General features: G+C 37.9%; 1 protein-coding gene across 1 annotated transcript; it reads right to left on the reverse strand.

The window, feature by feature from the left end:
* Positions 1-1,482: 1,482 nt before the first annotated feature.
* On the reverse strand, positions 1,483-81,640 carry LOC149797852 (ubiquitin-protein ligase E3A-like). Its single transcript, XM_089962866.1, has 11 exons — positions 81,470-81,640; positions 74,572-74,634; positions 66,371-66,759; positions 54,890-56,115; positions 46,720-46,864; positions 32,054-32,259; positions 30,319-30,486; positions 29,252-29,407; positions 28,528-28,601; positions 27,734-27,877; positions 1,483-14,154 (listed from the first exon to the last, which is right to left on the reverse strand). The coding sequence occupies exons 1-11, from the start codon at positions 81,517-81,519 to the stop codon at positions 14,034-14,036; spliced, it is 2,742 nt and encodes a 913-aa protein (XP_089818992.1). The 5' UTR covers positions 81,520-81,640; the 3' UTR covers positions 1,483-14,033.
* Between the last annotated feature and the right edge of the window lie 36,608 nt (positions 81,641-118,248).

Here is a 118,248-nt window from a genome sequence, read left to right on the forward strand (position 1 = left end):
GCTAAACTGGCCTTATTACTTACGGTAAAAATCCCCATGTCAACAAGACAAATTCATCTGGGAGAAGTAAGAAGAACAAGATTTTTAAAGATGACCATGTATATGTTGCTTTTTTGGTGTTTTGTTTAGGTGTGCTATTTTATTTAGAACAAACTAGACATCCTCCCAAGTCTTGTGGTGAAAACCCCAGGTCAAAAGTGGCAAACTGTTAAGAAAGAGCAACATTTAAAAAGATTTCAACCTGGACAGATGGTGTCCTATGGCACTATTTTCATTCAGAACCAACTAGACATGACAATGTCTTTTAGTGAAACCCTGTGTCAATATGACCATCTAAAGAGTTGTATGAAAAATATTGTCAAGACTTTCCATGGTGGACATATTGGATGTCATATCTGTACCACTTTCATTAAGAACAAACTAGACATCATTTAGTGACGCTCCATATTGATGTAACTATCTATTATGGAACAGTAATGATAACACGATTTTAAGACAGCTACCATTGTGGCTATACTGTATGTTTGAGAGGCAATATTTTCATCCAGATCAACTTGACCATGACACTCTTCAAAGTTGATGAGGAATAGCAATAACAAATTTGTGCTAAAGGATGGACTGATGATGGACAACAGGCCATGTAATAAACTCTTGGTTGGACGAGGAGAGGTAATAAATGGACATCTTTCCCTCATATGCAAACCATTCACAAAGTTGGTGATACAGAACTCAAGATGTACAGAAATGATGATCTTCTTGTTGTAATTACAGATTTGGTCAAGATACGGTACAGAAGTCAATTTGTTGTTTGAAGAGTTTTCCATTTTGCAGTCCACATGACCTTGACCTTTCATCTTTTGAGACTGAAATTGATAGGTTGTTTTCCTTGTCCTAAATGCAAGCTACCTTCAGAGATTGGTTACAGTTCAATGAGGAGAACTAGAGTTAATGTGCAAAAATGAAAATGGGACCAGATACAGATGGAAAGAGAACATGATATGCTCCGCCTTATGGAAGTCATACAAAGAAAACTTCGAACAGTTGATGCATTTAAATAAATGTGTAAAGAAAACATCCTACATACTCAGATTTCATGGCTATCAGGCAAATGTCAGGTGAGTTGTCAGGCCCAATTTTGGCTTTTTCTTTTGGTAATGTCATGGCAAAGCTAAATACACTTGCATTTGCCTATCAGGCAAATGTCAATAGGTGAGTTGTCGGGCCCAAATTTTGGCTTTTTCTATTGGTAATGTCACAGCAAAGCTAAATACACTTGCATGAAATGGTTTTTCAAAAACATTTTTAAAAAGCCATAAAAAGTGTCACCAGAGAAGCTATGCTATTTTTCCCTTTTGTTAATTCCTAGAGTTTTATTCATACATGACCATGGTAAATGTAGCTGGCAAGAAAACAATATTCAACAATATTCTCCTTGGTCAATGTAATTTAAATGAATAATCATAAAGTAGACAAAACTTAATGGAAATGTTTTATAAATTTAATATCTGTTTGAACTGTTACAATCGTCAATTCTGACTAAATATTTATATTCCAGAAATTAATAAAAGTTACCACAATAAGAAAGTCATCGAGAGCCAACTGTGTTCACAAAACTTTCTGAGCACAAGAAGATCTCAACTTGGGTGCCTCTTGTCCGCTAATTAAATTTACATAGCTGTCTCCAAGTACTATATCAAGTTTTGGTGATTGATATCACAATAAAATTACATGCTCAAAAATGTGTGAGGTATCTGTGTTTGATCATGAGCTTGGAAAAAAAAAAACACTGAAAGTTTTGTCATGAGAAAATAAGGACTATAATATCGATATAATGGGACAAGCTTAATCAAATAATGTTTTTCAAATTTTTGGAGTGGTGATCACTTTTATAAGACGGTTGTTTATTTGTTGAATCTGCTAACATGCTTGACAGTTACCATATTTACTCATTTGGCTGTCAAGTCCAACTACAAACTGCACAGACCCAAGTGTGCAATCTCATAATGCACCAACATAACTGAGTCAATGCATTTTGCCAGGAGTAATTAGTAAAACAAGCAACACACAGATCTGCCCATGCATTATGTGATGGTAGATAAGGGTCTATGTTGTTTGCAGTTGGACTTCCAAGAGTATATGCAGTAGTCATTCTGCTTCAAGTTTCATCATAAATATAGAATTGCTCCTTTTAATTAGCAGTTAGATGAAAGATTGAAAACAAAGGATAACTATGACAACTGTGTTAAATTCTAGAATATACTATGTTTTTGATCTGGGTCCTTGTATTGCATCAAGCCTGATAGCAGAAGGATATCAGATTTCATGAGATCCTTAAAATTAAGTGTGATCTAATGTTGTGCTACCAAATAAGACATGACAAAAACACTCAGATGAAGTCATTGTGATGGTGTGTTTATTATTTCATTTCATAATGAAAATACAAGTTTTATGTTATAATTTTACTTTGATTCCATCCATCCACTCACAGTGTATACTGCTTCTAAATATAGCCTAACTGTAGTAGCCCCTTCATGAAAATAACTGTAAGGTGAAGTCATCCAGCAGTGACAAACTAAATCTGTATCAGATGTATATATGATACATGATTTTTTATTGGCCTCAGGAAAAGCAGCCACCATCACAAGTTATTCAACAAAGTACATATAATACAGGATTTTCAATTGGCCACAGGAAAAGTCATCACAAGTTATATAATGATGTACATTTAATAAAAATCATTCCAAACAGCCATTTGTAACAAACAAACAAAAATACTCAATTACAAATGGCTTTTTAAAAAATGACAACATATGAATGTGAGCCTTGAACAATTCTTAATATGGCATAAATATTTTATGCAATTTATTTTCCTTCAAAATCATATAACATCCAACACAAGCACACATAAAACAGACCAAACTTTATTGAAAAGATATGTAAAATAGTTCATGTGCATTTGAAATTTGCAGCAAAATGCAGATCCATCCTGTATAGCATATTTAAATTCAAACTGAATGAGGGACCAATCCAAAATAAATTAACTTAAGAAACTCTGCCATATTATGCTATACCACCATCTTCTGACAAATGTCCTGAACTGTACATTTATAAGTACAAACAGCTGCAATACTCTTAATCTGAATCGTATATAGCATCACAGAATTTTTTATTGTATCAAAATTTATACCAATGATCATTAATTCAACACACACCAGCTGTCCATTTTTTTTGTTTGTTGAAAGGCAACATTACACTGACCAAGCCATTCACCTGTTCTACAGCCTTTTATAGTTCCTAAATTAAGTGCTATGTCCAGGTTAGTGCCTAGCATAGTTTTAATTTTTTATGTCCAGGTTATTGCCTAGCATAGAAAGTTTGGGTGATTTTTGATGTTCTGTGTCCAAGTTAATGCCTAGCATAGATAGTTTGGGTGATTGTTGATGTGCTATGTCCAGGTTAGTACTTAGAATAGTTTGGGTGATTTTTGATGTGCTATGTCTAGGTTAGTACTTAGAATAGTTTGGGTGATTGTTGATGTGCTATGTCTAGGTTAGTACTTAGAATAGTTTGGGTGATTGTTGATGTGCTATGTCTAGGTTAGTACTTAGAATAGTTTGGGTGATTTTTGATGTGCTATGTCTAGGTTAGTGCCTAGCATAGATAGTTTGGGTGATTGTTGATGTGCTATGTCCAGGTTAGTACTTAGAATAGTTTGGGTGATTTTTGATGTGCTATGTCTAGGTTAGTACTTAGAATAGTTTGGGTGATTGTTGATGTGCTATGTCCAGGTTAGTACTTAGAATAGTTTGGGTGATTTTTGATGTGCTATGTCTAGGTTAGTACTTAGAATAGTTTGGGTGATTGTTGATGTGCTATGTCTAGGTTAGTACTTAGAATAGTTTGGGTGATTGTTGATGTGCTATGTCTAGGTTAGTACTTAGAATAGTTTGGGTGATTTTTGATGTCCTATGTCTAGGTTAGTGCCTAGCATATATAGTTTGGGTGATTGTTGATGTGCCATGTCCAGGTTAGTACTTAGAATAGTTTGGGTGATTTTTGATGTGCTATGTCTAGGTTAGTACTTAGAATAGTTTGGGTGATTGTTGATGTGCTATGTCTAGGTTAGTGCCTAGCATAGATAGTTTGGGTGATTGTTGATGTCCTATGTCTAGGTTAGTACTTAGAATAGTTTGGGTGATTGTTGATGTGCTATGTCCAGGTTAGTACTTAGAATAGTTTGGGTGATTTTTGATGTGCTATGTCTAGGTTACTACTTAGAATAGTTTGGGTGATTGTTGATGTGCTATGTCCAGGTTAGTACTTAGAATAGTTTGGGTGATTTTTGATGTGCTATGTCTAGGTTAGTACTTAGAATAGTTTGGGTGATTGTTGATGTGCTATGTCTAGGTTAGTGCCTAGCATAGATAGTTTGGGTGATTGTTGATGTCCTATGTCTAGGTTAGTACTTAGAATAGTTTGGGTGATTGTTGATGTGCTATGTCCAGGTTAGTACTTAGAATAGTTTGGGTGATTGTTGATGTGCTATGTCTAGGTTAGTACTTAGAATAGTTTGAGTGATTGTTGATGTGCTATGTCCAGGTTAGTACTTAGAATAGTTTGGGTGATTTTTGATGTGCTATGTCTAGGTTAGTACTTAGAATAGTTTGGGTGATTGTTGATGTGCTATGTCTAGGTTAGTACTTAGAATAGTTTGGGTGATTTTTGATGTGCTATGTCTAGGTTAGTATTTAGAATAGTTTGGGTGATTGTTGATGTGCTATGTCCAGGTTAGTGCCTAGCATAGATAGTTTGGGTGATTGTTGATGTTCTTTGTCCAAGTTAATGAATAGCATTTATATTTTTGGTCCTTCTGAACTAAAAACTGCATTTCACAAAAGTGGGAAAAAATGTAGGTTACACATATATGTAAAGAACTTAGGGTACTAATACCTTGAATGGGCCATTACCCAATCTTGTTCCAGGCAACATGTGATCTGTTACTTTGTGATAACTGTTGCATTAATTGAAGTCATCGAAGAAGCTGTCTGCTGGTATATTCAACTCTGCTCAAGTGTTTGTGAAAACTTTACTGCATGTTGAAAAGTTGTGGTTACCTTTGTTTTGTTAAGGATTGCATAGTTGTGTGCTCAAAATGTTACAGTGGTCCCATGTTACATCTTCCCTCCCAAAAGTTGCTGGGGTTGTGTTACTGGAGTCTGCTTGTCGATCACAATTTTGTTTACCCAACATCTCCTGAGCCCTTAGAAATATCTTCATTTTGTATCATATTTTTTGTTTCACTGTGTCTTGTAAAATATAGAGTCTATTTTATCAGCATTTTAAGAATTTTATTCACCATTTTTATTAACTGTCCCTCTGTCACACCTTATCGAGTTAATATGTAGAGAACCATTTCAGATTATTTATGTATGCATTTACAACCAGGCATGCAAGAGTTTGTGTGCCATATAAGATTTGATTTTGTCAAATTAATACTTTTAAAGACATCTCTGCAATTGTTTTTGAAAACCGCATTTGCATTTAGTATCTTTGGTATCATGCTGGAGAGTTGGGTTGGTCAGTAAGAAGTTGCTTACTTGAAAGATCTAGTTATAATACAAAAACACACACAAACAAATGCCATGATATATATATTAAAAAAAGTGCCTTTAGCCCACAAAAGACTGTTGAATTCATCATAGGGACTGCTATCTATGAAAAGTGATAAAGGCCCCCTATGACAGACTGTCGAATGTCAAAGGTTTATTTCTACACTAAAATGTGTGAGTGACTATCAAAACATATCTGTTTGAGACAGGAGACTGCTAAAAGACAGGACTGGGGTATAAAGGAGGATGACAAGCGCTTAAATGTGAACCTGAATAACCTTTGACTAATACACCTTGATAAATGGTCAATAACACACAAAACATTGTATTCTCTTTTTTTTCCCGTTCTTATTATGAAAACCAAATCCAGAAGTATCAATCATTCCTACAACTCAGATATAACCAAAATGAAGTTAAATTAAACCATCTTATTCACTAAAAATTCACAAAATCAGAAAGCAGCTGGCAATTCTCACTCTGGAAAAACAAATGTTGACATGAAAATTTTGTATGCAAACACAATTGTAACTTTCAACACTCTGAGTATAGGTACAATCAATAATCATGTGTGTTTAGATTTCTATTTAAAATAACATTGGTAAATAGATTATAACATGCATTCTCACAGCTTTGGAAACCTTGCACAATTAGGAAGCTTTAACAAATTTTTGCACACTTCGATCCATGACTCGGATCCAAGCACAAACAAAATATAAACTGTGCATTTGCTACTTCAAGAAACCACATATGAATAAAGTCACTGTAGTGTTAGTGTTGAGTATCAATATATTTTATGTTGTTATATCATTTACATACTTAAATGTACATTTAGCTACATGGAAACCCTGCTAAAACAAGCTGTTTTATAACACAAATTTTAATACAACATGACCATAGCATGGCTTATGAAATTTTACAACCTCTTTATAAATTTCTCAAGACTGTTTGAATTACTACAAAACTATATTACCTCAACAAATGAGAGCTTTATTTGTTAATCTGGCAAGATGTAGAAATTATCTTTCTATCAATGAATAAAGATATTAAAGGTTTCTCCCTGTGAACTGTGAATGGTTCCTTATAACTCTGTCAATAGGAATTCACTGAACTTTGTTATTAGCTTACCATTTTGTAAACATGATCCAGTTTCATTGAACTATCAACATTAAAGGAAAGAATAGTTTTCAATGCATCATATATAACTGTTGTCCACTCCTGTACAAACAACACACACCAAAGCTTGATGAATTAACCAGCATACACTGCCATTGTTGAAATAAGTTTATCATTCAAATCTTATTTATTTACCCAATTAAGCACTTGCATATCATCAAAATTAATTCCCAAAATAAGCATTTCCTGCAACTAATGGGCACTGCTTCAATCCATGGCCCAATATAATAATGTATGCCCTTGACCATTAAGTATGATGAACCGAGTGGCAGATGACAATTGGTTTCCAAGTTAACAATAAACTCTATCTGCAATGGCTGTCCTGAAATAAGTGGAATGAGATGTTTGGGGTATGCATAAAGTCGAGAAGTCCAGAAAATTTCACTGTTGTCATATACATAACATCTCCTGTTTCATCATACCCACGCTGAAATTGAATTTAATGTAAAGATACTGACACATTATGTCTTATGTTCTTGGGTCATTATATGGCTATAATAATAAGCATAAAAATCAGACAATGTTTTTAATTTCTCTAAAATGATGTCTGAGATTCATCATCTGTGTGTGTGTGTGTGTGTGTGTATATATATATATAATTGTCACTATGTTTAGTTACAAATTTACAGATAATATGTTCATTCATTGTCGTTCATTTTTATAATGGATACAAGAATTTTGCGATACATATAAAGTCACTAGTGACTCGACTTTAGAAAAGAACCAATTAAGTTGCAGGGTGGAGGAGTTTGCTGTGATAATCAAACAGGCTACTTCCTGTTTTGCCATTCTTTGTACAATACCACTGTTATCAACATATTTTATTTCCTCTCTCTTACAAAGAAGAACTAAACTTTTCATGGTAGATATCTCGTTACTAATGAAATCTAATGATCTGTCCCAAACTGGGTATCGATGTCACATCGTACCATTTGCTGAGAATCCTGAAGTGAATTTCACACCTGATAAAATCAAAATCTCAGAATCAATAAACATGCACAAGTACCCTACCTACTCGCTTATAAGACAAGTCCAACTGCAAACTGCACAGACCCAGATCTGCCAATGCATTATGCACGGACAGATTTGGGTCTGTGCAGTTTGTTAGGAGTAATCAGTAGAAGAAACAACATAAACCTAGATGTGCAGATGCATTACGCTACTATAGATGGTGAGTATATATGGTATCAACTGTAACAGCTAATTTTCAAACCTGAATATGAATTTGATTAGAAAAAAATTCCAATTCATTTTTGGGGATTTTATTGCTAATGTTTTTAAAAAATGCCCTGTTGGGTTTGTGGTGTATAAAAATGCCATGGGGCATACATTGTATATATGAATACTTTTGAAGGTGAAGTGAAGTATATCGTGTTTCAGAAGTTTATGTACATTAGTTTTATTACAAATCAATTTGGGGCCCCAAGTGGCCGAGTGGTCTAAAGTGCTCTCCATTACGGATCACTGCCATCTCACCTCTGTCTGCATGGGTTTGAGTCTCAGATTCAGCCAATGTGGGTATGTGAGAAAGCTTGCCAGTAGCTTCTAGTGGGTCGGTGGTTCTTTCCGAGGTTTTCACAGGTTCTTCCTCCACCATTAATACTGGCCGCCATGTATAGCCTATCGTGTGCTGAAAAATGGCGTTAAACCCTACAACAACAACAACAACCAATCAATTTAGTATTTAAATAGAATCTAGCAGAGAAAATTCTAGAGGTCTGAAATTTACACAAAATTAATTAGTGACCATGAAACAATACCTGTGCATACTAAAACAATTGTGCAATACATCTCCTTATGCTATTCTTAGAATAATTTTTGCACTAATTCAGACAAAATTGATCTGAGATAATTAAAAATGATGCTTCTTTGTGCTTAATTTTGAGAGAATTAATGATTCTCTGCTACAAATGTACTTAGATCGATCAGTGAGTACACTTGCACTTTAACAATTTATGCTCTTCATATTCTTGTACCAAATTATCTGCCAAAAAATTAAACATTAAGCATGTAATCATTGTGTTTTATTATTTTTTGTTTAATGTACATCAACTTAATTTTGTAACTGCATTACTAAAGCCTGCAGCGTATGAGCCTGCCCCAACAGTTTTGAATGGTTTAGATGATGTACATGCAACATTTTCTTCAGCTGATTGGCTTGTTTTTTTTTAACACTGTATGATACATTACGTAACACAAGGGCACTCTGTGGATGTCAACAGTTGTGTTATAGCAGTGGTTTTCTATACACAGGTAACATATAAAACTATGCACTTTAACATTTTACTTTACATTTAAATTATTTGTATGAAACATACCTCAGATACTCATAAGAAGTTAATTGTTTCAAATGAAAAAGGAACACTTCAACAGAAAGGAAAATGGAATGAGTATGCCATTATTCAATACTACAATTGTATTTTAAGATCAAAAACAAGTTAATAACTGGATGCAACTTTAAGAATCAACTTAATACTGTTTTGTTTTTCTTTCTAGTGGAATGCAAAATCTAGATTGGAGTTCTGAGTTTGACACACAAATTTGATCATGAAAATAAATTCAATGTTATTTTGAATCAAATCTAAGGATATGAACAAATAAAAAGTTATAATCTCTGTAAGATCCTTACATATCTGCTCTTGTGATATGGGGCTAAAAATGCATGCTGAACATTTTTCTGTATATCATGTAAAAATATGCAGACCAATCTACAGGCTGTTCTAACTGAAAATGTGACATGATTTGTGTGTAAAAATGTGACTCGATTTGTATGTCAAAGTGGGACACGATTTGTATGTGAAAATGGGACATGATTTGTGTGTGTGTGTGAACATGAGACATGATGAGTGTGAAAATGGGTGACAGCTTTTCTTTTGTTAGGAAGTATGTGTTATTAATCAATGAAGACAAAATTCTGCAATGATCGAACAATAAGTAACTAATTTACCTAAAAAGATCAGTTCTCGAGATTCAAAATACAGATTAATACTCAGTTTAGTGTTGAAAACAAGTTCAAGCAATCCAGTATTGTAACTGTGTCAAACCAAACAAGAGTCGACCTTATTTGAAAATATTACAGTAACTAAATGCTAAAAATCTGTGTAGATTCCTGTTTGATCACCTTAATAATGTTGGGACTCCAGTTTTGATATACAATCTCCAGCAGTTAAACTATATCCTTTTTTAGCATGGAAATATTGTGCAAGTAAAACTGTTCTCCGCAATAACAGATCCAATAACTAATAATTATCAGTAACTTCCGCTAACAAGTAAAAATGAGACAGCCACAGTAGCTCATTTGAATGAACAACAATGCATGCAATCCAGGGATCAGATTCAATACCCACCCAGGCCAGCCCATGTCTGCCTCAAACTGTCCAAGAGAAAGACGCTTGGCTCTCATTTCTTAAGGCATGATATAGCCAAAAAAGTGTTACTTAAAACCAACAAACACAAAGCAATAATGAATAAAATGTTCATGCAAAAATGGCAGTAATTTAAAAAGAGTGAAATTAAGCAAAAAATTCAGGTCATTTTAAAGTTTCTCATTCATTTGTCCATTTAGAAAAAAAACGAAATGCATCTTTTTTCTAAATACCATATATTTGGCAGATAATTAATAATATTTATAATGTAAGAATAATAATAATAAAGATTATACATCTTTTCAAGATGTGTCTTTTAAAGGTGCACCCTAGGAAGTCACTAAGGACCCAAACCATACCTTGCACTCAGACAATATTAAATCTTGAAAACCCAACTATAATTAAAAAAACGTATCAGCTTTCAGTTAATTATAAATTCATCATCCAATATTTGTCAGGTACACACAATTGTTCCTGTATGTGACACGATGCCACTGCATTAACACAAAGGAGATAACTTTCTGTGAACTAAATAGCTAGTTATAGTTATATCTGAAGCAGTTCCACTTTGCAAACTGCATTCACAAGGCAGGGTCTTAAAAGATCTGATGTAGTATAACTGTAGCTATCCATATTTTACTTTCAGTTACCATGTAAATGAAACAACTGTCTTTAGTTAAATAATTTACTATGATATGTATCAGCATACTCCAATTCTACACAGCAAAAGCTATACTCTATCAAGAATACTCTCAAAAGAAATACATCTTACCAGTGCAATGAGGCACTTGTAATTAAAAAAAAGCAATGATAAACAGTAACATTTACGTGCTGATAAACTGTTAACATTTTCCATATTTGTGTGACAATAATAATGTAAAGAATACAAAATCATCATAATTTAACAACTATTTCTCTTTACAAATATAATAGTTCTCCTTGGGACATTAGAGATACATACACATGTTTGTAGAGTTCTTTCCACAGGCCTATTGTAAGTTACATCCCAATTAAATGTAATTATTAAAACCATCTCATCTCCTTATCTAAACTGAAATAAAATAATCTACATGCATACATTGATTCTGGTATTTGTTTTGAACAAATAAATGTATCTTTCCTCATGAAATTTCATATGTATGTATCAGTTTACTGATACAGTTCCAATGAAACCATCTCACACACACACACACACACACACACACAGAGTGGATAAATATATTGAATAAAATTAAGTAACAACTACCAAACTATAGTTTGAAACAAATACAAAATATGGAAGTCTTTTACAGTTCAAATGTAATCTTATAAAATAGTTAAACTTAAAAACTGATAAAGTACTTTGATCCCTTCTGACTGGGGTAAATGTGGAAATCACAGAGACTTCAGAAAATGTTTTGACTCAAAAGTGAAGATGCTTTAAAACATTCAGGGTAGATTGGGCTGAGTCTGTGCAAGTCTGAAAATGGAGTGTTGATGTTGTATTCTTAATACCATGTTTCATCACATGATAGCCAGTAGGTCTGGTGCAGGAAGAACCTGAGAAAACCCTGTGAAGAAACACCAACCCACTGGAAACTATTGGCAAGTTTTCTCACATATACATGCTGGCCAAGCCAGGATTCAAACCCATTTGGACTGAGGTGAGATGTCGGAGAGCTGTAAAGGCAAGTGCCTAAGACCACCTGGCCACCAGGGCTCCAGAAATAAAGTGATGAGATCAAAATGTTGATGTGCCTGAGCAACTATCAACCATTCAGTGGTAACTGGGCGGGGGTATTGGTTTTAATGGCAACTTTAACACATTGCTGGCAGTATCATGCTAAGGAAATATAAGCTATGTGCCCTTCTTGACAGCACTGATACAGCTGATCTGGGCAGGTATTTGAACCCCTTGGATAATGTCTCTGATGCCCTATCACCTAAGCTACCACAGTTCCCTCAATGGTAACTGACCTCATGCAAATAACTTCTGCATACTGAAAAGAAAATCAGTAAGTGATCACTCTGTGCAAAAGTAAGAGTCTACACACACATCTCTGAGTACAGGATATTCAGCACAATAAATACAGGTCACTGAATTTGTATTCCATACTATCTGTGTGGACAAACTGTTCTGGCAGTGTTGAGCAATCTTTCAGTTGGCAGCGCAAGACAATGAGGCTACAAAAATATTTTGCAGTACAAATTCAGTAACCTATTATATACTTCAAACGAAATGAAGACATAACCAAAATTATTTTGCACGCCATTCAAATAAATACCAAAAAATGTCACAATTCAATTTTTTATCTTCACATGAATGAATTTAAAAGGCCCAGCTCATTCCAAATTTTCAATCCCATTCATGCTTACTTCCATGTGAGATCCATGCTTACTTCCATGTGATATTCATGCTTACTTCCATGTGATATCCATGCTTACTTCCTTGTGATATCACATATAGTGTAAATGGAACTACCACATTGTGATTCTGGTAAAGTATTCATGCTGGTGAAAATCTATAACTCTCGTTTGTTCTGTAGATGAAGAATCTAATTTTTAAAAATAATTATGCAAAACCATTATTTCTAGTACCATTATTTCAACATATTCCTCTGCTTTTAAGTAGTTGGGTTTTGGTGTAAAGGAATAAAATATATTTATTTTCTTTCTAGTGGTGCTTCTATTTTTTTGGAAATAATCTGTTTTTGTAAGCAAATTGAAAGCAACATTGCTTTGGCATTCAACTGTTGCTACAGCTTTCAATTTTTTAAATTTTATTACCCGTATATCTTTGACCACCATATTTTATGCAAATGAAAGATGTAACTATGATTAGCATTCACCAACAGCTGTTGTGTAAAGTGAAATGTTATGAATAGCAAGAGTCACACCAGTCCACTATGCAGTTTAAAAATAACTTAATTATTCATGCATGGAAACTGTCAGTGTGACCTATTCACACTGGGAAATTCACAGTATCCAAGATATTGAATGTAGTAATACTAGACCTGGATACATTAGTTGCCGCTCGAGTGTCGCTCATTCTGGAAAACTTGGATCTTCATCTTTGCTTGATTTCAAAAGTATATCAGATATATAGAGAAGCTGAGTCCATGTTTCTGATTTAGCAAATGAGTTAGAAAAGAATTAAAAACAAACTTTGAACAATATTAGATTTTAAATCACCAGAAAAGTCAATCTTGCATGATGGATAAATGATTTTAACCTACTAATACCTAAAGTACTTGTATTCTATAGATGATTGCATGCAGAAAAATGAAATATTTAACAAAACAAAACCGGAAATGCTGCTTGAAGACAAAATTGAAATAATTAAACATAGAATTAAAAGCACAAACCAATATACCTGCCTTCACAATGTGAACATTGTTTATTCTCAAGGCTATTCCATTTGCATTTATCTACAGTGAAATGCCAATGTGCACTGTATACTCCATGGAATATTTTATTTCCTTGAGAGTGAGAGACCATTGTCTTCAACAGGACTGCTATCAATCTCTACAGGGTCAACAAAACTAGCAAAATAGAATAACCATAATGAAATAATTAATATAAATATTATTAGCTTAGCAAACAAACTAGAAAAGTCCACAAGCTTGTCCTTTGTGTCGCATGTCTGTTATAATTCTCATGAAACAGGGTGTTGCACAATATATTATAATCTTTCACTTTTCTTTTGCAAAGACTCTCTTGGCATTTAAAATAAAAAGAACCACTTTGTGAAGTACATCAAATATGTAAGTTATTACACATAAATGGTTTAAAACTTCAATAACAATAATTTATATAATCTGACTGGTTCTGTATTTCCTATTTCTGTGACTGACTGGTACACAATTTTATCATTAAAGTTTAGAATAGATCTATGTTGTTGCCATCATCAGAGCATTCCGAATCCTTTGGAATAGTTAATAGCCTTCAACAGACGTTCCTCTAATTTTTCCTTGGTTTCATAATCAGGTAGCAGCAAGACATTAAAACAGGTGTGAGCAGTTGGAAGTCTGAAAGTAAAATGAAAATTACAGATGTATAGTGCAACATGGAATCAGGTAGAGGTAATATATTTACTGACTTGTACACATTTAATATGCTGCTGTTGACATCATGTAGCAATGTGGCCCCAAACTGCTCTGCCTTAATTAATCTTATTGCATTTAATTATACTGACATGCCCAAAAGATGTGATGTAATTGTTCATGTCCTATGCTATTTTGTCCCAGGAATTGTGTCTGTAGCCAACAGGTTTTGACTTCTCCTTCTCATGACAACAAAAGGTCTGTAAACAGGTTTCAATAGCATACCATGAACAATGCATTCTAAAACAGATGCAATTATATACAATACTTTCTAGTTGGTCCAATGTCAAATTCTGCAGCAGTAAAATATACAATCTACTTTTAGAAAATTAAATAACACTGTCATGTCAGGACTCTTCTTGTGACATCATGCCACAGAGAATAATGGCTTTAGCTATTTTTAAAAACATTATGTCAACATGTTAGAACTGGAAGAGTGTTAAAGGATTTGGGCATTTATTGGTGGTTTTACTGCACAAATTTCCACTGTTACAACTCCCTTGATATGCTGATGGTAACTTTTAACAGTAAAACTATTACTGATGCCCTAATCCTACTTCTGTATACTCTCAACATGTCTGACAGGACTGTATGTAGGCACTAGAAAGGCATGCCTGATCCTGGACAATCAATGATGTCATCAAATACCATGCTGTTATCGTACTATTTTATACTCTCTTCATGTCTGACAGGGCTACTACGTAGGGACTAGCAAGGTATGTTGGCTCTGGACACTACCATAATGACCCTTCTTTTAAACTTTGTACCACAAAATTAGAAAGTTCTTCCTTATGCTTTACTGACCCTATTCAAACACTTTGTTGTAATTAAAGTAATTTTACAAAAATTATTTCCATCTGCTTGTGTTATAATCACCTTTATCTCTGTCATTTTTTGACCCCCAAAATAAATTTAATTTTTGCCCAAAGTGTAAACCATCCACATAATTTGAACAAAATGGATGGCCTAGAATCCTACATGTACTGGTGGTAGGACAAAAGTAGTTTTAAAGGCCTGCTATCAAACATAATGTTTTATATCTGAAATCTACCACTTTTGAAAAATATATTTTAAATATGAAGACAATGACAAAAATATTTATTTACAAGTTCTATCACAAAATTGCAGCAACAAGCAGGAGCCAGTCTACTGGGGACCAGAAATGTTATACTGGCACAATGATACGTGGCTACATAACAAGCGTAAGAAAGCTACATGTGTACACAAAAAGCTGTTAATTGATAACCTTATTGTTGTAATCTGGAAAGTTTAAGGACTGTTTCAGTAAAACATATACCCCCCCCCCCCCGGGAAGGCACTTTCAAATTCAACCAACGCACAACAGAAGCAATTTAAAAAAATTAAGATCCACTGTCAGATATGTTTTAATTGAAAAACACTGCCCCTTACATACGCATATTTTTTTAAACATAATTTCTGGCTATAGGTTAGTGGGCAGTAGAAGCAATTTTAATATTGGTTTGGGGACAGAAGCGATTTAAATGACAGCTGGCTGGAGGTAATCTACTGAATTCTTAAAGATCATATAATCTACTGCATATTTTTATTTGTATTCATTCACTATAATCAATCTTTTGTCTTTCTGTTTGTTTGTCAGATATGTATGTCTCATACTGTGAAATCACAAATCTTCATGGTGGTTTATTATTTGTACATGTTATTGATCAGTCCCTTAATACCTACTACTTTAACGTCCATGAATACAGATTTTATAATTGGGATTTCTATTCTAATAGAGAAATCATGAATTTGTATCCTTACTAAACTGTGTGTTTACTAAAGTGATCACTATGTTTTGCTATTTTTCTTTGTTCTCAGCCATGCTGCTTTTGATCAGAATAATAGTTAAATCTTGTATTGCTTTAAATATGTGATCACATGCTATGATTCCTTGTTATTTTTTTCAATAAATGTTTTGGTAAACTTATAATACATGATTTGTCAGGAAAAAAAACCCATTAACGCCTGTGGAAGTGATGTTGCATTATTTCTGCCTACTTTTACACTATATCATTTCTTGTAAGAACATATATTTCAGTTACCGATGTCTTATTCTTATGCTTGTTGCAAGACTAAAATAAGTTAAAAAAACAAATGAAATATAGCAAGTCAAACATTTTTATATCATTAATTAGATTTTTAAAAATGAATCAAAGTCGAGGAATCAATTTTCCCAGAGTACTCGTAAAATCAATGTCATTGCAGTTAACTGTATTGTCAACAGCATCATCACTGATGGCCTAGCAGTAATATTCTGCACTTTCAATCCAGCTGTCACAGGTCCTATCTCCCACTTATAGTCTTTCATGCGAGACTTATACCTATGGCCTGAGGGGCTTTCATGGCAGAGTGGTATAAGATTCTTGTCTTGTGATACAGATCTGAGGGACTTCCATGGCCGAGTGGTACAAGATGCTTGTCATGTAATTACTTGCCTCCAATGTGTAAATGAGAATGTTGTCAGTTACTTGTGGAAGGTCAGTGGTTCTATATAAGTGGTGTTTGGTGTCTCAAAAGGACTGGTTGCCATATATAGATTCTCTTCATCTGAAAATGGTGTAAAGGCCATAATGATCTACTGAAACCCGAGATCTCATATCTAAATGACTTCAGCTGTTGGAAATAAATATCAAATCAACAGAGGCTCCATGTACCCAAGTGTAATAAGGTACTTGCTTTTACATCACTTGCACATCTCACAGAGTGAGTTTTTGTCACAGATCAACCAATTTGGGTTGGTGGTCTTTCGGGGTTCTTCCATGCACCAAATATGTTTTTACCCCCCTCCAAAAAAAAACAACCAAACTAAATCAACCAGCTAATCAACTGTGGCAACAGCAGCAATGGTACTAGTCCATCGTTTTTGCCACAGCTGTATGAGTTTATAAATTTTGTAGACCTTTGACTATCTTCATTTATGCCTTTCTGATAGTTACCAAAAAGTCAGCATCAGTTTGTACAAATGGATTTTTCATGGTGAGCATATAAGATGGAGAAGTCTTAAGCAATCCTGCATCACATGCTGCCGAAAAGTTTACATTTTAGCTCACTTAAAGTTTCTCTAACAATGTCCATTGTTCCAACTATAACTGTTGTAACTTATTCAAGCTATATTCACTGATATCTGGAGATATGTATCTGTAATAAATATTTGTAACAAAGTATGAGAATGCATCAATGTTTTTCAATGATGCATTTGAACTGAGCAACAACCAGAGCCAACAAACCAAGAAATCAACTTATTCACATCTCTCAGGCAGAAGTACAGTGTATACCGGTAATCATAATCTTTCATATTTTTTTCCAACCATACTGATTCAGTGGACATAATCACCAGAATGGACAGAAACAGACCAGAACAGATATAACCAGAAGATTAAAATTGACTTGATACATCTTTTAAGTAGCTAAATTCACGCTGGTTTAGTTAACTGTACACTTTTCATTGTCTTCCCTTTGATGTAATTTCTTACTGCAGCAGAGAAAATAATGTTGCACACATAAAAAAAGAGGCACACTTCTACTCATTATTGTTTTTATTCTACTTCTCCATTCCAGCCTGTTCTTATGATCTTGTCCCCCCACATACTGTTTGTCTTGTTTATAAAATGTATCTAAATTTGTCACTTACTTTTCCTACTACTATACTATATACTTGTGAATATGCATATCAATGTGAAACACAACAGGGAGACTAAATCCAAGATTGAAAACCTCTACATTTCTTGATGTATTCTGCTTGGATTCCATGTTTCTGCACAAAACTCAAGAATTCATGACTCTCTGCACTAATTGAGTTCCCACTGTAAACCTGTGCAAACACCATGATATTAAAATTCAGTAACTTAAAATTTTGAGTGCTCATGATGAATTTGTATCAGTATAGACACATCTATGACGACAGCTTTTGTGAAAAGAAAACCATAACAGCTGCAACATTTTCTGGACCAATACAAATTTGAAATGTGTGCTTTCAATACTGCACCAAAGAGTCAACTGCTGATTTCACTAACAAGTCTTCCAAAGTCAGGTCTGTAAAGGGACGGAAATTATGTTAATTAAACAATGTCCCTCACTTTTTTCAGTTACAAGCAGGACAAGCTCTCAAAAAATTAATTTGACTAAAATCTTACTTTCATTATCAACCAATCAGGGTCAGTCGAATCCATATTTACTCTATTTTATCTTCACTAGTTTATAGTATGGTTCTTGTTCTTTCATATCTGTAGTAATTTGAGTCATTCAACAACTCTCAATGGTTGTAAGCCTTTTTCGACCATGCTAACAGAAATATGATGGGATAACCAGAGACCAATAAAACCAAATAAAATAGTCAAGTTATCTCCCCTGCAGGGATGCTGCCAGTATTTCAGGATTTACTCAAGTTTTGTGTGTGTGTAATCTCCAATGAGGAAGTGGAAACAGGAGGAATAGCCGTTGTTAAATATCTCCCTAACATTTAAATATCTGTCACTCTTTCTTACTGTTCCACTCTGTTATGGCTCTACTGAAATCAAAATACTCGAAGAGATGTCATCTCTAGTTGTATAGCAATTATTACTGTGATGTCATTGGGCATGGTCACATGGTTGTGGTGGGGTCTTGGTTGGGATGGCAGAAAGACCATAGGCTTACTCCATATTTTATAACTATTTAATTATTATGATGTTGCCAAAAGAATTTTAAAAATTTCTAACAATTCGGTTGGATTTGGATTATATACTTGATTCATAGTCAATGAACAGGTTCTAAAATTGATGTGTTTATTTTGGAGCCATGTTCCTCCATCAATTCAAGATTTGAATAAACCAAAGGTAAAATTAGTACAGTTGCATCCTAAATTACTATCATGGCTACTTCAAATGTTATTTAATGTGAGACTTTAATGCCAGAACTCGTAGCTTCAGTGACTTTTGGGTTAAAAATTGAATTTCTTCTCAAACAACTCAATTTGGTACAGATTACATTGTTTTTTAATGATACTGTGAGAATTCTTAATGTGTAAAAATTGAACAAGAAACGAACAATATCAGATCATAAAATTAATACCACTGGGAAAATACTGATATGAATATGCAGAAATAATGATATTATTATTTAAGTGGAATATGTGGTGACAATACAAGTGCTGGTTCTACAGCTTCGCAAAATACATCTTGTACAGCTACTCTGTTGTTTCTAACAACACTGTGATATGGCAATAATTTCTGCATACATGAAGTTGACCCACAATTTTACTTTAGTCCCTTGCTAACTAATAGTTTTAGATTTTACAACAAAACTAAGCAGATATTACCTTTTGACAATAATACATGATAACAAATATTTAGATTGCAAGAAAATAGAAATTACAATTTTATTAAAAAGTACTGGTACCAGTAAAACTAAAGGAGAAGGTAAAAAAGAATCAGGATGAACAGATTCGTAGTGTAGTAAATAATCCATATATCAGAATGACATAAAATATTTTTTCATCAATTTCGTCATCTGCCAAAAGGTCTGCAGAAAATATCACCATGATCAAAATATACACAGGAAGAACCGAACACAAACAGGACAAATTTTTATCCATCTTGCTTTGAGTTTATACGGATCAGTCAGTCTCTTATACTTAATGTCATTTAAATTTTGCACATAGCATGTACTTCACTTGGTAATACATCTTTATGACATGAAAGTTTTTCTCGTTATTCTTTTGTTGCCAAAGTGGTCCTGCCAACTAGAGATCTATACTCATGTAATCATGTTGTATGGGGATTCCCTATGAATATTAATCTGTTGTTTCTGAATTTAATATGATCCTTCTCCTCTGTGTACAAATATTATTCTGTGCTGAGAACTTCTTTCATTGCCTGCTGTCTGAAACACATATGCATAACTAGCTTGAACAAGTTACTGTTCTTTATGGTTGTACAATTTTCAACATCTCACAGGTATGGCCCCATTGGTATTCTTTCTTGGATATCTCTGTTCCAAAAAGAAAAGTTTTCCATTGGTCTTGCTTGGATTTTAAAACTAGGAGTCCAGGACTCCCATTTTGGTAAAAATAGGAGTCCCACTAGCAAAAGTTGCAGTCACCTCCCAGAAAACTATGCTAATTATAAGAACTATTGGCTGCCACTGAGTTTTAATTTCTACATTCTTTATAACACTGACATAACTCTTGTTTGTCCATCAGAGCGAGTCTGAATTTTGTCAATCCAAAGAAGGTCTCTTATTCAAAGCACTAAGCTAGGCATCACACACTTTCTTACACTTGGTTATTGTCCATCCAAACTATCAGTTCTAGCAACTTTAGCACTCTTCTGAATCTCATTACAATCTTTGTCAGTTTGCCACTGAACCCCAAAATACTCTGATTCAAGAAAGTGAAACTTTAGCAGAGGTTATATTAGTGAAATTTTTTACTTTAGAGCAGAGTATTCAAAAGATAATAAATGTGAGCTGTGGAAAATTGTACATAACAACCATAATGAACAGTTTCCCAACATGCCAAGCTGGCTATTATGTTCTCTTTAAGACAACAGACTGTGAAAAGGGGGAAGTCTCAACACAGCAATATTTATGCACAACTCAAGCCTTTCTGCTGAAATCATTTTTATGTTGGTCTCTTTTTCTCTCACCTCCTACAAAGTTGGCCAATTGTTATTCAGAGACTTGTAAGCCATCATGGTCCAACTTTGAGCTATTTATTTCTTATAACACCTATTAAAACATTCTGCATTTGTCCTTAGGGCTGTTCCAGTAAAACATACACCCTCCCGGGGACGGCACTTCAAAAAAAACTTCTGAATGAGGTTGTGTTTAAAACTATTTTGATTCTGACAGTGGAAGGTTGGTTAGGAAAATCACTTCTGTTGTGGGTTATGTTACCAAAATGTTAACTCGCAGGTGGGTTTGTCAGAAGAAAAAAAAGAATATATATTTAAAATCACATCTAGTAGTCTAATGTGAATAAAAACATTGGGCCAGAAAATGATGCCAGTACGCATAATTTGTACGAATTCGCGTACTTTTAAAGAAGTGATGCATGCCTTACTAACCACCATGTAGATCAGACTTTCACACATACAAGCATGTTTTTCAATCAGTGTCCATGTAAAGTAATCCCATGTACATCAGACTTTCACACATACAAGCATGTTTTTCAATCAGTGTCCATGTAAAGTAATCCCATGTTGATCAGACTTTCACACATACAAGCATGTTTTTCAATCAGTGTCCATGTAAAGTAATCCCATGTAGATCAGACTTTCACACATACAAGCATGTTTTTCAATCAGTGTCCATGTAAAGTAATCCCATGCAGATCAGACTTTCACACATACAAGCATGTTTTTCAATCAGTGTCCATGTAAAGTAATCCCATGCAGATCAGACTTTCACACATACAAGCATGTTTTTCAATCAGTGTCCATGTAAAGTAATCCCATGCAGATCAGACTTTCACACATACAAGCATGTTTTTCAATCAGTGTCCATGTAAAGTAATCACATGTAGATCAGACTTTCACACATACAAGCATGTTTTTCAATCAGTGTCCATGTAAAGTAATCCCATGTAGATCAGACTTTCACACATACAAGCATGTTTTTCAATCAGTGTCCATGTAAAGTAATCCCATGTACATCAGACTTTCACACATACAAGCATGTTTTTCAATCAGTGTCCATCTAAAGTAATCCCATGCAGATCAGACTTTCACACATACAAGCATGTTTTTCAATCAGTGTCCATGTAAAGTAATCCCACGCAGATCAGACTTTCACACATACAAGCATGTTTTTCAATCAGTGTCCATGTAAAGTAATCCCATGTAGATCAGACTTTCACACATACAAGCATGTTTTTCAATCAGTGTCCATGTAAAGTAATCCCATGTAGATCAGACTTTCACACATACAAGCATCTTTTGCAATCAGTGTCCATGTAAAGTAATCCCATGTAGATCAGACTTTCACACATACAAGCATGTTTTGCAATCAGTGTCCATGTAAAGTAATCCCATGTAGATCAGACTTTCACACATACAAGCATGTTTTGCAATCAGTGTCCATGTAAAGTAATCCCATGTAGATCAGACTTTCACACAAACAAGCATGTTTTGCAATCAGTGTCCATGTAAAGTAATCCTATGTAGATCAGACTTTCACACATACAAGCATGTTTTTCAATCAGTGTCCATCTAAAGTAATCCCATGCAGATCAGACTTTCACACATACAAGCATGTTTTTCAATCAGTGTCCATGTAAAGTAATCCCACGCAGATCAGACTTTCACACATACAAGCATGTTTTTCAATCAGTGTCCATGTAAAGTAATCCCATGTAGATCAGACTTTCACACATATAAGCATGTTTTTCAATCAGTGTCCATGTAAAGTAATCCCATGTTGATCAGACTTTCACACATACAAGCATCTTTTGCAATCAGTGTCCATGTAAAGTAATCCCATGTAGATCAGACTTTCACACATACAAGCATGTTTTGCAATCAGTGTCCATGTAAAGTAATCCCATGTAGATCAGACTTTCACACAAACAAGCATGTTTTGCAATCAGTGTCCATGTAAAGTAATCCCATGTACATCAGACTTTCACACAAACAAGCATGTTTTGCAATCAGTGTCCATGTAAAGTAATCCCATGTAGATCAGACTTTCACACATACAAGCATGTTTGTCAACCAGTGTCCATGTAAAGTAATCCCATGTAGATCAGACTTTCACACATACAAGCATGTTTGTCAATCAGTGTCCATGTAAAGTAATCCCATGTAGATCAGACTTTCGCACATACAAGCATGTTTGTCAATCAGTGTCCATGTAAAGTAATCCCATGTAGATCAGACTTTCACACATACAAGCATGTTTTTCAATCAGTGTCCATGTAAAGTAATCCCATGTACATCAGACTTTCACACATACAAGCATGTTTTTCAATCAGTGTCCATGTAAAGTAATCCCATGTAGATCAGACTTTCACACATACAAGCATGTTTTTCAATCAGTGTCCATGTAAAGTAATCCCATGTAGATCAGACTTTCACACATACAAGCATGTTTTTCAATCAGTGTCCATGTAAAGTAATCCCATGTAGATCAGACTTTCACACATACAAGCATGTTTTTCAATCAGTGTCCATGTAAAGTAATCCCATGTAGATCAGACTTTCACACATACAAGCATGTTTTGCAATCAGTGTCCATGTAAAGTAATCCCATGTAGATCAGACTTTCACACAAACAAGCATGTTTTGCAATCAGTGTCCATGTAAAGTAATCCCATGTAGATCAGACTTTCACACATACAAGCATGTTTTGCAATCAGTGTCCATGTAAAGTAATCCCATGTAGATCAGACTTTCACACAAACAAGCATGTTTTGCAATCAGTGTCCATGTAAAGTAATCCCATGTAGATCAGACTTTCACACAAACAAGCATGTTTTGCAATCAGTGTCCATGTAAAGTAATCCCATGTAGAACAGACTTTCACACATACAAGCATGTTTGTCAATCAGTGTCCATGTAAAGCAATCCCATGTACATCAGACTTTCACACATACAAGCATGTTTGTCAATCAGTGTCCATGTAAAGTAATCCCATGTAGATCAGACTTTCACACATACAAGCATGTTTGTCAATCAGTGTCCATGTAAAGTAATCCCATGTACATCAGACTTTCACACATACAAGCATGTTTGTCAATCAGTGTCCATGTAAAGTAATCCCATGTACATCAGACTTTCACACATACAAGCATGTCTGTCAATCAGTGTCCATGTAAAGTAATCCCATGTAGATCAGACTTTCACACATACAAGCATGTTTTGCAATCAGTGTCCATGTAAAGTAATCCCATGTAGATCAGACTTTCACACACACAAGCATGTTTTGCAATCAGTGTCCATGTAAAGTAATCCCATGTAGATCAGACTTTCACACACACAAGCATGTTTTGCAATCAGTGTCCATGTAAAGTAATCCCATGTAGATCAGACTTTCACACATACAAGCATGTTTTTCAATCAGTGTCCATGTAAAGTAATCCCATGTAGATCAGACTTTCACACACACAAGCATGTTTTTCAATCAGTGTCCATGTAAAGTAATCCCATGTAGATCAGACTTTCACACACACAAGCATGTTTTTCAATCAGTGTCCATGTAAAGTAATCCCATGTACATCAGACTTTCACACACACAAGCATGTTTTGCAATCAGTGTCCATGTAAAGTAATCCCATGTAGATCAGACTTTCACACAAACAAGCATGTTTTGCAATCAGTGTCCATGTAAAGTAATCCCATGTAGATCAGACTTTCACACATACAAGCATGTTTTGCAATCAGTGTCCATGTAAAGTAATCCCATGTAGATCAGACTTTCACACAAACAAGCATGTTTTGCAATCAGTGTCCATGTAAAGTAATCCCATGTAGATCAGACTTTCACACAAACAAGCATGTTTTGCAATCAGTGTCCATGTAAAGTAATCCCATGTAGAACAGACTTTCACACATACAAGCATGTTTGTCAATCAGTGTCCATATAAAGTAATCCCATGTAGATCAGACTTTCACACATACAAGCATGTTTTTCAATCAGTGTCCATGTAAAGTAATCCCATGTACATCAGACTTTCACACATACAAGCATGTTTTTCAATCAGTGTCCATGTAAAGTAATCCCATGTACATCAGACTTTCACACATACAAGCATGTTTTAAAATCAGTGTCCATGTAAAGTAATCCCATGTACATCAGACTTTCACACATACAAGCATGTTTTTCAATCAGTGTCCATGTAAAGTAATCCCATGTACATCAGACTTTCACACATACAAGCATGTTTTAAAATCAGTGTCCATGTAAAGTAATCCCATGTAGATCAGACTTTCACACATACAAGCATGTTTTAAAATCAGTGTCCATGTAAAGTAATCCCATGTAGATCAGACTTTCACACATACAAGCATGTTTTAAAATCAGTGTCCATGTAAAGTAATCCCATGTAGATCAGACTTTCACACACAGAAGCATGTTTTAAAATCAGTGTCCATGTAAAGTAATCCCATGTAGATCAGACTTTCACACACAGAAGCATGTTTTTCAATCAGTGTCCATGTAAAGTAATCCCATGTACATCAGACTTTCACACATACAAGCATGTTTTTCAATCAGTGTCCATGTAAAGTAATCCCACGTACATCAGACTTTCACACATACAAACATGTTTTTCAATCAGTGTCCATGTAAAGTAATCCCATGTACATCAGACTTTCACACATACAAGCATGTTTTTCAATCAGTGTCCATGTAAAGTAATCCCATGTACATCAGACTTGCACACATACAAGCATGTTTTTCAATCAGTGTCCATGTAAAGTAATCCCATGTACATCAGACTTTCACACATACAAGCATGTTTTTCAATCAGTGTCCATGTAAAGTAATCCCATGTACATCAGACTTTCACACATACAAGCATGTTTTTCAATCAGTGTCCATGTAAAGTAATCCCATGTAGATCAGACTTTCACACATACAAGCATGTTTTTCAATCAGTGTCCATGTAAAGTAATCCCACGTAGATCAGACTTTCACACATATAAGCATGTTTTTCAATCAGTGTCCATGTAAAGTAATCCCATGTAGATCAGACTTTCACACATATAAGCATGTTTTTCAATCAGTGTCCATGTAAAGTAATCCCATGCAGATCAGACTTTCACACATACAAGCATGTTTTTCAATCAGTGTCCATGTAAAGTAATCCCATGTAGATCAGACTTTCTCACATATAAGCATGTTTTTCAATCAGTGTCCATGTAAAGTAATCCCATGCAGATCAGACTTTCACACATATAAGCATGTTTTTCAATCAGTGTCCATGTAAAGTAATCCCATGTAGATCAGACTTTCACACATATAAGCATGTTTTTCAATCAGTGTCCATGTAAAGTAATCCCATGCAGATCAGACTTTCACACATACAAGCATGTTTTTCAATCAGTGTCCATGTAAAGTAATCCCATGTAGATCAGACTTTCACATATTCAATCAGTGTCTATGTAAAGAGATTTTTAAAATCAGTTTCATGACAATATGACTTCTTGTTCACTCATTAATATTATTTTGCACTTTCGACAGAATACAATGTGCTGTACTGCAATATGTTGTTATTGTTGTTGTAGGGTTTAACGCCATTTTTCAGCACATACATGGCGGCCAGTATAAACGGTGGAGGAAGAACCTGAGAAAACCCTAGAAAGAACCACCATCCCACGAGAAGCTACTGGCAAGCCTTCTCACATATCCACATTGGCCGAACCCGAGACTCGAACCCACATCACTAAAGGTGAGATGGCAATGATATGCAATGGTAAGTGGTTAAGTCCAGTAGGGGCCCCATATTGCAATATGAATCACAACACAATGTGCTGTACTGCAATATATTGCAATATGTATCATGATACACTGTACTGTATTGCAATATGAATCACAATACAATGTGCTGTACTGCAATATAATGCAATATGTATCACAATACACTGCTGTACTGCAATACGTATCACATTACAATGTGCTGTAATGCAATATGAATCACATTATAATGTGCTGTAATGCAATACGAATCACATTACAGTGTGCTGTAATGCAATACGAATCACATTACAATATGCTGTAATGCAATACAAATCACATTACAATGTGCTGTAATGCAATATCTATCACAATACAATGCTTTGTACTGCACTATGAATCACAATACAATGTTTTGTACTGCAATATATTGCAATATGAATCACAATATAATGTGCTATACTGCAATATATATCACACTACATTGTGCTGTACTGCAATATAAATCACAATACAATGTGCTGTACTGCAATACAAATTACCATACTATGTACTGAACTGCAATATATTGCAATATGTATCACAATACACTGTGCTGTACTGTAATATGTATCATAATACAATGTGCTTAACTGCAATATAGTGCAACATGAATAACAATACAATGTACTGTACTGCAATATGTATCACAATACAATGTGCTGTACTGTAATATGTATCATAATACAATGTGCTTAACTGCAATATAGTGCAACATGAATAACAATACAATGTACTGTACTGCAATATGTATCACAATACAATGTGCTGTACTGCAATATCATACTACAATATGAATCACAACACATGTGCTATACTGTAATATAAGTGCAATATGTCTCACAATACACTGCTGTACTGAAATATATATCACAATACACCATGCTATATTGCAATATATACAGGGAAAAGATTCTGCCAATTCTCAACCCTAATACCTGCAATGTGACACAGATCCATTTATACTCACTCCTGACAGAAAGATTTTTGAACATGGAGATTAGGCAGTGCACAAATTTGTGTACAGTTTCAATAACATAGAACATGGAAATCAAAATTAGAATGTATCTATTACCTGTCTGAATCTGGCCCATTCCTGGCAATAATAAGTTTAAGCTTGGCAAGACCCCCAACTGGAACCCTGTCTGTTCCTGTAGTGAACTGCAATAGCTTCCTCTTCTGTTCTTCTGTAAAGCTGTGCACTACATTCCAAAAGTTCCTACAATCATATTTATGCACAGGTTTTATTGACACATTAGCGCAATTCTCAACCAATCTTAAACAATCTGTTTCTTTGAAAAAAAGCTTCTTAAACCAATCTGGGAATTTTTACTAGCGGATTTAACTACTTTACAAATAGTTACATGTACACTTCATATAAACTGGATTTAAAAACATAAATTTATTTCTATTTAGCAAAACAATTAGATGTGTGGGTGTTCGTGTTTTTATTATGTGATATTTACATGACGACTTTGTTCAAAGTTTGCCACTGAAACAGACAATAAATTTACTAGTTATGCTAGTCCAAAGTGCACAGACCCAGACCAAGATCTGTCATCGATACTATGCTGGGAGATCTAGATCTATGCAGTTTGTTATAATAAATCAACAGAACAACATAAACCCACCTCCTGATGGCAGATCAGCATTTATGTTGAACTCTATGTCTACAATACTTGATTGAACTCATTTAAACTAATAAGCATTCCAGTGTGGGGACATCTATGAATTTTCAGTGATGTCAGCTTACATTACTATTTGTGAACATTTGTTCCTAGCACACCTTCTTGATTTGCCCAATTTTTTTTGTTCAAATAGTTGATATTTAATGCAATCTGTCTGTATATGTGTGAATGCTGCACTTACCTTATTGTTCTGGAATTTATGTCAAAGCCCCCGTCATACTCTGTAGCCTTCTCCAATTCAATAAAATCTAGGTTCTGAAAGGAAATTGTATGGTTCCTAATAATTGAGACGAACATACAGTGGGGTTTGCAAACTCAGTACCTATCCCACCTAATATCATCTATTTGCCACTGTTAGAGTGCAACAGGTTTCCGATACTGTGCGAGATGCACAAATTAGAAAATAGCAAATGGTCATGTAAGTTTATTAACACAATTTGCATGTTTTATCTGGAAAACTTGTTACAAAAAAAAAAGTTCATACCAGAAGCAAACTTCTTGCTTGGAATTCATTTTTAGGCATTCTTGATGGTACTTCTTCATTGATTAGATAAATTTATACTGGATGGTCAACAGCCAATTACTGTCCTCTTATGCAAAAGCACACATAAGATGCTATACAAAGTTTAGCACATTTAATGTCTACCAAGGGTCAAATAATTTCTGATTTACACACATATACGTACATATCAGCAATTTCCCAAAGAAAGCTAACAATGCTAAAACTCTAAACTGAATGGTGTATTTTGTTTCTTCACCCACACCCACCCCACTTGATATAATGCATGCCTTATAACTGATTATGGAAGTTCCAGTTTCATATCTTTTACATACAATACAAATACATTTACTAGAAACCTCAGTTTTAGACATGCATGGTGACACATAAAAAAAAATATCCTTACCTTGCTACCACAAATGAGGAGTTCGATTTCGCTGGGTCTGAAAAGTGTTTTGAGGGGACTCTCATTTATAACCATGTCAAATCCCTTCTTGAAAGCCCGGAACTGTTTGTTTATCGACTTGTTGAGAAGAAAATCTGCATACAATCGTACAAAATCCTGTGAAAAGGAAAACAAAAGATAAACTTACCTTAAACATCAGTTTAATGCAAGAATCTGAACTAGGGTATATTCTCTATCCCCTATCTTAGGATTGTTCTGAGTTGAAAATTTTGGGAATGTGGAGGGGGGAGAGGAAGAAGAGTGTGTGTGTGTGTGTGATTTGGATTTTTAACGTAGCTTTAACAATTGTTCAGTCATATCCCTATGATGTCTGCTGTGTGGCAGGTTATAGTGATGTCTAGCACTGGGGCATCATGTTGCAGACATGTAGCATGATGTCCCACCCAGTCACATTATCCTGACACCATGCTGACCAGTAGCTGTTAGTACCATTTTAGTAAGTCTTTGGTATGACTCGGCTGGGGATTGAACCCACAACCTCCTGCATCCAAGGGGGATGCTCTAACTACTAGGCTACCAGAGCGGTGTCAATCAGATGCAAGATCATCTCAATAATATGCTGGGATCTTGTACATTACTGAACCTGTGTGAGTTTTGGATCATGTAAGCAAACATTCCAAGTCTGATCCAACTCAACACAGAAATATAGCCCAAGTGATAACAAGCTCAGTCAATTAGAAACAAGGCCATCTAATTAATCTTTATCAAAATTGTCTGAAATATCTTTGATACAAACCTGTATTAAAAGTTTGATAAAAACTGAACTAGGTTTTCAGAGTGGTAACAAGCTCAGCCAATCTGATGCAGTATCACTGCATTAGTATGCTTGGACCTTGCATTTACTGAACTTGAAGTCCACATTCCAAGTTTTACCACATCATAGAGGAAATGTGGCCTGTTGAGTCGCAACAAGAAATTGTTGATGGCAGATGACAGATGGATCCTTATTGCCAGGTGAGCTATATATGATGTTGTGTATATTGATCTATTATATTTCTAAGACAAACCTGCTTGTTTTGCTGTGTGACTGGTATCTGTGATCCATTTTCTTTCAGTTCATGAGTAAGTGTGTTTCCAAAAACATCCTTGTAGCTGATACAGAAGGTGTGGAGAAAGACATCTTCAAAATCTGGCTCAGTGTATTGCAGCATCTGTTGTAAACTCTGAGAGAGCACCTATAATAATAATAATAATAATAATAATGATAATGTGAGTGATTTGGATTTTTAACGTAGCTTTAACACAGTTTCATTCATATCGCTACATTGTCTGCAATGTGGCAGTTTATATTGATGTCTAATACTGGGGCATCATGCCCCACCCAGTTACATTTGCCTGACACCAGACCAACAAGTCCTAATACCAGCCTCTTAATGCTGAATGCCTAGCAAGGCAGCTGTTAGTACCATTTTTATAATTCTTTGGTATGACTCAGCCGGGGTTTGAACACACGACCTCCCACATCCAAGGCAGTTGCTCTAACCACAAGGTCACCAGAGCAGTCAATAATATTATTATTAATAATAATAATAATGAAGTCTTACTAAAACCTGTCTTTTTCCACTACCAGCCAATTCTGTTTGGTCCAAACTATTAAGTTTTTTATTATCATACAGTGTACCTCAAACTTTTTTGTGACTTCTGAAATTACTAGCGAAAGCCTTGCTGTGTGCACTACCAATCTGTAATTAATTCAGAGTCAGTTTAATCCTAATCAGTGGTTGATGTTCAGTTGAAGCAAAATAATGATAGCATAAATTAGTTAACTCTGCAGCATGGTCACAACCCAATTACTGTTCCAATTTCTATACTTTGCTATATGTAAAAACATAATGGCTTTTACCAGGCAGCTCAAGATCCAAAGCCATCATTGCTGGTAGGGCTCAAGATTTCAGAGGATGGATTCAGGACAAAAGTATACTTAAAATGAATAGGATAATGACAAAAGGCCCAATTGGGCCTCAAATTACTCACTTGGCTGACATATGCCTAATGGCCAATGCAAGAGAAGATGACCACGACATCTGGATCACTAAGATACATTCTGTGGAAAATTCTTAAAATGTAAATTATGTTTCTCAAAAAATACTTACCTAATCACATTCAATTTAGTAAATAAACTCTGCTACCTCTTGAAATCAGTCCTTCCTAATGGTTTTTCCTATCTATATCACATCGATTCTTAAATTTTCTGGGCAGTGATGCAGATTTGGTTTGTAGTGTTATCCTTGTCACTCATTAAATTCTAAAAAGCCACTTAGGAAGAAAATTTCAAATTAATAAGGCTGATATTATTAACCCAATACAACAGCATGGTGACATGACCCATGAGTTAAGAACCAGTGCTAAATAAAATACGGACAAAGGGAAGACACTCTAACTAATTATCTCCTCTTCCAACTGCTAGGTGGCTTCCTGTCAACCGAATGTTAACCATCAATGAGGATGTTCTCTATTGTGGTGAGATGTGGGAGGGATTTATAGTCATGCGATCAGATAGATATTCTACAAGAAACATAATTCGCTTTTAAAATTTTAATACATTCCCTGATCACTTTAGAATTAGAATATAATGGGGGAGGAAATGTGCAGGCATCCATTTTTTAGTACGGTTACCCTTCAAGGGAGATAAAGCTGAAAATAATACTATCTCTTAGCTAGCCACCTTTGTATGTCTAGCCAATATATTTAAAATCAAATGTATAAATCTGTACATTTAACTGGTTTACTTATATGGCTTACCGGATCATATCCAGGGAGATCATCAAGGACACCCTTCTTTCCCATCAGTTTGCGATAGACAACAGGAGGAAAATGGACATCAACAATTGTGCTATTGTATATGGCAAGTCCCAGGACGATGCCTATCAGGGTAAACTGTCCATCATTTTCAAATGATGTAGGGTTAAACCAGACCAGGCTTGTGCCTTCATTGTATGTGAACATACCTATAACAGTGAGAAAAACTATTAAAGGAGATTGCATTATGAGTATTTAAAAAAACACAAAGTAATTTAATTCTTATTGATATATCTATCCATCATTCTCAAAAGGAACCAAGGCTCAACCAGTTATATGCTAAAATTGTATATATAAACACATCAGACCTAAACATACAGAGTGTGCATGCACTGTTCTGCATATATCTTGGTCATTAATTCTCACCAATAACACCCTCTAGTACCATCACATGGAGTATCGCATTTCTTGGACCATGTTTTGCACCAGCAAAAGAAGTGAATAACTAAAATTAGAAAGTTAAACACTAATGTATATTCAAAACATTTAAGTAAAATGCAATAAGACTATGCAGAGACAAGTATTCTTCAAAATTTGTCCAGAATACAGCATGAACAGCTGAAAAGTTTCAGTCATCCAAGTATCTAGCCCCAATAACTACAACATAATTCCACATCTTACAAATGAATTCTTTAGTAGCTGTCTGTACTAAGCATAGTATAAAATAAAACACCACTTTAACAACGTCAATGACCACTATGAGTGCTGAGCAATGGAGTTTGATTAACACATTAACCCCTAGTGACGACTTAATGGGGCAGGAGGTAGTAGCCTACTGCCGAGCTCTGTAGTGTCATGGTCATGCATGATACACTAAAGTGGGTGGTATTATAGAAAGGTAGGCAGATGTAGCTCTACAATGATACCAAATAATCTGGAACATCTAGCTGCACTACAAGACACAGATAAAAAAAAACATTTTTTGGACCCGACTTTTTTCTACCCAAAATTTGCCCGTGGTCGGAATCCAATTTTGTGTCTGGATTTTAGACTTTTTGGTCTTAGATCTAAGGCAAACTGGTATGAATTGCAAACAGACAGATGAGCCTTTGCAAAAAGTAGGATAAGGTGGGCATTTGGAAAAAAGAGTGGTCTCCATACAAAAATAATGGTTCCATTTAGCCAAACATAATATATAAAAAGTACAATTTTTGCCCTTCTGCTCATGCGCGAGTCAAATAGCCAATGAAAAATGATGTTTCTAACACAACTAGGCAATATATTATTGAAAGATCACCCAGGATTTGGTGCTTCCGAGTCTATTCAGAAATAGCTTTCAAAATGTGGTTCCTACTCGATTTTCAGATGAAAATGACAAAAAGCTCCAGGGGTTAATGTGTTAACAAGCTATGTAACGAACGCAGGACTCAACATTAATGGTTGCTTCATTTCTCAAGACAAGTAAGTCTAAGGCAAGATAAAGGTAAAAAACTTGTCCAACAAGACAAGTGAATTTCGAGTGTTACCAAGGTAAATAATATGAGGAAATGTTAGTAGAAACTGTGGTTCAAATGATGCAATCAAGTTTTGATTCTACACTATTTTGCTCTTGTACTTGTCATAATCATTACAAGAATTTTGCTGAAAAATTCCATTCTTTACTCCACACCCATGTCCACTGACAATGAAATCTACACTTCCATAAGTTGGCTAAGTCAAATCCAATCTAATAGACACTTGCTTTTCAGATACATAATACACAACATATCTTTAAGTATTGTAGGCCATTGGCACATAATACAAAGTGTGAAGAGAAATAATTCTACAGAGCACCAATTACAAAAGCAAGGTATAACATCTTTAGAACCTGGAAATAAAATTTTTCTTATCATCTATCAAATCCATCTGCTAAAGGATTGACATAATAAACTCCATTCAGGTGTCCTGCAAAAGAATATTACTGGCAAATACAAATAAAATGGTATTTGTCTTCAAATGCATAATTTACATAATCTCGGGTCTTTTATATGCCTGTCTTAATCATTAAATCATGCTGTTAGCACATAAATCTGGCAAATGTTTTCCTAACAATAAAGGGCAAACCTAATGTAAAGTATTTTATGTTTTCAATAAATATAATTACAACATTGCACTATTTAAACTAGATGCAAACCAAAAAAATGTCAATAATCTATCAGAAGCAAACCAAAAATTTTTTTTAAAAAAATCTAGTGTCCTTTCATTGTATCCAGAATGTTAACTATCTAACCCAAATAATCCAAATTAACGCCTGATGGTAGAGTAATTTAAAACACATCAGACAGGATATTATACTATGGATACTATATCCTATTCGGCCGTTACGGATCACTGCCATCTCACCTCTGTCTGCGTAGGTTCGAGTCTCGGATTCGGCCAATGTGGGTATGTGAGAAAGCTTGCCAGTAGCTTCTCGAGGGTCGGTGGTTCTTTCCGGTGGATTTCTCGGGTTCTTCCTCCACCATTAATACTGGCCGCCATGTATAGCCTATCGTGTGCTGAAAAATGGCGTTAAACCCTACAACAACAACAACAACAACAATATCCTACTTGGAATAATTTCAAATCATATAGTAAAGGAGTACAATAATGACAGGATAATTTGGTTTAATTATTTTTCTACATTTTGAAATGAAGGTGGAGTTAGAAATATAATATATTCTAAACATATTCCCTGGAGAATATACAGGTAGATTGTTTACATTGTAATGGTTTGTCTTCCATTTTGAATTTTCAGTATTGATCTGGATATCTGTACTGCAACGACTCATTAGTAATGTCCTTATTGAATGTATCTGATTGGCTTAAGCCCTCAAGTAGTGGATGGAGGGTGATCAATTATTCACATTACTAAGGATTGTGAATTCTATTCTTTGTGTCCTATTCTGTTTCCAGTTTTGGTATTTGTAAGCAGCATGTTCAATTCATTACCAATGAATGAATTTTCTATGACATTTTGATGGGGCCAGACCTAGCAAAAGCTCATGTCCATGCCAGATGAATCTCAATCTTGGCAAAGTAAACAATTCTATGAATAAAGTAGGTGAAAACAAACCATTCAAACTAAGTGGTTGAAAGAATTCAAATGGCATGGTATGACAAGGAGAAACAAATCATGTACAGTTCTTCATGTAAAACAAACTCAACAGTTGATGAAACCCTCACCATTTGTCAAATGAACAGACAGCTTCAAAACTGATGCAATCAAAACTTAATGGGCTTCTAAAATGCGTACAAAGTGCCTTTCTCTTTCAACAGCTGCATTCAACCTTTAGCAGCAGCTCAGTGTTTATTCAGCTGAAGCAAGCAGAATATGATAAAGTGGTTATGAAATGTGAAACTGCACATACCCTAGCAATGTCATTTGAGCTTTATCCTCTATACGTTGCTTAGCCAACGCAAAAGGCTTGGAAGTTGGTTCGAAGGCAATAGCCATGTTTATAACTGCCATAGCCAGACAAAATGCAGTAAAGAAGATGGAGACATCCAGACTTTGCAATATGAGGATTCATGGTACAAATGAATTTCCTGGTGATAACCTTGAAAACATATATGTTAGAATATGCAACCAAGGTCAAATTGAGGACACTTTTTTTTTCATGCTGGACCTGCAGATTCATCCCAATAGCCAAGAATATATCAACATGTCAAACAGGTCTTCAAGACACGGAGTGAAGACCATAATTATGAAAGAGAATCTAGTAGGATTGATAGCTGATGGTGCATCAGATGTGCAGGGTAAACAAAATTAAGTATGTTTCTTATAGGCTGGGACCTCTGAGTGAACAGAATCAGAATTAAATAGTGATGAGTATGATGGCAGCAGTCCTGCAAGTGATGAAGATGCATGTATTGATTATGACATCGAAATGTCAAAAAAACTTGCTGATTCTATGATATATTTTTTTATGAATTAATAAATACACCTCTCCCTCGATAACTTGTGCACATCGGGGTCCAGAAACATAGATCACACTATAAGTGAGGGTGCAAGTTACCAAGGGACCTCCTAAAAATCCGCTAGACATCTGGAGAACGGCTGGGTTGGGTTGGGGGGAAACTGGTCTGTTTAATGAATGCTTAGAGAATAATTGTCAATAAAGCGCTTTTTTCCAATTAGGCTGTTCGTTATTCTGTATAAATTACAATTTTTTTAAAATGTCCAACATCTGAAAGATTGATAACATGATTCCAACTGGTTTCAACAACCAACATGGTGTGCAAAAACATTCGTGTATTACATCACAGCTTTTTGTTTTGTTGATTAGTCTGGTTCCAGGATTCTTATGGATAGTATTTTCTGAAAAAAGGACCTTCCAAGCAGGAAACCAGACTAACTGTTGATACACTACCAAACAAGATTCCTTTTTATAAAAAAACACAACATTTCATGACACCATCGTTGATTTCAATGCAAGTAAAAGTGAAACTTCTTATCCTTGAGGATATCTCTACATGCGAATTCAGGAATTCTCTGAAACTCGTTTTCCCCACAATTATCTGTATCTGTGAAACAAAGCTCTTTATTTTACGAAGTACTCATTTCGCTTGTTTGCCTTGCTATCTTTAATCAGTTATGACCGAGTAGGTTAATTTAAGGTAGTTTAATTAGATTACATACACAATACCATTTATAACAGTGTTTGATTGATCGACTGAAATGAGTTACCCAACATATGATGGCCGCTGGTTCTTAAGCATGTAGGATTTGTATGCCTTTTAACTTTTTGTTAATTCCACCTCCTTTTATTCAAAAGATGTAATTAACATGATAATAGAAAAGGAGACCTGCTTTTTATTTAGTGCAACAATACAACAAATGCTTCAGCTAGTCCGATATCAAAACACGGTCAGCACTTAATTAGGTTCTCAGAGAAACGCTTGCAGACATAGCTGTTACAGCTGATTGACAGATTTTACGTTTAATTACCAATGGACACATTGCATTTATGATGATTACACTTAAAAGGAACTTAAAGATAGAACTAGAACAAACACAAATTTCAGTTAATAACAAAATATTTAATTGGTATTTATTTATTAAAGTACTGCCTCCACTAGGCGTGACATTTTCATTGAACAAAATTTCCTTGAACATCATTAATTACGGTGTACAAAGAATGTCGTTTGGAAAGAAAATGTAACAAATTTTATGACTTCTTTTTATTTCATAATGTTGATTAAAATTTCCAGGTTCTATCTACCATTTTCGACAATAAACGAGCAATATATCAAAGTTTATGTCACTAATTCTGATTGCAATTTTCTTCAAGTTCAACAAATAGGGATCATTTTTGGGTATGATCTGATTTAAAAATGGGATCCATGCCATACCCCACAGTACAAGTGGGTTCACGAGTTATCAGGGCGCGAGTTATCGAGGGAGTCGTGTATGAAGAAAAATATTACCACTGTTAACACTATATATATATATATGGTTAAAGACAATGTGATTGGTCTAGGATTATTATGAGATAATACTAGGGTAAGCTTAATATTTTTCTTTTTCTTTGGGCCACTGAAACCTCAGGCTAGTACATTTTGGAAGTTTGCTGGCCCAGTGGTTTGAAAAATTTCACCAGGAAGACTGGAATATGGTGTTTGAGACAACCAAATAAAGAAGAATATTGTACATGTACTTGTATTTCAGCTAAAAAGAAATGAGATCCATGATCATAAATGCCTTACAACAGGAAATGGGTTATAATGAAGGCTTTCTAGTGAGGGAGTGTTATATCTATCTTCAGATGCCATAAGTATGAAAATCTATTTTTGGAGTAAGATGTTTCTTCAATAATACTTACCTTGATACTTTATGAGTCCATCTACTACCTCACAAATCCAGACCTTCCAGGGTTGCATTAGCAAGGAAAGTGCTTAAAGGTCATCTGCTTCGAAAATTCAAAGTCAGACAAGAGTGAATTTCCTTGGAAAGAGGAACTTTGCCAAATCCCATCCATTCATCATTACTACTGGAGCAGATGTACACTCTGACAGGGATATACTGCAGGGAGGGCCAGATCAGATAAGTATTATCAGAAAAACATTTTACTCCAAAAATTGGTTTCTTCAAATACTTTATCTGACGATAATGTCTTACGAAGAAAGGTAAGTGGAGGATGGAGTTACATTCCCTTACCTTGTGAGGTGACATGTACAAGAACTGCAGTAGTCATCGGTTAGTTCGTCATAAGCAGACCTATTGTATAAATGATGGGGTATGAACTGAATATGATCGTGTCATCTGAGTGTGATCTGCCTGTTCTGATTGGCTCAGTTCACTTGGATCCCACATCACAGCACGTACAGGGTCCTGTACATCCCTTGGGCACAAAAGGCCAAAAGGCGATTGAGATTTCAAGATGAAGGAGAGATTTATCATGAACAGAAGCCTGTTTGTGGCAACTAAAATAGGAGACTTGATGTGTGAACTCAAACAGTTGTGGTGAAACTGCCAACAGCTCAGACTGACATATAGGGCATGCATCTTACTGAATCAGCCTGTTGTAGCTAGAGCAACTAGGAAACAGGTCTGTACTATATAGGTGAGTCAAGGAAGCTCATGACATTGTTTGGAAAGTTTGCTTTATTCAACCAAACCATAGCCCATGGAAGATTCCACTTTAGAGGACAAGTCAAAAGCTTTGGTTGTGATGAGTCAAAGGTCATAAAAAGGATACACAGGTAAATTTTGGCCTAAATTCACCCATCATGAAGGTGGAATATTGTCATGTCTCAGACTGCACAATGATAGCCCATTCAGTCATGGGGGCTGATGCCTCCTCCTCAGCAAGTCCAAAGATGTGAGCTAGTTATGTGGCAATGAGGCTTTTGAGGGAATGACATACATGCCTCCCCCCAAAAGTTATAAGTAGATTTATTGCTATTGTAAGTGACAAAAAAGTGTAATTTGGGTGTAACAAATGATATCTATATATTACATGCCAGAATTACAGCATGTATGAAAAAGATACATTTATTTTTGCTACTAACCTGGTTCTGCAGCTGGACAAAATTCTTGTCACAAAGGGCAAAATCCACATGGATTTGAACCAGAATACAAACACAAAAGATACTGAAAAATTATTTATATTCAACACTCAGTTTAACTAGTCATATAGTGATACATACCAGGGTACACCACAATATTAATTGGGATCAACAATTTAATTTTGTCAGGCATGGGCATAGTATACTGTATATACTCGCATATAAGCTGAATAATTTAGGAAAAAATAAAGGCCTGGAAGAAGGGAGGCAGGTCGGCTTATCTGCTGGCCAATGTGTAAACTTGACAGTTTTTAGGTCTCTTTGTTGACAACTGTAATGGCTGTAAATCTTGGGACATGAAACAATAATTTTTTTTCTGTGTCATAAGACTCAGGCATGTAAAATAAAAAAGTAACTTTCGGTGACCCGACAATTATTAAACTATTACCGTATTTACCACATATGTTGGGACACGATAAAATAATTTTTATTTTCCTGTCCCAGAACTTATGGTGAAACATTTTTGTACTTTGGTCATATGTCCCAAGACTTAAGAAAAGAAAAAAATTTGTATTGCATTTGTGCTTGCCCCACCCCTACTGCACGTTGCAATAAAATAGATAAATAAAACGCTTAATTGATAATAAAAACAAAGAAACTAACCTTGTGTTGTTATCATTTATTCCTTTTTTTCAACATGAGCATTAAAGAATAAAATATTTCAATGAAATCCGTATAAGTGGTGTAGGCTTCCATACTGTAACGTGTATCAATTATGTCCGATACCACACACCACGTTTTTCATTGACATGAACATTGAGAAACAATTGTGTGTGGTTGTGCTCAAAGGTTTGAACATGTTATCCGACTGAAAACTGGAGCCAACAAAATCGCAAACAAGAGGAATTTAGTCAACTGATATCTTGAAGACGCCATACACGCATGACACGGTGTTGGGTGGAAAATAATCAAGACTGAATTATACCCAGGTCTACTGTATGACAGTATGCCACAAATAAAAATCGTCATTTAAAAACACATTCACTTGAGTGCAAGTGACAATCTTTTCACCAGCTTGGGTTACAAAATTATCCTTACTATTTACCCGCAGACATCAATGCTCCTTTGTATTAATTGTAACCACATATGCCAAGCACAAAGAAGCCCTGGTGGTGAATAAACACGACTGGCAGCAAGCAGTTAACTCCTTCTTTGAACCTACCGACAGGACATCAAATACAAAAGGTTATTTTTATTACAAAGCATGCCGATCTCAGAAGCAGACTGATAATTAATAATAATAATAATAATAACAATAATAATGAATAATGTTTAAACTTAACATTCTGTTTCGTAATGAAGCGAATTCTTTATACTAAAAGAATTATCTCATCACAACAATAATTCACAGGTAATACAACAGAACATATTGGACTTATCTTGTTTATAAGAAATGGAAATCGAAGACATAATATAATAATCAGGCGTTCTCTGCAAAAATCGGAAGATATTATGGAATCAGGAGGTAGGCATAAAGCGACCCCAAAAATCTGGATTTTTTTCTCCTCCCAGCATTAAAGTTAACAGGTATGGTGTACGGTCCCTTACATCAAAGCAAACTATAACTCAGCTATTAAAGTATTAGCATAATTTTTGAGGCATTATTTCTGAAACTTCATTATTGTATTTTGGAGACATCATAAAAGTTGACCACAATGGTGCCCATGATTTGACTCCAAGGGATGTACTTAATTCAGTGCATAATCAAACCTACAATGTACATGTGGTGGTGGTGCCATTATGTAAATATGTTCAGTAGCCTAATTGTGAGCATTAAATTGAACCGTATTGCTTGTTTGTTGTGTTGTCATACTGGGATTACATTTTAATGATTTTAGGTATTTACAATTTCAAAGTAAAAACGTAATTACCAGTGCACTGATATAAAATGTCAAATGCAATAATGCATAAACAAACAATAATCGAGTCAAAAGGGAAAGGTAGTGTTACTGGAACTCGCAATTGCTGAATCCTTGTCATCGTTCGATCAAATTATACACAAATCTAAATTAAGCAGAAACAATAGGAAAACAGAAAATTAAATAGATTACTTTTCAAACAAGTTTATACCATTTCTTTTTAATAATCATGCATGCCAACCTCGAGATAAGTATAATGTAATTTTTTTAAATAAAAGTTTGCCTAAATAAATGCATTTAGAACTTACCTCGTGCATCTGGATATGCCTTGGAGTTGTAAGTTGGCTTATACGTGGGTCATGCACTTTTTAGTGTTTATACCTGTTCAGTTTGGGGGTCGGCTTATACACGAATGGGCTTATATGCAAGTATATACAGTATATATTTTACTTTCATATTTCCAGCTCTCAAACAGCTTGAAAATATCTTGTTCTGACTTAAGGCAACACAGCAACATATTATTTCCATTTTAAAAATATAATTATCTCAAGATAAAATATCTCAGCTTGAAAGTAAATCACACCTGCCCCCTCCCCAATTTAATGGTCAGTACCTCATACATACAACAGATGAATTTGATATGTGTATGTGAACTGTTGTATGAGTTGTCATGAAAAAGTGTACTTAAGGAAGGATGATTAAGCTTACACCCTGTAAAAGACATGGTACTGATGTTACAAAGCTTGATGATAAATACTGGAATTTGCTGACACTGAGGCATACAATTTTACTAGCAATACTATTAAAATTAGAGGCATGGAAACTCTGAATGGAATGCTAACACCCAGGACAAGATGTTTAGCAGTGACAGCCAAAAAACATAAAACACACTGACTCGGCAAACAAGAAAATATTGAGTGGATTAGAGAAATTACATAAAATTTTAACATAAAACAACTGCTCTCCTGAAAATCTTAGGACAGTTCTTGGTCTTACAAAATAATGCATGTACTTAACACAAACACATTAAATTACACTAATAATCAACAATTAACAAATTATATTTTATTTGAGTTAATTCTAAATTTGTTAAAAAGTTGGATCTGACTTGACTATCTTTCACAAAACCACATCCAGCCACCATATTGGCATATCTGACACTTGACAAAGAAATGATTAAAGGTTCATACATTAATACTTGAAATTAATTTGCGACAAATACAACCATTTTGCAAAAAAATATTAAGAAATTATTTCTCATGAAGAATGAAAAACATGCTTTTAAGATAATTACATTCATTTCAGAATAAATGATATATAGATTTGCTAGCCCCAAATTGGGTATAAATTAAATTATTTTTTTTGAGAATGCCGTACTTTAAAAAAAAAAGACCAGATGCTTAGCAGCTTAATCCCATGCCTGAGGATGTGTGCCCATGCAAGTGTGAGTGTTCCTCTTCAGAATGGATTCCTAATAAGTGCACAAGAAAAGCGTTTTTGACACCTATCAGACCTGAGATTTTGCTTAATTCCTTGTTTCATCATGAAATTGAACCATGAACAACTGGGGGTATACTTGTATTCAAGGCTTAATTATATTTTTCATTTTCAGGGGTGGGGTTGATTTTCTTTTGAGCCTTTTATATTTTTTCTCTCTTTCTATACATCAGAGCAATAATATTATTTTCCAAGTATCTGAGAGCTAGATGTTTGATGACTTCTAACTGGTGACAGTAATGATACTGATGAAATAATGGATGATAGAGGGGTTGGTGGGGTACATATATTACTGGCTTCAGGGATTCTCACTGGCATACAAGTGTCCTTTAACTCTTGTTTCAAGGCTTCAAGCAGTTTCCTGATGTAGTCTTTTCCATGATTATCACACTGGAGTTTATAGATGACTGGGCACATCTTATTCAATGGAGTCTGGTCTACTAAATGCACCAAGATTGAGCAGATGATGCTATAAGGTTTGTGAATCACATTAGCTCCATGCTTTCTGAAGATTTTTTGCAATCTTTGGCAGAGTCCACCAATATATGATAAAGGAACAGTTACACATAGGCCTCCTTTCTCCTTCAGATGTTCATCCCTTCTCCATTCTTTTTCAGGAAACACCAACATCCAAGCTTTGTAACCACTGGCATATGAAGCTTTCTTAATCTGATCGATCTCCAACGGCCGGTCTTCCTCAACACTGATAATGCTGTTCAGATCGATCTCCATCAGCCAGTTTCCCTCAACTCTAATAATGCTGTTCACATCAATCTCCATCAGCCAGTTTCCCTCAACTATGCTGTTCACATCGATCTTCAAGAATCCTGTTCACAGTGATCTCCAACAGCCCATCTTCCTCAACACTAACAATGGTGTTCAGATCGATCTCCAACAGCCGGTCTTCTACTCTCACAATGCTGTTCACATCAATCTCCAACAGCCGGTCTTCTACTCTCACAATGCTGTTCACATCAATCTCCAACAGCCGGTCTTCTACTCTCACAATGCTGTTCATATCAATCTCCAACAGCCGGTCTTCCTCAACACTAACAATGCTGCTCACATCAATCTCCAACAGCCAGTCTTCCTCAACTCTAATAATGCTGTTCACATCGATCTCCATCAGCCAGTTTCCCTCAACTCTAACAATGCTGTTCACATCAATCTCCAACAGCTGGTCTTCTACTCTCACAACGCTGTTCACATCAATATCCAACAGCCAATCCTCCTCAACTCTAATAATGCTGTTCACATCGATCTCCAACAGCCAGTCTTCCTCAACTCTAATAATGCTGTTCACATCAATCTCCATCAGCCAGTTTCCCTCAACTCTAACAATGCTGTTCACATCAATCTCCAACAGCTGGTCTTCTACTCTCACAACGCTGTTCACATCAATATCCAACAGCCAATCCTCCTCAACTCTAATAATGCTGTTCACATCGATCTCCAACAGCCAGTCTTCCTCAACTCTAATAATGCTGTTCACATCAATCTCCATCAGCCAGTTTCCCTCAACTATGCTGTTCACATCGATCTTCAACAATCCTATTCACAGTGATCTCCAACAGGCCATCTTCCTCAACACTAACAATGGTGTTCAGATCGATCTCCAACAGCCAGTCTTCCTCAACACTAACAATGCTGTTCATATCGATCTCCAAACAGCCGGTCTTCCTCAACTCTAACAATGCTGTTCATATCGATCTCCAACAGCTGTCTTGCTCAACATTAACAATGCTGTTCACATCAGTCTCCAACAGCCAGTCTTCCTCAACTCCAATAATGCTGTTCACACTGATCTCCAACAGCCTGTCTTCCTCAAAACTAACAATGCTGTTCAGATCGATCTCCAACAGCCGGTCTTCCACAACACTAACAATGATGTTCACATCAATCTCCAACAGCAGGTCTTCCACAACACTAACAATGGTGTTCAGATTGATCTCCAACAGCCGGTCTTCCACAACACTAACAATGCTGTTCACATCAATCTCCAACAACCAGTCTTCCTCAACTCTAACAATGCTGTTCACATCGATCTCCAACAGCCAGTCTTCCTCAACTCTAACAATGCTGTTCACATCGATCTCCAACAGCCAGTCTTCCTCAACTCTAACAATGCTATTCACATCGATCTCCAACAGCCAGTCTTCCACAACACTAACAATGCTGTTCACATCGATCTCCAACAGCCAGTCTTCCTCAACTCTAACAATGCTGTTCACATCGATCTCCAACAGCTGTCTTGCTCAACATTAACAATGCTGTTCACATCAGTCTCCAACAGCCAGTCTTCCTCAACTCTAATAATGCTGTTCACATTGATCTCCAACAGCCTGTCTTCCTCAAAACTAACAATGCTGTTCAGATCGATCTCCAACAGCCGGTCTTCCACAACACTAACAATGATGTTCAGATCAATCTCCAACAGCAGGTCTTCCACAACACTAACAATGGTGTTCAGATTGATCTCCAACAGCCGGTCTTCCACAACACTAACAATGCTGTTCACATCAATCTCCAACAACCAGTCTTCCTCAACTCTAACAATGCTGTTCACATCGATCTCCAACAGCTAGTCTTCCTCAACTCTAACAATGCTGTTCACATCGATCTCCAACAGCCAGTCTTCCTCAACTCTAACAATGCTATTCACATCGATCTCCAACAGCCAGTCTTCCACAACACTAACAATGCTGTTCACATCGATCTCCAACAGCCAGTCTTCCTCAACTCTAACAATGCTGTTCACATCGATCTCCAACAGCCAGTCTTCCTCAACTCTAACAATGCTGTTCACACTGATCTCCAACAGCTGGTCTTCCTCAACTCTAACAATGCTGTCCACATCGATCTCTAACAGCCAGTCTAACAATGCTGTTCAGATCAATCTCCAACAGCCGATCTTCCTCAACACTAACAATGCTGTTCACCTGATGCATCACCTGATGCAACATTGTTCTCACCACTGATCTCTTATATGTAAGATGGTGGCTGAAGTTCAGAAACTGGTCTGTGTGGGTAGGTTTGCAGTAGATGGTAACTTTTGTTCCCCCATCATCTAACATGTGAATACAAGTATCCAACCTGCAATCCTCTTCCACTTCATAAATGAACTAGTTATTGTCATCAATGGAATTGAGATGCACTGCAAATTCTTCGATATTGTATTCATGCATCATGCTGAAAGTGTCATCCACATTTTGAAATCACACACCTGAAGGATGGGCTGTAGTGGAAATGGCAATGAGTTCAAGTCATCCATATACAAATTTGTGACACTGCCACCCCAAACTTTTGTTGATAAACTTCTCTTATTATGCTACAAAAAGGTATCTGTTCTTAGTTTCATGAATTGCAAATGGCTGTAGTAGGTAACAGCATTCATTCTAGAATTATATGCATCTCTTTCAGCCATCAGCTTCATAGGGACATGTTAGCCACACAGTCTAAAATCCATAAAAGTAGGTTCTATGCCACAGGAGAAAACCAATGGCTTTTTGATAGTTAATTTTCTTTATTATAAGTTATCTTGGATAAGAATTAAATATATTTTTTGGGAAAAGAGTAGGACCTCGTTTACTTACAAGTTTTATAGGAATCTGTAAACAAATACTGTGGGAAAAGAGTATGAACTTGTTTATTTGCACGAGTTTCCAAGGAATCTGTAAATACATATTCTGAGAAAAGAGTGTGAACTTGTTTATTTACGCAAGTTTCATAGGAATCTATAAATACATATCTTGGGAAAAGAGTAGGACCTCATTTATATACATGAGATTCATAGGACTGATTGGGGGTCAAAACTGGCACTTATCAAACATTGTCCTTTAAACCAATGAAGTGCAAAATATTCATCTCTGATTAAGACTGAATAATAACAAGAAAGAGAAATAGCTGGAACATATATCCCTGTGTGAGGAAACTCCACAGAATCATTCAAATGATAAAAATTCACAAGTGGATATCAGTTTTGCAAGACCTAACAAGAAGCATGCTTCTTTGTACATGTGGAAATAACTATTGACATGATGTGACTTGGCACCAATCCCTCCATTCAAGGGAAGATCACACTAGTCTGATTTTCACATTTGAAAGAAAATGACTTCTTTTTCACTTTTGTTGATAATGCCTGTCAGGTATGATCTGTGAGACAAAATGGATGAGCTATTATTATCAGGAACATATTTGAAGAAGAACAAGAAAATATGTGCTTACCAAAATCTGGGTTAAAAATTTCATCCACAATCAGCTGGAAGAACTCTTTGGACACACCTCCTTCATCTAAACCTTGTTCTCCATCAAATTCTACAAACAGCTGCTTCTTGAGGTCCTGTGGATTCTCTGTGGCAACCATTTCTAACTAAAAATCAATTGCAATATATATTCTACAAACAGCTGCTTTTTGAAGGCCTGTGGATTCTTTGTGGCAACATTTCTAACTAAAAATCAATTGCAAAATATATTCTACAAACTGCTGCTTCTTGAGGTCCTGTGGATTCTGTGGCAACCACTTCTAACTAAAACTTGATTCCACAATATATTCTGCAAAATCATATGTGTATATAATACATGAATCAGATTTCTGAATTAGTACTACAAGAAATCCTGCTACACCATGATACTAGGATCCAAAAAGTACCCTTGTGTTATGTAACATATTGCACAGCATTAAGTGTGTGTTTTGGAGGATTTTTAACGTAGCTTTAACAATTATGTAGTCATAACTCTACGATGTCTGCAGTGTGACCATTTATAGTGACGTCTTGCACTGGGGCATCATGCCACAGACATATAGCATATGTCCCACCCAGTCACATTATCCTGACACCAGGCTGACCAGTCCTAACACTGACCTCTTAATGCTGAGCACCAAGTGAGGCGGCTGCTAATATCATTTTTGCAAGTCTTTGGCATAACTTGGTTGGGGTTTGAATCTGCGACCTCTGGCATCCGAGGCAGATGCTCTGACCATTAGGCCACTAGAGCAGTTGCACAGCATTGAAACAAGTCAGTTAACTTAAGAAAATGTTGCGTTTATGTCATCCGGGCTGTTCAGGTTAAATAGTCATCTATGGGCTTCAATAATGCAGCTACCTAATCACATTGATGCATATTAAATGAGAAAGCTACTTCTAATTATGTAATACTTACCTGTTATTATTGTACTGTTTACCTTTGTCAGGGTTAGTAGCATATTTCATTCAAAATTTTCAAGGTTCAAAATCATGTTTTTCAAGGTGCATTATTACATTAATTTTAAAGGATATATGAATGAAACTGTATGTAAACACAAGTTAATACTTACTATTACTCCATATGATGAACATTTCTTGCAATTTTTAAAAAAACAAAACAAAATAAAACATAAAGTTAATAGTATGATCACTGATATCTTTCCCATTATTGTTAAATATCCTACGTCTGGGCATTAGAATAATGCAGTCACTGAACAAAGTTCATTTTACTCTGTCTACACTAAACTATTTACAAAGTCAAAAATATATTAGAGTGAATTTTTCAGTTCTTGCAGCTTATCATCAAGCTGTTTTTCAAGAGCTCAAAGTTCAGCGATTTTGTCCTTTTCACTTTTCCTCAAATTATTTTGATGTCATGATAAAGGAAATTTTCTATGGATCTATTATCTATACTTTTAATGCATAGTCATCAGCAGCAGCTGTCATTGTCTCAATGTCTTTTTCAGTACCTTCCTTTTTTCTTCAATCATCCCCATAAACAAAATAAAGATTTTTTGTATATTATTGCTTATTTATAAACAGCATATGGATATTTTAAACTATTTCATATTAGATATATTAATATTTCTCTCAGCTGAGCTGTATTGTATATTTTAGATTTATTGTGTTCATTGCAGTTATCATCTGTCCAATTTCCACTCCATCCTAAAACAGAACCAGATTGAACTAATTTCATAATTAAAATGATACACAGTTTCTGTTTTAAAACCTGAATCTCTGTGTTCACAGACATACCTCTTTCATCACAAACGATTTCATGCTGAATTCTTCTTGTTTTGCCTGTATTAAGCACCTTTACAAGAGCTTGTTTTTGTTTCAGCTGCACGTGACCATGGAGCACTCTCTCCCATTGCATGCAAATCAATATCCTTCTGGCATAATTTGCATTTTTCAAAGCTCTCTGAGAAAGATCTCATAATCCAAACTTTATATTTTTCTTCATCTAGCCACCAAAGTTGGAATTAGCAGCCAGCCATGTTGAAGCGAATGATTCAAATTTGAACTACTGCTACATATGGGCTATGTACAATCAGAAGTTGAAAATGTACGGCTGTGCAGGGCCAGCTGTGTAAAACTTTCCATTCTGGCACAAACTTAGCGAGAGATTGTTTTTTGGTTGTTTTTTCCCCTTTTCTTTTTATTTAATTCTGCAAATCGAAAAATATTTATTAATTAATTTTGGTTTCAAGACAATCGATGCTTTTCAAGGTATCTAGACAAAATTTTGAATTTTCAAAGTTTTTTCAACGTTTTGAAGGAACAAATAATTTTTCAAGGCTACGGACCCTGCTTTGTGGAAACATAATCGCACAAGCAAGCTATATGATTCTAAATGATTCCTCCCTCTTATTAGCATAGAGGGTACTAAAACTGAAAAAGAAAATGGATCCGAGTCTAACTCCTGCATCACAGGCCACATACAGTTTACTATCGTCTTGACTTGGACCCTGAGTACAGGACATCAGAGTGGGGCTGGATGAGGGAATCTCTACAATAGTGTAGCAGGAAAGCATTACATGATTAAAATTAACTGACACCCCCCCCCAAAAAAAAACCTTCATTTTAATAGCAGTAATTATTTATCTGCTACTACTGCAGTGCTAATTTACCAGTTAGGAAGGTGGTTGTTAAATCTGGTATAAAACTATTTTCAGACATGATTTTGCTCTTCCATAAAAAAAGCTGAATTTTTTTTAAGGGGTTAGGGTTCCACCCCAACGGGGTCTCAAGGAGCAGCTTATGATCATAAAATAAACCAAAATAATCATTTGAAAAACTAACAAACTTACCAAAAATGCTCAACCTGAGTTCAATAATTTTATAATATTTATATTCACATAAATTTGTTCTCCAATACTATTGATGCTGAAGTTATTTCATGTGCATGTCAGTGTTCACGTTATAATTAAGTCACAATAATTTTTCAATTTTTTGCAGTAAATATATTATACTTCTCTCTTTTCATAACAAATTTGTAAAATAAACACCCAAGTACATCAAATATATACAAATAATCCCAAACATTCACTTGTCTTTTTCTCCAATGGACACAACCTGTTGGTATGCCAGTCAAGCTCTTTTTGCAGCTTTGGCAAAGATTTCTTTAGCCCCCCTTTTTGTCATCACTGACTCTTTTGGCTCAATGTGCAATCATTTCTTTTCTTTCTCAGTGAGAGCCTTTTTCCTTTCAAGCTGGTGCTTGGTGACATGCAGTGCACATATTCTGACAGAGGGCTACATCTGTTCTCTCATGCAAGAAATCTTTCTTCTTATAGTAATTAACTGCACTTTTTCCAGATGCCTTCTGAGCTTCAGTTTTTCCGTATGCAGCTTCTTTTGTAGGTGCTGTTCCAAACTCTTCTAACTGCAATTACTGTAATTCAAATCTTTATTGCAGAGGTCACGAAATGCCAGTCCTCTAGCGTTTTCTTATAAACTGACCAACTAAATTTCCGTAACCTTTTTGCTCCAGCCATTTCCATACGGTTTTTAAACCTTTACCTAATCTATTCATGTCATGGTCTCTCTCAACAACTCGGTATGCCATTTTTTGCAGGCATGCTTCTTTCCATTACCATCAGTTTTCATTACACAAAGATTCATTTGACAAATTTAAACCTTTGACCAATCAGAATACTCTTTATGAGAGTTGTGTGCTAACTAATATATAGAACAAATAATTTACATGAGTTACTGCAGAATGTGAGTGGAGAAAAGTGGAATTCTGCTTGAAAACGGAGAAAAATCATGTCTGTATTGTACTTACCCTTAGGGTAGGAATGATCATTAATGCAAACTGGTAGAATACTGAAGAAAAGGTAGTGAGAGATCAGAAGAAAGCAACACTCATAACATAATCCAAGGCTGAATAACTCAAATAAACCCAGGAAGCAGCAATAGCTCTAACTTCATGGAGTTAAATCATCATAAAAGAAAAGTCCCTCTCTGCGAGGGACTGATAAACCCACTTTATAGTTTTGGGCAGTCCACCTGGAAATAGTGGCTGCCAAAACAGATGCTTCTGACCCTCCCTTCTCCTTCTAGAGCAATAATAATGACCTTATTTAAAGAGGGTAACACAATTAGCTAAAAACTAATCTACCTTGAGGCCCTCATACAAAGGAATTTATTTATTTAAGCTGCATCTCTGAAGCCACTGGATATATTGGGTTTGAAAGAAGGAAACAGAGTGGGCATTTCTAATCTCAACTGGAATACTATTCCAGAGCAGAGTTCCAGAGTATTGGAAACTTTTTTTTAAATAACTCTTTATTTGGTTTGGGAATTTTATACTGTTTGGTAAACATGGATCCCAGGTGGGGAGTATTACCAGGTAGCCTATACTGGAATAGTGATTGCAAATATTCAGGAGTACTATTATGAAAAATCCTGTACATTAATTTGGCTTTTCTCAAACAGATTCAGCTTTAATAGGTAATATTTCTAACCTACCAGCTAAACTTTCAAGCCAAATAAAACCTTGAGGCCCTAACTTAGCAAAGGAGTCTGTCTTGGTCATCCCCAGCACAGATATGACTGAAACTTGGGATCTCAAAATGAAGAGGTGCTACTCTGGTTAGGTGGTTCTTAGCAAGAAACCCAGGTTAGCAAAGAAGAGAAACCAAATCTTAATTACTGCTGAACCTTATAACAACCCTTTTCTACTGACAAGACATAAGCTTGTCCATCCTCTTCATTAAGGATAAAATGAGCAGGAAAACCATCTTAAAAGTAAGATTTTCAAAGATAGCTTTACTCAATGGTTCATAAAGGGGCTTTTGACAATGCCCAAAGAGCACACAAGAGAATCCAACAATGCGTTAGTGAGCAATATACCGGTAATGGTGTCTTAAGCTCCAAATACCTGATGAGATCTTAAAGATAAGCATCCAAGCCAATGATAGGACCCCTAGAGAATTTCAAAAAAAGAGGAGAAATGGGAAACAGTTACATGCATCTACTATTGCACCAATCATAGGTTTTCAACTTTGCATTATAGACCTTAGAAAGAACAATCTCCTAGCCTGGATGATGGTTTCCAGCCTTTGCTTGAAACCTGTTCCTGGCAAACTGATTACTTGATATGCCCTGGCTGAAAAGGACAAAATGAATCCTTGACCTGCAACATTTGCTTCATATTGATGGGTGATGCTGATCTGATCCCCTTCCCTAGTCAGATGAGTAAAGGTGGACTCCCTATCCCCATCAGGACCAATCAGTACTAGGAACACTGACATCTTGAGGTCACACTGAGGCAAGACAGGACTGTCTTTCTTACTAACCCTCTATGGAGAGATAAACGCAAAGACAGGATTGTAATCAACCTTAGCACCTCATGGGAAGGAAAATGGGGTTGATCCTAACAGTGGGCACTTTTGGAAAACACTTAGGTTGAGAGCAATGGCTCTCCTCCTTTGCAACACCTTGAAGACACCTTGAAGACAAAGTGGGGGACTTGCTGGGCATCATGAGGTAGACAGAAGACTCACTTCCCAGAAATTTGTTACCACACATGCTGCAGGAGTTAAAAAGAAACACAGGGAAAGAATGATGCTGATCGGATCCCCTTCCCTGCTCAGACAAGTAAAGCCAGATTCCTTATCCACATCAGGATCAATCGACTGAAACTAATGTGTGTGTGTGTATGCATTTGTGATTTGGTTTTTTAACATAGCTTTAAAAAAAATTCAATCATATTGCTAAGATGACTGCAGTGTGGCAGTTTATAGTGATGTCTAGCACTTAGGGATCATGCTGCAAACATGTAGCATGATGTCTCACCCAGTCACATTATCCTGACACCAGGCCAACCATTCCTAACAATAACCTCTAAATGCTGAGCGCCAAGTGAGGCAGCTGCTAGTACCATTTTTATAAGTCTATGGTATAACTCAGCCAGGATTCGAACCTTCAACCTCATGCATCTGAGGTGGACACTCTAACCACTAGGCCACTGGAGTGGTCACAAAAAAGACTGGTCAGGTGACAACAATTGGATTGTTTTCTTGGCTTTGTGGGTTTAATGTCATTTTTCATCACATGTAAAGTTATACATGGCAAACAGTATATCTGATGCAGGAAGAAACCCAGAGAACCCTGGGAAGATCCCAAAGGAAGATACTGGCACATACCCACATTGGCCAAGCAGAGACTCAAAACAATGCAGACTGAGGTGAGATGTCAGTGATGTGTATGATATGTAAGGCAAGTTTATTCGATCACCCAACCAGTGAAGGCCCCTTGATCTGATGGAAGGCAAAAAAAAAAAGTTTCAGTGAGCTGACTGTCCTTGTTTTTCAATGCCAACCCTAGCACAGGGTAAAAAAATAAATTAAAAAGAAAACCAAAACTTAATATGCACATCTAATTGAGCTGGTTTAGCCAAGTACTTTAAGTGCTTAGTACATTATACATAGCAACCATTTTAATATAAATAATGTTTAAATTTAATTTTATTTAAATATATCCCGATATTGATTTGTGATTCTAAATGAGTCAGTTCAGCTCAGTATTTGAGGTACTTAATACATCATATATATTCTAATCATAAAGTTTTTAAAAAATACACACCTACCTACCCAATTTTAAAACCAGTGCAATAGGAAACACAATTTTTGTTGTTGGCCTTATAATTAGAATGAACATTCTGCCTGTTGTTCTCAGGAAGGCAAAGTTCACTTATTACCTTCACATACACCACCCTTTTGAGGGTGCTTCTGCTCCCTCATGGGAGGGAGTGCAGCTTATTCTCTGTTGTTTTTCCTCTTGAGGGAAGAACCCAAGATTGATATCTCTTTAGAATTGATGAAATCAGATTGAGCATTAGGGATCCTTGGGCCCTATGAGTCTTCCAAACCAAAGTTAGTCTCAGAACAGGGACATTATTTGTTTCCACAAAGTGAAAAGATCCAGACCCTTACAAAAATGGGCCATTCCTCCTCCCATTATATATGCAGCATCTGGTTGCCAAGTCACATACTTTATTTGACCACAAACAACAGATTGGAAGTTGTCAGTGCACGCAACTCTTGTGCACATAAAGCCAGGGGTATGAGTGCCCCATGGGATGTCCTTTGCCCCCACTTGCCCACATCTTGCAACCTTAAACTCTAAAAAAGCAATATTTATAGGAAAAATACAAAATCCAGAACAAAGAAAGGTTAGGAAATACCATAACACTGGGTCAGTCAAGGGGGATGCGATTCACTAAGGCATAAGCTTACCTAGCAAGGTGCAAAACCCCCTGATTTAACTATCAAAGTAAAAATACCACTCAAATGCAAGGACTATGGAGAGTAACACTCATTCAAAACAAAAATATAGGTGGAATGCTGAAAAAATGTTTCAAAGCAGAGAATGCACTTTTGGATGACGGAAACTGCACACATCAAATGCGTACAAAATGTCCATGAAAAGAGGGCAGTAACCCATATCTGGAATGCTGACTTTCATGCACTATGCATGTTTTTATGAAAACTCTTTAATATACACATACATTAAATAAATTATGTTGAATCGACTGGCCAGTCAAATATGGCAGCTCAAATTTCCTGCAATGCATCACTTCCTATGATACAGATTGTTGGCCCTGTAATACAGGGGTCAAAATACACATCAAACTAAGTTCACACAGACAGTATGAAAGGGAAGTGACTGGGACCGAGTAGACATTTGCGTACTAACACTAAAATATAACTTAAATATGATTGATTTGTTAATGGTCATTTGCCAACATTCCCCATTTCAAGCAGAATTATAAAAATCTTTGACAAACCAAACTATGGCTAATTCTGATGCAACTTGCGATCTTGTTATATATGTGTTTGTAATGTAATTATGCAAACACTATCTTCACAAGGTACAGAATCACTTCATATGTACTGTAAACTTTGTTAAATGTGTGTTGTGTGTGATTAGGACTTTTAACGTAGCTTTAACAATTTTTCAGTCATATCGCTATGATGTCTGCAGTGTGGCAGTTTATAGTGATGTATAGTACTGGGGCATCATGCTGCAAACATGTAGCATGATGTCCCACCCAGTCAAATTATTTACAAAGACCCAGCCTTACACTTCTGAATTTCAAAATATAATGTACAGACTGTCTTATCATTAATTAAAATACTTACAGCTACTAAGGAATCATCGATGATATGATCTCTTCTGACACGTATCCTGAGAAAGGGCATGGGAGGTATTCTGTGAATCAGGGACTGCAACATGGCAGCCATTGATATTCGCTGCTCAAACATCCGCACACGATTGTCTAAATACATACTTGTATGCTTCGATGCCGTTGTCAAAATAAAATGGTGATCCACAAAGGAAAACTTTGAATTGTTTTCAATGTTGTATTTATAATCTGTTTCTATGTGTATATACTCGTTCAAGGTTTCATTCACAAAGTCTTCATATGGAACAAGAGGTTCTTTGCAATCTAAATGTGAAACTCCAAGTTCCTTCCCAAGTGCATCCTCCTTCTGCTGGCGAGACTCTTTGGATTCAAAACCCATCGCTGCTGCACCAATCATTTCTTGTACCATTTCTACAGATTCTGACTCCATGACCTCTGGTTGTTCTCGCTTTCCACCATACAAACTAGCATAATACAGAATCTTCATTACTCTTGTTGGTCCAGTTATGTGCTCTTCATCATTGATAAAGTAGCCATGGGACCAACGTGCTTCATTGTCAATTAATTTCACAGTAATCAATTGCTGTAGGGATTGAACAAGCTGACTCACGTGTTCAACCCCAAACTTCGACCACACCCTTGCCAATTTAACTCGTCCTTCCATTGGAAGGTTTGTGAATGCTTTGCAAAACTCAGGAAATGCATTTTCTATGTATTCTGGACTTTGAAGGAACGGAATTTCCATGACAATAATAAAAATGTTAACATAGTTGGGGTTTTGTTCCAGTGGTTTTTCATACTTCAATTCAATGTTAACTGTTCGAGAAAGTGCCTGTAATGCATTGATCAGAGCATTCTGAAATGGGTGTCCTTGAATTTCTGATAATGCAGTATATGCTCTTTTTAAGGATGGAACATCAACAGAAATCTCTTCAGTAAGTAAATAATTACGATATCTGATCTCTTGATTAGGGCTTTGAATTGTCTCACCTGATTCCTCATCTTCCTTTTCATCAACATCTTTATCATCATCATTACCCATTGAACGTAATTCTTCTTTGGATAAACCTGACCCAGGTTTTTTCCTAAAACTCATACTTAATGAATCTGGATTGCTGAAAACTGAACCAATGATCTTTATCAAATTCGACCAGTCATTTTTTGCTTCACATGAGCTAATGATTTCCTCCAGTATTTCTTCAGTCAGGAATTTTACTTCGGCTGTAAATAATGAGAAAATATATCCAAAACCTATTTGCAAAGATCATAATGAATTTATTTATTACTGGTTGGAATGAATGTGAACTTAATTTTCCTTTTCTACTGCTTTTACCACCGCTGACATTTATTTTGAACTTTACCCTTGATGGCACCATATAGCCACCAATGCGCTGAGGTACCATACAATGCTGTTACATCATTTACCCAAAATGTTCTCAAAAGCGATTCAAGAAACTAAATTTGTGTGTGTAAAACACATATCCCCCCAAATGCAAACCAAAAAGTCCAAAGTCCAAAAAGGTTATAACAATTTATAATTTAACAAAATACGCAGCTATGGCATAAAATTTTAATGCAGGTCATCTACACATGCATACAAACTTGTTTACAAAATTTCAATTATCTATGCTGAGCTGAGCGGTATTTGTTAGAAGCAAACTCGGTCATAATAGGATACATATCATGCTATTTGGGTGGCACTACAATACATCAATATGTATCACACAGTTAGAAAATTATACAATAATACTGCAATGCAGAAGTGATGATACAACCTAATTAAGCAATCTTATCTATCTCATGTGGTTTATGTTTAATCATGCTAACATGGTTTTGCCAAAGTCCAAGTAAAAAAAAAGTTAACTAATGTCTACGAAAGTGAGTGTATGTGTGTGATTTGGATTTTTAACATTTCAGTCATATCGCTATGATATCTGCAGTGCGGCAGCTGAAAGTGATGTCTAGCACTGCGGCATCATGCCGCAGACATGTAGCATGATGTCCCACCCAGCCAAATTATCCTGACAACAGGCAGACCAGTCCTAACACTAACCTCTTAATGCTGAGCACCAAGTGAGGCAGCTGTTAGTACCATTTTTGTAAGTCTTTGGTATGACTCGGCCGGGGATCAAACCCACGACCTCCCGCATCCGAGGCGGATGCTCTAACCACTAGGCCACCGGAGCAGTTTCTACGAAAGTGAAGAACTGCAACAATGACCTGAGGTCATGTACATAAAAACTAAAATAACCCTAGACAATTTACTTTGTGTATTTGTTTTTTCTTCATTGTTTCAAGACTCTGTTAAAAAGTTTCAAAATGATGAAAACTTTGAATAATTCCTGAAAGAGCCTGAAAATCTAATCAGGTGATCTGCATATGGGTACAAACAAGCTAGTGAAATTTCACACATCTATGTGGTTTTTGTATGATCTTTCCCTAGATGGAAAGACATAACCAAATCAAGATATGTCCACTGCTGCTGTGGACAAAAAAGGTTGCTGTGACTATTAAAAATGTACTTTCTACAACTGAATGGTATGGGACTGCACAGGATGAATATTATTATGCATGCATGAAATGAATACACAGGGAAATCATATGGTAGCATTTACCCTAGGATCTAACAGTACAGGATGCTGTGTGAAGGGTGTCAGACAGGGGCACATAGGTATCGCTGTTAACTATTTCAGTGGATCAAAGTATAGTCTGAATGCAAGCAGGAAATATGTCATTATGACACAGATGCCACATCCAATATTATTCAACTGAAAGGCTAAGTCAAACATGGGCCATAAATCTCATGACTCTTGGAGAATGGTGAAATCAAACTTGACCATGTAATCTCTCAAAAGCTACTACATGGAAACAAAATTCATGACAGGCATAGTAGAACATAAAAATGGCATACTAACACAGCACAAAACTGTCTGCCAATTAGTGAGCAACATTTAATGAAGAAAAAAAAGCAATCAAAGAAAAATCAAAATCACACCAAGCAAGGGCAGCAGGGAGGGCTGCTGGGTGCATATCAAAATGTGTGGGCTTCAGCACAATGATTTTTCCATGTAGAGTAAGAAATAGTCTGGATTTTGCTTCAAAAACCTCCAGACAGCCAGATCCATATATGTACAACATGCACTGGCCCCTTCTGCAGACATGCAAAAAATAAAGTTCAAAGTTTTGTTTAGAAAAATCTGAAATACTACTACAACCTCATGAAAATATTATTAGGTCATCAAAATATGAATACAAAAAAGTAATACCTAATTTCACTTGTTTGCCTTCATCATGCTAACAAGATTTTCATCATGAAAACCAAGTCTAACAAGTTTTTAAAATGTATAAAAAAAACCTAATTTATAAAATAGCATGAAAATCCAATCAGGCCATCTACATATGGATATGAAATATCATCTACATTAAAAGGTTTTTGCTTAACTGTGCTGAAAAAGCTTCTGTAACTTCTGGGATTCAGTCCTGAAATTTATAAGGTTCTTCGTTACCGTAATTCCAAGCTGTAAGTAATGTCCAGCAACTGTAGATGGTGAAGAACTTGAGTTGTTGCCTCTAAATAATGATCATGATACTTTGTTATTGAAACTGGTAGTTTCAGTTTCTTCTGTACTATAACTAATGTCTTCCACATCAATACATTGAACATCAAAGAAATCTGTAATAATGTTCTTTCTATTCTCAGTGTTGGTTCATTTATATAATGGAAAATCACCTTCAGGTGCTACTACATAGATATATTGTCACTCTTACAATATGTATTGTCACTCTTGCAGCAGTACACATATCAATGCAGTTTGGTACTTTTACTGCTACAACAAGCCAAAAGACATAGTGAAAGTCTTTATTAGCTAAAGAGAGCAGGGTAGTGGACGTATTCTTAATGTATTATGATGAGGTAATATATATATATATATTCAGAAGAAATTCTGTGTGTATGCAGAAGAAACTGAGAAAAATTACTGGCATACATAAGAAAATGAAGCCAAAATCTTTGTATTTTGGGGCAGTGATGATACAAGCAATGATGGTGATGACTGTTGCTGTATTTGAAGACAATGAATCAAATAGAATCTGTTTACCACTGTGACACACAGACTGACACAGAAGATCCATCAATCAGATACATACAGAGTATGTTGAACACTGTGACACACAGGATCCATAAATCAGGTACATACAGACCTTATTTAGCACTGTGACACAGATCCATAAATCAGATACATAGTCTGTTTAACAATGTGACACAAAGACTGACATACAAGATCCATCAATCAGATACATACAGACCTTATTTAGCACTGTGACACACAGACTGACAAAGATCCATCAATCAGTTACATACAGAGTCTGTTTAACACTGACAAACAGATTGACATAGAAGATCCATAAATCAGATACATACAGACCTTATTTAGCACTGTGACACACAGACTGACAAAGATTCATCAATCAGATATATAGAGTCTGTTTAGCACTGTGACACACAGACTGGCATAGAAGATCCATAAATCAGATACATAGAGAGTCTGTTTAGCACTGTGACACAGACTGACATAGAACATCCATAAATCAGATACATACAGCCCTTATTTAGCACTGTTATACAGACTGACATAGAATATCCTTAAATCAGATACATACAGAGCCTGTTTTGCACTGTGACACACAGATTGACATAGAAGATCCATAAACCAGATACATAGTCTGTTTAGCACTGTGACACAGATTGATATAGAAGATCCATAAATAAGATATATACAGACCTTATTTAGCACTGTGACACACAGACTGACATATAAGATCCATCAATCAGATATATACAGAGTTTATTAAGTTTATCTTGTGTCAAAGGAATCAATGGCTTTGTTTAACATTTCAAATTATGCAAGTTTATACTGCTTAATTTATATATTTTATGGAGTTTTACTAATGATCAGCTATCAATCATTGGAAAAATACAACATTCGCATAATATGCAAGAGCTTAGAATCTTGAAATGCATTCTGCATAATCAACTTGCATATAGTGAGTATGTGAAAGTTACATTCAAGCATTGCATATAGTGAGTATGTGAAAGTTACAGTCAAGCCTTGCATACAGTGTGTATGTGAAAGTTACATTCAAGCATTGCATATAGTATGTGAAAGTTACATTCAAGCATTGCATATAGTGAGTATGTGAAAGTTACATTCAAGCATTGCATATAGTATGTGAAAGTTACATTCAAGCATTGCATATAGTGAGTATGTTTAAGTTACATTCAAGCTTTGCATATAGTATGTGAAAGTTAGTCAAGCTTTGCATATAGTGAGTATGTTTAAGTTACATTCAAGCATTGCATATAGTATGTGAAAGTTACATTCAAGCCTTGCATATAGTGAGTATGTGAAAGTTACATTCAAGCATTGCATATAGTGAGTATGTGAAAGTTACAGTCAAGCCTTGCATATAGTGAGTATGTTTAAGTTACATTCAAGCTTTGCATATAGTATGTGAATGTTACATTCAAGCCCTGAGACATATATGTTGGAATATTCATCAATTTACCTAAAGTACAGAATCAACTGACAACACGTGGCTAAAAACTGCATACACTAACATACAAAATTTTTCCTACTAAATTATGTTTCTTCGATAATACTTACCCAATCATAACACCTTAGGAGAATTACTACTACCTCGCAAATCCAGCCCTTCAGATAAAATATTTTAGTTTAAGAAAAACAAAAATTATCTACCAACCTTGGTCAGGCAAAGTGATTTCCCTTTGGCACAGGAATTGGCAGCAAATCTTGTGAATATCTCAGTTACTACTGGAGCATATGACATGCTCTCTATATGTATGTAACTGCAGTTAGGCTGGGAGTGACTGTGTGCATTACAATTGGGTCAGTATTATTGATAAAACATTTTACTAAAAAAAATTGGTTGCTTTAAATGTGGTACCTAATCAAAAAACCTTAGGAGAATAGGTAATAGGTGGTGGGAGATACATCCCCTTACCCCGGGAAGGCCATCTCTGGTCCCCTAAGATATATTGAGCTACAGTTAGAGGTCCCACCAGATCAAGCTGAGTTCTTTGGCATGAAAGATCTCTTAGATAAAAGCTGGAGAATGTGGACTCCAATCTCCATCCCATGCCATGGATAATATCAGGGAACAGTTTCGATAAAATGCTATTCATGTGGCAACTGCTCTAACTCTGGAAGCTGAAATACATAACAAATTTGCCTGAACTGGGGTTATTTCTCGATTTGCAGTACAAGTAACCCATTTTATCCAGGATGAAATTGCCTGTGCTGATATATCTTCCTGTTCTTATTTGAGATGTAAGAGGCATTATCTCCCTTGATGCAATAGCTCTGTTGTTTTTAAATACCACTTCAGATCTCGCACAAGGTCTCACAGGTGGCCTTGAGTTGACATGTCAAGAGTAGACAGTGCTTTAAGTATAAAAGTCTGGATTCCCATGGATGGGAACCTGTTCTTAGTGATGAAAGATTATACCATCATGTCCCATTTTGTTGGAACTACATGTAGTTCAGGTCTGCTGATAGGGCGTGTATTTCGTTAATTTGCCATCACTAATGAAATATGGAAGCAGGTCTTCTATGAAAGGTGAGTCAATGATGCCCTTGAATATGGTTAAATTGGTGTCTTGTTCAGCCAAGTTAGTACCCATGATAGGTTCCACTTTGGGCACAGGCCCAATGTTTTTGGCTTTGTATAATCAATGTTGGAGAAAACATCAGATAAGTCTTTGTATTGTCTAATTTCTTCTCTTTCCCGATGATGCAATGTGTCAGCAATTGTGAAGTGGTAACCTTGTACTGTACTTGGTGCTAACTTTTCCTTTTCAAAGAGCCAGAGCAGAAAGTTCACTATTTGAGGTGTAGATACCTGCAGGGGTTTAATGTGTTCTCGTGAACACCACTGTGTGAAGATCTGCCTTTTGCCTTTGTATGCTTTCAGAGTGGAAGACCTTCATGCTTGAGCAATTCTCTCAATGACTGATTTCTGAAGGCTTGTTTAATATGATCCAGACATGCAGATCCAGTAGCTCTGGACTGGGATGAAACAACTGCTGCCATGGTTGTTGAGCTGAGGAGGGAATATCTTGATTTTCCTGGGAATTTCTATTGTGAGATTGATGAAGTCATTGATCAACAACTTCTCCCTCCGAGTAGTGCAATCAGGATAAGACATTCTGATTATCTTGCTTTCTTTTGCACCTTTGGAATCAGAGGTGATGGAGGGTAAGCATATTTGTCCAGGCCATTCCAATCTATGGAAAGGGCAATGACTGCCCAGGCTTTTGGCTCTGGGACTGGTAAGACAACGGTTTGGTATTCCACCTGGTTGCAAATAAATCCACCAATGGTTGGTCCCGTCTCAGTGAAAATCAATGGATGATGAGACCATTCTGTCTGTATTAGTTTATTGCTCCAGGACAAAGAACATGTTAGTATGTTTAGTCCACCCACAATATGATGAACTTGGACATAGATTTGCCACTGAATACACCAACTTAGAAAGTCCCAGACCTGGATGAAAAGATCCAGGATGGTTCCACATTGCCATTTGAGATAAGTCACCACCGAAGAGTTGACAGATAGGATAAGAACTACCTTTTCATTTAAATATTCCTGTCACCAATGAAATGGTTTCAAAAGGGCCACCGTCTCTAATATACCAATATGCAGTAGTTGTTCTTGGAGAGACCATACTCTGCTGGCTTCCTGAAAAGATAGTAGTAGGAATTTAATGAGGGTGCTTAGGTTGATGTTCCTCCTACCAAGATCTGTGGAAATGGTGGTGAGAAGATATGTCATTTTTAGAGAAATGGAGGGTGTAATGTTGGTAGTACTGCTTCCCAAAAGTCTGTCCTATACGAGTCCCTATGTTTTTTTAAAATGTTTTCCCTGAATGTACCTGCGCTAATGTTAAGGCTGAATGGTGAAGGAACTGGTCTCCTTGGTGGCTTGTTTGTGGATTTCATCAACCTGGCTGTTAAATAGATTAGAAGATAAAGGATGCAATCGTAGCTTGGCTTTATGATGATCCTTAAGGAAGACAGAGAGTAGAAAGGTAGAGAACACTTCATCTCATTCTGCCAGCAGTAAATTCACAGCATTGGATAGGGTGTGTTGAGCAGCTCTGTTTAATACTCTGACCATTCTGGAGACCGACTCTCACATGTCCTTTTGGATTCGGAGTGGAAGAAGATAAGATGGAGGATTGCCATAGATACCAAGTCGAACAAAAAGCCCACGGAAACAATACTGTGTACAAATTGCTAAGCGTCAGTAAAAGATGTCCAATCCATATGTATGGTGTGGCTCTGTCATCCCCAAAGCGGTGATATCACAACTGAATGTTGGGTTGTCCATCTGAAATACTGGGGTATGGGACTTGCAGAACTGTGAGTCTTCAGGTGCTATGTGGGTTAGGCTCATGTAAGTGCCTGTATAGAACAGGTTCGACGTAATGGACAACAAGCTTTCTTCTGGTAACTTATCATGTATTATCTGTTGTAGTTGTGGCCCATTATGTTCTCTTGTATTGTTGTTGTTGTTATTGTGGGGTTTAACGCCATTTTTCAGCACACGATAGGCTATACATGGCGTCCAGTATTAATGGTGGAGGAAGAACCCAGGAAAACCCTGGGAAGAACCACCAATCCACGAGAAGCTACTAGCAAGCTTTCTCACATACCCACATTGGCTGAATCCGAGACTCAAACCAGTGCAGACAGAGGTGAGATGGCAATGATCCCATTCTCTTGTATATGACCTAGTCTAATTGCAATGGAAGTAGGCCATCTTTGTGGGGAAAGCATCATCCAGTTCATGATAAAGGAACATAATACAGGTAGCCAATCCATGCATCAGCTGTGCATTATTGTAATTTTGGCTGTTTTGTCTGATCTTTCTATTGCTGTTCAGCAATAGATATGGTGTCAAACCCTCAAGTGGAAAGGCCTATTGGCATTGCCAATAAGGATGAGTCCTGAGAAGAATGGTGGGCAGAAGCAGTCTGTGAACACAGATTTTTTTGCGTTTTGTTGCTGATGTACCATTTTTTGATTTATATCCCTTATCTAGAAGAAATTACCACACCAAGGACATGTCAGCATGTATACTTATGGTGTCTTCATCCTTTGATGTACATTTCTGCACTTTCCTCTTTGGAGCCCCAAGCACAGTATTCTACTGATCTTCAGTCTATGCTAACAGGAAGTGGTATGTGTAAATAGTTTCACAACTGGAACACACAAGTGGGGTGATTGTTGGTAGCATTTTTTCAAGCGTTTGCAAAGTTTACATCAAGCTTTGCCCATGGTCTAATCTGCAAGACAAACAGAGAAGAACATATATCAGTGCAGCCCTGAATCTGCAAATTGAACCCAATGTCATTTCAGAGCTTTACTTTTTATGCTGTTACCTGGAAATTAGTGCCATCAGGGACCAAATGGAGGCACTGAAGCATCAATATATATCAATTCATAATGCTACATGAAGAAAGGCTCAATGTCGGCCTGCACAGGTAAATTCAGTGAAGCTTGGTGCACAGATACTATGACTACATTGGTACAAAAAACTTACATGTGTGTACCCAGTAGTAGCAAAATTATAGATATGTAAGAGTTTTCTATAGCAAACTACAGACTTGCATACAAGTTATAACCATTGCCATAACCATTATGTTTTAAGTTGCATAGGTTACCAATGCAAGTACGTAAATATTATTAAGTGTGTGATGAAGGCAAAGTGATAAATTGTAAAGGTAGGACTTTGTTGTCATAGGAAGAAAGAAAACTGATGGAGTATACTTTTCTTCTAAAGTGAAATCTCCTCCAAATTTAAGTGTAGAACTTCCAGAAAGTTGGTAAAGGAATTTGTGAGGTCTCTCTTGACAAGAGCAGAAGTAGTACCTGAGATATTCACAGGATTTGCCACCAACCCTGTGCCAAAGAGATGTCACTCTGACCTACTACCACCTGGGTGAGCAGATAACTTCGCTTTTAATTAAAACTCAATTTTATCTAGAAGGGATGGATTTGTAAGGAAGTAATAGTTTTCCTAAGGTATTATGATTTGGGTAAAATATTTCAAGAAGGTAATGTTACTAAACTGCATTTAAAATGCATTAAATTCATTTGGGTTCCATTTCCATTCACTTCAGGTTTACATTTCATCCATCATCTTACTGTTTTTCACTGAACACCTCAGAAATAAAATCAAATTTACATTTATCACCTGTATTAATTGTTTTTCATTTAAGATCTCAGAAATAAAATCAAATTTACATTTATCACTTGTATTCATTGTTTTTCACTTATGATCTCATAAATGAAATTGAATTTTACATTGATCACTTGTATTTTTTGTTTCCTTTCATTCTCACTGGAGCAAAATAGAAATGCTTTAAACAAATTTTGGCTTTCTATTTCCAAGAGTATTAAAGAGAATTACTGCCTTTATATCTTGCCTTGTTAAAAATGTGCTTAAAAGTAGCCAATGCATCAAATGCAAAAGGTAGTACTGAATTCTACAATGCATAAAATGCAGCCACAAATGCATTAAATGTCAAAAAATATATGCAAAATACATTTAAGCAAATTCAATTCTTATTTTGTTTTTCTCAAATAAAAACTGCAAAGATACAATGACTGGTGATGATGTCATTACATCAACTTTAGCTGTTATGTTTGCCTCTATAGAATAAGATTACGCTTATAAGAAGTGAACCACTGTCTAATACTGCAAAGAATCTGATCCTAGATTATCATGTTAAAGGGCTGAAAATAACTGATTTTTAAACCCATTCATGTCATGCATGTTTTTTAAAAATCCATTTTCATTTACCACTCATCATTCTGCATTCTGCACTTATGTACTCCTTATTTTTTCAAAATGCATTCCTTGTTTTGTTTTAATTCATTCTGTATTCTGTTTGCATCGTGCTTTCATTTACTGGGAAAATCACCCATTTTAGATGAATTTAAATCATATCATGCTCTCCCATGGAAGAAATGACATCTGCAGATCAAGATAATTCTAAAGCTTAATGAATGCAACTGTCATGGTTTCATTTGAATATATAAACCATATTTGTTGTTTGAACTGGTGACAAAATTTTGATGATATTTGGATCTGAACCTGTAGTATGACAAACAAAATTGTCACTTCACTGTACCACATTGCCACTTGTCCTATCCTCTGCTGAGAAGAATTTTCTTAGAGAAAAATCATTGGTTTATTTATGTTTTCAGTGTCCACTGTTAACATTTATAATGGACTCAACCGGTTTTATTTATTACTACACATTATCACAATCAACCCATATGATATGCCGAGATAAAAAGTGATTTCATATAATGTAACTATTATGTTTTTTCAACGTATGCAGTAAACTCTTATATTACAAAAGCAAAAAACCTTTGGCAAACATTTACCCGTGGGACTCTGTTCCTTGGCAGGTGTCCCTATTGGTATATTTGATGAAAAAAGTGTTCGGTTAAATGGCACATCTCTAGAAGTGCTTGTGAGTGGAACATCTGGAAATTTTGATGAAGATGCCACAGGGGAAGTCCGAGCTATCACAGTATTCATGTGATCTTCCTCATCCTCCAACGTCTTGGCCATTTTGCATTTCTGGCCCTCACACAGGGGTGCTTTGGTTTTCAGTAACTTCAAGGCATGTACAGCTAGTGTATTTTTGTCTTTGTCACGTAAACAGAACTGTGGACTTGAGGCACACATTTCATTGTTACATTCTGGTTGTCCACATCCAACTGTCAACTGAGTAAAATATGCCTCAATCATTTTTGCTGCAGCCCGCTTCCTGCAAAAAAACCACAGTTTTGATGTTAAGAATGTATATACAATGAAAATACCGTATATACCCACATAAAAGTTAAGTCCAACTGCAAATTGGCACATACCCAGATCTGCGTTGCCTACTGCATTGGCAGATATGGGTCTGTGCAGTTTGTAAGGAGTTGTCAGTAGGACAAACAATATAGACCCTGATCTGCAGGCACATTATGATACAGCAGAACAGGATCTTTGTTGTTTGCAGTTTGCAAGATGATATTAAGCATGTGCTAATGTTTTTTTTTAAATCAGTGAAGGTTGTATGTGCTAACTTATGATATGCACTTTTTGTAATATCAACCTTTTGAGAGAAAAAAAATAAGTATGATTATTTCATCTTAAGAGTCATATATGCATACATTTCTTGTAAACACAACAACCTTTTCACTGTTTCTGATACTGTGATAAAAGCTGGCAAGTTAGGTTTTCAGTAAGGTTCCAAAATTTCTGTGACCCCAGTGTTTTTCTCTGCTGACATGATTTTCACTTTCAGTTTTTATTCTAGGACCCTGGATCAATTCAATGCTCCCCCCACCCCAAATATAAGTGAGCAAATGTATATCATGCACAATTTGTCATTTGAAAGAAACTGTGTTCTTCATTAATATTAAATACATCAATCTGATCGTAATTGCCTGATATCCAGGGATGGTCCTGGCTTTTAAAAAGCTGTCGCAAAAAAAATCGCCAACCTCAATATTTTGTTGCCAATTTTCAAAAAGTGTCACCAGAACAAGTAGTGTACATTTTTTCAAGTGTTAATTTAGTCTATTAATGTAACAGGCAATGAAAATTACAAAAGATGGGTTAGTTAATACTTTAATTACAACAAGCATTAACAAAATGTTACAAAGTGTTACATGAAGATCCGTCGCGATTTTAGGGCTGCCCACTTGTTGAATGCAGTTTCAAAGTCTAATTTTTCACATCTGTACATGCTGATTCTCATTAAATTCTCGAGAGATAGGATGCAGAGCTTATTTCTGATGTCAGTTTTTATGAGGTTCATCTTATGGAATCCACGTTCACAGTCTACAGTGCTGACAGGTGACACCAGTAGTCTCTCAGCAGCACCCCCCCCCCATGGCTAGCTTCACAAAGCTTGTAGCGAATTGCTTCCTAAATCCCAAGAATGATCACTGAATGCTGTATAAATTTTCTTGACAAGAAAAATAGGATCTCCATTCCCACGAATGAAACTTACACGAGTCAACACCTGGCAATACTGGACCGTATATATAAGCATAAATTCACACCCAATTTAGGGATTCTTTCACTCCTGTATTTTGAGAAATAAATAATTATTATTAATTATGCAGAACTGTTTGGGTTTTTTTGCTATTTCTTGTTGTGGAGTTTAAGTCTCTGCAGCCGTAACATGGGACTGATGGCAAAAGGAAAAGATCAATGAGTAAAATGTTGCACTGGCGACAGATGTAATTGTGATTGAGATTTTTTCCATTTGCTTTGTATTTATACACAGTAGTCAGTACTTCAAAGGTTATCAGTTTTCTATGAAGGTTCAGCAAAACTATTGTATTGGTGTATGTATAAAAAAAAAACAGAAGGATTAGCCATACAATTAATTGTATCTGTTCTATTCGCGTCTTCAGAAGTCGGTCAGTTGTAGGTATAGTGCGGTAGCATGATTGACTGTATTGCAGCATACAGTCCTCAGCCCAGATGTCAGCATAAGCAGATTATGATGTAACAATGCACTGTAAAGATGGGGTTGTCAATAAGAACAAAGGATCGTTTGTGTAACAGACTGATTCCAATGTATTGCTTAGTCAAGTTTGTGGCTTCCTTTCATTCTGCCTTTTAATTTATCCAGTCCAAATCCATGATTGTATGTACAAATTAAATAACCAAAAAGTATGTCGCCAAAAAAATCGCCAGATGGGATATTTTTGTCACCAATAAGGAAAAAAAATCACAATTTGCGACATTGGCGAAGCCCAGGACGATCCCTGGATATCTAAATCAACCACCAAAATCAAGTACCTGCAAAAGAACAATGAGTCATTTTCTAGTTATTACAAGTGTTGTCCAAAGAGCAACTGGCAACCCTGCAATGGCACACTTAACATTTTCAGTATTTGTGATAAATATATGTGGTATAATATGCAATTGTAATGGATCTAGCAATGTGTCATTGTCAGAACACATAACAGCTGCACAAGGAATTAGTTTTAATCTTCTCACTAAGCCTTAGAAACCGAAAGCAGTGGTAAAAGAGTAAAATACAATTGAATGTAACCAAGTTATATCAGCATTAAATTGAACACATTTTAGATCTATGTAACAACAAATACTTTTTTCCAATGATTATTGAGCTTTCAAGTTCAAAAGTACCATGTCAAAGGGATGCAAGTTTGCTACAAGTTTTCCTAACTTTAGAGCAACCCAATTCTCACCACCCCTACCCCTAAATCTCAAAGACTCGGTGCAGGGTTATAAGGTAAAAATGAAATTTTCTGTTGATTTTCGTTTCCATTTCCTTTTGATACAGTTCTTAAATAACTCAAGCAGTGTCATATGAATTATATAATTGGTTGCTTGGCTCCAGAGGCTAGGGACAAAAAATAGAATATCATCAAAGTGAATCAAAGTTATTTTTTTCTGAATATTATCCAAAGTATAACTGCCCATTAAATCTGGTATGGGGAAAGATAACTTACAGCAGTTGATTGCTGGAACTGGATCAAATGCACCCTCATCAATTGAAGCATCTAAACAGTTGTTGTTTTCTTAGCATGCATTCTGTTTCTCTGTTCCAAGCAAATTCTGTTATCAAGCTATTTTTAAAATATAATTTTCGTTCAATAGTGTCATATTCTATCTGAATAGTTCTGTTTTCCTTTGTTGGCATCAGACAGGCAGACTGGCAGCAACTTCGCACTCTATACCATCTCTTGCAATATTCAACCAAGACAGTTAAATGAAGACAACAATGTAAATAGATCTTCATTAATAGCTAAACAAGACCAAAGTGGTGATGGGAGTCAGGTGCAAAACTTCTTTGACTTCAGTGCCATTATCAAATTAACCCTTTACCTCATTCAAGCACCTCTGGATGCTTCTACTCCATTTGCATGGAAGCGCTTTTGATGCCTCTACTCCATTCGCATGGAAGCACCTTTTCACGCCCACTATAAACATTGGCCATTTTTAGCTGGTTTTCGAAGTGCCACCTTCAGGGAAAACCCCTATTAGATACCTCTTTCATTGCTGTGAAAGACCATTATGTCAGATCACGTGGTCGCTGTTTATGCTCTGGTCGAAATCTGCTATTTATAAGTAACTGGGTTTTATTCTCCACTCTCCAAAATGGAGGTCACGGATTTCGTTCAGTACTTTTCATGATTAGAATCTATGAAAGCTTCAATAACTTACCGTAAGTAAAGGTTCTGATATTGATGAAGGTAGCAATTAGTTTTTATAAATTATCAAATTCAGATGACTTAGTGACGTAGATGCAAACAAAGAACTTGTAAATTTCAAGTATGAGAAATGGCAGACGGTTGGTCACGCGGCTTCACTGACTTGACGGTGAACAAGTTCTCTCAAGATTTTAAAGCACATAAAAATTCTTCTGTGAAAAATAATTACACAGCTATAACGAACAGACTTTAGTCTTAAATTTTTCCATACATATTAGATATGTATCAATAATGTAAAATGGTTAAAATTGCTGTTAAATGTAACATACACTACACTGCTTAAAAGTTAACAGGCAGGCCTATGTGTATGGAGTCACATAGGTAACAGGTGTTCTATTTATAGCACACTGCACTGGGTAACTTAGCTACGTGTGTATCAGAGGGCTAAAAAGCCATATACTCTATGAGGTAAAGGGTTAAAGGAGAAATACTTTAGTTATTACATATCAAATATTAACTTTTTTGTCAGAGAACCATCCAGTGGTTGATACACGTTTAAGAAAATTGGCAACTAAAATGCAAATAGTTATAGTAATGTTCTCAAAAGCAGATCTCAATGTATCCATAATGGTAATTCCATTAAAACTGTGCATAAAGCAGTCAGTATTATTTCTAGGATTTTTCTGCTAGATTATATTCATATCTAAATACCTCATGTTTTGCTACTACACTAAGCTAATTTATAAATCACTATTTTTCAAAACATTCACATTTACTCACCATGTCCAAAGGGTTGAGTTTCGACCAATGATAACATGTACAAATCAGACATTAGGACTTTCTAACAAAAAACTTATATTCAGGCTTGAAAAATAGTTTAACTAAAATTTATACAGGGGGTCAAAGGTATTGATCTCATAATATACTTGAAATGAACAATTCAACAAGTATTCATAACTGCTTAGTTTAGGTTTTAACCATTCAATTTCGTAGGTAAATGTGATCTTCATTAAACAGTCATTCTCTAAAGACAAAAGACAGCTCTGGTGGCCTAGTGGTTAGAGCATCCGCTTCAGATGCAGGAGATCATGGGTTCGAACCCCAACCAAGTCCTACCAAAGACATAAAAATGGTACTAGGCGCTCAGCATTAAGACGTTAGTGGTAGGACTGGTCAGCCTGGTATCAGGATAATGTGACTGGCTGGGACATCATGCTACATGTCTGCAGGATGATGCCACAGTGCTAGACATCACTATAAACTCTAAAGACAGGAAAAATAAAATAAACCCAACAATAACTGCAACTTTAGTTTCTAACAGTAAATTAGTACTAATACAGAGCAAAAACAGGGAATAGTACATTTGATTATAACAGAAATCTCTCCACCTCAGTAACTTAAAATGGTTCTGTTTCAGCATTACAATTACAAGAGGCCTGTCTACATCTAAATGATTTAAAGTTGCTGTCAGCCATTCTGACAAGAAAATAAAAATGATTAAGATGGAGTGGGTGGAGTAGTACAAGTGGCAGTGACCAAACTGCTCCTTTAAAGCCTGGGCGATAAACTTGTTTTAATTCAATGGTTGTGTATGACAGTTGACTGTGTAGGCAATGGTGGTCTATTGTTTTCCTTCAAATAAATCAAGCAATTTATAAATCTGGGTGAAAAACCTTTTCAGACTGCCACATTATTTGGTGCTTGGCCGAGTATGTCAAATGTCTGAGCAAACATCTGTTGGATATTGTATACCCTGGATTGAGCAACAACTGTAACACAGGATGTATTAAAGACAAACACAAAAAATACCTAATGGCTTTATTGTTGGTGGTTCAACAATAATTAGATTAAAAATTATCAGCTTTTCAAGGAACCAATGTCATTTTCAAGAATAAGTAGTGATCAGATATATTTATTGCTCATGAATAAACATATCTTATCAAAGTATTGAATCAAACTCTTTGTAGTACTTCAAGAAATGAGGGAAAATTGTGTACAATTTCCGACAGCTTGAGTTTCATATTTTGGCAATAATTTGTTCTTTAAATATCACCAATAAATCTGAAGATATTAAGCTACAGCAGGATAGTATTTTCTAGCTTTTTTCTCTTAGACCCAACAGGGAGAGGACTAAACTCCCAGAAATGCCTGAAACCTTCTTTCTTCTTCTTAAAGTCCTCCAAAATTACTATTGGGACCTTTGATGGTGCTCTCAGAACTGAAATCCCAAGAAAAAATCCTGGATTAGCTATTTTTGCCACTTTATGTCCAACAAGTTAAACTGAGATATGCTACCTTGCTCAAGAGTACTCAAAATAGTCAGGTGGCTTGGTGATGCAACCTCATGATCACGAGTCTGACACTCTAAAACTGAGCTAACTTGTGATGTGTGAGCCATGGGTCTGAGCCTCATGGTAAAGTACTCTTCTTGGCTTCTCATCTTAATGTGAGCCTCACAGCACAATGCTCTTCCCAAGCTTCTCATTTTAAATTGAGCCTCACAGTACAATGCTCTTCCCAATCTTCCCATTTTAAGTTGAGCCTCACAGTACAATGATCTTCCCAATCTTCCCATCTTAAGTTGAGCCTCACAGTACAATGATCTTCCCAAGCTTCCCATTTTAAGCTGAGCCTCACAGTACAATGATCTTCCCAAGCTTCCCATTTTAAGTTGAGCCTCACAATACAATGTTCTTCCCAAGCTTACCATTTTAAGTTGAGCCTCACAGTACAATGCTCTTTCCAAGCTTCCCATTTTAAGTTGACTCACAGTACAATGCTCTTCCCAAGCTTCCCATTTTAAAATGAGCCTCACAGTACAATGCTCTTTCCAATCTTCCCATTTTAAGTTGAGCCTCACAGTACAATGCTCTTCCCAAGCTTCAAATTTTCAACTGAGCCTCACAATACAATGCTCTTCACAAGCTTCCCATTTTAAGTTGAGCCTCAAGTACAATGCTCTTCTCAAGCTTCCCATTTTAAGCTGACTCACAGTACAATGATCTTCCCAAGCTTCCCATTTTAAACTGAGCCTCACAGTACAATGCTCTTCCCAATCTTCCCATTTTAAGTCGAGCCTCACAGTACAATGATCTTCCCAATCTTCCCATTTTAAGTTGAGCCTCACAGTACAATGCTCTTCCCAAGCTTCCCATTTTAATTTGAGCCTCACAGTACAATGCTCTTCCCAAGCTTCCCATTTTAAGTTGAGCCTCACAGTACAATGCTCTTTCCAAGCTTCCCATTTTAAATTGACTCACAGTACAATGCTCTTCCCAATCTTCCCATTTTAAGTTGAGCCTCACAGTACAACACCCTTCCCAAGCTTCCCATTTTAAGCTGAGCCTCACAGTACAATGCTCTTCCCAAGCTTCCCATTTTAAGTTGACTCACAGTACAATGCTCTTCCCAAGCTTCCCATTTTAAATTGAACCTCACAGTACAATGCTCTTCCCAATCTTCCCATTTTAAGTTGAGCCTCACAGTACAATGCTCTTTCCAAGCTTCAAATTTTCAACTGAGCCTCACAATGCAATGCTCTTCCCAAGCTTCCCATTTTAAGTTGAGCCTCACAGTACAATGTTCTTCTCAAGCTTCCCATTTTAAGCTGACTCACAGTAGAATGCCCTTCCCAAGCTTCCCATTTTAAGTTGAGCATCACAGTACAATGCTCTTCCCAAGCTTCCCATTTTCAACTGAGCCTCACAATACAATGCTCTTCACAAGCTTCCCATTTTAAGTTGAGCCTCACAGTACAGTGCTCTTCTCAAGCTTCCCATTTTAAGCTGACTCACAGTACAATGCTCTTCCCAAGCTTCCCATTTTAAGTTGAGCTTCACAGTACAATGCTCTTCCCAAGCTTCCCATTTTAAGCTGAGCCTCACAGTACAATGCTCTTCCCAAGCTTCCCATTTTAAGTTAAGCATCACAGTACAATGCTCTTCCCAAGCTTCCCATTTTAAATTGAGTCTCACAGTACAATGCTCTTCCCAATCTTCCCATTTTAAGCTGAGCCTCACAGTACAATGCTCTTCCCAAGCTTCCCATTTTAAGTTGAGCCTCACAGTACAATGCTCTTCCCAAGCTTCCCATTTTAAGTTGAGCCTCACAATACAATGCTCTTCACAAGCTTCCCATTTTAAGTTGAGCCGCACAGTACAATGCTCTTCCCAAGCTTCCCATTTTAAGTTGAGCATCACAGTACAATGCTCTTCCCAAGCTTCCCATTTTAAGTTGAGCCTCACAGTACAATACTTTTCCCAAGCTTCCCATTTTAAGCTGAGCCTCAAGTTGTCTCTATCAAAACAGCTGATCATAGCTGATCTTGCTTACTTATTAATTAAAATTTAATAGATATAACACATTATATGAAACATTAACCATCTACAAAGACTTACATTCTGTCTGATTCTTGAGAGTCGGCCTTTAACTCTGGGGATCTAGACCCGGAACGAGATGCTCTGAAATACATAAATCAGCATAGAAATTACAACAGGCAAGGCACAAGACATATTGGTGAGCAGGGGCTCACTAGATACCCTATTTATTTGGCATTAGTCATCAGAACACAATTCTTTAAGTGATGATTGAGTTTCAAATGGAAAGTAGGTCACAGTGAACCACTGCATAAGATAGTTTCATCCTAATGAGGCAACACACTTTAAAAGGTATTAAAACAGAACCTTGACTCAAGTTTTAAGTATTGCAGAATCCTAAACAAGAGCACCATGAATGTCAATGTTTCACACTCCTCAATCTATATATCTGAAATTTCTGTACACTTTTCCTCTCATTACACAATGATTTGTGACCTTTGACCTCATAATAGGCTTCTTCCGTATACTAAATGCAATCAATGCAAAACATTTAGGCATATGATGTGCAACTAATTTTTTATTGTAGAGAATCCACTTTTTCCTCCAATCACAGTGACCATTACTGTTTACCATTCTATTACTCTGCTAAATGCAAGCCATCCACAAAGTTTCACCCCCACCCCAATGATGGAGAACTGTTGAACAACAAATAATCTTACCGATGTTACCCATTACACAAGTTTTAATGTAAATAGGTGTAATATTTCTACTGTATGAATGCTCTAAAAGAACCAGCAAAACACTTCATAATGGAAACCACGTCCCTTAACTCTCATGAAAATATAGTGTCAGTTTGTGTGTGTGTGTGTGGTTTGGATTTTTAACGTAGCTGTAACAATTTTTCTGTCATATTGCTACGATGTCTACAGTGTGACTGTTTATAGTGATGTCTAGCACTGGGGCATCATGCCACAGACATGTAGCATGATGTCCTACTCAGTCACATTATCCTGACACCAGGCCGACTTGTCCTAACACTAACCTCTTAATGCTGAGCGCCAAACGAGGCAGCTGTTAGTACCATTTTTGTAAGTCTTTGGTATGACTCGGCCAAGGATTGAACCCATGACCTACCGCTTCAGAAGTGGATGCTCTAACCACTAGGCCACTGGAGCGGTTGGTGTCAGTTTGAAAAGAAACCTTATGTTTTGCAATACCTTCAATCTGATCATGCTTTCTTGAGGCTAAATGAATTATATCGGGGGGTCAGACTGAGCAATAACAAACTTTGGTATCAAAACTGGGGGTCAAATTAAAAATTTGGGGGTTTCTGAAGCGCAAATGAGGGTAAATGGAAACACTGAGATTAACAGTGACCCTCCACATTAGCATAGGTCCTCCTATATCATAAAGCATAGCTCCTGTAATTTCATCCAAAATGTTTCAAGAGGTAGTTAACTACAACAAAATTCTGACATTATAAAAAGCACCATCCCTTGGACGGGCTCATGTAGAGATCCTTCTCTTGCCTCATCCAATTGTCAATTGTCACTGACTGTTGCAAAGTCTGGAAGCATGCATGTCCCTCCAACCTGTCAAACTGGCATCTGACTGTACAGATTGTGACTTTTGGTGTGTGTCTGCTTGTATTCTGTCATGATTATCATCTAATAGTCTAAACAACCGAAATTGGGCACCACTGTGCCCTAAGGGCGATTTAAAGGTGCATGAAAGGGTAGCTGAGGCAGAGCATGTCCATGGCCACAACAGCAGGCAGAGGAAATGAAGAAACTCCAAAAGGAACATGACAAGCAACATCTCTGACAAATGATTAATATGGCTGCCTCTGGGAGGAACACAAATCTGGTTCAGATGTATTAGAACTCCATACCAAGATGAATGAAATGTTGGAAAGGGACATGGTCTGATTTCTTCACATTGATTATCCACCCAAAATCGGTGAATGAAGAAGAGAAGGTTGTTCATATCATAAACTTAAACTGAATATACCAAGTATTTTTGCAGAATACTGTTCAGGTATGCTATTGAGCAGGGCATCATGAAGTGGAATATAGCACAGTCCAATGTTTTGGTAAAGGCATAATCAGTGAGGTTGTGAATGAAATGCAGAATTGTTAGCCAAGGTGAAGTTACTTGTGGGATATTATGTCAATACTGGTAGGTATGTGGAAATGTGTATCAGACAGAGACTGATTGTTTAATTAAAACTTCACATTGACATATGAATAGATTTTGCCATCTCCACCATCAACTTCAGGGCAGTAATAAGTTAATTAAGTTCAGCCTCCTTACATGTATGGCCAGTCTCAATTTCCTAGTGGATTTTATAAACAGAAAAATTAAGCAATTAAAAACCAGAGAATCCAGTTTTGAACCACCTCCACTGCCTGCTTCATGACTAAATGTTCTATCAACTTCCAAACACACCTATTTCGTGAGATCATTGGGACCTTCATCATGAAGTTGGATGATGGAAGTGGGGGGTGCCAGATGAACAGGATTCGGAGCCACTATGAAATGACTTTAATCACCAAATTATTTGTTGCAAAGAAGCTGATCTAAGTCTGACATAACAGAAGGAATCTGGCATCCACAGGTAGGTTGCTGGCAGACAGGAGGGATAGCTTCTGATAAAGTCAGGCAGGCAGAAGACAGATACATTATTTGGAAAAGTGTTGATGCACCAAGACTGAAAGAACCATCAGAAGTGAAACTCATTCAAACTGGACAAAGAAAGGAAATAAATGATAAATGCCTTACCAAGGGCAACTCAGGCTGGTTTGGGAAGGTATCAAACCTGCAATCCTAGGATCACAAGTCCAGTAATGTAAAAAAAACAAACAGGTACAATGGCTCCATAGGAAAACCCTAAACCAAAACCCCACCTTTTGGTAAAAGATCCATTTCCATAGATCAGCAGAGAAGGGAAAGAAAGGAATTGACAAGTTGGGGAGAAGAAAACAAACTGCTGAGACTGATAACAGAAATCTGTTTTAACAAAATTGTGAAAATAGGTTCATTTGAGACACGTTTCAAAATAAAACCAAAATAAAATTTTAAAACAATCTACAAGATTTACCCATTTTAAAAAGGTAAATCGCATTTCCATCACAATTCCAGTTACTGTACCACTGAATCACATGATACTGAAGAAGGTGATTCAAGACTGGTATTTAGAGAACAGCTGTAGGATTTTGAAAACTTAAAGTACAGAGCCACTTTTTCCCATAAAATGGTAGTCTAGAACATAAACAACAGTGTATCAAATTTTTCAAACAGCCAGTTCAGAAACTAAAACTGGATGTTCTGAAAGCAGGGACTTTCATTAGAAAGAGCTCTAGAAAAATTAACATTCAAATCTGGACCCAGAGGTTACAATAGTTCCAGGATTATCCATATTTCAGGAACAGACCTCTGTGGATAGTCTACCATTTAATTATGCATAATGCTGTTGTATCTTCCATGTAAAAAAAAACATTCTTTTGTGGAAGAATGAAAAACTGGTGAGAGAGAATGATGCCACAAAATGTGAGCCCTAACAAACAGGAAATTGCACAAAACTCAGTATATCCCTTTTCAAGGATTTTTTTAACTCCGTTAATAAAAGAAAACCTTTTGACAAACTAACAGGTGTATATGGTACAAAATTCCAAATGTCATAAAATAAGTGTTACATCTCAGAAAAGGCTTTCCAAAAATGTCACACTCATTTTAAATTACCAATATTACTTAATTCTGAAACACCATATTAGGGGCAAAATTATTTCCATGCAGACATCCTGAAATTCTGATTGCTATTGGCAGAAATTTCCTCCCAAAAATGAACCTGGCAGCCATATCTTACGTCTAAAACAAAACATTCAATATAAAAAATGTGACAAAGATAAGTCACTGATATGCCTAATTATTAAATGTACAAAATTGTGCCATCTGCAGTTACAAATTTCCTGCTGCTTCAGTACTAGCACCTTACCATCCTTCCATGATTAATGGTTTTCTCTCAAACTATTTATTTTAAAAAATTCTTTCAGTAGACTATACTACAGCATTTCACACAACAGTATTTTATTCCACTCGAGTTTTAAAAGTAATTATTCACTGACAAAACGCTGACTGACTACTTCAAAAATACATAATGTTAACCTAATTAATGTGGCAGAGTCCCCAAATAAGTCTTGAATGATGTAAATAAAGGTTAGCTGTTGTTGACAGTATCTGCTTTCTTTCAATTTGGGCTATGGCTTCATAAATTTTGTCATAAAGGTAAATCTGCAGACACCACAGTGCATTTTAATTCCTAACCATGTGACTACTGTAATGTCTATAATGCAAATACTGGGGCAATCATTCAATTATAGGGTTTTCAATTAGTCTTGGAAAGGAGCTTTTACATCTCTTTCATCTTGTACTTTGTGACTATAGTATATACAAAGAACTGCGAAAACATAATGACCAAACATGCTTGGTCAGTAACATCTCTACTGATTGTCTAACACAGAAGAATGTCTTAACTACACATCATGTATATACTCTGTTATGCATATTTAATTTGCAATGTTTGTTCGTTTTTTTAAAAATACATTTTTCAGTATATGCTATTATAATGTAACATTGTCTTGACCTTGTCCAAAATGATGTTCATTTTCTACTTTACCTGAATTATTGATTTGTTAAAATTCTGTAAACAACTAATATGTAGCTAAAATATTCTCTATGTATATGGGTTTTATGTAATTAGGATCATTATTAACAGAAGTAAACATATATTTTGTATTCATATTGTTCTTAACCTACATTTCTGATGCAATGGAAGCCATGAATGCCAAAACTGGTTGAAGCTGAAGCATGTTTCTTTAATAAAATGAGAAAAACATATTAATATTGAAGAAAATGTTCTGATAGCTTCATTTCGTTCAAGATTCTTATCATCCTTTTAACAAATTTCTGTATTCCCAGCTTCCATCACAATCCAGTCAACTCAAATGAAGGCCAACATAACTTGAAAACATGTCCATTTGCTTGTGGGAGAATTTGAAGAACAAAAAGGCATCAAAGTCTGATTAAAACAGCATGACTTTAATTTGCAGAAAATCCTATATGGCTGCCAAGCAGGTGAGATATACCTGACACTTTCACTTATTGTTCTGATGTTAACTGACATTTAAACATGTTACACAGCACTGTTATTTGGGCAGCTAGTCTGAGTTTCCTCTGACCCTTGTCTCCCCATTTTTGATATCTGGATATTTATGTTGGGGTGTAGGGTCAGAGTCCATTCCCTATCAAAAAGTTGGAATTCGCCAACACCATTTGGTGTCAGCATGGGGTAGCCGCTAAGTAGCTGGCTCAGCAAACCTGAACAATATTTCATTGAGATATACTGGCAAGAAATTGATAGGAATATGATTTATTTTCTCAGAAATCATGAGCATAGCATTCATCATGTCTTTAATCCACTGACAGACAAGAAAATACGTCAATACTGAAATTTGACCTGGATCAAACCATTTGCATCCCAAGTCACATGATTATACAAATCTCGCAACCAACATGTCAATGACATTTGAGGTCATATAGTCACGAGATACCGACAATAAATTTCCAAAGTTGTTGAACATAGAATCTGGACATATTATACAGAAGTCACTTAATGTATGTAAATAAATATAATGCAAACTTAATTCTCAAAACATTTATTCAGAGAACAAAAACCAGAAACCTGTCAGTATCACAGCAGGGTAGAGAAAACCATTTTCAAGAAGAACTGAGCATGTGTCGCAATGTTTTTGTTGGTATCATGTGACAACCACATTGACATGTGATCTCTGCATAGTGAATCTGGTTTTCTTCAAATTGCTGCAACATTTACAGATTTCCAGTCGTTGTTTTCACAATAAATATTTTGGGAAGTTTATGTTTTTTCATTTTTCTAACAAAATTTTACATGGCTTTCATTTATATGTTTGATTTGTTTTCCTACAGCAACACTAAAAATTGTTTATTGTTGATAGCACATGACTATGACCTCTACTGTCATTGACATGTAGGTTGCAAGAGTTGTGTAGTCATGTGACTAGGAATGAAAATGGCCAGATCCAGGTCAAATTTCAGCAACAATGTACTTTTGCCTCATCTGTCAGCACATTAAAGACATCACGAATGCTATGATCACAATTTCTGAGAAAATAAATCATTTTCCTATTGATTTCATGCAGGTATATCTCGATGAAATGTCATTCAAGTTTGCTGGGCCGGCTAGTAAGCAGCTATGCCATGCCAACACCAAATGGTGTCAGCGAATTCCAACTTTTCGATAGGGAATGAACTCTGACCCTACACCCTAACATAAATATCCAAATATCAAAAATGGGGGGTGACAAGGGTCAGAGGAAACTCGGACCAGCGGCTACACCAAATGGTGTCGGCAAATTCCAACTTTTCAATAGGGAATGGACTCTGACCCTACACCCCAATATAAATGTCCAAATATCAAAAATGGGGTGGCAAGGGAACTCAGACTATTGGGCAGCTAGTGATCGTACCCCAAAACATAAACGTTAGGGTCGAGGTCTTTCATTGGAGGACTGGCCGGGGGGTGTCTTACGGCGAGAGAGGTAGGCTGGACACGTGCATCCTGCAAACCTACCATAACCACGAACTGGTCTTGTGGTATAAGAATCAAACAATAACGAGGCCTTTGAAACTATCATGCAAATCCAATAGGCACTATAACTCACAGACATGGTAAAACTCAACTCATTGCCCGAGTTTAGACCTCAGTATTATCATATATTGTATTACACTAAAGATAATTTATAATAAGTACAACAAGATCGATGTTTCGAGCTATTTAAGATTAGATTTTCACTTTGTTTTGTGACCTATCGAAATAAGGGTTGACCTTCCATTCTAGGCACTTCCCCCCTACTGTAGATACAATTTTTGGCCAGTTTGTCACCTTGCGGCTTCAGCTCCGCTCTCTGTATCTTGTTTGCCGTTGGAGTTCATACGAAAATATTCTTCTAAACAATTTTGAGTATCATGAGCAAAACAAATGTCGCGAAATTTATGTAGAAAATTGCCAAAAAACAAAACGGAACTTGTCACTCGACCAACGCCATCTTTTGGACGAAATTCAAAGGGCGGTGACTACGTGTCTGCCAACAGTGGTCGCGGAAATTTGCTTTCAGGGCAATTAAACCGAGAACCGTTGACGCCGTTTGTAGCTAAGAGGAACAGAATAAAGATTTTTTAATTTAAAAAAAAACAATCAATTGAGTGAGTTATTATTGCTGCGAGACACATTTTATTTGCTAGAAGAGTATATTTTTAAATTTTCATAAAATGGATGATGCTAACGATGACAGGAGATGAGGAGAATGTCCCCCCCCCCCATCGTACTCATCACAGTGGGTTTACGTCCCCGTGGTAAGATTACGACTCAATATATTGTGAATGAGTATGAGTTGTTAGGAGTGTTGAACGAAATGTGTTGATTATGGGTGACAACTATGCATGACACAGAGCTATAATACCTGAAATGTAACTGTTTTCAACAAAAAGAGTTCAATAAAACAAAAATATAATTTCGTAATTATTTTTCTGTAACCGCTGTGTAATCAAATAAACATTAAAGCGTACGATTTTAAATTAAATAAATAAACCGTTAAGTATAAATGACAATACTTCCCCAACGTACAGTACTCTATAAATCACAAGACTATTGAGACTGTATATTGAACGAACACAACCTAACGATATTTTTTTTCACACAACATAAATGAATTTCATTGTGTCTTCATTACGCATTGCCAAGTTACTCCATTTGTGAAAGTTATTTATAGTCTGAGTGCGGTATAGAACATGTTTTTCAATATAAATTATTCCTAAAATACTAAAATTTCCTATTTTCAAGTCTATGAAGAATCTATAATTAAAGTAATTGGTTCTGTGTATCAATTTATTGAAAAGGAGAGTAGATAATGAACGAACTGATTTCATACGAATCACTTTGAAAATCTCAGTAAATCTTCCCCAACCCCAACCCCCAATAAAAAACGAGATCAGATCAAATGGACGTGCCATTATTTAATATCGAACATGGTTAGCACAAATGTGTTTCTGCACTAGGATCGGTCACTTGTGCTTGTCATAAAAGAGCTGTAAAAAGAAAGGGACAAACATTACAATAAAGAATGAATGTCTCTTCAGTCAGCCACCCACACCTCCGTTAAATCGTTTAAAACTGTTTAGTACTAATTTAAGGAAAATTGTAAAGTTTATCAAACCCCCCCTCTCTCTCTCTCTCTCTCTCTCTCTTCTTTCTTTATGTTGACGTACTTGATTACGCGTTAGATGTGCGCTATTTTACTGGTATATCGGTTTTGCCACCATAGTTATTTTCGTTGGTAAGTACCACGGTAGTTTTCAGCGTACTGATTCTTCGGGAGTTTCATGCAGTAAGGAATGTTAGGAAACTCCCAAGTATCGTGTTAGGAATTTAATGATACTAAAAGCATGCTTTCACGTTTGAAATGCGCTATCATGACGACCTATCGGGATGTTGTGAAAGATACTAATGCCAATTGCAACTTTTGGAAAAATTTCGGATTCATAAAAAGAATATATGTATATTTATATTTAAATTACTAGCATATGCTAATATGTTTACGCGCATGTATTTCACTATAACGCTAAGAATCGTCCTACGATTCTAAGTAGAGCAGTTATTTTCTATCTGAATTGTAAGTTATTTCTCTAGTCCACTAAATATTTTCTTGTTTGCTGAGTCATCGTGTTTTATGTTTTCTGGATCTCCATGATGTCTTGCCCCGGATGTTAGCATCCCACGCGGAGCTTCCATGCCTGTTATATCAATAACTTGTAAATTGTATGCTTCAGTGTCAATACTTACTGTTTTTATCAACAAATATTTTAATATGAGCACAGTGTATTTTATAGTTTCAGCTACAGTGTAAGCTGAATCAGGGCACTTTGGGTAGAGATTTTAGATGCAAGCTTATGAAAGTTAACATACACGTATCAAATTAATTGAATATAAGGAACCAACTATATTATTTTCGGTGGATGGGGTGGCTGCGATTTTCTTTCCAGCAGATATAATTTATTTTCTTTTTTCTGAAGATAAGTCTTTTTTCCTTCAAATATTGGGCATAATGTGGTGTTATTTTACTGTTAGTCAGAGCAAGTTATTTGTCCAGCTATCTAGGAGTAGAAAATATAATTAAAAAAATGTCAGGTCTCTTCCCCACAATACAAAATGTTTGGTCCCTAATGTAATTGCGATATACCGTGGTGCGTATTTCGATTTGTTAGAAAATATCGAGGTACACAATTTTTCGTTGTATTCAGATCTATTATGAATAGCACACTACCTATTTTTTTATGTTGAGCTCATAAAATGGCTACCTATAGGCGGATCGGAAGCATAATTCGGGCTAGTATACTTTATACGCGTATTAGGCACGTATGGGAAACCTCAGCTGCACAACACCGCAAAATATACCCCCGCCCATTCCGATTTTAAATGAAATAACAGACAGGAACTTCAGTGGCTTCTGTTTCACTAATGGCCCTTTGGGGAAAAAACAGGAGATCGCATGATCTTTTTCTTGTTCGACGACAAGTGATTGTCGTTTGTCAACCTGATTAGAATTAAGAGAAGAGTCGTTAAAAGAGGATCACTGTGATCAATACGCTTTGATTGAATACAAGTTATGGAAGATGAAACCGATGCTTTATTTTAATACAAGTTATGGAAGATGGAACTGATGATTTATTTGAATACAAGTTATGGAAGATGGAACCGATGCTTTTTTTCATACAAGTTATGGAAGATGGAACCGATGCTTTATTTGAATACAAGTTATGCAAGATGGAACCGATGCTCTATTTGAATACAAGTTATGCAAGATGGAACCGATGCTCTATTTGAATACAAGTTATGCAAGATGGAACCGATGCTCTATTTGAATACAAGTTATGCAAGATGGAACCGATGCTTTATTTGAATATAAGTTATGGAAGATGAAACCAGTTCTTTTTGGTATACACGTTATGGAAGATGGAACTGATGCTTTTTTTCATACAAGTTATGGAAGATGGAACCGATGCTTTTTTCATCCCAATTATGGAAGATGGAACCGATGCTTTATTTTAAATACAAGTTATGCATTATAGAGATCCCCTAAGAGAATAATTGTATTGAAATAAATAAATAAAATCATTTTTATATTATTTAAAAAAAACACAAATACATTCTTATGAAGTAAATAAGAACGAAGAAGTCGTATAAGTAAGTAAAACTAATTCGTACGACTTACCAGTTAAAATAATAATCTAAAATACAAATATCAAAAAAATATTGTGCACAAGAAAATAATACTGAGGACTTATTATTGATGTTCATTATTCTTTAAGATTAGATTGTAATATTGATGACATGATTAAACGTTTCTATCAATAGATTAAAAATGAAAGTAAGCCAACTACTATGCATATTTCATAGTTTTTATTATTTTTTCAATAAATAAAAACGGAAACAGTTTTGGGTGATCCAAGCGATTGACCTTTCAGATACTCGTGGAAATATGATATGATAAATAAACTAGATAATCCAATATCTAGTGAACTAAACATGTATAACATCTGTATTTTAAATTTAGGAGAATCAGTAAAATTTACTGACGCATCTACTAGGAAATTTGTACAAAGACGTACTGACAATCAAACAGGAAAGACTGCTAGATAATATTTTGAAAAAAAAGGAGACAGGAAGATGATAAGAATTTAATATATATTAAGCAGACGCTGGCAGAAGAATAAAACTTAAAAAAGGAGACAGGAAGATGATAAGAATTTAATATATATTAAGCAGACGCTGGCAGAAGAATAAAACTAAAAAAAGGAGACAGAAAGATGATAAGAATTTAATATATATTAAGCAGACGCTGGTAGAAGAATAAAACTAAACAAAGGAGAAAATAAATTTAGAAAAAGATTAATAATGGTTTTGAACAAAAGAAAAAGACAAAATCAGACAACGTTAAAGAAGAAACTATTAATTCTATTGAACAAAGCATCAAACTTCAAGCAGAAACATTTAAGAATCAAGCACACTCACATCTTTTAGCACTGAGTGACAGAATCGCTCTACTTATAGCAACTTCAAATAAAGATGTAGAAAATTCAGCTTTTAATTTCTTTTTGAAAACTTTTATTCTTTCTTTGCCCATAACAAGTTTTGAACAGGCATTAGTAGTAAATGGGGATACCCTAGCGACAATGGGAATTAGCATTACAAACACCCCTGGGACAATCTGGCGACAAGGGAAAATTAACATGGAGAAAAATCGTGGGACAATCTGGCGACAAGGGAAAATTAACATGGAGAAAAATCGTGGGACAATCTGGCGACAAGGGGAATTGAACATGGAGAAAAAGTCTTGGGTCACTCTAGCCTCAAGGGAAATTGAACATGGGATTTTTTTTTTTTTAATTTTTTTAAATTTAAATTTAAATTTAAATTTAAAAAAAGGGGTAGGCAATGGAAAGGCTATCTCTTTTCGAGAAATATGGCTGGCCCTGAAAAGGGCCTTTGGGTTTTCTTCTTCTTCTGCTTCTAATTTCTTCTTTTTCTCCACCAACTTCTTATTTTATCTCCAACACTCTTTCTCTTCTTTTCTTTCTTTTTTTTTTCTCCTCCTCTTCTTTCTTCTTCTCTTCCTCCTCTTCTTTCTTCCTCTTTTCATTTTCTTCTTCTTTTTCAATTTTTTCATTCCATGCTCTCATCCTTATCCTTTCCTCTTCATCCTCCTTCTCCTCCTTTATCTCTTTCATGACACCACTTATCTTGTCCTTTACCTTTCTCAAGTTATTAATTTCCATCTTTACACGATGGGGACTATAGGAATAGTGGTCTTCAACGAGTCTTATTAACATCTGCTCCATCATTCCTAAATTGTCTAAAACGTCTTGCAATGTTTGTATCTTGTCAATTTGGTTCGAAGCCATCTTCTTTGTAGAATGGTTTGAACGACGAATACTGTGTGTTCTTATAGTGAAAGCGCGGACGTGATGGAAAACATCCCCTTAAAACATAAAATTGATATTACCTAGATCATGACCTAACATCGTGCAGACGTGAAAGAAAACATCCCTACTTTTCTCATTTCATATAATATACTATCCACATAAGTGAAGCAACAATAAACAAACCCCAAATCTACTATTTACACACGCAAATCATTAAAACAAAATCCATAATCTGCTATCCACACAATCGTACGTGAGCGCTTACAAAACCCAAACTATACTCTCCACATACGCTAAGAAACAATAAACAAAATCCATAATCTACTATCCACACAATCGTACGTGAGCGCTTACAAAACCCAAACTATACTCTTCACATACGCTAAGAAACAATAAACAAAATCCCTAATCTACTATCCACACAATCGTACGTGAGCGCTTACAAAACCCTAACTATACCCTTCACCTACGCTAAGAAACAATAAACAAAATCCATAATCTACTATCCACACAATCGTACGTGAGCGCTTACAAAACCCTAACTATACTCTTCACCTACGCTAAGAAACAATAAAGAAACCCATAATCTACTATTCACACAAACATACCTTAGCTCTTACAAGCACCAACACACAAACACATACCCTCACACTATCTTAAAAAAGAGTTAGTGTTTATATTCACACTACTCTACATACACATTGGCAAATTGATGGTTATTTCTTTTCTAGAGTATTGGGTAGCCCTGAAAAGGGCTGTTTTTTGTTTGGAACTTCATGGACACCTGGTTAATGGTGGCACCTTCCAGGCCTGGCGCCGCATACACATCTTATCCCCCAGTTACTTTTTACCTTTTGGGGGGAGAGAGCAGAGGCAGGATATGTCGCTTCAGAATCCCAATTTTCGCTCTCTGGGATTCTGAAATTTCTTCTTCTTCTCTCCTTTTCATCCTCCTCTTCTTTGTATCTTCTCTCCTCCTCTTTGTATCTTCTTTCCTCTTCTTCTTTATATCTTCTCTCCTCCTCTTCTTTGTTTCTTCTTTCCTCCTCCTCTCTTATCCTTCCCTCCTCCACAATGGCTTCCGCGGCCAGTTCATTTAATATGCGCCTGGCATATTCCAGATGCACATGAAGTTCCAACAGTTTCTCCAGTCTCGTGTTCATTTTTGGTGTTGATCAATCAACAAGGGTAGTCTGACTGCCGAACGAGTTTCAATTTATAGTGAAAGCGCGTACGTGAAGGAAAACATCCCCCTAAAAACATAAAATTGATCTTACCTACATCATGACCAAAAAATAAATAACAACAACGCGCGGACCTAAAAGAAACACTCACTCACTTTTTTATTCTACCCATATCTATTTTAAATTTTTTTATAAATCACTTCAATTGACTATCCACATACTCAAAGCAATCCAATCTAACCCCGAAATCTACACCTCAAACACCAAATAAAGACATCATTTTAATCTACTATCCACACCAACGTACTTGATCACTTACAAACACACAAACTCACAAACACATACCCTCACATTTTTTTAAAAAGGAGTTAGTGTTTATTTTCACACTACTCTACCTACACACATTGGCAAATGGATAGTTATTTCTTTTCTAGAGTATTGGGTAGCCCTGAAAAGGGCTGTTTTTTTTTGTTTGCTATGGCAATCTTTTTTAGTTTCTAAGAATGCGATGTCCTCTGAGGATAGACTTTCTGGCGATAGGTCTGCTTCTTCGGAAAGAGAAGAAGAACTCTTTGGTGTCGATACGACAATCGACAAAGCCTCTGTCAGCTTCAGGTTCTTGTTGCTGCTGTTGTTGTTGTTGCTGCTGTTGCTGCTGTCTCTGAAGTCTGTACTTCTCTGTCCATTCTTCTTTTTCCTTGTTCCTTTCTTCTCTGAAAAGCTCTTCTATCAGGTCTTCAGTGATTTTTAACATTCTCACATTCTCTATTTCTTCTGGCTTCGGTATCAGACTGTGTCTGACCCTATGCAAATTCACGTAGGCTTCGTTGAGCTTAGCTAGTTTGGAACACATCTTCTTAGGAGGATGAGTCGACAATGGATGGTTAGACTGGAAACAACCCGGTTCTTAAAGTCAAAGCGCGGACGTGAAGGAAAACATCCCCCACACGGTTTTTGAGTCGCAACGTTTAGTGAGTGTCATGAGAGGGATAGTAAGAAATGAAAGAGCATCAATCCAACATTCTTATAGCTAAACAAAAGACAAAGGCATTTTTTTCAAAACACAACATTTTTTATTCAAAAATCACTTAACACTAGACAACAACTCTAACATTTTTAACAATAATCCAACAATATAACATCAAACAATTTTTTCAAAACACAACATTTTTTATTCAAAAATCACTTAACACTAAACAACAACAACTCTAACATTTTTTAACAATAATCCAACACTAAAAGTTTCTCCACTAGGTAAAGAGGGATAACAGTCTTCCATGGTTTCTAGTAATCTAGGATGACTTCTCTCAAACTGTTGATTTCTATGGTATTATCGAATTCTGCATACAGGATGACGTTCACCGTTTCATCAGGGTCTCGGTCTTTAAACTGAATTTCCACACGAATCTGGCCGGATTTTATAGGGTGGAAATGTCCCTCGTCGCTGCCTTGGTCTGGAGTGAAATCGAAAGCCCACAAAGCGTAGCCTCCTGCATAATCCTCGTACGTAATACCGTGACTGGTATTGGTTCCTATCTGTCCGGTGGCTTCGTACAGGGACAAGTACGATCTCAAGTAATTCTTCTTGGTAAAGTCAGGTTCGAAAGGTCGGGTACACAAGGTCTTGCCATCGCGACTGACTTCGATTTTGGACACGCCAAAGTGTTGAAAGTAGAAAGGATTTTTTTCGGCAGCTCCGTTGAAGGCTGTATTCTCGACGATACCAACGATCAAACGTTTGGGTAACTGTCCTTGGAACAGATGATCTTCGATCATGGATCGCTGTCCCTTGGGAATGGTGAAGGTTTTCACTTCCACGCGTCGTATGGGATACTTGGCAGTCGTTCTGCTCAACGTCTGACTGATGTCGTTTCCCACTTTAGGTAACACTTCCACACGGCGTACGTAGAGTCTGGCTTCTAGGATTTTGGTTTTGTAACCGTCACTATCAGCCATCAAATGGAAAGCGGCACTGCTACGATTCAGTCTCAGACGGACATCCACCCCGTTCAGCAAATACTTTTCTTGCAACCACATGTCCAAATGCAAACGATCCATCAGTTCTAAACTTGTGTCGGCTCCCGTGATTCTCTTTCTTCGTTCTAGAAATCCATCATTGTTGTCTTTCTTTTCATCAGTTTCCAATATTTCAAACTTGGTAGGTTCGTCAGCTTCCCATACCACACAGGCATTGAGATGAGTGTTCTTGGCATCTATTCCGTACGTCAAGAGATTTTCCAGGTAGGCACGATAAGGGTAAGTATCCATGCTGCTACTGACCAGTTTGTTATTCAAGTACAAGTCCACTCCACTGAACAAGGAATGCATGAAATTGTTGACGGGAGCTACTGCTTCATCGTCTATAGCACCTCCAGTCCTATCTAGAATTTTGACTTTCAGGTACAAGTAACTGCTATTCAGATCGATGTAATCTTCGGGCTGTCCTTTGATTTCAAACTCGATGGGAGCGGAATCGGTCAGTGAGGAGATGGGGTGAAATTCCACCCACTGGGATTCTTGCATCGTCATCATCGTGGGTGGCATGGCAAACAGATCCAGTTCCGTCTTGGAACAAGCGCAAGATTCTAGGTGCATCATTTTTTTGTCTCTTTTCTCAATAATCGAAAACGTCTAAGTCTCGAACGGTTCTTCTTTTCTTGGCCTTACTCGCCTGAAGTCTGGTGAAAGGGTGTTTTCTTCGTCGTCTCTTTCTGCCTTGTCCTTGCTGAATGCCTGACTCGGTAGCGTGCAGGGCATTTATAGGTGTTTCTCGGTGACCCAAAATGTCTTTGCCCGTTTGCAGCAAGACATTTTTGCCTGCCCTCATGAAGGCTTCTTTAGGGTTTTGTTTGTCGATGATGACATTTTGGAGAAATTCTTTGCTTTGCGTCAGTTCCGCATCTTTCAAGGCGTGCAATCCGCGTGTCACCATCGGTTTCAACACCAGGGCCACCGAACGAAAGGCCGATTTTAACATATCTCCTAAACCGTGTCCTCGCTGTCGAGCAACCCCTCGGTACACTGGATACATGACTTACGAATCGTGAGAAAACCGTTTTCGAAAATGGAGTTTCACCGTGACTTTTCCTTTGGTGAATGGAATATTTTGTCCCAAATCTCCTTTTATAGTAATGTTGACCGTGTCCAAATACGACTTACTGACAGGCAAATAGTGAGGATGTACAAATTCGCGGTGGACGTGGTAAGTGTTTCCACCTTCCTCGTCAGTGTTCGTGGCAGAATCCACTTTGAAAGAAATGACACGCAGTAACGGTACGGAGGTGTGTCCCACCACGTTATACTCCACCACATCGGAGTACACAAACATCAAATTCAGTCCTTGGTTCAGTTCTACCGGGGCACGAAATAACTTGCTAAAAGACTCGTTGTCGTAAACGATGGGTAATTCGCTTTTCTTCATCATGCTCATTCTCAGGTTCATGTCTCCGCCCAACATGTCATACAATTCAGGACAAAATAAAATGGACAGGATTTTACTCCGTTCAAATTTTATCAAGAAGCGACGAGCTGTTTTGTGGTACTCCATGGTGACACTTTTGTTAACATGCTCCAAAGCTTTCAGAAACACGGCATTAAACCTGGAGGCTATGGTGCTGACCAAATGTTGACCACTAAAATAATAGCCTGGGGAAATGAACAAGTGATAGGTGGTGTACTTTTGTGTATGGGTTTTCTTGTCATATTTGACATTGCTATCCATCCACTGTTGCAATTGTTCGTCATGAACTTCCACATCAAAAAAAATTTTGATTGGGAAGGACATTGAGGACTTGGGTCGGGTGAATCATTTCTACTAAAGCCACTTCCCAATGGGCTTCGTGATCTAAGGGGATGGCTTGAGGTAATTTGGCCGTGTAACAGCACAACTTGTTCTTGGGAAACACCTCCATGGAACTGTCACTGGGTAAGGTTAAGTAAAATTGGTTTTGGTGACTCATAATTCCAGAGTTCTGTGGCTGTCCGAGGGGTTAGTGGACGTCAGAGGCGTGTCTCCGCCCAAAATGGGGTTCTGGTTGTGGTTGGAGTGGTGACTGGCACTGGCACTGCACACAAGGTTCCCGTGGTTCCCGTTCGAGGTGAATTTCAGGGAGGGATTAGGAAGCAGGTAACCGATGCAACTGCTCAATAAAATGGTCCACAATTGTTTGTCTCCTTGTTGCAGACTCAAATTGGCGATGGCTGTCCCAATACACCACACAATACACCACGAAGATTTGGCAGAAAAAGACGATTTGCGTTTTAGGCACACGTTCTCCACACCACACTCACAAGGGTTGTTTTTGTAAATCTTGCACAGAAGAACTGGGTGAAGGAGGAGTGGTCGACGTAGCTGCGTCTGTGTGAAAAGGCATGATGGTCACTTCTTTTTATAGTCGATGACTTGCGAAGCGTCCATCCAAGAATCAAAACTGGGTGGATATCCTTTCCAACGTACTTTGACTTCTTTGACACGTCGTTTGCCCACTTTACGGGTTCTGCGTTCGAGAATGCTTTCGATGTCGTACACGTCGTCTTCTTTTTTGGTGACACGTTGTAACTCGGGCAAATAAAACGTTCCTTTGAGCACTTCTCCGTTCATGTCTTCCAATTTATAGACGGCAGGATGACGGCCATGCACTCGTCCAGTGACGCGAAACAGTTCGATCGTCCAGTTAGGTAAGTAACCTTTGTCGAAAGTGCGTTTGGTTTTGCCAATGCGCACCCAATCTCCTACGGCCAACACTCCACTTTTCTTGGGGACAGCCCTCGTCGGGGACGTACCAAACAGGCGCTCAAACACCAGCACTTCGTTGTCGGGAGTCACTTCTTGCGGGGCACGTCCGATGCTTCGATGGTAAGATTGGTTGTACGCTTGCACCAGGTGCGGTAAGATGTCGATGTACTTCAGAGTGTGGTGATGCGTAAAATATTTCCACATGCGTTCTTTCAAAGTGCGTTGAAAACGTTCCACGATGCTGGCTTTGGTTTCGGGATTCTCGGTGGTAAAAAAATGAATGTCACGTTTCTTTAATTCTTTTTGGAAAGCTTGGTTCAGAAATTCGGTACCTTTGTCCGTTTGCCATCGAAGAGGGTGACGACCGCTTTGTTTCAACACCCGTTGCAGGGCTCGCACTAACTCGCTGCTCGATTTGGAAGTCAATGGCACGACCCAGGCAAATTTGGAAAAGACGTCGATGACACAAAACAAATATTTGTAGCCACGATTGTAGCTGGCCAAACGAGAGACATCGGCTAAATCGGCTTGCCATTGATGATCGATGCCTTCCACTCGGGTGCGACTTCTGGCAAACTTGCATCGAATGGGTTTGTGTAAAGTGTAGGTAGCTTGTTCTTGTAACCATCGTTGCACTTGAGGTAAACGGAGACTTTTCAGTCGAGTTTTGGCAGCACGATACAATTTTTGAACTCCTGCGTAACCTGCAGGATGGGAGGGATCGTAGTAAATGCTGGCTAAGACTTTTTCCATTTTTTTGTGTTGGTTGGTGTGTTAATAAGACACCCACTCTTGGAGGAGGCTACTCTTTTTCTCTTGGGGTATTTTCTTGGATTGCAATGCTTTGCGTGTGCGGCCGGCAATAGGTGTTGAAGAGGAGGAGGATGTCTGAGCGGGGGATATCGGTTCTTGTTTCACTTCTGTCTTCACTTCTGTCTTCACTTTCTTTTTCTCTTGTGATGAAGAAGGGGTGGCCATCATCTTTTAATCCATCCAATTCTGGAGGTAGGTGGTGTTGTTAACTTGCGTACTTTTTCGGGTGGAGTTTGAAACCCTTCCTCTTCTTCTCCTTTTTCTGTCTTGGTCACGGGTACTGGTGGTACTGGTACTGGTACTGGTACTGGTGATGGTGCTGGACTTTTCATCAAGGTCTTAAAATCTTTCAGAGTGGGTAGAGCTGTTTCGTCTAAAGCTTTCTGGTGAAAGAGTTGCAGTCGTTGCAAGAGTTGACCGTACTTTTGCGATTTTTCTGTTTCGGACAAATCTTGGCGATCCATCAAGGACTGCAATTCGTGTTGTAACTGGGACATCTCGCTCAAATGGGGATTGGGAGGTAAATGCGGGGTGCGTTGTTCTTGCCACCGATGGTATTCCATCCATCGTTTGTAAGGCACTAAAGCTAGTTTTCGTCCTTCCATGGGGTTGTCAGGGGTCGATTCTGAGATCTTGGGACTTCCGAGGGCCTTTTTATCTTGCTCCCACCAGTCCTCCCAACATGGTTCCCAAGACTCCTTTCAGTATGGGACCTAACAAGAGAGGCAAAATGCCTCCACGTTGGACCAACATCTTCTTTTTTTGACGAATGGGAATTTTCTTTCGAACCATTTGGCGAAGAACGTGACGATGCTTGCTTAAGCATTGTTTCTGGTGTTTGGACAAAGGGATCGTGCCTTTCAAAACGTTCAAACAACATTCGCACACGGTATCGATGACCTCTTTGGAGGCTGTTTGAATGAGTTTTTTTCGTAGGGGTGGAGAAGCTTTGGACAGGACAGATAACATGTCCCCATGTTTGGCTAAACGTGGTGGCAGTCCTTTCCTTTTCTTTCCTTGGGGTTTTCTGGAGGGTGACATCTTTGAGTCTTCAGGAGCACCAAAAAAAACACTGATACCCGACTTGGTCACAGGCCTTTTTTATACTGGAACGCGTCGCCACTGATTGTCTTTACGTAGTATCAGTTTGAGGACAGGCATGACACGTCGTGCAGGGGTACGTAACGGACTAAGTTCTTGCTTGGACAAATCCAGTAAACTTTGTAACATACCCGATCTTTCTTGAACTTTGATTTTGGGAAAGGTACTTTGTGAGCAGCAGCCACTGCCACTAAATTGGAGGGTCCTGCCACTGGGGAAGTTCTTTTGGGGGTCATCAACGGAGAAGTTCTTGGTGTGATCAACGTCTCCAAGTACTCTTCAGTTCCTGGTGTCATCAACGGAGAAGTGGACAAACGTGAGGATGCCGGAGACGCAGTCACTGCCGTGGCAGATCGTGGTTTGCGAGTGTAAGGTTGCGTCCTGGCCGAAGTGCCTCTCTTGCGACTAGTTTTCTGTGGACTTTTCTTTTTCTGGGGACTTTTTCTCTGTTTCTTTTTCTGGGGGCTTCTTTTCTTTTTCCGGGATGGTGGTGGTGTCTGGTCAGAGGAGGGTCCTGCCACTGGAGAAGTTCTCCGTGGGGACCTGGTCTTTTTCTTCTTGGGGCTTCGTTGGACTTTTGTCTTGGGTATAACTTTGGGGGCATTAGGATCCCATCTTAAGAGTGAGCGAATGAAAGGAAAGCGACAATATTTGCACACGTAGGGATACAGTGAACACACGTCCAAGTATTTGATTTCTTCTCCTTTCTCTTCGTCGGCTTGGTACAGCAAACAGGTGGCATTGGTCCTTCCTCCGTACAAACTATCGTTCGGGTTCAACGGGTCCATGAACTGGTAACTTTCCACGAGGCGTTTAAACTCAGGATCGGTTTTCATACGGTGATCGTACTCGTGTTCCCACATTTCCACCACTTGGTATCCTTGCTGTTCTAACTTTAGGCGTCGCTGACAAGTGGCCTGGTACAAGTCTTCCATGGTTCGTTGTAAAAACTGATTTTTAGTGCTACGGTCAGGGTAATAGACGGGACATCCATGAAATAAGCAGCCGTTAAACTCGTACACGATCTTGGGGTTTTCTAAGTCCCAGCCATCGACCGAATACGTTCCGATGGTCTTTTCGCCTCCTCCGTTGCGGGCATGCTGAATCCATTTGTCTTCCTTGTCGCACAAGTAATGTAACCAGCGTAGGGCTTTGACCGAGTATTGACGCTTGACATAGTTGGTCGTTTGAGGGCTGATGACAGCCACGATGTTTTCAGGCATGAATCGTTGTCGGTACACTAAGGAACACGCTTTGGCAATGGTGCAAGCTTCTTTCAAAGGATCGACCCCTCCGTGTTCCATGAACAGTTCTCGAAATTTTCCACAGCAACGCCGTAAAATGTCCACGTCGGAACGACAATACTTTAGCATTTCTTCCTGAAAGTCGAAAGGGTCCGAGGCGTGAGCCTGGTACCAAGCGTAGAAAGCTTCTCGTTGTTCGGTACGCATGTTGTCGGGGTCGTAATAGTGAGCCTCAGGCAAATGGGGTAGAACGGCATGTTGATTGGCTTCCGTATTGAAAAAGTGTGGAAAGTACCCTTTAGCCATTTCTGTCATTCCAAACGTTTTAGGCATTCGACTCAAAGGCATGGCCAAATAGCTCATCGAATCTTTAAACTGCACTTGTCCCACTTGCATGAAAATGATTTTAGCTCCGTTCAAAGTGACTTTAGGACGCTCGGTGCCTTGTTCCGTATAGTACCTCAAAAGAAACTGTCCATCGTATCCGGAGAAATTGTGAGCCATCACCGTGGCATGACGATGACAATCTCCGTAACGTTCGATGTCCTCTTGGCTCCACGTCTTGTCGATGGGGTCTAAGACCCATCGGGCAAAATCGGCTAACGTGTTCGGTCCCCGAAAGATTTTTTCACGCCCTCCAGGAATCTTGCTGCAGTGAAGGCAATGACTGAAGATAGGTTCTTGAATGCACTTCTCGCACGCTCGATGAGCCACGCAGAAATTAGGAATGTGAATGCCGGTCTCTTGCATGCATTCGAAATCGCAAAAGATGAAATTGCCTTTCTTCTTGTGACCGTCCTCTTCCTCTGGTGGGGGTTGGTATTTTTGCACGTAACATTCGTGTTCCAAGTCCACGATGTGGTGACAAATGGGACATTTTTTCTTTCCTCGACATACGTGTGCCTTGGTACTATTGGTACGTATGCCTTGTCCACACGTAGGGCACAATCTCAGGAGTTGACAAGCACATTTCTTCTGTGAACCTTGTGTTTTCAAATGTTGCTGGTAACAGGTAGGGCTGACAAACGTGCGCAGACAAGTTGAACAAGGCACTGGTTCTTCGCTCAGACATGGTGGAGAGGCCAAGCATCCTGGGCATTTCCATCCACAAGACTTGTGTTGCTCTCGATTGTTATAACCATAATCACATTTCTCACAATAATAACCGTATCCCAGGAATCCAGTGATACTGGTAATGGTATCGAAATGTTCATCGTGATAATAGACATGAATGTATTTTCCGTCCTTAAAATCTTGGCCTCGAAACAACAGAGACCCACGCATTTCTTGAGGGTGCACTTTCAAGGTGTAGCGTGGAGCTAGGGCATCTTGCAATTTTTGCATCTCAGGAATGCCACAGGGTGTGTCTTTGGACAGGCCAGCTTGTTGTAACAGGAGTTCTGCTTCATTTCGTTGTTTGGCTCGATCGGATCGTTGAATAGTTTTCCAGGTTCTTTTCCATTCTACCGTGTCGTTCTTGTTGGCATAGGTTCGTCCCACCACGATGGCACGGGCTAAACACATCTGGTCTTGAGGGTTGTGAATTCGGACGAGACTTGTTTTGGTGTAGCGAAGGTCGTCCACCAATAACATCTTTTTGCGTCCTGTCCCTTGAGGAAGAGAGACGTGGGCCATTTTCAGTGTGGCTTTACCATCGGTGATGTCAAACTGGTCATTAGATTGTTGTACGTGTTGAATCTTGTCCATGATTTTGGAAGGGGTTAGTTCTGCGGGTCTGCTAAACTCGATCCAAACAGGGGATTTCAAACCGTCGTGATCTATGGATAGTGTCAAGCGATCGTCTTCTTTGGGTTGACATTGTCGCTTGAGTGCGGTGAGCAAAGAATCCCACATCTCAGTGATAAACCCTTCTGCTTTCTCCAAGGGTACGTCAGCCTTGAAATCTTTAAACTTCACCGTGTAGGTGTAAGCCGTGGTTCTAAATTTTCCAGAGGAGCGCTTTTCCGTCTCTCGAATCGAATAGTACTTTTCAGGGTTGACTAAGGGTGGTGAACTTGGTTTAGAGGGTTCGGATTCTGGTTCACTCATGTCCTCTTCAAAATCACTGGCATGAATTTGTGCCAAGATTTCAGCCCTGGTACGAGGCGATAGATCACGTTTCTGCCTCTTACTTTCTTCTTCTTCTTTCTTCTCGAATGAATAGGATCGTTTCATCTTGAGTGCAAAACGTCAAATGACTCAAGTTCAAACACCATAGACTAATTTATAGTCATGGCAAACCAGCGTATATAAAAAGGGTGTGTCTTGTCCTTTCACTATTCATTTCACTCTCAAACCGAGGAGAACGATGGAAGAGACTACCCAGATGGAACGTTTCGTCAGAGCTTTGCGAGGGGTCATTAGAAAATTCTCTTCAGACCAGCCGACGGACTACTCTCCTTCCTTTCGAGATAAGAGTCAGGATACTTGCTATATCTGTCAGAAGAAAGGGCATTGGTCTTCAGAGTGTCCAGACCGTCAAAAAAGAAAAAAAAAACAGGGGCTAAAAAAGACAAAAGTCAAGATACCTGTTATTATTGTAAAGAAAAAGGACATTGGTCTCCAGATTGCCCAAAAAAGAAACAAGAGGAGTCAGAAGAAAAGAAGGATTCTTCAGAAGAAGAGAGGGATTCTTCGGAAGAAGAGAGGGATTCTTCAGAGGAAGAAAGAAGACAATTCTATTTAAAAGAAGCAAAGAAACAGGAGAAGAAAAGAAGAAGGGAAGAAAATGAGGAAAAAACGGTGAAGAAATTCAAAAAACAGAGAGACTAAACAAGGAGAAAGAAGAAGTCAATGAACTTTTAATTAAAGTGTTGTGTTGTGAATTGGATTGTAAAAAATGGATAAAAGAATACATGAATGATATAAGGTAAGTGTCTTTGAGTTTTGATTTTAAAATAAGAAGCTACACTCACGCACTCATACACAGACACGTACTATAAGGGTAAAATGGGTGGGGTTTATTTTTGAGTTATTGGCAAATTGAAATTGTATTTCTTTTCGAGAAATGTGGGTGGCCCTGAAAAGGGCCTTTTTATTTTGGTGTAGGGGTGAGTTTAACCAATCAACTTTAACTGCCTTAAGCCTTTGCCACGGCCAAGGCCTATTTCTGATGATTGGGTTGAAATCACTAAGGGTGGTACGACAGGCTTAGTCACAGGGTTGGCGTGTTTAGCTCGGGAAGGTCGTATTCTCTTCGGTCGTGATAAAGAAGTCTGATACATTTGTTTCAGACTTCTTAACTCCGCTAAAATGTCCAACAGTACCGTAGCCGTTTGATTTTCACCCTCTTGTTTCTTTGCTGATACTTCTTCTTGCTGTTGTTGCTGTTGTTTTTTTCTTACCACTTCTTGTTGCTGTTGCTGTTGCTGTAGGAGAAAAGCTTGTTCCGCTTCCTTTTGTCGTTGCATAAATTTCTCCAATTCTTCTTTCTGTCTCTGTCTAAAATTCTCCACTTGCGGTAATGAAGAAGGTAACGAAGGTTCCGGAACAAATTCTTGCGAGGTAAGAAAATCCACAAAATCCCAATGTACCTCTTCTGAAAGTAAGTCCGGGTTCCCTTGGGCAGTCTCCCCTGCTGGTGCACCCCAATGGATCGTTTTCTGAGTTTCCGTCATGTTGAATCACTGTCGCATAGATTGACTGCACACAAGCGCTAACGAATCTATATAGACCACGTGACGTCACAGACTGCTCTCTTCGGATTGGATGCGAGCTGACTGAATTTTGTAACGCGTGTTCGGATTGGTGAATGAATTCAATCCGTTTCAATCCTTCCTGTACCTATAAATAAGCGCAGTTCACTGCATTGATTCACCTATTCTCGTCGCTTCAAGATGTGGACCACAGTTGAGTCATCCACCCTTGTGTCTTCCATGATGTTTAGGACGGACATGCTCATGTATGTCAGGTCCAAGTGGACTGTTGTTGATAGGACAGATACTAGTCAATTGATGAGGAGAGTTTACATAGAAAGACAAGGATGTCTCAAGAGGGTACTTGTGTATGGACCGGCAGTTAGAAGGAGTTTAAGAAGAAGAAGAAGAAGATGTGACAGATGCCATCTATGTTAATATTAATATTAACATAAACCCAAAGGCCCTTTTCAGGGCCAGCCATATTTCTCGAAAAGAGATAGCCTTTCCATTGCCTACCCCTTTTTTTTAAATTTAAATTTAAATTTAAATTTAAAAAAATTAAAAAAAATAAAAAAATCCCATGTTCAATTTCCCTTGAGGCTAGAGTGACCCAAGACTTTTTCTCCATGTTCAATTCCCCTTGTCGCCAGATTGTCCCACGATTTTTCTCCATGTTAATTTTCCCTTGTCGCCAGATTGTCCCAGAGGTGTTTGTAATGCTAATTCCCATTGTCGCTAGGGTATCCCCATTTACTACTGGCATTGGTTGGTGTATGGCCCCTCCACACAGTTGTTGTTGTTTCGGTACATAATATCTTACGTCGATCTTCATGTATACTATTCTTTATTATTCAGAACTTGTTCGTTTCTCCCACTATCTTCGTTCAAATTATAGTGCTCATGATTTGCTTAAGCATATAAATTATGTATCAAACTTATTCCTCCTTTATTTCCAAATTAAATAATGAAACATTTGCTACTATCTGTAAGTAAGTCTAACTCAACCTTAATTATTTCCGAGTTAGCTTTGTGAGTTTAAACAAGTGCACTATTATAATGTGTTGGGTCTAGTATATAATTAGTATTGCATACATATATGATTTTACAAAGATATCACCTAACATTAAATTATCTTTCTTTACGTAATAATCGTAAAGATCATCATGTTTTGCACATTGATTATCCTCCGCAATACTTCATACATCCGGTGTGTTGAATAAAATTTATCTATTGGAAGCAGTTTCTTTGCATGAAATCTTTCAAACAAATTCATATATTTATTGGGATAAACATGTAAAATATCCAGACAATGCGTTCGCTATGATTTTTAGCAAGTTGCTCCAGTGATTCACCTATAAATCAGTAACTATCTAGGAATCTGTATGCCCAACCCTCTTTAAGGTTTTCCGGGCTTGCGCAATTTAACTCGAATATATTAACTAGAAAATCCTTAACAAATGGTATATATCATTCATTGTTATTTGATATCATTGGCTTTTCTTGATTTAGCATATGCTCTTAATCAACAGTTTTGTCAATTGATCCTAATAGTCCATTAAAATTTAAGGATGCTAATAGTCCATTAAAATTTAATGATGTGTCCTCTATGCGCTAGAGATTCATATTCCTCATGCGATGATTTAAGATAAGGGCGAAATTCCGCTGGTGTGTTTTACTGCTTTTATTGATTCAATAATACTTTGAAAATCACAACAAGAAACGAATAAAACCTCCAGTTCAGTTTGGTAGAAGTTAAATTTAACAACATAAACCTCTTTTAATCGTTTTTGTTCTTCTAATCTTCAATCATAACAAAACATTTTGAACCACTGCACATGAAAGTTTTGCAGTCATGCATTTTACTAATTTTAAATTGAAAAATTCTTCATACTACAATAATGATAATGGAGAGAATATCATTGATTTATAGATATTAACTTATGCCTTTAATTCATTTTTTATTTTTTTGTATACCTTGTATTTTTATTGGACATTTCTTAAACTGATGTTTATATATGTCCGTGATCTATTTTCGAAGCCTATACATCTGACCGCTAGGTGACTTTACAAAAGATATTGGTTGCATACAAAAGTCATACATTGTCTTCATTTTGTACATTAGGGAGACTATATTTTTTTTATCCTACCTTATAAAATCAATGTTTGAATTTCTTGCTTTTGGCCTAAATCTATCCTTAGGTAAAGTTAAATAAATAATCTTATTTAAAACAAAGAGTATTTACCTTTGTTTTCTGATCAAATATTGTGTGTGGTATATCAAACAGTTCATCAACTTTACGTTCAATTTCCTTTTTGTTCAACATTTTGTTTTCTTGTGTTCTCTGATACCAATCCTCACAACGATGTTACTAAAGTTCATTTTTATTTGCGTCCATTCTTGAGAGTATGGTAGAAAAGTCTATCTGGATTTTTACTGAACCTTATTGTCTCGTTGTTGCTATACTTATTTATGGGCATGACTCAAATGTTTTGAAAAATAAAGTTAAATTCCGGATAGCTTCTTCTCCTGCTTGTTAAGCTGTGTTTAATCTTTGCTCTTCTTTGTTTAAAAGAGTCTTGAAGTTTTCACGGGACAACGTTTATACCTCGTATTTTCTTTTAAAATTTCTCTGCTAGTTGAAGCACAACTTTAAATATCCGAATCGTCTTTTCTTTCAGATCCTAATATTTTTGTATCCAGCAAAGTCTGTACTATTTTACATAGTACTATTTCCTTTCAGTCAAAATTATTATCTGGTCTTAATATGAAATCGAAGTATTACAGGTATTTTTTTTTTTTTGCTTTTTATATTTTTGTCATATAATTGTTAGCCCTTGTTCATCTAGTTTCTCTCTCTTATAATTTTTTTTGGGATAAATTAAGGTATCTCTATGACTGATGACATTGCACCTGGATTAATGACAATTTTTTTCCGTAGAGGTTGGTATATGATTTATGGATAGTTTTCCATTCCTTCTCATTAAGTTGCTAGCAATGATAAAATATGCTTTTCCCTCAGAAGAATATTAATGACACTATAGTCTCTGAACACTTTAATGTATGCTGCCAGAAGTCTGTTTATTTCAAATTCTGATCTTCTGCATTTTCCTATTTTTCTTTCTCCCTAATAGCCCATTTCATAAAATTAGTGTTTGTAACTCTGACATGATTCAACTGACGCTAGTGTCGAGTGTGTATTCATGTATGAAATATTATGGTAAAAATAAACACACACGCGAGTAGTGAAGTGGGATACCCTAGCGACAATGGAAATTATCATTACAGACCCCCTTGGGACAATCTGGCGACAATGGAAAATTAACATGGAGAAAAATCGTGGGACAATCTGGCGACAAGGGAAATTAACATGGAGAAAAAATCGTGGGACTGTTGAGCGACAAGGGAAATTAACATGGAGAAAAATTGTGGGACTGTTGAGCGACAAGGGAAATTGAACATAGGATTTTTGTTTTAAAAAAAAAATTTTTTTAAAAAAAGGGGTAGGCAATTCAAAGACTATCTCTTTTCGAGAAATATGGCTGGCCCTGAAAAGGGCCTTTGGTTTATGTTAATATGCCCTTAACATAGAGGGCATTTGCGACATCTTCTTTTCCTCAAACTTCGTCTTACAGCAGGGCCATACATCAGAGTTCTCTTGAGGCAACCTTGTCTCTCTATATAGACTCTTCTTATCCACAGACTGCTGTTGGTCCTGTAGACAACGGTCCACTTGGATCGGACATACATGAGCATGTCCGTCCTGAACATCATTGTTGACACAAGGGTTGAAGATTCAACGTCGGTCCACATGTTGAGGCTCCGAGAATAGGTGAATCAATGCAGTGAACTGCGCTTATTTATAGGGACAGAAAGGATTGAAACGGATTGAGTTCATTCACCAATCCGAACACGCGTTACAGAATTCAGTCAGCCCGCATCCAATCCGAAGAGAGCAGTCTGTGACGTCACGTAGTCAATATAGATTCGCTAACGCTTGTGTGCAGTCAATCTATGCGATAGTGATTCAACATGACGGAAACTCAGAAAACGATCCAGTGGGGTGCACCAGCAGGGGAGACCGCCCAAGGGAACCCGGACTTACTTTCAGAAGAGGTGAATTGGGATTTTGTGGATTTTCTCTCCTCGCAAGAATTTGTTCCGGAACCTTCGTTACCTTCTTCATTACCGCAAGTGGAGAATTTTAGACAGAGACAGAAAGAAGAATTGGAGAAATTTATACAACGACAAAAGGAAGCGGAACAGGCTTTTCTCCTACAGCAACAGCAACAAGAAGAAGAGGTAAGAAAAAAACAACAGCAAGAAGAAGTAGCAGCAAAGAAACAAGAGGGTGAAAATCAAACGGTCACGGTACTGTTGGACATTTTAGCGGAGTTAAGAAGTCTGAAACAAATGTATCAGACTTCTTTATCACGACCGAAGAGAATACGACCTTCCCGAGCTAAACATGTCAACCCTGTGACTAAGCCTACCGTACCACCCTTAGTGATTTCAACCCAATCATTATCATCATTACGCAGTCCAGAAGTAGGCCTTGGCCGTGGCAAAGGCTTAAGGCAGTTAAAATTGATTGCTTAAACTCACCCCTGCACCATAAAGAAAAAAAGGCCCTTTTCAGGGCCACCCACATTTCTCGAAAAGAAATACAATTTCAATTTGCCAATAATTCAAAAAAAACCCACCCATTTTACCCTTATAGTACGTGTCTGTGTATGAGTGCGTGAGTGTAGCTTCTTATTTTAAAATCAAAACTCAAAGACTCTTACCTTATATCATTCATTTATTCTTTTCTCCATTTTTTACAATCCAATTCACAATTCACAACACAACACTTTAATAAAAAGTTCATTGATTTCTTCTTTTCTCCTTGTTTAGTCTCTCTGTTTTTTGAATTTCTTCACTGTCACACTCTTTTCCTCTTCTTCCTCCTCACTTTCTTCCCTTCTTCTTTTCTTCTCCTGTTTCTTTTTCTTCACCTGTCTGCTTTCTTCCTCAGAAGAATCCCTCTCTTCCTCTGAAGAACCCCTCTCTTCTTCTGAAGAATTCCTCTTTTCTTCTGACTCCTCTTGTTTCTTTTTTGGGCAATCTGGAGACCAATGTCCTTTTTCTTTACAATAATAACAGGTATCTTGACTTTTGTCTTTTTTATCCCCTGTTTTTTTTCTTTTTTGACGGTCTGGACACTCTGAAGACCAATGCCCTTTCTTCTGACAGATATAGCAAGTATCTTGACTTTTATCTCTAAAGGAAGGAGAGTAGTCCGTAGGCTGGTCTGAAGAGAATTTTCTAATGACCCCTCGCAAAGCTCTGACGAAACGTTCCATCTGGTTAGTCTCTTCCATCGTTCTCCTCGGTTTGAGAGTGAAATGAATAGTGAAAGGACAAGACACACACCCTTTTATATACGCTGGTCTGCTATGACTATAAAGTAGTTTATGGTGTTTGAACTTAAGTCATTTGACTTTTTGCTTTCAAGATGAAACGATCTAATTCATTCGAGAAGAAAGAAGAAGAAAGTAAGAGGCAGAAACGTGATCTATCGCCTCGTACCAGGGCTGAAATCTTGGCACAAATTCATGCCAGTGATTTTGAAGAGGACATGAGTGAACCAGAATCCGAACCCTCTAAACCAAGTTCACCACCCTTAGTCAACCCTGAAAAGTACTATTCCATTCGAGAGACGGAAAAGCGCTCCTCTAGAAAATTTAGAACCACGGCTTACAAATACACAGTGAAGTTTAAAGATTTCAAGGCTGAAGTGCCGTTAGAGAAAGCAGAAGTGTTCATCACCGAGGTGTGGGATTCTTTGCTCACTGCACTCAAGCAACAATGTCAACCCAAAGAAGACGATCGCTTGAGACTTTCCATACAACACGACGGTTTGAAATCCCCTGTTTGGATCGAGTTTAGCACCCCGGCAGAATTGACCGCTTCCAAAGTCATGGACAAGATTCAACACGTACAACAATCTAATGACCAGTTTGACATCACCGATGGAAAAGCCACACTGGACATGACCCACGTCTCTCCTCCTCAAGGGACAGGACGCAAAAAGATGTTATTGGTGGACGACCTTCGCAACACCAAAACAAGTCTCGTCCGAATTAACAACTCTCATGACCAGATGTGTTTAGCCCGTGCCATCGTGGTGGGACGAACCTATGCCAACAAGAACGACACGGTAGAATGGAAAAGAACCTGGAAAACTATTCAACGATCCGACCGAGCCAAACAACGAAACGAAGCAGAACTCCTGTTACAACAAGCCGGACTGTCCAAAGACACACCCTGTGGCATTCCTGAAATGCAAAAATTGCAAGATGTCCTAGCTCCACGCTACACTTTGAAAGTGCACCCTCAAGAAATGCGCGGGTCTCTGTTGTTTCGAGGCCAAGAATTTAAGGACGGAAAATACATTCATGTCTATTATAACGATGGCCATTTCGATACCATTACCAGTATCACTGGATTCCTAGGATACGGTTATTATTGTGAGAAATGTGATTATGGTTATAACAATCGAGAGCAACACAAGCATTGTGGATCGAAATGCCCAGGATGTTTGGCCTCTCCACCCTGTCTGAGCGAAGAACCAGTGCCTTGTTCCACTTGTCTGCGCACGTTTGTCAGCCCTACCTGTTACCAACAACATTTGAAAACACAAGGTTCACAGAAGAAATGTGCTTGTCAACTCCTGAGATTGTGCTCTACGTGTGGACAAGGCATACTTACCAACAATGCCAAGGCACACGTATGTCGAGGAAAGAAAAAATGTCACATTTGTCACCACATCGTGGACTTGGAACACCAATGTTACGTGCAAAAATACCAACCCCCACCAGAGAAAGAGGACGGTCACAAGAAGAAAGGCAATTTCATCTTTTTCGATTTCGAATGCATGCAAGAGACTGGCATTCACATCCCTAATTTCTGCGTGGCTCATCGAGCGTGCGAGAAGTGCATTCAAGAACCTATCTTCAGTCATTGCCCTCACTGCAGCAAGATTCCTGGAGGACGTGAAAAAATCTTTCGGGGACCGAACACGTTAGCCGATTTTGCCCAATGGGTCTTAGACCCCGTCGACAAGACGTGGAGCCAAGAGGACATCGAACGTTACGGAGATTGTCATCGTCATGCCACGGTGATGGCTCACAATTTCTCCGGATACGATGGACAGTTTCTTCTCAGATACTATACGGAACAAGGCACCGAGCGTCCTAAAGTGACTTTGAACGGAGCCAAAATCATTTTCATGCAAGTGGGACAAGTACAGTTTAAAGATTCGATGAGTTACTTGACCATGCCTTTGAGTCGAATGCCTAAAACGTTTGGAATGACAGAAATGGCTAAAGGGTACTTTCCACACTTTTTCAATACGGAAGCCAATCAACACGCCGTTCTACCCCATTTACCTGAGGCTCACTATTACGACCCCGACAACATGCGTACCGAACAACGAGAAGCTTTCTACGCTTGGTACCAGATTCACGCCTCGGACCCTTTCGACTTTCAGGAAGAAATGCTAAAGTATTGTCGTTCCGACGTGGACATTTTACGGCGTTGCTGTGGAAAATTTCGAGAACTGTTCATGGAACACGGAGGGGTCGATCCTTTGAAAGAAGCTTGCACCATTGCCAAAGCGTGTTCCTTAGTGTATCGACAACGATTCATGCCTGAAAAGACCGTGGCTGTCATCAGTCCTCAAACGACCCACTATGTCAAACGTCAATACTCGGTCAAAGCCCTACGTTGGTTACATTACTTGTGCGACAAGGAAGACAAGTGGATTCAGCATGCTCGCAACGGAGGGGGCGAAAAGACCATCGGAACGTATTCGGTCGATGGCTGGGACTTAGAAAACCCCAAGATCGTGTACGAGTTTAACGGTTGCTTATTTCACGGATGTCCCGTCTGTTACCCTGACCGTGGCACTAAAAATCAGTTTTTGCAACGAACCATGGAAGACTTGTACCAGGACACTTGTCAGCGTCGCCTAAAGTTAGAACAGCAAGGATACCAAGTGGTGGAAATGTGGGAACACGAGTACGATCACCGTATGAAAACCGATCCCGAGTTTAAACGTCTCGTGGAAAGTTACCAGTTCATGGACCCGCTGAACCCGAGGGATAGTTTGTACGGAGGAAGGACCAATGCCACCTGTTTGCTGTACCAAGCCGACGAAGAGAAAGGAGAAGAAATCAAATACTTGGACGTGTGTTCGCTGTATCCCTACGTGTGCAAATATTGTCGCTTTCCTGTAGGGCACCCACAATTGTTAACGGAACACATCGACCTGAAAAACATTCGACAATACGAAGGCTTGATCAAGTGTAAAGTTTTGCCTCCCACGAACCTATACCATCCCGTCTTACCTCACCATTGTCAAGGCAAACTGATGTTTCCCTTGTGCCGTACTTGTGCCGAAACGTGCAACCAAGACCAACCTTGTCAGCACACCCAGGAAGAACGGGCCTTGACGGGAACCTGGGTCAGCGTAGAATTGTTCAAAGCTCTGGACATGGGATACCAACTGTTAGAAGTGTACGAAATTTGCCACTTTCCCAAGACACAACAATACCACAAGGGTGATCCCAGTCAGAAAGGCATTTTTGCAGACTACGTGGATGCCTTTTTGAAACTGAAGCAAGAAGCCAGCGGCTATCCTTCCTGGTGTCACACTCCCGAAGACCAAATACAATTCAAAGAGAAATACTACGAACAAGAAGGCATCACTTTAGAGCACATCGAGAAAAACGAAGGCAGGAGATCGTTTGCCAAAGTGATGTTAAATTGCTTGTGGGGTAAAATGGCACAACGACCGTGTTTACCCAAGACGGAATATTTGACAGAACCTTCCCGCTACTTCCAGATGGTTCACGACAAAACCAAATACATGAAACACGTGGACGTCGTTCGAGAGAATTTGATCTTGGTCAATTACGAAGAAGATCTGGACTTTGTACAAGACGACCCTTTTGGAAATGTCATCATTGCGGCTTACGTGACAGCCCATGCTCGCTTAAAATTGTACGAAGCTTTAGAACTGTTAGAAGAACGCGTCCTGTACTTTGACACAGACAGTTGCATTTACATCCATCACCCGATTCAGCATCACCCTAACATCGAAGGATACCGTTTAGGAGCCTGGACAGACGAGCATCCCGACGACAAGATTCTAAGTTTTGTCAGTGGCGGTCCCAAAAATTACGGCTACGAATACCGTGACAAACAAGGAGAAGTGCACACGACGTGCAAAGTGAAAGGACTGACTCTGAATTATCGTACCAGTCGAGTGGTCAACTTTGGGGTATTGAAAGAAGCCTTGCAATCGGGAGAGGATGGAAACTTTAAAGTGACCACCTACCAACCCAACAAAATTGTACGTTTACCCACTCACCACATCGTCAGTCGACCCTTGGAAAAAGTCTATCAAATCGTGTACCAGAAGCGAGTTCGACTTCCCAATCATTTCACCTTACCGTATGGACACGTTGGTATAAAACATTGGTTGTAAGAGGATAGCCACCCACCAGAAAGATGACTTCGCCACAGCAAGAATCGAGTGAGAAACCCGATGAGAACTCCAAGTTCAAACCCTACCATTTTCCAGTCTTCTTACCTGACTATTGTGATTGTGCCCGTCGATTGGACACGTTTCAGAAATGGCCTACGGATAGGGAAGGATTACCTTCTTCGCATGTTTTAGCTAGAACAGGATTTGTCTACTTGGGACCTGAGTCAGGATTGGGATACGAGGTACAGTGTTTCGCTTGCGGACTGAAGTTACGAATGGATCTATGTATCTATAAAGATTCAGCTATTCTGGAACATACTCGATGGTCTCCGCACTGCCCTTACCTTTCTATGGCCTTTCCACCCATTACACTACGGTACAATGTTGACGGTACCTTAGAGACGGTACCTTCCGAAACAAGACATAAAAAACGTAAAAAAGGAAAGATGTACAAGCTGGAGACTGCATTGAGACTAGTATAAAAAGGGGGCTATGGTCAAGATCGATAGTTCATTGTGACTACCAAGACCGAGCGAACAAGATGAATACTTTGAAAAAGACATCGTTTCAGTTTGGGGATTGTAAAAATGTTGTATCTTCCTCTAGTGTGACTAATATTGGATGGATAAGACCCAGGCATTGCGACGGAAAATGTCCGGAAGGAAACTGCGATTGTCCATGTGGTTACCATTGTAATTGCGTAACGGAGTTTGCAGACGAGTGCGATTGTGAGCCTTGCGATGGGACCGATGCTGTACGTTGTGACCTGAGCGATGCCGTAAAGCATCATGGGAACTTTGTTCTCACTGCCCCTGTCATGGAAAGTGATGCTGTGCGTGTCAAACCTGAGGGATGCGAAAGCGATGCCGCTCGTCCTCTTAGACATTTTACCGGGTTTAAAGGGGAATGTTCACCTTCACGTCTACCCCCCTACGGATGTCATCCAGCCCTGAGCAAACTCCTGTTCCTGTCACCCAACCCTCATCGAAACGAACCTGTGAAAAACGAATATTCGTTCCCTGTGCGTTTGTCGGAATACTGCGACTTTGAAAATCGTCTTCAATCGTTCAAAGGAAAATGGCCAAAGTATCTGGGAGGACCGACCCCCGAAGAATTAGCCAGAGCCGGATTTTTCTACTTGGGCGAAGGAGATAAAGTCAACTGCTTCAGTTGCGGTGTGTCACTTCACCACTGGGAACCGCAAGATTCGGCCTTCGTTGAACATGCTCGATGGTCACCGAATTGTCATTACTTACCCTTAGTGGGACCGAGACATTGAAGTAACTTCTTACCATAATCATCTGTTCATGGATACTTTACAAGAGAACATTCGTGCTTTGCCTGTGGAGTTGAGAGAACGCATTTACCGAGAGCTGGTCAAAATACAAGTGAAACGTAAAGAACAATTGCATCCGTTACGTCACTGGTGTTTGAACCACTGGTACCTGAAGGCTATACAAGGACTGATTCAACTGAAAGTGTTCCATTGGACAGACATTGATCAACGATCCTCTAGTTTTAAAAAGGATTGGTTTGGTATGGACGATTGTAGTTACATCATTGTAAACGTACTGCATCGAATTCCAGAGGAAGAGTTAACGAATTACCAACATCTTAAACACAATGTCAACTTGGTGAAAGAGGAAACTTCTGAACGAATTGTAATGTGTAGATTAGTGACTCAACGATTTAAATTCGACACTGAAGTGAAACCATGTTTGTGCAAAGAGTACATTTCTTGTGTCAGACCAAAGAGGATTTAGTATGACCTATTCATGGATACTTTACAAGAGAACATTCGTGCTTTGCCTGTGGAGTTGAGAGAACGCATTTACCGAGAGCTGGTCAAAATACAAGTGAAACGTAAAGAACAATTGCATCCGATACGTCACCAGATCTTTAACCACTGGTACCTGAAGGGTATAAGAGAACTGATTCGTCAGAAATTCTTTCAATGGTCAGACATTGTTCAAAACTTTGAGGTCGCTAATGATCGACATGTTCATGATTATGGTTACTTCGAGATTCACCTAGTGCAATGCATTGAGGAAGACAAGTTAAAGGATTACCAACATATTTTAAGTGGAATCTACTTAGAGGAAGAGGAAACACCTAAACGAACTCTGACGTTTCGGTTACAGTATGCAAGATTTAGATTCCCTACTGGAGAACGAAGATCTCTGGCTAGAAAGTACGTCTATTGCATCCGAAAAAAAGAGAATATAAAAACAGGCTGCCATGCCACGGTTTATGTCACATGTCATCCAACAGATTCCGTGGAAGGAACTCAATGACCATATTCAAACCGTGGATCATTACCATCAATTATTACAAGAACTGTATCCATTCAATTTTGGACGACAAGTGGTGTGTGTCTTAGTGACTTGTTTTCTGGGATTTCGTTTACCAGCCGATTCTTTGTGGACTCTTTACGATCAGTACTTACCACCTCCATGGCCTTAAATGGTCACGAAAAACTCCTTTTGCTCAAAGCCTTGCGTTTTCATCTGGATACTTCTCGACCTCAACAGGAAAAAAAGATTCGTCAACTTTTAGCGACCCAAGACGTGTATGACGATGTGTGTGTAGCTTGTGACTTACACCCTCATTGGACAGATGTTCGTGATTGGAAAAAGGGGGGTTTTGAGGCTTGGACCCAAGAAGTGGCCCAGTATGCACAAGAGTTGTTCAAGGAAAAAAGTTACTTTTCAACCTGTGTTAGTGACGGTGCCAGAAGAACCCGTCACCGAGAACAACCACTCGCTTCAGGACAGGACTGTCATGGACATTCCTGAAAGGTCATTCCGGGAGGATACTTGTGTGACAATACCTCATGTAGAGACTGTAAGAACATTACACACTGTCCCTAGGACATCTTGGTTACCCAAAACATGTTGTACAGACACTTGTTTATATTCCACTTTGATCGCTTTGCTGTGTTTTATATTCCTGTACATCACTATTTGGGTTGTATGTATTTTTGTCTTTCGTGTTCATATTTGAAACATTCAATAAACGTGTTCTGAAAAAGTATATAAACTCTTGTCTTGTTTGTTTTTTCGTGTCACAAGTGACATTTCTCATACCATGGCTACCTCTGCTGTCTCTGCTCCCTCTTCCTCTACTGTCAAAGTCATCGACGAACACTTAGATCGTGCCAGTTGGGAGGCTTTGTATCTTCGCCATCCCTTTAACATGTTCATTGCTGGACCTAGCGGTTCAGGCAAAACCGAATTCGTCAAACGTTTGATCGAACATAAACATCATTTGATCGATCGGCCCCCTCAACGGATCGTGTGGTGTTACAAAGAGTGGCAATCGGCGTACAGCCTCTTGCGAGAAAGTCAAGGCGATTCCATCGTGTTTGTGGAAGGCATTCCTAAAGAAGACGATGGCATCGTCTCTGACTCCCGTCTAACCCATTTGGTCATTTTCGACGACATGTTAGGAGAAGACGAAGAAGAAATTAAATTGTGGTTCACGCGCAAAGGGCATCACCGTAATGCCAGTGTCGTTTATATCACCCAAAATTTGTTTCAACAAAGTAAAGCCCATCGCACCATCAGTCTCAATGCACATTACGTGGTCTTGTTTAAAAGCCCTCGAGATAAATCGCAAGTGCAAGTCTTAGCCAAACAGTTAGGAACGCCTTGGCTGACTCAGGCGTACGACGATGCCACTCAAACTCCACACGCCTATTTACTCGTCGATTTGAAACCTACGACCCCCGAGGATTTGCGATTTCGTACGCACTTGTTTCACCACTGAGGCCAAGACGGAGGGCCTGTCCTGTACACGTCTCCGTCCTCGACTTCATTTCACTCCCCATGAAAAAATTCTATAAAAACCTCAGACCCTTTTTCGTCTGTCTCACTCAGTGTGAACATGACGTCCCTTCAGTCGCATCTTCCCGTCAAATTGATTCGTGCCTTGTATGGCATCAGCCGAGAAAAAGATCCACAAACACGAGCTCGTGTCTTAGAAGCTAGTCTCAAAGAAGTCTTACGATGGTTCACGGTGACGGCACGTCAATTACTCCAAGGAATCATTCAGATTCCTCATCAAACCCAACGCTTTTTCGATCGAAACAAAGTCGCTTTGGTCCAACTGGCCGATCCCCGCATCGACACTCAAACCAAAAAACAAATCATTTTGAAACCTGGAGGGAGCGGTACTCTAGGAGGGGTCATCATTCGCTCACTCTTAAGATGGGATCCTAATGCCCCCAAAGTTATCCCTAAGACAAAAGTCCAACGAAGCCCCAAGAAGAAAAAGAAAAAGACCAAGTCCCCAAGAAGAACTTCTCCAGTGGCGGGACCCTCCTCTTACCAGACACCACCACCATCACCCCGGAAAAAGAAAAGAAGCCCCCAGAAAAAGAAACAGAGAAAAAGTCCCCAGAAAAAGAAAAGTCCACAGAAGAAAACTAGTCGCAAGAGAGGCACTTCGGCCAGGACGCAACCTTACACTCGCAAGCCACGACCTGCCACAGCGTCTCCGGCAGCCTCACGTTTGTCCACTTCTCCGTTGATGTCACCAGGAACTGAAGAGTACTTGGAGACGTTGATTACACCAAGAACTTCTCCGTTGATGACCCCCAAAAGAACTTCCCCAGTGGCAGGACCTTCCAATTTAGCGGCAGTGGCTGCTGCTCACAAAGTACCTTCTCCCAAAATCAAAGTTCAAGAAAGATCGGGCATGTTACAAAGTTTACTGGATTTGTCCAAGCAAGAACTGGCTCGATTTAGTCCGTTACGTACCCCTGCACGACGTGTCATGCCTGTCCTCAAACTGATAAAACGTAAAGACAATCAGTGGCGACGCGTTCCAGTATAAAAAAGGCCTGTGACCGAGTAGGGTATCAGTGTTTTTAGGTGCTCCTAAAGACTCAAAGATGTCACCCTCCAGAAAACCCCAAGGAAAGAAAAGAAAAGGACTACCACCACGTTTAGCCAAACATGGGGACCTGTTATCTGTCCTGTCCAAAGCTTCTCCACCCCTACGAAAAAAACTCATTCAATCGGCCTCCAAAGAGGTCATCGATACCGTGTGCGAATGTTGTTTGAACGTTTTGAAAGGCACGATCCCTTTGTCCAAACACCAGAAACAATGCTTAGGCAAACATCGTCACGTTCTTCGGAAAATGGTTCAAAAGAAAATTCCCATTCGTCAAAAAAAGAAGATGTTGGTCCAACGTGGAGGCATTTTACCTCTCTTGTTAGGCCCCATACTGAAAGGAGTCTTGGGAACCATGTTGGGAGGACTGGTGGGAGCAAGATAAAAAGGCCTTCGGAAGTCCCAAGATCTCAGAATTCACCCCTGACAACCCCATGGAAGGACGAAAACTAGCTTTAGTGCCTTACAAACGATGGATGGAATACCATCGGTGGCAAGAACAACGCACCCCGCATTTACCTCCCAATCCCAATTTGAGCGAGATGTCCCAGTTACAACACGAATTGCAATCCTTGCTGGATCGCCAAGATTTGTCCGAAACAGAAAAATCTCAAAAGTACGGTCAACTCTTGCAACGACTGCAACTCTTTCACCAGAAAGCTTTAGACGAAACAGCTTTACCCACTCTGAAAGATTTTAAGACCTTGATGAAAAGTCCAGCACCATCATCATCATTACCACCACCACCACTACTGTCATCCCCAACCGTCACCAGAGATGCTACCCCACAAAGACCTGAGGAAGAAGAGACGCGCGAAGTGTTTCAAACACCGTCAGCAGCTCCCATTTCGAGTAAGATTGCAGCATCCTTATTGACCCCGTCCCCCACACCCCAACGAGAAGAAATGAAAGCTTGGGTTAAAAAGATGATGTCCACGCCTCCTTCGACAGAAGTGAAAAAGAAAGAAGGGAAACCAGAAGCGAAAAAAGAAAAGAAAACCAAAGCCATTCCATTGCCACCTCCACCTCCACCACTACCTTCGACTTCTACTCCCGTAGCCCATCGGACACGTAAATCTGTTTCCAAACCACCCTTTCGACCCACCCAAAGTAGCATCACCGAAGAGTGGGTGACTTATTAACACACCAACACAAAAATGGAAAAAGTCTTAGCCAGCATTTACTACGATCCCTCGCATCCTGCAGGTTACGCAGGAGTTCAAAAATTGTATCGTGCTGCCAAAACGCGACTGAAAAGTCTCCGTTTACCTCAAGTGCAACGATGGTTACAAGAACAAGCTACCTACACTTTGCACAAACCCATTCGACGCAAGTTTGCCAGAAGTCGCACCCGAGTGGAAGGCATCGATCATCAATGGCAAGCCGACTTAGCCGATGTCTCTCATTTGGCCAGCTACAATCGTGGTTACAAATATTTGTTTTGTGTCATCGACGTCTTTTCCAAATTTGCCTGGGTCGTACCCTTGACTTCCAAATCCAGCAGCGAGTTAGTGCGAGCCCTGCAACGGGTGTTGAAACAAAGCGGTCGTCGCCCTCTTCGATGGCAAACGGACAAAGGCACCGAATTTCTGAACCAAGCTTTCCAAAAAGAATTAAAGAAACGTGACATTCATTTTTTTACCACCGAGAATCCCGAAACCAAAGCCAGCATCGTGGAACGTTTTCAACGCACTTTGAAAGAACGCATGTGGAAATATTTTACGCATCACCACACTCTGAAGTACATCGACATCTTACCGCACCTGGTGCAAGCGTACAACCAATCTTACCATCGAAGCATCGGACGTGCCCCGCAAGACGTGACTCCCGACAACGAAGTGCTGGTGTTCGAGCGCCTGTTCGGTACGTCCCCGACGAGGGCTGTCCCCAAGAAAAGTGGAGAGTTGACCGTAGGAGATTGGGTGCGCATTGGCAAAACCAAACGCACTTTCGACAAAGGTTACTTACCTAACTGGACGACCGAACTGTTTCGCGTCACTGGACGAGTACATTGCCGTCATCCTGCCGTCTATAAATTGGAAGACATGAACGGAGAAGTACTCAAAGGAACGTTTTATTTGCCCGAGTTACAACGTGTCACCAAAAAAGAAGACGACGTGTACGACATCGAAAGCATTCTCGAACGCAGAACCCGTAAAGTGGGCAAACGACGTGTCAAAGAAGTCAAAGTACGTTGGAAAGGATATCCACCCAGTTTCGATTCTTGGATCGACGCTTCGCAAGTCATCGACTATAAAAAGAAGAAGTGACCATCATGCCCTTTCACACATCAGACGCAGCTACGTCGACCAGTCCTTCTTCCCCTAGTTCTTCTGTGCAAGATTTACAAAAACAACCCTTGTGGGTGTGGTGTGGAGAACGTGTGCCTAAAACGCAAATCGTCTTTTTCTGCCAAATCTTCGTGGTGTATTGTGTCATCGGGGCAGCCATCGCCAATTTGAGTTTGCAACAAGGAGACAAACAATTGTGGACCATTTTATTGAGCAGTTGCATCGGTTACCTGCTTCCCAATCCCTCCCTGAAATTCTCCTCGAACGGGAACGTTGTGTCCAGTGCCAGTGCCAGTCACCACTCCAACAACAACCACAACCAGAACCCCATTTTGGGCGGAGACACGCCTCTGACATCCACTAACCCCTCGGACAGCCACAGAACTCTGGAATTATGAGTCACCAAAACCAATTTTACTTAACTTTACCCAGTGACAGTTCCATGGAGGTGTTTCCCAACAACACGTTGTGCTGTTACACGGCCAAATTACCTCAAGCCATCGCGTTAGATCACGAAGCCCATTGGGAAGTGGCTTTAGTGGAAATGATTCACCCGACCCAAGTCCACAATGTCCTTCCCAATCAAAATTATTTTAAGGTGGAAGTTCATGACCAACAATTGCAAGTGGAGTTGGATAAAATTGGCACATCTACCAATAGAACCTATGATGAGAAAACTAAAACGTGGACCTACAACTTGTCCATTCTGCCAGGCTATTATTTCAGTGGTCATCATTTGGTCAGCGCCATAGCCTCCAAGTTTAATGGCCTGTTTGGGGAAGCTTTTAAGAAGGACAATATCAAGAACAAAAGTGTCACCATGGAGTACCACAAAGTAGCTCGTCGCTTCTTGATGAAATTTGAGCGAAGTAAAATCGTGTCCATTGAATTTTGTCCTGAATTGTTTGACATGTTGGGCGGTGACATGGAGATGAGGAAGAAATTAGAACAAAAAACACCACCCGAATTACCCATCATTTACGACAACGTGACTTTTGGCCAGTATTTTCGTACCCCGGTAGAACTGAACCAAGGACTGAATTTGATCTTTGTGTACTCCGATGTAGTGGAATACAACGTGGTGGGACACACCTCCGTACCGTTACTGCGTGTCATTCCTTTCAAAGTGGATTCTGCCACGAACGCTGACGAGGAAGGTGGAAACACTTACCACGTCCACCGCGAATTTGTCCATCCTCACTATTTGCCTGTCAGCAAGTCGTATTTGGACACGGTCAACATTACTATAAAAGGAGATTTGGGACAAAATATTCCATTCACCAAAGGAAAAGTCACGGTGAAACTCCATTTTCGAAAACGGTTCTCTCACGATTCGTAAGTAAGTCATGTATCCAGTGTACCAAGGGGTGGCTCGACAGCGAGGACACGGTTTAGGAGACATGTTAAAATCGGCCTTTCGTTCGGTGGCCCCGGTGTTGAAACCGATGGTGACACGCGGATTGCACGCCTTGAAAGATGCGGCACTGACACAAGGCAAAGAATTTCTCCAAAATGTCATCATCGACAAACAAAACCCTAAAGAAGCCTTCATGAGGGCAGGTAAAAATGTCTTGCTGCAAACGGGCAAAGACATTTTGGGCCGACGAGACACACCTATAAATGCCCTGCACGCTACCGAGTCAAGCATTCAGCAAGGACAAGGCAGAAAGAGACGACGAAGAAGAAAACACCCTTTCACCAGACTTCAAGCGAGAAAGGCCAAGAAAAGAAGAACCGTTGGAGACTTAGACGTTTTCGATTATTGAAACACAGCAACAACAAAAAATGATGCACCGAGAGTCTTGCGCTTGTTCCAAGACGGAACTGGATCTGTTTGCCATGCCCCCCACCATGATGACGATGCAAGAATCCCAATGGGTGGAATTTAATCCCATCTCCTCATTGACCGATTCCGCTCCCATCGAGTTTGAAATCAAGGGGCAGCCCGAAGATTACATCGATCTGAATAGCAGTTACTTGTACTTGAAAGTCCAAGTTCTAAAAAAAGATGATAAAGGAGTAGAAGACGATGATAATATAGCTCCCGTCAACAATTTCATGCATTCCTTGTTCAGCTCAGTGGATTTGTACTTGAATAACAAACTGGTCAGCAGCAGCATGGATACATACCCTTACCGTGCCTACCTGGAAAATCTCTTGACGTACGGAACAGATGCCAAGACAAGTCATCTCAATGCCTGTGTGCTGTGGATAGATGACGAAGCGGAGAAGTTCGACACAACAGATG

The sequence above is a fragment of the Sinohyriopsis cumingii genome, chromosome 6, assembly GCF_028554795.1.
Source record: "Sinohyriopsis cumingii isolate HCF-2022 chromosome 6, ASM2855479v2, whole genome shotgun sequence".
NCBI classification, from domain to species: Eukaryota; Metazoa; Mollusca; class Bivalvia; order Unionida; family Unionidae; genus Sinohyriopsis; species Sinohyriopsis cumingii.

Coding starts and splice junctions, on each gene's coding strand:
- LOC149797852 (XM_089962866.1), bottom strand. CDS start 81,519: ATGAACTCCAACGGCAAACAAGATACAGAGAGCGGAGCTGAAGCCGCA. Junction 74,635..81,469: donor AGCGGAGCTGAAGCCGCAAG/GTGACAAACTGG, acceptor TATGTATTTCAG/AGCATCTCGTTCCGGGTCTA. Junction 14,155..27,733: donor AATGGGCCAGATTCAGACAG/GTAATAGATACA, acceptor TTTTACTTTCAG/ACTTCCAACTGCTCACACCT.